This window comes from Paroedura picta, chromosome 17, assembly GCF_049243985.1.
Source record: "Paroedura picta isolate Pp20150507F chromosome 17, Ppicta_v3.0, whole genome shotgun sequence".
NCBI lineage: Eukaryota > Metazoa > Chordata > Lepidosauria > Squamata > Gekkonidae > Paroedura > Paroedura picta.
Genome location: NC_135385.1, coordinates 350,009 through 492,808, shown reverse-complemented (window position 1 = coordinate 492,808; position 142,800 = coordinate 350,009). Strand labels below are relative to the sequence as shown.

General features: G+C 48.5%; 2 protein-coding genes and 1 long non-coding RNA gene across 12 annotated transcripts; 2 read left to right on the top strand and 1 right to left on the bottom strand.

The window, feature by feature from the left end:
* Nucleotides 1-53,904: 53,904 nt before the first annotated feature.
* On the top strand, nt 53,905-62,930 carry LOC143827237 (uncharacterized). The gene is made up of 3 exons (XR_013227224.1): nt 53,905-54,023; nt 54,433-54,478; nt 61,117-62,930. It is a non-coding gene; the product is annotated as an uncharacterized LOC143827237 (long non-coding RNA).
* Nucleotides 62,931-84,022: 21,092 nt separating this feature from the next.
* Nucleotides 84,023-109,327, bottom strand: LOC143827085 (protein disulfide-isomerase-like protein of the testis). Its single transcript, XM_077316312.1, has 11 exons — nt 109,030-109,327; nt 100,945-101,151; nt 99,834-99,967; nt 98,480-98,617; nt 97,541-97,651; nt 95,244-95,369; nt 93,649-93,846; nt 92,888-93,008; nt 90,437-90,618; nt 84,890-84,967; nt 84,023-84,155 (listed from the first exon to the last, which is right to left on the bottom strand). Exons 1-11 carry the CDS (start codon nt 109,226-109,228, stop codon nt 84,084-84,086), a joined length of 1,566 nt encoding a protein of 521 aa, XP_077172427.1. The 5' UTR covers nt 109,229-109,327; the 3' UTR covers nt 84,023-84,083.
* Nucleotides 106,063-141,963, top strand: LOC143827083 (acyl-coenzyme A synthetase ACSM5, mitochondrial-like). 10 transcript variants are annotated; one of them, XM_077316303.1, is made up of 19 exons: nt 106,063-106,229; nt 109,687-109,777; nt 112,511-112,677; nt 112,784-112,842; nt 115,290-115,479; nt 115,819-115,953; nt 116,976-117,214; nt 118,847-119,057; nt 120,765-120,972; nt 122,516-122,659; nt 123,580-123,736; nt 128,606-128,685; nt 129,751-129,874; nt 130,639-130,719; nt 133,650-133,751; nt 135,510-135,637; nt 137,006-137,105; nt 138,254-138,373; nt 140,013-141,963. In XM_077316303.1, the coding sequence occupies exons 7-19, from the start codon at nt 117,017-117,019 to the stop codon at nt 140,097-140,099; spliced, it is 1,740 nt and encodes a 579-aa protein (XP_077172418.1). In that variant the 5' UTR covers nt 106,063-106,229; nt 109,687-109,777; nt 112,511-112,677; nt 112,784-112,842; nt 115,290-115,479; nt 115,819-115,953; nt 116,976-117,016; the 3' UTR covers nt 140,100-141,963. The 10 variants fall into 10 exon arrangements, with proteins under 10 accessions (XP_077172418.1, XP_077172417.1, XP_077172419.1 ...); XM_077316302.1 differs by lacking the exon at nt 109,687-109,777 and adding an exon at nt 106,730-106,873; XM_077316304.1 differs by lacking the exon at nt 109,687-109,777.
* Nucleotides 141,964-142,800: the final 837 nt, after the last annotated feature.

The window sequence follows — 142,800 nt, the reverse complement described above, 5'->3', positions numbered from 1 at the left end:
TGATATGGATGCTTAACTAGGATGCTGGACTAGGGTTGCCAACTCCAAGGTGGGAAATCCCTGTGGATTTGAACCTGGGAAAGGCAGAGGAACCGAGGGACCTTGGCCTCTAATCCACCCTGCAAAGCAGTTTTGTTTTTCTCTCTCCAGAGGAACTGATCAGAAGCAATTCCAGAAGATCTTCAGGCAGCCTTATGCAGCTAGGCTGATGTTAAACTACCTGTACTTGCTCAATATAATTATTCTCTGAGAATGTCTTGAATCCCACATGTGAACTGTGAATCCAGGGCAGAGTCTGCACTTACTTGCTTTATTCCGTTGTCAATCCTGTTGAATTCAGATCGATTTGAACTCGGGTCTTCCTCTCCCCCCCCCTCCCCATTGAAACAGGAAAGTCTTCTGCACGTGGTTAGGGAGGCTCAGAAGGTGTGTGTGTGTGGGGGGGGAGCCAAGCCTCTTTCTTTCTTTTCTTGGAGGGGGGGGGAAGAGGATCGAAAAAGGCAGAGGAGTGAGGAAAAATCCAGGACCGACAGAAGTTGAGAGAAATTAGGGGCTTCTCCTTTAAGGCAAGCGTGTCACATGACCAGGTGTAGCCTATCAGAGGTTCTCTACCACGGAGCTTTCCTTCCCAAGCTGGATAAAGGTAAAAGGTAAAGGTATCCCCTGTGCAAGCACCGAGTCATGTCTGACCCTTGGGGTGACGCCCTCCAGCGTTTTCATGGCAGACTCAATACGGGGTGGTTTGCCAGTGCCTTCCCCAGTCATGACCGTTTACCCCCCAGCAGCAAGCTGGGGACTCATTTGACCGACCTCGGAAGGATGGAAGGCTGAGTCAACCTTGAGCCGGCTGCTGGGATCGAACTCCCAACCTCATGAGCAAAGCTTTCAGGCGGCTGCCTTACCACTCTGCGCCACAAGAGGCTCTTCCCAAGCTGGATATTCGGGATTAAAAGCAGTCTGAGATATCGCACAATAAAGGTAGGGTCACTCCGGATCAATCCTTCTTGCCGCAGAAGGAAAATTAAAATCGCCCCAAATCCAAACGGAAATCGCATTCTGTGTAGAGGGCAGGGACTGAATCGATCTGGGGTTGGAATAAAAGCTCCGTGCCGTTTACACCCAGGTGTACCTGGTCAAGAGCTTTTGAGCAGGGGGTTGGACTAGATGGCCTGTATGGCCCCTTCCAACTCTATGATTCTATGATTCTATGAAGACGCTGTCTGGCAGGTATGCCTTTTGAATACCCTTCCAGAAAGCCAAATTGGGAGATGCAGCAGAAGGAACCAATGAGGAGGGCTCTTTCTCCCTCATTTAGTCCCTGAGAAAAAGGAAGAGGAGACACAGGGATGATAGATCAGAAAGGGCACCACACGGATGACTCACTGCTCTAATAAAAATCGGCTTTATCAGCAAAAGAAATGCAGCAAGAGGAAGGGGGGACAGTGCATTAATTTTCCATGGCTTGTTGGCAGGCTGCAGCCGCAAGATCTGAACCGAACTGCACAATGTGAGGATGGTTTAAGAGGCCTGCCTGTGCAGACATATCAGTAGCTGATCTCTTAGACAGCAAGTACATATTGCACATTGGGGGGGGGGCATGAAACCAAATGTTTAGATAATGCTGCCCTCTCTGCTCGGGCCGCTCTTTTGAGAGTCTAACTGTGCAGTCCTAGACAGAATCCCAAACCTTCTAAGCCTTCAGGGTGTCTCTTTGCTCAGGATTATCATCTGCCTGAATGCTTCTGAGAGGCAAATGTCATTTACTTCCTCAGAACTGAACACAGAGAATCCTAGAGTTGGAAGGGGCCAGACAGGCCCCCTTTTTCCACCCCCTGCTCAATGCAGGATCAGCCTAAAGCAGGGGTGGTCAAACTACGGCCCTCCAGATGTCCATGGACTACAATTCCCATGAGCCCCTGCCAGCGTTCGCTGGCAGGGGCTCATGGGAATTGTAGTCCATGGACATCTGGAGGGCCGCAGTTTGACTACCCCTGGCCTAAAGCATCCAGGATAAGGATCTGTCCAGCCGCTGCTTCAAGACCACCAGTGGAGGGGAGCTCCCCACTTCCTCAGACAGTCGATTACTCCGCTGAACTACTCTGACTGTGAACATTTTTTTCCTGATAGCTATCCGATATCATTCTCCATGTAGTTTAAATCCATTACTGCAGCGTCTATCTTCTGCTGCTCTTCTCTACGTGACGGCCTTTCAGATGTTTAAAGAGGGCTATCATGTCCTCACTCAACCTCCTTTTCTCCAGGCTGAACATTCCCAAGTCCCTCAACCTATCTTCAACCTCCCTTGGCCCCAAATCATCTTCGTTGCTCTCCTCTGTACCCTTTCAATTTTATCCACGTCCTTCTTGAAGTGAGGCCTCCAGGACTGCCCACAGGACTCCAGGTGTGGTCTGACCAATGTGGTATACAGTGCAACGATGACATCCAATCACGGGATTGAAATGTATCAGTTTCGGGGTATAATTTATAGCAGAGGAACGGCCAAAATAAGAAAGGGAGAGGAGTGACATTGTATGCCAGGGATGTCTATCCTTGGGAAGAAGTCCAGGATTTTGATTATAGGCCGTGACGTCTTCGGGTGATCTTGGAAATCAGGTTGAAAACACGTGGTTGAAAATTAAAGGTGGAGAAAGTAATAGAGATGTCTTGGTAGGAGTTTATTATAGACCAGGGGTAGTCAACCTGTGGGCCTCCAGATTTCCATGGACTACAATTCCCATGACCCCCTGCCAGCGTTTGCTGGCAGCGGCTCATGGGAATTGTAGTCCATGAACATCTGGAGGACCACGGGTTGAATACCCCTGTTACAGACCATCACGTCAATCTGATGATTTGGCTATTGGAAATTTTGCACATACTATGTTTCTGTTTTGTACAGATTAAGTTTCTGATTTGTAAGAAAAAGAGTTGGTTCTTATATGCTGCTTTTCTCTACCCGAAGGAGTCTCAAAGCAGCTTACATTTGCCTTCCCTTTTCACTCTGCACAATAGACCCCCCCCCCCTGTGAGGGAAGTGAGGCTGAGAGAGCCCTGATATCACTGCTCGGTCAGAACAGCTTTATCAGAGCTGTGACTAGCCCAAGGTCACCCAGCTGGTTGCATGTGGGGGAGCGGGGAATCAAACCCGGATCGCCAGATTAGAAGTCCTAACTGCTACACCAAGCTGGCTCTCTAAGGCAATAAAATTGATTAGTTGATGGATCTGGATGATGTTTTTTCTGCTACGAATTATTAAACCTTCAAGGAGTAGAGATCTAGCGGTTATGGGTTTTTTAAAAAAAATTATCCTGATATTTGCTGGAAGTTGAACTCTGCAAAGAGTCAAAGGTCAAATAAATTCGTAACTTCCCTTGCAGACAATTTCATTGTTCAAAAGGTAGAAGATGCTACTAGGGGTTAGGCTATATTAGATCTAACTAACGAATGAAGCAGATTTGGTTTATGTGGTGAAGTCGGTGGGTTATCTGGTCAGCGTAACCATGTTCTCTTGGAGTTTGAGATTCTGAGGAAAGAAATTTAGTCAGACAGGTATTTTAGATTTTAAGAGAGATTATTTTAATATATTAAGGCCGGTACTGGGGGCAATTCCATGGTTAGATATACTAAAAAGAGAGCGAATGATGGATGGGATTTTCTTTAAAATGAGATACTGAAGATCCAATATTAAACAAGTCCAATTACGCGGAGGAATAGGAGATGTCAAAAGAAGCCAAGTTGGGTGGCTAAATAACTCCTATATGAGTTAACATTTAAAAAGAGCATGTACATGAAATTGAAAAAGGACGAAATCATCAAGAAGCAATTTTTTAAAAATAGCCAAGAAATATAAGGAGAAGGTTTTTAAAAACTTAAGGCTCAGAATGAGCTCATGCTTGCCAGGGGAGTAAAAAATAACAAGAGCTATGTCTATAGCAAAAGGGGAAAGAAGAGTTGGTTCTTATATGCCGCTTTTCTCTACCCAAAGGAGGCTCAAAGCGGCTTCCAGTCGCCTTCCCTTTCCTCTCCCCACAACAGACACCCTGTGAGGTGGGTGAGGCTGAGAGAGCCCTGATATCACTGCCCGGTCAGAACAGCTTTATCAGTGCTGTGACTAGCCCAAAGTCACCCAGCTGGTTGCATGTGGGGGAGTGCAGATTCGAACCTGGCATGCCAGATTAGAAGTCCGCACTCCTAACCACTACACCAAACTGGCTCTTGAAAAAGTGGTTATGCAGAAATATTTGGCTACATTAAATTTCCAAGGCCTGAAGAACTGCATCCAAGAATGTTGAAAGAACTGGCAGAGGAAATGTTAGAACCTTTAGTAATTATCTAGCTCTGGAGAACAAAGAAAGTGCCAGTGGAGGGCAAATGTGGTCCCCATCTGTAACCGCTCCTGCGGAGCACTAATAATAAAGCCCTAAGGGCTAAGTGGGAGGAGAAAGGGGCGGGGCCTGGACTGGCGCAGCGGCCCTGCTCCTTTCCAGGTGGCGAACCAGGGACCTTGCCTGGGGAGGGGGATGCGTCTTTGACATGGCGGCCCTGCTCCTTTCTGCCCGCCGAGACAGGAGCCTCGCCAGGGTGGGGGGGCTTCCCGAGCCTCCCCACCAGCCTTCCCCCCAGGCCATCTGCCATCACCGCACTCCTGGAGGTGTCAGGCCGCCTCCCCACCAGCTTTCCCCCCAGGCCGTGATTGCGGCCCTGGCTGCTGCTGCCGCGGTCAGCCGCCCGCCATTGCCGGTGTCCTGGAGGCGCGAGGCCGTGGCGCCGCCGCCTGGGGAGGGACACCTTGCACCCCTGCCGCGCCACCACACCCACACCCACACACCCACCCTCCCTGCTTTTCAGCCCCCCAACTCACACCCCCGAAGCACTGCCGCCCCGCCCCGGTTTCCCTCCTCCCAACAACCCGCCCCCTCACCCCCAGAAGTCGCCGCCCTGCTCTCCCACCCCGCCACCAACTCACCCGTCGCCGTCTTCCCCCCCCACACCGCTCAAAACTCGCCGACCCCGGGCTGTTTGCAGATGGAATATGCTGACATGGAGGGTGGTGGGGTCTCCTTCATTCGAAGCTGTTCGGATGAGATGGGATGAGCACCTGTCAGGAGTGGGTGTTTTTTTTAAGTCCCCGAGAAACTGGGAGGCTGGACTGGATGGCCCTGGGTGTCCTTTACCAAATCTGTGTGGTTTTGACGCGCAGGTGTAGGCACCTGTGTTGCCTTCAGGGTCAAGGGAGGCTTGTGTCCTGCAGGGTCTCCTTGTGGGGGCCTCGATAGTCTTCAGACTGGGGAGTTCACAGCACCTGAACTCTTCCTCCTCTCTTCTCCCTGTAGCTGGACAGCTGGCAGGAGGGATAGTATGCCTTCCCAGGCCAGAACTACTAGCCCAGCGGCCCCCAAAGTGGGTGTCCGGGTGCCAGGACTGCTCAGCGCCTGTTGGTCGCTGGAGATCTTCTGTTCTAGCTGATCTCCAGGTGACAAATCAGTTCACCTGGAGAAAATGGCTGTTTAGAATCATAGAATCATAGAGTTGGAAGGGGCCACACAGGCCATCTAGTCCAACCCCCTGCTCAACGCAGGATCAGCCCTAAGCATCCTAAAGCATCCAAGAAAAGTGTGTCTCCAACCTTTGCTTGAAGACTGCCAGTGAGGGGGAGCTCACCACCTCCTTAGGCAGCCTATTCCACTGCTGAACTACTCTGACTGTGAACTTTTCCTGATATCTAGCCTCTATCGTTGTACTTGAAGTTTAAACCCATTACTGCGTGTCCTCTCCTCTGCAGCCAGCAGAAACAGCCTCCTGCCCTCCTCCAAGTGACAACCTTCCAAATACTTAAAGAGGGCTATCATGTCCCCTCTCAACCTCCTTTTCTCCAGGCTGAACATTCCCAAGTCCCTCAACCGATCTTCATAGGGCTTGGTCCCTTGGCCCCAGATCATCTTCGTCGCTCTCCTCTGTACCCTTTCAATTTTATCGACGTCCTTCTTGAAGTGAGGCCTCCAGAATTGCACACAGAACTCCAGGGGTGGTCTGACCAGTGCCGTATACAATGGGACTATGACCTCTTGTGATTTGTACACTTTTGGGCTTTGGGATGCACACAGCCCACTGTCTCCTTGAAACATCCCCCAATAAACTGCAATCCATGCCATACCTTTTATCGGCAACCGTGACAATGTCCAAAAGTGTGTGGACGTTTTTGAGCTTGCAGTATTTTTCCTCGGGCTCAAGGCCACTAAATTTAAAAATCAAATATTACAAGGCGCTGCAGAGAACAAGGTATTCCAGGCCATGCAGTCTAAAAGGGCTTCTATCACACTGTTTGTATTGAATGCTGGGGCTACCAGACATATAGAGGTGCCTCTGATCTACTTCGCAGTACAGTGCTTTTGGGCAAGACGGAGAGGGAAAAGCAGGTTAGAGTCCGCCTTCTGAGATATTTAAACCTTTTTTTATAAGTATTGTCAAAGTAATTCTCTGATCACTCAAAATCCAATGTGCTAGTGTTCCCTAGGAGCGGGAAACCGAAGAAATGATTCATGGGAGGTAAAGAAATTATTCAAGGTAGAAACTTTAAATATTTTGGTATTACTTATCACTGTAATCTTAACTGTTCAACTCATTACATTTGAGCAATAAATTGGGCCAAATATTCCGCAAATTAAACAATTTTATTTCCTTAAAGGCAATCAGTTTGTATCTTCTGCAGTAAAAAAAAAATTATGCTAAAATCTCATAAAAACACTCAACAATAATGTTGAAAAAGTCTAGGCAAACTTCTTTCGACAGCTCTTGGGTGCCCCAAAATGTGTGCCTTATTCTGCTATTTGCACCAAACTGGGCTAGCATCTCTTGGAAACTAAGTTCATAAAAGTTCGTAGCTTTTAAATATTGGCTTAAAATACATTTTCGAACTGGGTCAAGGTGTTTAATTTCTCATTTAAAAAACGACTCCTTCCACGCCAAATGGTTTCCCATTATTGAATCCGAAATTGCCGAAATTGGGTTTTCAGTAGATTTTTTTCTATCTCAAATGAATCAGCCGTACTTTGTGCTTTAAAACGAAGAGTGTTAGATCTTGAATATTCAAATTTTCCCCCTGAACTTCATATATGTCCTCCTACCAAATTTGGTTTACAAATCCCATCATGGAAAGATGGCTCACTATTTCCCTAACCTTGATGACCCTTACCAGCATAGAGCTTTCATGATGGCTTGGATGAATGCGGTTCTCTCTAAGGCAGGGGTAGTCAAACTGCGGCCCTCCAGATGTCCATGGACTACAATTCCCAGGAGCCCCTGCCAGCATTCGCTGGCAGGGGCTCCTGGGAATTGTAGTCCATGGACATCTGGAGGGCCGCAGTTTGACTACCCCTGCTCTAAAGCACTAGCTGGGTGATATTTGAAGATTCTACTTCAGGAGAGGTTATGTCTCTGTTCTGCCAATTCACCAGATTCAATATAACATCATTCCTAATTGCCAGCTTCATGAGCTTCCTCATGCAGAATTTAATATCCCTCTCCTGCATTCCAAAGGAAAAGGGAAAAGTGAATTTCACCTGAAATCTATGGCTGCAAAATGTTTGGTGTCAGCTTTAAAAGTTAGATCTAAGCTTTTTTTTAGCGTATCCTATTGCAATTTAGAACCATATAGTCATGGAATTTGAAGGGATCTCCAGGGTCATCTAGTCCAACCCCCTGCATGAAGCAGGAACTCTCAACTGAGTTCCCACCCACTCACAACCTGCCAAAGGTCATAACACCAGTATTTCCGTCAGATTCCTATCTAGCCTTTGCTTAAAAGCTTCCAAGGAGAATTTGTTTTGTCGTTGCTGTTTATACATATTCCCAGCTGCTTGATCCTTCTCTTTTATATGCTGTAATGCTATGGAATGCCAATAAAGGTAATTAATGAATGAAATGAAGAGTATCACGTGGAACCTTTCAGCCTTATTGAAATCAAAGTGAACTAGGTCCCCTGATCTACTCTGTCAGAGACATCCAGCCGCAGCTTCCAGACACTGGGTCAATTGAACCGGGCCGGATTCTGCTTTGCTGTCGTCAGAATACTGGCGACAGCCCAGCCCAAAACTCTGGACCAGCTGTGTGAGGAGGCCCATAAAGATGCTAAACAACATGGGGGAGCAAACAGAGCCCAGTGGGACACCACAAATCGGTGTGTGTTATGATGGTGTCTCCTCCCCCAGCACCAGTCTCTGTGCCCACTTGCCGAGAAATGAGGTCACCACGACAAAAAAAAAGGACGGTTCAAAATTATTCTAACAGAAAACAGAACCTATCCTGGGCTGTACTGAACAATTTCACAATAAATAGAAATAAACGTTTCTTATCTCTTCTTTTATATATATATATATATATATATATGTATATTAGAACAACCAGAACGGCCTCTAGATTGAACCGTTTTCAAGTGGGTTTTCCTCAGTGGTTGTTTTTCTAAAATATAAAAGCATACCAATTAATGCAGGCGTATCAAGCATTTTTACAAAACAGAAGAGAACATATTTATCTGAACAGAGTCGTTATCCCAGTCTGCAATAGTGCACACCTCCTATATTTTTTTGAACTTGGGAGCCAAAGGCCACATATATAGGATTTAAATTCTGAGAGGAAAACTTGGTAAGAGCTTATTACTAAGGATTCATATTTTCAAACAATATTTTTTCAAATGATAACAGGTTTATAAATCAATAATTTTAAAACAGTGTTATTTTATTTGAGATCCTTTTGAAGGGCTTCATTAACAATACAGTCCGTTGGTAAGACTTGGGACTTTAGTGTAATTTTTACAATAATAGCCAAAGAATGAGGTCAAGGAAGATCAGGCTATTCCAAGAATCATATGCTGAAATCAAACCAGGTCAGAGCTCACACTGGCTGCAAAGGCTCAAAACTGGCTCCCAGAGGGAAAAAGGTGATCAAATTTAGGCTGCCGTTAACATGACTGAAGGGGCAAGAAAACAGGGTAAGCTCTGCTTTGTTACTGAAGACGCTTAGCTGAAAAGCAAGCTCTAACCGACGGCTTTTTCAATCGTAATTATTTACAACTTTAATTGCTGGATCGTTTAGAAGAAGAAGAAGAAGGAGAAGGAGAAGGAGAAGGAGAAGGAGAAGAAGAAGAAGAAGAAAAAGAAGAAGAAGGAGGAGGAGGAGGAGGAGGAGGAGGAGGAGGAGGAGGAGGAGGAGGAGGAGAAGAAGAAGAAGAAGAAGAAGAAGAAGAAGAAGAAGAAGAAGAAGAAGAAGAAGAAGAAGAAGAAGAAGAAGAAGAGTTGGTTCTTATATGCCGCTTTTCCCTACCCGAAGGAGGCTCAAAGCGGCTTCCAGTCGCCTTCCCATTCCTGCTTACTATTCTGAAACTATTTGATAACAATGCTGCTTGGGAAAAGTTTTATCTTCGTGTTATCATACTGTAGTAATTTGGCCGTACACAATTCCTGCTGGGCTGTTTGATTCTACATACGCTACTTACTGGCAGTATCTGCTAGATATAAAGGGGGGAAAAATCACTGTCGGAGAACCTCAGCAGTGAAATGGACTGCTTATGGAGGCGGTGCGCTCCCCCTCACTGGTGGTCTTCAAGCAGAGGCTGGACAACTACTTATCCTGAATTCTTTGGGCTGAGTCTTCATTAGGGGGATGGACTAGATGGCTGTCAGGGATAATTCCAACTCCAGGAGTCTAGATCCCAGTCTAACACTTTTTCCCCAATTACAGAGCCTCTTGTGGCGCAGGGTGGTAAGGCAGCAGACATGCAGTCTGAAAGCTCTGCCCATGAGGCTGGGAGTTCAGTCCCAGCAGCCGGCTCAAGGTTGACTCAGACTTCCATCCTCCCGAGGTCGGTAAAATGAGTACCCAGCTTGCTGGGGGGTAAACGGTAATGACTGGGGAAGGCCCTGGCAAACCACCCCGTATTGAGTCGGCCATGAAAACGCTGGAGGGCGTCACCCCAAGGGTCAGACATGACCCGGTGCTTGCACAGGGGATACCTTGACCCTTACCTTACAGTTTTTGAATAGATTTCGTGTTTCCCTTGAATACTTGCATTTTTGGTTTCCAAAGTCATTGGTGGCCTGCCTTTCCTGCTCCTGTGTGATTTCCATTTTCTCCAAATTGCCCCCCCCCCTAGATTGCTGCTACCCTCCTTGTGTTAAAGTGATTTGGGGGACAACACCTACTCCAGCAGGATGTATGGAGGGGCAGAAAGATGCTGATTTATGTAAGGGTAAGAGTAAGCAAAACCTTCTGACCTGAAGAATCCCTGTTTCCAATGCATACATTTTCATGGGCTAACAATCCATAATATGGAGACACAGAGAAATCGTTGTGCTGAGGCTAGGGGGATTTCTGCTAGCGATCAGGGACATCTGGTTTCCTTGAAGGTCCTCTGGACATGGGGCAGGCTTGGCTGGGTAGCAAGCCAGGTGCTAGGTCTGGATACCACGATGCCAACGAAGAAGAAGACTTGGTTTTTATACCCCGCTTTTCACTGCCCGAAGGAGTCTCAGAGCCGCTTACAATCGCCTTCCTTTCCTCTCCCCACAGCAGACACCTTAAGGACGAGAGAGCTCTGATATTCCTGCTTGGTTAGAACAGCTTTATCAGTGCTGTGGTGAGCCCACGGTCACCCAGCTGGCTCCATGTGAGGGAATCAAACCTGACTCACCAGATTGGAGGCCGTCACTCTTAACCACGAGATCTTTTTCCCGGTGAGGGACCTACTCCAGTGGAGAATCTTGACTCAATCTTCCGTTGAGGGAGAAATATCGCAGAACAAGGGAACCCCTGTGCTTGCTGGGCAAGAAAGCCGTGCTCTTCAGATGTGGACAGGCATGGAGCTTCATTGTGCTGAGTCAGGGTTGGTGCTGATTGCAGACTGGGCGCTGGGTTAGCCAGGTCCAGGTTGGCAGAGTCCTGGAAGTAGGAGAGATGAGCCCAGGGAGGGCAGGGACCTCCAGAGCCACCTCCATGTTCTCCAGGGGGAGATGAGCTGTCCAGGGGATCCCCAGGTCTCATCTGGGGGCTGGCATCCCTGCTGGCTGCAGTTCCCCAGGGTTTCACTTACAGGCGTTTTACATCCCCTCCTGAGAGGGCAGGATTGAATGTGGGGACTTCTGCTTACCAAGCAGATGCTCTGCCTCTGAGCCTGGTTGTAGGTGAGGGAGAACATGGCTGCCCCTAGACCAGAGAGCATTTCTGCATTCGGCTCCCTTCCCTCGGAATACCCAGTCTTTTTTTTATTGCTTTAGCAGGCTCTTTCACAATTTCGAGGCACGATGTGCGTAGATGATTTATCCCTGTCATATAAAGACAAGAAATATGCATGGCCGGGTCTGTAAATCTTGAGAGGCAAATAAGAAACAAATTTTGTTTACTCTCCTGCCATTGAAATATTTTAATTGCCAGGATGCGTCAGTGTGCTCACGCATCAAGACACTGAACTGGGCAGCAGATTTAGGCAGACCTCAAATCAGAGACAGAGAGACTGTGCTGTAGGATTGCCAGCCTCCAGGTGACGCCAGGAGATCTCCCCAAAGTAAACTGATCTCCAGACGAGTTCTCCTGGAGGGGGGAACTCTGCGGCATTATGCCCTGCCCCTCCCCTCCCCAAACTTCCCCTTCCCCAGACCTCCAGGACTTTCCCTGGCTGGAGTTGGCAACCCTGATACAAGGAGGCCCAGTGTCAAATTCCCCTCTGCACAATGTTTCAAATGTCCAAAGCCTTCAGTGTGTCTCCCTGACATGTTATATACTTCAAACAAATGAACATGAAAAATTGCTTCTAATTTGGGACTGACCCCCCGTTTTGTGTTTAAATCGGAGAAGCTGACCCTCAGACCCTCCCTAGAGCCAATCCCACATAGGTATCCAAAGTCTGCAATCACAGTGATTCTAGGTGTCTCCTACTGAGGCATGACAGATTTATTTCCATTGTTTTCTCAAAATGCGTCTTCCCTATTTGACATTGTCAAAGGCTGTGTGGGCCCCTCTTCGCTCACGCTAAGGAGACATCTGGGAGTTTGCCACGCCAGCCGTGGGATGCCTCCTGCAGCTTGTGCCAGATGTTCCTCACAGCCCAGATGTTGAGGGGCTATCTCCCAGCCACATGCCCTTGAACGTCGCTGAGTGACAGGCCTTTGAGCCAGCAGCAAGATGCCGAGTTTCGGTTCTCTCCCATCTGCAGCTTTCTTGCCAAATGGCCCAGGAGGGATTGAATGTTGTTTCGTGCAAACCTGCACCTGTTCTTCTGAGTCCATAAATTAGCTGTTTCAAAGTCACAGAAGGTAGAGCTGGGAACGACCTCGGAGGACATCAGGGATAACCACCTGATCCAATCAGGAGTACTCCAAGATACCATCCCAAAGGACAAAAATCTAGAATATCCTTCCGGCAAAAGTACCTCTGGGATCTGTCCTGGGCCCTGTATTGTTAACATAGAATCATAGAATCACAGAATCATAGAGTTGGAAGGGGCCACAGAGGCCATCTAGTCCAACCCCCTGCTCAACGCAGGATTAGCCCTAAGCATCCTAAAGCATCCAAGAAAAGTGTGTATCCAACCTTTGCTTGAAGACTCCCAGTGAGGGGGAGCTCACCACCTCCTTAGGCAGCCTATTCCACTGCTGAACTACTCTGACTGTGAAAAATATTTTCCTGATATCTAGCCTATATCGTTGTACTTGAAGTTTAAACCCATTACTGCATGTCCTCTCCTCTGCAGCCAACAGAAACAGCCTCCTGCCCTCCTCCAAGCGACAACCTTTCAAATACTTAAAGAGGTCTATCATGTCCCCTCTCAACCTCCTTTTCTCCAGGCTGAACATTCCCAAGTCCCTCAACCTATCTTCATAGGGCTTGGTCCCTTGGCCCCAGATCATCCTCGTCGCTCTCCTCTTTACCCTTTCAATTTTATCTGCGTCCTTAGAATCATAGAATCATAGAGTTGGAAGGGGCCATACAGGCCATCTAGTCCAACCCCCTGCTCAACGCAGGATCAGCCCTAAGCATCCTAAAGCATCCAAGAAAAGTGTGTATCCAACCTTTGCTTGAAGACTTCCAGTGAGGGGGAGCTCACCACCTCCCTAGGCAGCCTATTCCACTGCTGAACTACTCTGACTGTGAAAAACTTTTTCCTGATATCTAGCCTATATCGTTGTACTTGAAGTTTAAACCCATTACTGCGTGTCCTCTCCTCTGCAGCCAGCAGGAACAGCGTCCTGCCCTCCTCCAAGTGACAACCTTTCAAATACTTAAAGAGGGCTATCATGTCCCCTCTCAACCTCCTTTTCTCCAGGCTGAACATTCCCAAGTCCCTCAACCTATCTTCATAGGGCTTGGTCCCTTGGCCCCAGATCATCTTCGTCGCTCTCCTCTGTACCCTTTCAATTTTATCTACATCCTTCTTGAAGTGAGGCCTCCAGAACTGCACACAGTACTCCAGGTGTGGTCTGACCAGTGCCGTATACAATGGGACTATGACATCTTGTGATTTTCATGTGATGCCCCTGTTGATGCAGCCCAAAATGGTATTTGCCTTTTTTACCGCTGCATCACACTGCCTGCTCATGTTTAGTTTACAGTCCACAAGTACCCCAAGGTCTTGTTCACACACAGTGTTACCTAGAAGCGTATTCCCCATCCAGTAGGCATGCTTTTCATTTTTCTGACCCAGATGCAGAACTTTACATTTATCTTTATTAAATTGCATCTTGTTCTCATTTGCCCATTTTTCCATTGTGTTCAGATCTCGTTGAACTCTGTCTCTATCTTCCGGAGTATTTGCTAGTCCTCCCAATTTGGTGTCATCTGCAAACTTGATGAGTAGTCCCTCCACCCCCTCATCTAGATCATTAATAAATATGTTAAAAAGTACCGGGCCGAGCACCGAGCCCTGAGGTACCCCGCTACTCACCTCTCTCCAGTCTGATGAAACACTATTGACAACAACTCTTTGAGTGCGGTTCTCTAACCAATTCCCTATCCACTTAACTATCTGAAAATCCAGATTGCAGTCCTTCAACTTATCCATCAGAACATCATGGGGAACCTTGTCAAAAGCTTTACTAAAATCCAAGTAAACGACATCAACCGAATTTCCATGATCCAGCAAACCTGTCACTTGGTCAAAAAAGGAAACCAGGTTGGTCTGGCAGGACCTGTTGGAGACAAATCCATGCTGACTTCCTTGGATCACCAAATTGTCCTCCAGATGTTTGCAGATCGCTCCCTTTAATATCTGCTCCATTATCTTCCCCACAACAGAGGTCTGTAGTTTCCCGGGTCATCCTTCCTCCCTTTTTTGAAGATCCGAATAACGTTTGCTCTCTTCCAGTCCTCCGGGACATCTCCGGTCCTTAAAGAGGTCCTGAAGATGATGGACAAGGGCTGTGCAAGTTCTCTGGAAAGTTCTTTGAGTACTCTCGGGTGCACTTCATCCGGACCAGGGGATTTGAACTCATCCAGTGCAGCTAAATGTCTCTCGACAACCTCTCCGTCCATGTCAACCTGCCACCCAGACGCTATCCCTTGGCTACGGCCATCTCTAGATGTGCCTAAACCCTTTGATCTGTGTTTTTCTGCTTTCTCTGCATCTTCCCTTAGAGTTTGTCCATCTGCACCCAACAGTGGGCCTATTGCTTCCTTTACGTTTGCTCCTCACATAACTGAAAAATCTTTTCTTGTTACAATGGGCTTCCCTGGCCAATCTTAGCTCACTCTCAGCTTTGGCCTTTCTGATGATTGATCTACAGTGCCTAGTAACCTGTAGGTACTCTTCTTTAGAGCTCTGTCCTTCCCTCCATTTCCTGAATATTTCCCTTTTCTTTCTTAGTTCCTCTTGAAGTTCTCTGTTCATCCAAATAGGCTTCTTAGAGCTCCTGCAGTGTTTTGGCCATGGATTGAGCTCTTTTTTGAGTAGCGCCCACCCTTTACATGCTCCCTTTCCAAACAACAGAGATCAATATAATGGTATTATACCCTGATGAGGCCCCTCCCCAATGAACCATACCCGAGGGACTGCCTCTCTACCTCTGCTCTCCGAAGAATGCTTTGCTCAGTGAATTCTAACTAGTTGGTGGTCCCTGGCCCCAAAGCCTTACACCTGGCCTCGAGCAGGGTCAGGATGTCTTCAGTCCTGGCCCCTACTTGGTGGAATGACCTCCACCAAGTAGACCTGGCATCCAAACCAGCCGGTCCAGGCCAACGCAGCCAGTGCCACCGATTTGGACACCGCCACACACAACCCTAATAGCGGCCCATTCCTGAGTTGAATGACAATAAATTGAAGCTGCTACTGGATGTACAGTGGTAAGGCAGCCGTCTGAAAAGCTCTGCCCATGAGGCTGGGAGTTCGATCCCAGCAGCCGGCTCAAGGTTGACTCAGCCTTCCATCCTTCCGAGGTCAGTAAAATGAGCACACAGCTTGCTGGGGGGTAAACGGTAATGACTGGGGAAGGCACTGGCAAACCACCCCGTATTGAGTCTGCCATGAAAACACTGGAGGGCGTCACCCCAAGGCTCAGACATGACTCAGTGCTTGCACAGGGGATACCTTTACCTTTATTGGGTGTAGATGCTACAAATATTTCTGCTTCTGCTGCTTCTCCTCCTCCTCCTGCTCCTCTTCTTCCCTACAACAGTAGAGCCCTAACCCTTGTCAGGCACAAAAAAAAACCAGCAGTGTTTTTGGAAAGGCGTGTTCTTTGCCTCTCTGTTTTTGAAAGTCCTGGGGATTGTCTGATTTGCACTTCTACAATCTTGTTCTGGCCTGGTTTTACCGCTACAATCTCAAATTCCCAGAATTCAGTTGAGCTGCTGTGATTATTCAGCAGTTAAAGACCCTACAGACTTGCCATGTATGCTTCTTCTAGAGTGATTCCCACCCCTCCAGTCCCCAACACAAATGAGGTTGCACCTTCCAAGGCAAAGAAGGGGGAAAGAGAGTGGTACAGGGGCACCTTGGTGGATATTTTCCTTTAAAGTCAGGTTGTTCTTCTCATTCTGTATCGTGGACTTCTTGAGAGGGACACTGAATGACACATAAAAATAAAATATTATATAGTTTGCACATATAAAATTAAAACCAGAAGGGATCTAAATATCAGGCTGTACAATTTACAAGCATTCCTGGTGGATGAAGATGTCCCGTGAATCACATAAAACCAGGTACGTTTCAGCTTTTGCAGTCATCCTCAGTGGCTACAAATACATTAAATATACATAGCAAACGTTGGGAGACTATGAAATATTTTTCACAAGCTTCCTATGCTTAGGCAAAGAATTTCTTATCTAGAAGGCCCTGAGCTCTTCCCCATGATACCTGTCCTCACACAACTGGTAGGTAGAGTTGATGCTACGTATATCCAGAGTACAGATGGGCTCAGATAAGCTGAAATGTACCCAAATAAATGCTGTTCAGCAGTGGAATAGGCTGCCTAAGGAGGTGGTGAGCTCCCCCTCACTGGCAGTCTTCAAGCAAAGGTTGGATGCACACTTTTCTTGGATGCTTTAGGATGCTTTGGGCTGATCCTGCGTTGAGCAGGGGGTTGGACTAGATGGCCTCTATGGCCTCTTCCAACTCTATGATTCTATGATTCTATGATTCTATGATCCTTTGGCTATGGCCATCTCTAGATGTGCCTAAACCCTTTGACCTGTGGGAAAAAAACAGATGTAAAATAGGTGCTAAGCCTTTCTGCTTTCTCTGCATCTTGACCTATCCAAGCTCAACAAACTACCCCAGCATTTAAACCGTCCAAATTAGAGGTGGCCAAATCGCAATCCAGTGATTCAACGACAATTTGGCCATTCAAATGGACCTCCTTTTTCAGGCAGTGCCTGAGAAGATGGGGGGTAGACGAACAACTGATAAGGACAGGTGTGCTGCCCGCTTCCTTTAAATCCCTCCCTGAACTTTAAATGCTCCCCCATACCTTTGCAGGCAGCTTTGCCTGAGAAGGTGGGGGGATTTAAAGGGAGCAGAAGGTCGCCTATTATTATTATTATTATTATTATTATTATTATCATCATCATCATCATCATCATCATCATCATCATCATCATCATTATCATTATCATTATCATTATTTAATTTTTAGATCGCCCTTCTCCAAATAGGTCTCAGGGTGGTTTACACCATAAACAGTTAAAACACAATAAAATTCCCATAAAAAACCCAATTTACATCAACAACATGTCACGTATAACATATAAGCAGTGATGGTCGCAATTCTGATCATATTTACCCAACTTCCCCCCAAGTTCAGCCTGGTGGGGAGAATAATATTCAGAAGAGGGTGGCGCCAATGAAATAGATCTAACAATGATCTCGATGTTGGAGATCTCAATATTGGAGGGGATCCTCTGATGGATTTGTGGGAGAGCTGCCCTGGCCTCAACCATATGCCTGGCGGAAGAGCTCCGTCTTACAGGCTCTGCGGAAAGCTGGTAGATCCTGCAGGGCCCTTAGCTCTTCCGGGAGCTCGTTCCACCAGGTTGGGGCCAGGACTGAAAAGGCCCTGGCCCGGGTCGAGGCCAGGCGAACAGCCCGTGGGCCCGGGACAACCAGCAAATTCATAACCAGAGAGCGGAGTGCCCTGCGGGGGGCATAACCAACCAAGCGGTCCCGCAGGTAGACGGGACCCAGGCCGCGTATAGCCTTAAAGGTCAATCCCAATACCTTGAATCTGATTCGGAAACAGACTGGTAACCAGTGGATAATGGCAGGTGAGCTGCCTGCTCCCTTTAAATCCCTTCACAAACTGGCGTTGCCTGAGAAGATGTGGAGGGAGAGGAAGAGCTGTTTAGCGGGCCATTTAAATGCCTCTCCCCACAGCTCTCTCTGGCAGCACAAGCGATTCTCCACTGCTGGAGAAAGCTGGGGAGGGGGAGACGCATTTAAAGGGCCGGCCAAGCAGCTGATGCCATCAGATCAGCGGTGGGGTAGGCCACTGTATCTCTCCCGTCTGTATCTCTCCCCGGCACCGTCTGAATGGGGGAGGTGTTCAAGGAACCCTCAAGCAGTGTCCACAGCTAAGAGGGCTTTGAGGTTTGGGGGGTTGGGGTGCAGAGTGTGGAAACTAACACTGAAATAAAAATTCTGGCGGAGCGGCTGGATTCGAAATTTGGCAGTGCAAGTGAACTGATGCGCACTGTTGGTTTGATGCCCAGTTTGCCCTCGAGCCCAGGATTTGCTACTGTCTGTGCAGCTAGCATCACTAGCTTCAGCTATGGAAATTTCTGGAGATTCAATGTCACTCTTAGATAGAATCATAGAATCATAGAATCACAGAATCACAGAATCATAGAGTTCGAAGGGGCCATAGAGGCCATCTAGTCCAACCCTCTGCTCAACGCAGGATCAGCCCTAAGCATCCTGAAGCATCCAAGAAAAGTGTGTCTCCAACCTTTGCTTGAAGACTGCCAGTGAGGGGGAGCTCACCACCTCCTTAGGCAGCCTATTCTACTGCTGAACGACTCTGACTGTGAACATTTGTTTCCTGATATCTAGCCTATATCGTTGTACTTGAAGTTTAAACCCATTACTGCATGTCCTCTCCTCTGCAGCCAATGGGAACAGCATCCTGCCCTCCTCCAAGTGACAACCTTTCAAATACTTAAAGAGGGCTATCATGTCCCCTCTCAACCTCCTTTTCTCCAGGCTGAAAATTCCCAATTCCCTCAACCTATCTTCATAGGGCTTGGTCCCTTGGCCCCAGATCATCCTTGTCATTCTCCTCTGTACCCTTTCAATTTTATCTATGTCCTTATTGAAGTGAGGCCTCCAGAACTGCACACAGTACTCCAGGTGTGGTCTGACCAGTGCTGTACACAATGGGACTATGACATCTTGTGATTTTGATGTGATGCCCCTGTTGATACAGCCCAAAATGGCATTCGCCTTTTTTACCGCTGCATCACACTGCCTGCTCAATGCCAGAGTCCACTTTCCAAAGTGGCCGTTCCCTCCAAGGGAACTGAAGCCTGGAGTCCAGAGATCAGTTGTTATTCGGAGAGAACTCCAGGCCCTACCTTGAAGGGGGTAACTCTGTGCTCTCTACATCAACATGTCCCCACACCAAATCAAGTACCTCTGTGAGCAATCAATGCTGGTGCCATCTCAGGTGAAAGTTGGCCCCCCTCCCAATCAGAGAGTCCTTCAAAGAAAAACAGATCTATATGTGTGTAATGTATAATATATCAAGGACTACTCCACCTAAGTGCTGAGGCAGGTGGGGGTGATGGAGTGGAGCAAGTGAGGGGGTTCGTTTTGCTTTGATTTTTTTTTAAGTCCAGCAATCTACGCATGTCGTCTCAGGATCAAGGGACGTGTGTCTTTGGAAATCAACAAAGGTGATCTCAGGACACAGCAGGAGAAAGACCGTGAAAGGGAAGGAAAGGAGAAAGGAGAAAAGAGACCTGGCTTTTCAGAGGCAAAGATCCCTATCCCCTCATTCTTAGAAGTAAATTTCCTGGAGAAAACAAAGTGACCTTTCTTCCATAAAACACTGTAAACCAAACAGTGTTTTGGCCTTGAAAACAGAACATCTAGAGCTCCCTGCTTGGCTCAGGAAACCCATTCAAGGTGTTTAGCTGAAGTTCAGCTAAAGAGTTGGTGGATGAGGTGAAGGAGGTGGGGACCCTAGGGGGAAGTGACCATGTCCTCATAGAATTCCTTTTGAGATGGGGAGCCAAGGAAGCTTGTAGCCAGACGCGGATGTTGGATTTTCGTAGGGCAAACTTTAATAAACTCAGAGACATGATGAGTGTCATACCATGGACGAGAATGCTGGAAGGGAAGGGAGCATGTGAAGGGTGGGCGCTACCCAAACAAAAGCTATTGCATGCTCAATTAATGACTATCCCAGAAAGACGAAAACACTGCAGGAGCTCCAAGAAGCCTATTTGGATGAACAGAGAACTTCAAGAGGAACCACGAAAGAAAAGGAAAATGTTCAGGAAATGGAGGGAAGGACAGAGCTCTAAAGAAGAGTACCTACAGGTTACTAGGCACTGTAGATCAATCATCAGAAAGGCCAAAGCTGAGAGTGAGCTAAGATTGGCCAGGGAAGCCCATTGTAACAAGAAAAGTTACGTGAGGAGCAAACGTAAAGTAAAGGAGGCAATAGGCCCTCTGTTGGGTGCAGATGGACAAACTCTAACGGAAGATGCAGAGAAAGCAAAAAGGCTTAGCACCTATTTTACATCTGTTTTTTTCCCACAGGTCAAAGGGTTTAGGCACATCTAGAGATGGCAGTAGCCAAAGGATCATAGAATCATAGAATCATAGAGTTGGAAGGGGCTATACAGGCCATCTACAGGCCAACCCCCTGCTCAACACAGGATCAGCCCTAAGCATCCTAAAGCATCCAAGAAAAGTGTGTCTCCAACCTTTGCTTGAAGACTGCCAGTGAGGGGGAGCACACCACCTCCTTAGGCAGCCTATTCCACTGCTGAACTACTCTGACTGTGAAAATTTTTTTCCTGATATATAGCCTATATCGTTGGACTTGAAGTTTAAACCCATTACTGCGTGTCCTCTCCTCGGCAGCCAACGGAAACAGCATCCTGCCCTCCTCCAAGTGACAACCCTTCAAATACTGAAAGAGGGCTATCATGTCCCCTCAGGATAGTGTCTGGATGGCAGGTTGACATGGATAGAGAGGTTGTCGAGAGGCATTTAGCTGCACTGGATGAGTTCAAATCCCCTGGTCCGGATGAAATGCACCCTAGAGTGCTCAAAGAACTTTCCAGAGAACTTGCACAGCCCTTGTCCATCATCTTCGGGACCTCTTTAAGGACTGGAGATGTCCCGGAGGACTGGAAGAGAGCAAACGTTATTCCGATCTTCAAAAAAGGGAGGAAGGATGACCCGGGAAACTACAGACCAGTGAGTCTGACCTCTGTTGTGGGGAAGATAATGGAGCAGATATTAAAGGGAGCGATCTGCAAACATCTGGAGGACAATTTGGTGATCCAAGGAAGTCAGCATGGAAGTCAGTGCCTTCCCCAGCCATTACCATTTACCCCCCAGCAAGCTGGGTACTCATTTTACCGACCTCGGAAGGAGGGAAGGTTGAGTCAACCTTGAGCCAGGTGCTGGGATCGAACTCCCAGCCTCATGGGCAGACAGCTTCAAACAGCATTTCTGCTGCCTTACCACCCTGCGCCACAAGAGGCTCTTAAGGGCAGCATATAAATTGGAAAATAAATAAAATAAATAAATAGTTATGACCTCTTCGATCCACCAGTTTGAAGTGCCTTTGTAGGTTTCTCCACACTTGTAATAAGACTGCCATCAGCCTTTCCCACCATCATCCATTCATCCATTTATAATTAAATTTCTATTTAAGAATATTTGATGGTAACTTTGCCAAAAAAATTGGGGTTGGGCTTGCGGGTGGGGTGGCGGCGGCAGGGGGTTGCACAAACTGCTAAAACAATGTCCATTATTGCCAAAGAAAACACATGCTACAAAAATAGAATTCCTGACCCTGCGTGAAAAATAAAACCAATGGAAAAAGTGACATATTTGTATATGCTTATGTGATGATTTAAATGAGTCCAACCTGGTATCTGTAGTATTCTGCATCTCTCATGTACACTGATATCTGCCTAACTGGATGCAACTTGTATATGTATTCCTCATATATTTGGATGACCTACTTAGGTGTTCTGTAAGGTCCAGCATGCCCCACCCCCAGTTTGATAAACATGGATATCATTTTAAAGAGATCATCTCTTAACTTCTTTTTAATTAGCCGCGACAGATGTTCGACTGGAGGAACATCTTTGGAATCATTATCCTAATAATGTCCTGTTGGCTTTTAAATGTGCTTCTTCATGTGAGCTGGTAATTAAAACATCCAATCAGAGCTGTTATGGCTACAGGAGAGACCAGACGAGGGGCTCAAGGTAATGGCCAGGGTGGAGCGAGTTCTCCAAGCAATTAAATGCAGCCCCAAAATCGTTTCCAGCTTTTAATGACGACTAAAAAAATCCCCATTAAAACTGTGAGCTTTCTTAAGGGTGAATTTATTATTTACAGTATTTGCTGGCTCCTTTCCCCCCCTGAAAAACATGCCTCCAAGTGGGGGGGTCGTCCTATACGCCGGGTGGTCTTCAGTTGGGATAGACATAGCTGCCCATAGTGGCCCATAGTACTGTAATGTAATGTAACAAACTCTATATTTTGAGTGGAAATGTTGGGGGGTCGTCTTATATGCCCAGTCGTCTTATACGCCAGCAAATACGGTAAGATATTTTTATTCTACCCCTTTTGGCCAATTGGACTCACAAAGAAGCCTACCAACAGCACTATTAAAGTACAATCATACCACAGCTGACCCCAAGCAAATGAGAAAAATGGAAGAACCTGGAACAATATGGAATACGAATAGAATCTCTGCTGAATCAAGAAAGTCAGCTGGAACACAGGCTGCTGTCTGGGCTATTTCCTGGGAATAAGCTAAATTGAATGGAGCTTCATTGAATGGATCCTGCACTGAGCAGGGGCTTGTACTAGATGACCTTTATGGCCCCTCCCAACTCTAGGATTCTATGAAAAGAAATTGGGCTTAGTTCTGTGGATCTGCTTAGGAGTGTTCCCCAAATCATTTGCCACAAATTCTCTCTGAAAACGGGCTTTTTGAGTCTCTAAAGAATTTTTTGAGTGGTGAGGAATCGTTTTCCTCTTTCGCTGGGGTTCTTCAGTCTTCTGCCAGATCATAACCCAGAAGGTGCTCTTTAAGAAATGTGCCCATTGCCTGGTGAAGATGTCACACACTGATTAACATGACTTACGTCTGTTCTGTTTGGGTGAAGGGCATAATGTCCCCATTAGGGATGTGCAGTTTCAGCTCGGAAACACCTGAGGCCTGTCTTGGGTCGACATTCCACCACTCCGACCTCTGGCCAGAGTGGTGCAATAAAGAGCGTCCGAAAGGGTCTCTTTATTGAGGCGGCTGCCAGGGTGCCCCCTTCTAAGGGGTGTCATTGCTGGCACTTCTGCGGGGCCTGCTGATCAGGCAGCCCCTCGTGTCGCTCCCTTTGCTAGTGAGGCTTGGGGGCGTCAGGAGGAGTTGCCTGATCTCTCCCTCGGGGTGGGCCTTGGGGACATCAGTGGCTTGTCCTTCATGTCCCCAGGCATCACCTCGGGGGTGCAGAGAGCCTTGCAGGAGATAGGTGAGGGACTGGCCCGCCAGTCTACTCCCCTTTCTCCTCCAGGATCCAGCAGGCTTGAGTTGAGGGGGGAACAGGAGCAGATGGAAGAGGGAGGTGATGCAAGAGGGAGAGATGGAGGTGGCACCCCCTGCCCCGCCATCTCGACCCCTTCCCCCTCCCTCACCTTCGGTCCCTCAGGACACGGTGTGTCCGGCCCAAGCTCCTCACAGGAGGCAGCTCAGGGGACTTCCAAGGCTGCAAGCCAGTCTGCGGTGTCCAGAGGCTCCAAAGTCTGGAATTACTTCCAGATAGTGGAGGGAACCCACCTAGCAGAGTGCCAGCTCTGCAGGCAGAGGGTTAGTTGTGGAAGACAGGAGCCGTCCTGCTTCAGGGGGAGAGACAGGCTGGCAGTGGGGTGCCTGCGCAGGCACAACCTACCAGCATGAGGCTGGAGAGTCTCCCTGGGACCTCCACCTCCAGAGCTCTCCCTAAGAGTTTTGCTGGGGGGGCGGGTGGAGTTAGAGGGAGGCAAGCGACCATGGTGGAGATGCTTGCCCAGGCTGGCACCGGCATGCCAAAATGGGGTGTTGAGGCAGGGTGTAGGGGCGCAAGCCATGACCTAGCTGCGCTCATGGCCATGGGTGGGTACCCCTTTCGTCTGGCCGACGACTTGTACTTCCGCCGACTATGTTGTCGCATATCCACCTGGTACACGCCTCCTGGTCTTATCACGATTAGCAGGACAGTGTGGCCCTCTCTTTATAGGGCAACCAGGTGCCGTGTGGAGGTAGAGATGGTCCCGAGCTTCAGGGACCGTTCACGTCGGACATATGGACGTCAAGTTTCTTGCAAGTTTCAGGAAGATTACACTAGGGGCTCTCATCCTAGTGGCTCCCAAAGACCATTCCCCATAGAGGTCTATGAAGACCAGTGCTCGGTCTGGTACTTTTTAAGGGGTTTTTAGAATCACAGGATCCTAGAGTTGGAAGGGCCATAGAGGCCATCTAGTCCAACCCCCTGCTCAATGCAGGATCAGCCCTAAGCATCCTAAAGCATCCAAGAAAAGTGTGTATCCAACCTTTGCTTGAAGACTGCCAGTGAGGGGGAGCCCACCACCTCCTTAGGCAGCCCATTCCACTGCTGAACTACTCTGACTGTGAAAAACTTTTCCTGATATCTAGCCTATATCGTTGTACTTGAAGTTTAAACCCATTACTGCGTGTCCTCTCCTCTGCAGCCAACAGAAACAAAGGGCTTTTGCCCAGTAGGGCTTTGAATTGGCCACCGGAGGTCTGATTGGCAGTGGAGATTTTTTTAAAACATTATTTCAGCAGCTGCTACCACTGCTCAAGGATTTGAAAGCAGAGCATATGCAAGGAAACATTTTTTTAAAAATTGATTTTACTTATTCAGAAAAGAAGGCATTCCAAGAAAGGAATAACCAGCTACCTATTTCATTTACAGAACTATAAATATGAACATTAAACTGTTGTATCACCATATACCTCTTATGCATTTTTCAAAAATACTAATTTTTCCTCACAAGTTTCTATTTCCATCGTTTAGAAATATATATATTCTATAAATCAATTAATTCTTTCCAACCCAATTCATCAATCAATATATTCTAATATTGGACTCAGTTTTCTATTAAAATCTGATATTGATCTGTTTTGCCTCCGTTATGTAAGCTTTGCCATTGACAAATTTTCCATCATTATGTGTCGATTCTGGGAGAGAAAATATTTTTTCAAAGGACGTGTGCATCTTTAAAAGAATCATGATAAACAGAGATTCTGCCTGAAATGTCGAAGAGGTCCCAAGAGCTATGGGTCAACTCACTCCCTGAACATTTTGGGGTTGTTCTCGCCTCCTGCAGCAGCCATTTTACTGTGTCCGAAGGTTAAAGATTCCCACAGGCTCAAAAAATCCAGCTGACAAGGGTTCGCACCCCTTAAGTTGAACATCCACATGAGGGGCGAGAATCCTTGCTCCCTGCCCCCCCTCCTCCCCATGCTAGCATGTCAAGCGGTGCTGGCCCCTGGGGGCAGGACTATAGACCTCATGTCCGAAGACTTCCGTTTGACAGGGCGCGCCAGTAGATGTTCCACATCAAAAGGGCTGGCGGGTCCTGACCTACACAAACCAAACAATTTCAGAAATTTAGATCCAAGTCCCCCTCAGCATGCCAGACTGCAGCAGCAGATCTGGCCTCAAAACTTTTTAAAGAAGAAGAAGAGTTGGTTTTTATACGCCGCTTTTCACTATCCTACAGAGCAGGGGTAGTCAAACTGCGGCCCTCCAGATGTCCATGGACTACAATTCCCAGGAGCCCCCTGCCAGCGAATGCTGGCAGGGGGCTCCTGGGAATTGTAGTCCATGGACATCTGGAGGGCCACAGTTTGACTACCCCTGCTACAGAGTATCCAACTTATAATCATCTTCCCATCCTCTCCCCGCGACCAACACCCTGTGAGGTAAGTGAGGCTGAAAGAGCTCTGAGAGAACTGTGATTAGCTCAGTTGCCCAGCCAGTTGCCCAGCCATGTGGGGAATTAGAGGCCACAATTCTTAACCACTACAAAGGTGGCCGGACTGCGGCTCTCCAGATGTCCATGGACTACAATTCCCATTAGACCGTGTCAGCTGGACATCTGGAGTGCTACAGTTTGGCCACCCCTGCACTCCACCAAGCTGGTCTCAAGATTTGCCACTTTTCTGGCCCATCTTAATCAGGTTATTCCCTTTGTGGGCCTCCAAGGATTCTGCACAGAATCAGTTTCCTGCAGAAGAGCATCTACATTTTTTTTTTGGGGGGGGGGGGACAGGGTTGTCTACTCTGGAGATTTGGGGACAAAGTGGTCAGGTTTCTGCAGATTGCTCCCACACATGAATCCTTGACTTGGTGCAAATATCGATTTATTGAAAGCAGGCAAGTGAACCCAAACAGTACTTTGTCAGAATTGAGGCACAGTAATACAGCCGTCTGAAAGCTTTGCCCATAAGGCTGGGAGTTCAATCCCAGCAGCCGGCTCAAGGTTGACTCAGCCTTCCATCCTTCCGAGGTCGGTAAAATGAGTCCCCAACTTGCTGGGGGGTAAACGGTCATGACTGGGGAAGGCCCTGGCAAACCACCCCGTGTTGAGTCTGCCATGAAAACGCTAGAGGGCGTCACCCCAAGGGTCAGACGTGACCCGGTGCTTGCACAGGGGATACCTTTACCTTTTAAGGATTCTGCATAGAATCAGTTCCTGCAGAAGAGCATCTACATTTTGGGGGGGGGGGGGGGGGAACAGGGTTGTCTACTCTGGAGATTTGGGGACAAAGTGGTCAGGTTTCTGCAGATTGCTCCCCCACATGAATCCTTGACTTGGTGCAAATATCGATTTATTGAAAGCAGGCAAGTTAACCCAAACAGTACTTTGTCAGAATTGAGGCACAGTAATACAGGCAAAGCATATAACCCCATGATCAACTTCCCCTCCCGTAGGAACCCGTGAAACATGGAAAATCTTCAGGATGCCACAACAGCCCCAATAGCCAGGCACCCAAGGTCAAGGCGTCCAGAGGCAAAGGGAGACGGATGGAGGAAAGTGCGAAAACCACAGAATAAAGGCAATAAACATGAGCAGAGACTCCTACATCTATACTTCTAACAAGTGCTAAAATGAATGGCAGAACCAGGGCACTTCTGACAGCAGCATATAATGCAAGAGAGTCCAGGCAGGCGTTTTCTCCATGGGAACTGAGCTCTGATGTCTGGAGCTCAGTTCTTATTCCAAGAGAACTCCAGGCCCCACCTAAAGGTTGCCAGCCATTCTGATCCCCATGTCAAGCGTTGCAAGAACTCACAACAAGCTTCTTTAACAAAGAAAGCGTTTATTGAGAAGTTACTTCATACACCTAAGCTAAAGAAGTCAAATCTGTCTGAGGACAGATTTGCCTCCCCTTATCAATACAGTTCTCCCACCTAAAACTTGAAAGTTCCCAGGGGAAGGGGAGAGGAGGCACCAGGTGCCATAAACCATAGTGGTAATTCTCGCACGTCCTTGGTCGTCTCCGGACAAGATAAGATGTTATGGTTACAAAAGGCAGACCCAGCCGGGAGGTTCAAAAGACAAATAATTCACAGCTCCCTGTGATCACAGGATGCAACAACATAGCTTCAGTTTCAGGCATGCAAGCATAATATATGGGCCTCGGGTTACATGGGGCCCCGAGAGCAAAGCAGAGAAAAGACAAGGCAAACAAAGATGGAGAAACTCATGCTAACTCATGGCAGGGTTCAGCAGCAATCCTGACACCCCACTGAGCTTTCCAGTCTCTCCTCCTTCATTTTATGCCACTGCACCATCCACTCCCTCTGCACCTGCAACGCAAAGGAAGAAAGCCAGCTTCGAGTAAAATTGCTCACCGACAAACCCAGGAAGAGCTGTGAATCTATGGATTCACAGCTCTTCCTGGGTTTGCCGGTGAGCAGTTTTACTTGATGCACAGCATATCCCCAGCGCTCAATGCTGGCCTAATTGTCTGCATTAAATCTTTCAATGCAATTCCCAGAGTTAATGTTGATGGAGACCGATTAGTGAAAAAAAAGGACAACCCTTTCAAGGGTTCCCATCATGGGCGTTTGAGTGGCATGCCTCTTCCGCAGTGCCAGGAACCCTGGAAACCGAAAGGCAAAATCCTGCGTGGGAAAGACTTTGGACATTTCCGCACCCGTTAAATGTAGCCAAATGCTTACCTTAAGTAAGCGTTATATTCCAGCCGCTCCATATGACATTGCCAACATCCAGCATCTGGGCAGGAACCTGCTGGCTAAAAAGGTAAATGTATCCCCTGTGCAAGCACCGGATCATGTCTGACCCTTGGGGTGATGCCCTCCAGCGTTTTCATGGCAGACTCAATACCATTCCCTTCCCCAGTCATGACCGTTTACCCCCCCAGCAAGCTGGGTCCTCATTTTACCGACCTTGGAAGGAGGGAAGGCTGAGTCAACCTTGAGCCGGCTGCTGGGATTGAACTCCCAGCCTCATGGGCAGAGCTTTCAGACTGCATGTCTGCTGCCTTACCACTCTGCGCCACAAGAGGCTCATACAACCTGCTGGCTACATCCTCCATTTTAAAGCACTAGTTGGGGAATCGCAGAAAGTGGATTCCCCAACCTTTTTAGCATGAGCTGCAGGAGAGCAACCAGCAAAGGGAAGGTCCGGAGACTCAAACGTGCTAAAGCCTTGTCCTGCTCTCGAACCCGCCTCCCTCTCCCTTGTTCCTGGGGACGGAAATGTCTTTTTTTTTTAAGTCTAACTTCCTGGAGCAATGAACAGACGGACAAGTGTGCAAGCGATGCCAGAAATAATTTTTTCACCCAAAGTTGCTACACAAAGCATGCCTCTCTAGAGTCCCCTCCCCCAAAAATCAGGAATGAGATTCATTTTTAAAAGATTCTAGACACGTGATTCCATAAGGGGTGGTGTTCAGAAAGCACTGTGCATCTATGATTAGATTAGAAGCACGCCCCCCCCCAGCATTCCTCCCCCTCCCTAGCTCAGAGCTCAACAGACAGCTGACCCTCAGCCATTTGGAAATAGCGGAAGAGAGCAACACAAGACTCTTCCACCTGTCAATCAAGCCAGGCAGCCAATCCCCTTTCGCCTTGTCTTAAAAGTCCTGCGATGCCCGCTAATTTTTTTTTTTAATTCATAATTCTCCGTTTAAACGCCTATGCCTCTATGATTCTAGGCCTTTCAACGGAGAACTATGATTTGATGCATAGGCATTTAAAGTGTGTTGCTCTCTTCCACTGTTTGTTGAGCTCTGTGCTGGGGAGGGGGAGCTGTGCTTCTCAGGATCAGCGGTTTGGTGGGGTCTTTCCCCTAGTTTCCCCTGAGCCTTCGGGGAGGGCGGTATATAAATCTAAATAAATAAATAAATAAATAAATAGTTCAGTGGTCCTCAACCTTTTTATCACCAGGGACCACTCAACGCCGGGGACCACTCACCGGGGACCACTCACCGCCTTTTACTGAGGCCCGGTGGGGGGGGTAGTTTACTCCTCTACTCTCAACCACTGCCCTAACGCTCTCTGATCGCTATGGTAATGTTTAAACACCCCTTCAAAATAAGATACAGACACGCCACAACAATGAACATCAGGAACATTTTATTTTCATGGAAACTTTAACTCATGACAATGACAAATCAATGGGAACCCTGAGCTTGTTTCTCTGCAACGAGACAGTCCCATCTGGGAGGGATGGGAGACAAGGACACCCGAAGTGTGTTGTAAAGGGCCGGGGGGATGAAGTAAAGGGCCGGGGGGGGGGAGAAGGCGTCCTTCGGGGCCCACCTCCAATTAGTCCAAGGACCACATGTGGTCCGCGGCCCACAGGTTGGGGATCGCTTCCCTAGTTGACCCTGTCTGAGGCTCTGCAGAACCTGCTCCTCACATCTTCAGAGGGTTTGTTGGACAGATGTTGTGAACCTTTTAAATGAAAGGAGGGATTGTCTGGGGAGAGACACGGTTCCCTCCCCCCCCCCCCGGGAAAGTCAGCCATTCCAGTTTGGTGGGAGCAACCTTTTCTGTCCTCGTACATTTTCATCTTGCTCTCCCTGCGGGAAACTCCAGTGAGTGGTGCTTGCACTTTTCCACCTCCCTGTTTTTATCCTCACAACGATCCTGCGAGGTTAACGAGGCCAAGCGAGTGGGGTCAGTCAGTAAATTTAACAGCCAAAAATTGAAATGAGAACCCAGAACTCCCAGACCCGAATCTGACACTCTGAATCACTGGGCCACCCTCACTCCAGAACAAATCCACTCTGAAGTTGGCTGGCAGGCTGGAATGGCTTCAGGAGGCCTGCTCTCCATCCTCACCGTTCTTCACGGCAGTCGTCGAGCGATGACTCACCAGCTTAGTCACAACGGAGGGGAGCTGCTTTCATCCAGTGTGGAAATGCTGGGAAACGGAGAACAATCCTGGGCAAACATGCCCTGTGGGCATGCTCGGCTGCCCTTTTCCTGATCTCGTATGCCAGTGGTCCCCAACCCGCGGGCCGCGGCCTGGTGCCGGGCCGCGAAGGCCTTGGCGCCGGGATGCGGCTCCTTCTTCCCTCCCCCCCTGAAGCGAGAAGCTCGCCAGGCCGTGAGCAAAGCGGCCGATTAGCTCACGGCCCGGCAAGCTTCTTGTTTTATCACTTTAGAGGCTGATTTGCTGGCGGCCCGGAAGGGCCGGGAGGGGGAGCTGCAGCCGCCGGCATGGTGGCGGTGCAAACGCGCATGCGCGGACTGCCGCGCACACGCGTTTGCGCCCCTGCCGGGCGCAAACGTGCGTGCACGGCAGTCCGCGCATGCGCGTTTGCGCTGGGGCTGCCGCGCGTGCGCGGGCCTCCAGGCCGCCCTCTCCCCCCACTCCGGAGCAGCAGTCCGCAGCGGCCGAAAGCTTGCGGACCTCGGTCGTATACCATCTCCTGCCTTTCGGAAGTATTATCCCGGCAGCAGCCAATAAACATATTTTAAAACAGTAACTTTCTGAACAAAACTGAGCCACACAGAAAGGAAGAAGCCACACGTTCAAACTGTGCAATCCAAGAGTTATACTGACTGCCGTGAGTGGAGGCAGGCATATAGCAAGGCCAGATAGGAGACCACCAAGGAAGCCCAGGGTTGCTATGCAGAGGGGTAGCCGTGTCAACTGCAACTTGACTGCAACCCCCTTCCCCCAGTTTAAAAAGGTCAAGGGCTCCCCTGTGCAAGCACCGGGTCATGTCTGACCCCTGGGGAGACACCCTCCGGCGTTTTCACGGCAGACTCAATACGGGGTGCTTTGCAATTCCCTGGATTACACTATTAGGATAATCTAATCCAGGCTTTCTCAACCAGGGTTTCATGAAACTCTGGGGTTTCTTAGCAGCCTTGGAAGGGTTTCCCAAATTGGTGGGAGTTTGTTAATTTTGTATATTTTTCAAAACACGGTTATATACCCAGGTATGAGTATCCGTCTTACCTCCTTTCCCGCTCTCTAATAGCAGGGGGTGCAGAGGGGTCTTCCGCCATGTTGGGGATTATGTTTTTAACGGGAGGTTTTAGTGGAGGTTTTATGATATGTAACCTGCCACAAGCCAATTCGGGAGTGGCGGGAAATAATAATCTTTAACCGCTCCTGTGGAGCGGAAAAAATAAAGGATTAAGGGCTAAAGGGGAGGAGATAAAAACTGTCCGGGATAAAAACTCAGACGGCCCAATCAGGAGCCGTGAAGCTCCCCATTGGCTGGTTGGCCCGGCCTCGCCTGGCCCGGCCGGGGAGTCACCGCTCAGAGGAAGAAGCCTTCCCCAGCGGTGAATCCTCCAGCCGGCTTCCCCTCGCCCAGGGAGCCTTCTGCCGGGCCCTGGGGCAGCCTCGACTGCCCCTGGGCCCGGCAGTAGGCCGCAAAGCCCCCTTTCAGGCCGCCTACCTGACTCCGTTCCTGCCTTCCTCCCGGCATTCCCTTTGTCCTTCCCTTCCTTCCTCCCTCCCTCCCTCTCTCCTATCTGCCTCTTTCTGGCTACCTGTTTCTCTCCCTCTTTTTCTGTATCTTCCTCCCTGTCTTTCTGTCTTTCTCTCTGTCTCTCTTTCTCCCTTTCCTCCTCCCTTCACCCCAGCCCACTACCCACCCACCATGCTAGAGCCCGCTGTATTTTGGCCACAGCGGGCTTAATAACTAGTAATAATAATGTTTTAATGGGAATTTTAATGGGGTTAGTTGTTGTGACCCACCTCGAGCCTGTTGGGAGAGGCGGGAAATAAATCTAATAATAATAATAATAATAATAATAATAATAATAATAATAATAATAATAATAATAATAATAATAATAATAATTTGTCTACTGCTGGAATATGATGAATGAGGGCAAGTTTGCACTGATTTCTTCCAATAGAAATATTTGCTTCCCCTTCTGCACTCAGTGCTTGGAACTAAAAAGCAAAGCTGGGAAAAGCTGTGGAAGAGAAAGGGAAGTGAATGTTGGGCTTCCCTACCCAGGATGTCAGCGAAATCAGGGACATTTCTCATCACCCATTTCTTTCTTTCCCAAAGTGAAGAGCCCGTTTGTACATTTCTCTACTTCCCTGGAGCAGAAGGTCTTTCAGAAGAGTCCAGGAGAACTTAGAACCTGCAAGATAAGAGTTGTTGTCAATGGTGTTTCATCAGACTGGAGAGAGGTGAGTAGCGGGGTACCTCAGGGCTCGGTGCTCGGCCCGGTACTTTTTAACATATTTATTAATGATCTAGATGAGGGGGTGGAGGGACTACTCATCAAGTTTGCAGATGACACCAAATTGGGAGGACTGGCAAATACTCCGGAAGATAGAGACAGAGTTCAACGAGATCCGGACACAATGGGAAAATGGGCCAATGAGAACAAGATGCAGTTTAATAAAGATAAGTGTAAAGTTCTGCATCTGGGTCAGAAAAATGAAAAGCATGCCTACTGGATGGGGGATACGCTTCTAGGTAACACTGTGTGTGAACGAGACCTTGGGGTACTTGTGGATTGTAAACTAAACATGAGCAGGCAGTGTGATGCAGCGGTAAAAAAGGCAAATGCCATTTCGGGCTGTATCAACAGGGGCATCACATCAAAATCACAAGATGTCATAGTCCCATTGTATACGGCACTGGTCAGACCACACCTGGAGTACTGTGTGCAGTTCTGGAGGCCTCTTTAAGTATTTGAAAGGTTGTCACTTGGAGGAGGGCAGGAGGCTGTTTCTGTTGGCTGCAGAGGAGAGGACACGCAGTAATGGGTTTAAACTTCAAGTACAACGATATAGGCTAGAGATCAGGGAAAAAATTTTCACAGTCATAGTAGTTCAGCAGTGGAATAGGCTGCCTAAGGAGGTGGTGAGCTCCCCCTCACTGGCAGTCTTCAAGCAAAGGTTGGATGCACACTTTTCTTGGATGCTTCAGGATGCTTTGGGCTGATCCTGCGTTGAGCAGGGGGTTGGACTAGATGGCCTCTATGGACCCCTCCCACTCTGTGATTCTGTGATTCTATGCTAATGTACAGCATGCTTCTCTTCACAGAAGCCTGAGGGTATCCTACCAGAATGTTAATTGGCTAAAGGAAAGAGTACAGCCAGTCATAGTTTGATTACACATGAAAACTGATCCCAACAGACACAGATTTCAGGATAGGGCCAACAGATCTGTCAAAAATCTACCTGACAAAGGGCTGCTCTCCTCCAAGGCGTCTTATTGAAGCTCCTACTGGCATCTGGAGGGCAAATTCTCCCCCTTCTTCTCCTCCTTTCCTTGTGGCCTGTAACTTTGTGTCTCTGTCTTCTGCCTGTTCCATTGGAAGGACGCCGGGCAGGCCAAGCACGTGCCCTCCATGCAGCATCCCTACCCCAATGCGCTGAGAGGTAGCATGACTGGGAGGCCGCACCCCCAGTAGGCGGCTTTTAAAGCAGGCTTCTGCAAGGTTTTGTGTCCCCCAAACTGGGCTGGAAAAGCTTCTGACCGGTTTTCAGTGGGGAAGGACCCCCTCCCAGTGAGGGCCAGTCAGAGGTCACGGGGTGGTGCCTGATGGCCCATCAGCTTCTTTGAGTGGCCCTTGGGGGAGGGCCTTCCCCACTGAGGGCCAATCAGAGAACTGGCACATCATGAGAAGTACCCTGGACATACTATAGAGCAGTGGTCCCCAACCTTTTTATCACCGGGGACCACTCAACGCGTTTTCATGAGGCCCGGTGGAGGGGGGGGTAGTTTACTCCTCTACTCTCAACCACTGCCCTAACGCTCTCTGATCGCGATGGTAATGTTTAAATATCCCTCCAAAATAAGATACAGACACGCCACCACAAGGAAGTGTGATGTAAAGGGCCGGGGGGGATGAAGTAAAGGGCTGGGGGGGGGGGAGAAGGCGTCCTTCGGGGCCCACCTCCCATTAGTCGAAGGACCACATGTGGTCCGCAGCCCACAGGTTGGGGATTGCTACTATAGAGCAGGGGTCATCAACCCTTGGTCCTAGGCCCGGTGGCGGGCCGCAAAGGCCACGGTACCGGGCCGCCGGCAGCCACGCCTGCCTCCCCCCACCGGCAGCAAGAAGGAAGGGAAGAGGCAGGCACAGCCGCCGGCATGGCAGTGACGCAAACGCGCATGCATATTGTTGCCGCGCATGTGCGTTAGCGCCCCCTAGTGGCGAAAACGCGCATGCGCAGTTGCCGCACATGCACGTTAGCGCCACCTGGTGTCGAAAACATGCATGTGCGGCAACTGTGCATGCGCGTTTTCGTAGCACCCGGGCCGTCGGCTTTTCCCTCACTCCGGAGGCGGCCCCTGACCTGAGAAAGGTTGGGGACCGCTACTATAGAGCATTTATTATACAACACGTATACAATGATCCCATAGAATACCTGGAAAATGGCTAAGGGCACTATGGACTGCCTGCAATTCTAACAAATTAATTTGCAGTTCCCTCTCTCCTGCCCACCTATGCTGTGCTGACAAACCCTTCACAGTCCCCCCCTCCCCCCCAGGACAGAAGATATCCAGCCAGGACAACCTAATGCTCCAGAATTCCAAAGGGTTATAAATTTTCTTGAGAGAGCCACAATGACAATTGTTCATGTCACTGGCAGTCTTCAAGCAAAGGTTGGATGCACACTTTTCTTGGATGCTTTAGGATGCTTAGGGCTGATCCTGCATTGAGCAGGGGGTTGGACTAGATGGCCTCTATGGCCCCTTCCAACGCTATGATTCTATGATTCTATGATTCTATACACACTTTTCTTGGATGCTTTAGGTTGCTTTGGGCTAATCCTGCGTTGAGCAGGGGGTTGGACTAGATGGCCTGTGTGGCCCCTTCCAACTCTATGATTCTATGATTCTATGTATGTATTTATTTATTTATTTGGATTTTTTATACCGCCCGTTCTTTACGGCTCTGGGCGGTTCACATGGAACGTTGCATAAATGTACATGGAAATTATCGGATGAGGCTGCAATCCAGTGCACACTAAGCAGGACGTCCCAAGTAAACCAAAATATATGCCTGTCTTCTTCTCCCGGCAGATCGGAGTCCTCCTGCAAACAGGGCACGGGGAGGGGCGCCTTTGGAGAGAAGCCCTTGGCGCTTGCCCAGACACTGGCAAAGAATATGAAGAGAGCCAAGAAAATGAAATGGGCAGATTAGCAAACAGACCGAGGAAAACCACAAGAGCTGCTTTGATTCGGCACAAGGACACCTGGCTCATCTTAACGGGAAAGCGGAAATCGGGACTGGAACCTTAAGTTGGGGTAGAAGCGGAGCCACTTTCAGGAAGTAAGACAGGCTTGCCAAGGGACCGAGCCCTATGAAGACAGGTTGAGGGACTTGGGAATGTCCAGCCTGGAGAAAAGGAGGTTGAGAGGGGACATGATAGCCCTCTTTAAGTATTTGAAAGGTTGTCACTTGGAGGAGGGCAGGATGCTGTTCCCGTTGGCTGCAGAGGAAAGGACACGCAGTAATGGGTTTAAACTTCAAGTACAACGATAGAGGCTAGAGATCAGGAAAAAAGTTGTCACAGAGTAGTTCAGCAGTGGAATAGGCTGCCTAAGGAGATGGTGAGCTCCCCCTCCCTGGCAGTCTTCAAGCAAACGTTGGATGCACACTTTTCTTGGATGCTTTAGGATGCTTAGGGCTGATCCTGCGTTGAGCAGGGGGTTGGACCAGATGGCCTCCATGGCCCCTTCCAACTCTATGATTCTATGATTCTATGACATGTAGCTTCATATGGGTGGGTTACTGGTTTTCAGGGCGTAGTCACATGTAAGCAGGGTGAACAGTATTACTTTAATGCACTCTTTCTCAAAAAGGGTTTTGTGAAATGTCCTCGTGGGATGTCTACGTGGCCTTGATAGAGTTTCCTGAATGGGTGGGAGATAATTAATTTCTTAAAAACGTGTTAAGCATTTATTGAATCATCGGATCATATATAGTCATGGCCACCTACCCCAGTCTCCCATAATCGTGCCCCAAGCTAGGAATTTGGGTGTGACCATTGATGCCTCCCTGACTACAGAGGCTCAGGTCAAGAGAGTAGCAGGCCAGGCATTTTTCTGTCTTCGCCAGGCCCGGCTACTAGCGCCCTACCTGTCCCCTGACCACTTGGCCACAGTGATCCATGCGACAGTCACCTCCAGAATAGATTTCTGTAACTCGCTCTACGCAGGCCTACCCTTGTCCCTGACCCGGAAACTACAGCTGGTACAAAATGCAGCTGCCAGGGTCCTCACTGGAACATCTTGGAGGGCCCACATCCAGCCGGAGCTGAGGCAGCTGCATTGGCTGCCAATTGCTGCCCGGATCCGGTTCAAGGTTTTGGTTCTAACCTTCAAGGCCATACGCGGGTTGGGACCTACATACCTGAGGGACCGCCTACCGCTCTATGTCCCCCGCAGGGCCTTACGCTGTGCGGGTGAGAACCTGTTGGTCGTCCCCGGCCCGAAGGAAGCGCGCCTAGCCACAACCAGGGCCAGGGCCTTTTTGGTCCTGGCCCCTACCTGGTGGAAGGAGCTCCCGGGTGATCTGCGGGCCCTGCGGGATTTGTCAGCTTTCCGCAGGGCCTGTAAAACGGAGCTCTTCCACCAGGTCTAGGGTTGAGGCCGGGGTCAGCGAATCAGGGACATCGCTCCCCCCCTAGGAGTTGGAGTGTACGCTACTCCCCTATCCTTTCCTCTTCACCTCTTTGATAATTGGGGGAGGGATGGGATTTTTAGCCGTCATGTTCGTAGATTGATGTTTTAATGGGAATTTTAATGGGGTTAGTTGTTGTGACCCGCCTCGAGCCTGTTGGGAGAGGCGGGAAATAAATCTAATAATAATAATAATAATAATAATAATAATAATAATAATAATAATAATAATAATAATGGCCAGTGATGGGCCTGGAGGGGGTTAGAAGAAGGGGGACCCTGGGTGGGCGTGTCCACAGCTCTGCTTCCCAACCCTATTCTTCAATGTGTGTGTCTGAAGCAAGCTTTCTCAACCATGGTAGCCCTCTTTAAGTATTTGAAAGGTTGTCACTTGGAGGAGGGCAGGATGCTGTTCCCGTTGGCTGCAGAGGAGAGGACACGCAGTGATGGGTTTAAACTTCAAGTACTTCAACTTCAAGTACTTCAACTTCAATATAGGCTAGATATCGGAGAAAAGATATGGTGCTCCATTATCTGGCCATAAAACAGCTGTAAGGCAGAGGGCTGCTGTGGACATGGACAAAAAGGAGAAGGTGCAGAGGAGAGTGATGAGGATGATGTGGGGCCTGGGGACCAAGCCCTGGGAGGAAAGGCTGACGGACCTGGGAATGTTCAGCCTACAGAAGGACGTTGAAGGGGGACAGGATGGCTCTCCTGAAGGACCTGAAAGGCATGACATTGTATCTGAATAAATGCCCCTGCACATGAAAGCTCATACCTTGAATAAATCATTGTTGGTCTCCAAGGTGCTACTGGACTTAAACATTTTGTTTTATTTGAAAGGTTGTCGCTTGGATGAGGGCAAGGAGCAGTTCCTGTTCACATTAGAGGACTGGACCCCCCAGTAACAGGTCTGCGTAGAAAGGCACTGGCTAGAGATCCGGGAAAATGTTTTCACTCTCAGGATATAGTAGTGGAACTGCTGCCTAAGGAGGCGGGGAGCTCCCCCTCACTGGCAGTCTTTTCACGGCGGCAGGACAGAGACTTATCCTGTGTCCTTCAGGCTGGTCTTGCATTGAGCCCCTCTGAACTCTGTGAGTCTGCTCTAAGGTCTCCTGTTCTGCTCTTGGGAGCTGAGCCAGGCACAGAGAAGGATGGAGCTCAGCCCCTCCCGAGCTCAGCTTCAGCAAGTGCCACAAGGCGGGACGGGGGGAGATCCCCCTCTGACCTGAATGTTCAGAAGCCTCGCTTTTCAAGGCACCGTCGACAGAAAGCGGGAGCCGTCTCCTGCAGCCGTGCCACTGCTTAGCAACCATTCATCAACCCCCCTGGAAAACACAAAGAGAAGCACCCACTGGAGAGGCTGGAAGATAATGCAGGTAACAGTGCTCCACCCAGAGAAGGCGCAAAAAGGACCGAATGCCCGGTTTTCCCTCTGGAGCCCTGGGGCCTTCTCGCAGTTTCTGTTTTCGTTTGGAGGGGGGAGAGGGAACGCCGTGTCCTCATTTTGCTTCATTTTGTACTCCAAGGCCAAACTTGCCTGTGATCCCGGTTATCTTTTGGCTTCCCACTTTAGCATTCCAATCCCCCATCGTTTTTGGCGTTGCTTCTAGAAGGTGTTGTAGGGCTTCATAGAACTGATCAACTTCATCCTCTTCAGCAGCAGTGGTTGGGGCATAGACCTGGATCACTGTGATGTTGAATGGTTTGCCTTGGATTCGAACTGAGATCATTCTGTCATTTTGGGGATTGTATCCCAAGACTGCTTTTCCTATTCTTTTATTCACAACTAGCTTCAAAGCCCGTTCCTAAGAACGGGCCTTGAAAGAGCCCGTACCAGCCTCTTCCCTGCACAGGAATAAATTGGCAACATTTCCATGTAAAGAAGCATCTGGTTAAGTCACTCAAGAAATGTACTGAGTTGATAAACCTGTTTGTCTATACCAGTCTCTGCTTTCTAATCCTCAACAAACACTTTTAGAGGGCAATCCTCATTCTGCCACTTGAGCTGGTACGGCCGCCCTGGTTTTCTCCCCACTGGAGATGCAAAGAACTGTAAAAAAGAATGCAAATTAATAGAGTAGCCAAATGAAATTATATAATCGACTCCAACGCATGGGATGGTTCTCAAGGCACTGGCTGGCTCATTCAGATTCACAACCTGTGTTGTTGTTGTTGTTGTTAGGTGTTGAGATGAGAGAGATTCAGACACACACGCAGCTATCTGAGTGTAAGGGGAGTCTGCCGATTTTCAGCCAAGCTCCCCCCGAAGAACAGCATCTTTTGTTAACGTCACTTGCACACAACATGTATCCATGTATCTCTTTTGGCCTTCAGGCCGGTACTCAAACCCAGAAGCTTCTGGCATGTAAGCGTCCAAGCAGCTATTGTTCTTCGTGCTTTCTACTTGCATTGCGATAACAGCGTGTTCAGCAGTTCACTTTAGCAATACACACACACACACTAGGCCTGCACCACAGCTAGGTGCGAAGTCGTGTCCGACCCATCGCGACCCCATGGACAATGATCCTCCAGGCCTTAACAGTCTGTGAGCGCAAGGTGAATGTGGATCATCAGTGTTTCAAATAGATTAGAAGGATCAGAGATAGCAGTGCTGTGCCCCAAAGTTCCCTGGAAGCTTCTGTACATTAGCGATCCCCAACCTGTGGGCCGCGGACCACATGAGGTCCTTTGACTAATTGGAGGTGGGCCCCGAAGGATGCCTTCTCCCCCCCCCAGCCCTTTATTTCATCCCCCCCCCAGCCCTTTACAACACACTTCATTGTTGTGGCGTGTCTGTATCTTATTTTGAAGGGATGTTTAAACATTACCATAGTGATCAGAGAGTGCTAGGGCAGTGGTTGAGAGTAGAGGAGTAAACTACCCCCCCCCCCCACCAGGCCTCAGTAAAAGGCGTTGAGTGGTCCCCGGTGATAAAAAGGTTGGGGACCACTGCTGTACATGAGTGACCATTCATCAATGTGGGACGGCCGGCTCAGCAGTAACATGGAATGGTGTAGGGTCATGTGCAGTGTTAAGTTTGCAGCAGTTATATTCTGCTAAGGATGTGCAAACTGTTCCTCTCCGTAGGGGAAAGATTAGAAGGGGACATTGCTGTATTTCCAAGCTTGGGAACTGGACATCCCCTAAGTCTAGCCTGCACCGTCATGGGCAGTAGCTGCGGTTGCAAGCTTCTGCCAATGCGAGGAGGCTGGGTGTTTGTTTTTATTTGGCATACCCTCGATCTCCGCCTCCTAACCAGTATATTGTATGTTGGTGGCTTGTATGTTTTGGGATGTATTCTAACCCTGACTTCAATTGTTTCAGTGATGTGCTGGGTAACTGCAGTGGATTTAAAACGGTATTTTATCATGCACTGTTTAAACCAGGGGTAGTCAAACTGCGGCCCTCCAGATGTCCATGGACTACAATTCCCAGGAGCCCCTGCCAGCTGGTAGGCAGGCTGTCCGGTGCGCTCGTCCTCCTCCTCCTCCTGCAGCCGCCGGCATTCGGGGGAAGTCGGCAGCTGCAGCTCGTGTCTCATACTGAGCATGCTCAAGAGAACTGAGCATGCTCAGCAGCTGCCCCTGAAGGGTCTGCCCTGAGTTCACAGCAGCAACTGCAGCGCGGCGAATGCTGAGCCGTCTCAAGGGAAGTAAAGATGTCCCGTGGCAGAGTCAAGCTTGCCTCGCCTCTTAGTCCCGTCCCAGTCATGGGCCGACCCCCCAATTCCCAGCTTCAGTAGGGGCCTCGGAACCCCCCCCCCCGCTGAGTCTGGGATGGGCCAAGGCGGCTCCCAGTTGGTCTTTTGGCCCCGGATTGACACTCTGAGGGGCCAATCAGGAGGCTACGGCTCCCGATTGGCCCCTTCGAGTTTTTATCCCGGACTCTCCCCGCCTCTTTCTCCACCCACTTACCTCTTACTCCTTTATCCGTACCACTCCCGCGGGAGCAGTTTAGAGATGAAGGCTACTCCATTTCTTCTGCGAGATTCTTGCCCACAGTAGTATACCTGATGGTCATCTGAATTAAATTCACCCATTCCTGTCCATTTTAGTTCTCTGATTCCTAAAATGTCGATGTTCAGTCTTGTCGTCTCTTGTTTGACCACGTCCAGCTTGCCTTGATTCATGGATCTGACGTTCCAGGTTCCTATGGAATAAAAATCTTTACAGCATCGGACTGTCTTTTCGCCACCAGTTACTTCCACAACTGAGCGTCCTTTCGGCTTTGGCCCAGTCGCTTCATTCATTCTGGCGCTACTCGTACTAGCCGTCTGCTCATCCCCAGTAGCATATTGGACACCTTCCGACCTGAGGGGCTCATCTTCCGGCGTCATATCATTTTGCCTTTTGAACCTGTCCATTGGGTTTTCATGGCAAAGATACTGGAGTGGTTTGCCATTTCCTTCTCCAGTGGATCACCTTTTGTCAGAGCTCTCTGCTATGACCTGTCCGTCTTGGGTGGCCCTGCACGGCATAGCTCATAGCTTCACTGAGCTACGCAAGCCCCCTTGCCACAACAAGGCAGCGATCCTTGAAGGGGGTGGTTAGGAGTACGGACTTTTAATCTGGCGAACCGGTTTGATTCCCCACTCCCTCGCATGCAACCAGCTAGGTGACCTAGGGCTCGCCACAGTACTGATAAAGCTCTTCTGACTAATGTCAGGGCTCTCTCAGCCTCACCCACCCCACAAGGTGTCTGTTGTGGGGAGAGGAAAGGGAAGGCGACTGGTAGAAAAAAGCGGCATGTAAGAACCAACTCTTCTTCTTCTTCTTCTAAAGGCCCAGTAGAGAGGCTGTATCTCCTCTTTCATTCATGTGCATGCACTCCAATGAACATTTCATACCGTGCAGCTGCCACGGTATCTTTGAATTGTTGAGAACATATTGCAAGACTATTTCTGGGCATCTTTTTCCTGATATAACTTTAAGCAAGAACACACTTTGTTGTCATTTAGATCTGTGAAGAGCAGTTGGTTGTGATGCATGGTAATTCTAGGGCACCTGTCCCCAACTCCCGGGCCGGGAACCGGTACCGGTCCAAGGATCAGTCAGTACCGGGCCGCAGCTCCTCCTCGTCCTCCTCCCCGGCTGCTGCCTCGGGGGCTGCCCTGCCACTCTGCCACCGGCTCATCTTTGGTGCTCTCCAGCGGCCACCATGGCTGGGGCTCCCTCTCGGCGTGGCATTGCTCAGCTGCTGCTGGCAGCCCCCCCAGTGGCCGGCGGAAAGTCAGGGGCGCCGGCAGGAAAGCAAGCAGAGCAGGGGCTCAGGCAGCAGCGACGTCCCTCGGCAAAAAACTATCCCCCCCCCTCAGTAAAATTGTCAAGCGGTGACCGGTCCCCGGTGATAAAAAGGTTGGGGACCACTGGTTTAGGAAATTGGTGGAAAAGATGAATAAAATGCACCTTAGAAGAGAATTATGCCTGAGAGGCTGCTGGTTCATCGACTACAGGAAAAAGAAACAGGAGTCTTGTGGTGCCTTGATAGCCAGCCTGGCGCAGTGGTGAAGAGCAGTGATCTCTGATCTGGAGAGCTGGGTTTGACCCGTTACTCGACATCCACAGCTGGGTAACCTTGGGCCAGTCCCAGTTCTATCAGAGCTCTCTCAGCCTCACCTGCCTCACATTATTTCTGTTGTGGGGAGAGGAAAGCCTGCGATTGCTTCTTAAAGTAGGCTCTCTCATCCAGGATTTCATGAAATCGCCTTGGAATGGTTTCCTGAATGGGCGGCCCCACAATGGACAATGAGTGGGGGGGGAGGGGAGAGGCCCCGGTTGGCGTGTCCACAGCTATGCTTCCGCATGATCATGCCGCTTCTTGGGTTTCTTGAAGCCTGAAGAATGTTCCAGGGGTTTTTCAAGGGTAAAAATGTTGACGCATGCGTGGCTTACCATGGCTATAGATTCCCAGCATTAAGAATAGTAAGAAATGTATTACGGACCAAACATTCACACACCCTATGAGGTGGGTGGGGCTGAGAAAGCTCTAGGAGAACTGCTCTGCAAGAACAGACTAGCCTAAGATCACCCAGCTGGATGCACGTGGAGGAGCAGGGGATCAAACCTGGTTCTCCAGATCAGAGGGTACCACTCTTAACCACAACACCCTTGGTTAGTTCCAAGTGATGATGGCTGCCATCAATATGTAATCATCCCTCGCTGTCAGAAAGTGCTTCCTAATATTTAAATGGCCCAGGGAAATGACCCAAGAGGAGGGGGCTCAAATCACCTGTCCTCCACCTGTCCCTGGTGCAAATGGTCCTTCTGGCTGCTTTTAAGAAAAAGAGAGAAACCCCTTCTTGAATCTTGGTGATTCCTTTGGCTCTGCAGAGGTCAGTTTGAGTAGCGATCCCCAACCTGTGGGCCGCGGACCACACGTGGTCCTTGGACTAATTGGAGGTGGGCCGCGAAGGACACCTTCTCCCCCCCCCAACCCTTTACTTCATCCCCCCCGGCCCTTTACAACACACTTTGGGTGTCCTTGTCTCCCATCCCTCCCAGATGGGACTATCTCGTTGCAGAGAAACAAGCTCAGGTTTCCCATTGATTTGTCATTGTCATGAGTTAAAATTTCCATGAAAATAACATGTTCCTTATGTTCATTGTTGTGGCGTGTCTGTATCTTATTTTGAAGGGATGTTTAAACATGACCATAGCGATCAGAGAGCGTTAGGGCAGGGGTTGAGAGTAGAGGAGTAAACTACCCCCCCACCGGGCCTCAGTAAAAGGCGTTGAGTGGTCCCCGGTGATAAAAAGGTTGGGGACCACTGAGTTTGAGCATCCTTGCTGAACTTGTTTGAGTTCTGCATTGTATCACAGTCCCAGCCAACTAACTCAGTGCTCACTCTTTTGACTGGAGGAGGGGGTGAGGGTGGTGGGAAATTGCTTTCCCTTTGATAAAGTGCACCCTTGAGCATTGTATTCAAATGGTCCCCCCTCTAATCTGGCCCAGCAGGCTTGCTAAGAATGTATTTTCACATTCTTCATCCTCCGACCCCGTTTCGGGCTTATTCTGCCTGACAGGCCATTTTATCATTATTCTTAAAAGCAGAGACCTGCCACCAATAATTTATGTCGTGTCAACCCATAGATAACTAATGACTTGCTGGTGGTGGCTGGTATTTCCCTGCTTGACAGTACTTTGTACTTGGGTTTTTTTAGTGGGCTGAGAGACACGGGATTTGTAATTATGGGGTTCTTGAGGTGGGCACTTGGTGCTTCCCAGTCAAGGGCTTCCTTCAGAACTTAAGTATTTCCTCTAGGGATGGCCAAATGATGGCTCTCCAGATGTCCTGGCAGGGGCTTATGGGAATTGTAATCCATCTGGAAAGCTACCAGAAATGTACAGTGTGTGGATATCTGTAACACTGACAACCTGACACTTGGGATTTAGGGGAACCAGGCCCTCACCTGCCTATACAGTCACCTGTTAGAAGAAAGGTGGGGGCCATTCTGCACCAGGATCTATGTAGCAAATTGGTTGCGGAACGAAAAAACGCCATTTTAAATAGTGGAATTCGTCGTTATGCATATCTGCCTTTGTAGTGGAATTCAGTTGCATTTCTATCGTTTCCCACAGGTTTCCAGTCTTGGCAAAAATCGCTAGCCGGGAAGTGATATTGCCAAGCTTTGTCCCGCCCCTGGCCATCAAGCAGCCAATGGGCAGCCATTATCATGCTCCTGAAAAGCCCCTTTCCCTTTAAGGAAGGTTTTAAAAAAAACACGTTGCAACGAATCTGCGTTGATTCGTTGCAACGGAGAGACCCATCCAGCTAGCAGGTGGTGTTTGAGCTGCCATTTCATCGTTGCCATGCTCCCCCCGAGTGAAAAAAAAATCCCCCCCCCTCACGGGCTGAAAATAGAGGGGGAAATAGAGGGAAAATAAACCAGCAAACGGGGCTGTGTGATGCTTGGTGTTTGGTGACTTAAAACAGCTCTGGGGAGGGACTGCAGCCAGGGAAGCCTCGCTGGGTAAACAAAGGCTCACTGGTGTGTTGATCTCTGCTCGCTCCGAGAAAAAGAAATGGCGATCGCTTCGCCTGAAGATCAGAGGAGAGAGCCAGGGGGAGGGACTTTGCAGAAACCGCAACAATGGTAACGCACAGAACTTTCCCACTAATGTTGCAGATTGGTTGCAAGAGTGTAGCGCTTTCTGGAGGGTGAATCCACTTTTGGGGATTTCCCTGAAAGTGCTACAACGAAGCTGCAGATTGTGTTGCAGATTGTCAACGACGTTGCGCATAACAGCAAATCAGTAGCGATTTCAATTTCCAACCATTGTGCAATTTGAACGTGTGCGGAATGGCCCTGGTTCTTATATACTGCTTTTCTTTACAAGAAGGAGTCTTAAAGCAGCTTACAATCACCTTCCCTTTCCTCTAGCCACAACGCTATGAGGTAGATGAGGCTGAGAGAGCCCTGACATTACTCCTCTGTGAGAACAGCACTATCAGAACTGTGACGAGTGGGGAATCAAACCTGGCTCACCAGATTAGAAGTTGTCGTTCCTGACTACTACACCAAGCTGGCTCCTAACCACTACACCAAGACATTAATGCAAGGGTGGCCAATTAAATTGTTTTGTGCCAAACCCCCCCCCCCGGATGTTGTTAATGGGTACTTTCAAACTCACCATCCCACGAGGAAGGCCTCCTTCCAGTATCTTCAGGTCAGGTGCTCCTGCACAAATGAAAAAACACACAGTCCAAACCTTCTCTCTCCCGTGAATAGCAGAGAAATAGTCTTTGTTGAGGCACCGGAGTCACTGTCCCTGTCTTCACCAAGAACAGTGGATTCCATGGGGGAGACTCAGAATCTGGGAGCTGTGTTTCTGCAGGAAGAGAAAATAAGATCACTAAGGCACCCCCACCCCCTTCATCCCTGCAGATGGCCTTGACCGGATATCACATGGTGCAGTGTATACATGGAAAAACATGATCAAGATCTCAAGCAAGTCCAAAAGTTCAGTCATAGTAAATACTCACAAAAGTGCAAGTTGCCAAGGATGGCAAGGACCGTGGTAGCAACGAATAAACATTTAAACAAATATTATCTGTCAATGCATAAAGGCAAACCCAACCAGCAAGGAACCCTGAGAAGCAAGCTTACCCAAAGTGAGGGGCATCTGGTGGAAAATGCTCTCCTCCAGTCTCTCCTTTGGGTATGATGGCTGGAAGTTTGAGCCTCACCATCTCCAATCCCATTGCTGGCACTGAAAAGGCGGCTGGATCCTTCCAGTACAGGGTCCATCCTCTCCGGATTAGGCATGTGCAGATTCGGCTCGGAAACGCCTGAATCGGCCGAATTGGAGCCGATTCGGACGTTTCCAAGCCTAAAACGGTCCGAAAGGGACCGTCCACCATCTTTAAAAGGCCGAATCCATGAGATTCGGACAAATCGATTCCGACTCAATTTGCGGCGATTAGCCAGCTGTTTGCAGCCTCGTGGCTGCTGTAGTGTCCTGGCTGCTTTTTTTTTCCCCTTCTTTTTTTTTGGCGCCTAAAATGGCTCCCAGGGGGAGGGGGGAGTGAGTGGCCAATCAGCATGCCTGTAGATTTTCAGCTACAGACATTTGGCCTTTTTTATTTTTAAATCCCTGGCTTTGTGTAGCCTCTGCCCATGAGATAGAAAATAGATAGTTTCTTTCCTAAGTAGCCAGGACTGCATTTCCTAAGTATCCAGGGTCTCTGGCTGCTGGAGCTCACTCTGCTGCTGAGCTCTGGCTGGGTGCTCAGGTGGTAGAGAGCTGCAGTGACCCATAGGCCTGCTGCCTGCCTCCCACCCTTGCTGCCTGCCTGCTGCCCTGCTGCACTTCTGCCTGAGGATCATCGCTGGAAAAGACATCATGGGTTTGATTTAGGGTTTTTTCCCTGTCCTCTTTTCTGTTTTTCTATTTTTGCCCCCCCCCCACTTCTCCCTCTTCTAACTGTGTCCTTCCTCTTTTAAAAACACTTGGGGTTTCTGTGGGTGGGGTGCCTTTGGGGGGGGGGGTTGGGGAAATATTTTGTTGCACTTGTTCTGTTTTGTTGTAGTTGTTTTAAAGTTATTGTTTAAAAGTTACTGTTTTTAAAATTTACTGTTCTGTTGTTCTGTTTTGGGGTGTTTGCTGCTGTTCTTTTTGTGTGTGTGGGGGGGTTATTTTCTTTTGGCCTGTTTTGGCCAGGTGCCACCTTTGGGGTAGTGCCCTGGGTGATGGTTCTTTGTTTCCTGTTGCTAGTGTGTGTTTTGTTTTTTTTTTGGGGGGGGGAGTTGATTTTTGGTACTGGTTAGTCGTTTGCATTTGCTGGTAAGGCCTTGCAGGGCTAGTTTTGGCCAGGTGCCACCTTTGGGGTACTGCCCTGGGTAGCTGGCAGCTGGTTGGTTTTCTAAAGATTGTTTCCTGGGATGATTTCTGGGTTCTTCTTGGGGTGCCCGATTAGGACTGACCTTTTAAATAGGCAGTAAGATACATAGTTTTAGGAAACATTACTAATAATTTTTTAAAATAGTTTCTTTCCTAAGTAGCCAGGACTGCATTTATAAGATATTAGGGAAGTGGTTAGTTTTAAACTTGAAAACAACAGGGGCTGTGGCTTCTGTCCATTGAAGGGCAGCTTTCCTGGTAGAGACAGGACTTGATTTAGAGGCCAACAGGTTTAGGGGTTCTTCTTAGCAGATCAGGTGGGGGCTTGGTGCACAAATCTACTCCAGCCTCCCTCCTAGCTAGTAACACTCAGGTAGCTTAAAACACTTGTAAAAAGGTTCTTTTTTTCCTAATTTTCCCCCGCTGTAGGGACATTTAAAATTAGCTTGGCTTAGCACAGACAAGTTCCTTAAGTTTTAAAAAAAAAGAGAGAGAGAGAGAGAACAGGAAAACTCCATAGAAGTCAGGTCAGCTTAGGGTTTATCTAAGAAAACAAAACAGGTAGCTGGTAGGAAGGTTTTATAGGTTTCCAGCAAGGTTTCCTTAGAAACAGGTGTCAGAGCAGTTAGTGGCAGGGCCTCAAATTTCCCTGTCTCTTAGATTAGACACAGTTTGTCTAAGGCAGGGGTAGTCAAACTGCGGCCCTCCAGATGTCCATGGACTACAATTCCTAGGAGCCCCTGCCAGCGAATGCTGGCAGGGGCTTCTGGGAATTGTAGTCCATGGACATCTGGAGGGCCGCAGTTTGACTACCCCTGGTCTAAGGCAAAAGACATGAATGGCAAGAAAGAAGGTCAGGCTAGGGTCCCTGGGGGAAAGGCCCTACGGAAAACTAGAGGGGTGGGGGGGAGTGAGAGGGGGAAGGAATCATCCTTCCCCCCAACTGTCTTGGGGGGTGCAATACCTCTGGCCAGAGTAGTGCAATTAAGAGCATCCGAAAGGGTCTCTTTATTGAGGCGGCTGCCAGGGTGCCCCCTTCTAATGTGTGTCAGGGAGGGGTCTTTGCTGGCACTTCTGCGGGGCCTGCTGATCAGGCAGCCCCTCGTGTCGCTCCCTTTGCTAGTGAGACATGGAGGCGTCAGGAGGAGTTGCCTGATCTCTCCCTCGGGGTGGGCCTTGGGGACATCAGTGGCATCAGTGGCATGATCCTAGGCATCACCTCGGGGGTGCAGAGAATCATAGAATCCTAGAGTTCGAAGGGGCCATAGAGGAAATCTAGTCCAACCCCCTGCAGGATCAGCCCAAAGCATCCTAAAACATCCAAGAAAAGTTTGCATCCAACCTTTGCTTGAAGACTGCCAGTGAGGGGGAGCTCAACACCTCCTTAGGCAGCCTATTCCACTGCTGAACTACTCTGACTGTGAAAAGCTTTTTCCTGACATCTAGCCTATATCGTTGTACTTGAAGTTTAAACCCATTACTGCGTGTCCTCTCCTCTGCAGCCAGCAGAAACAGCATCCTGCCCTCCTCCAAGTGACAACCTTTCAAATACTTAAAGAGGGCTCTCATGTCCCCTCTCAACTTCCTTTTCTCCAGGCTGAACATTCCCAAGTCCCTCAACCTATCTTCATAGGGCTTGGTCCCTTGGCCCCAGATCATCTTCGTCGCTCTCCTCTGTACCCTTTCAATTTTATCCACGTCCTTCTTGAAGTGAGGCCTCCAGAACTGCACACAGTACTCCAAGTGTGGTCTGACCAGTGCCGTATACAATGGGACTATGACTTCTTGTGCCTTGGAGGAGCCTTGGAGCCTTGGAGGAGATAGATGAGGGACTGGCCCGCCAGTCTACTCCCCTTTCTCCTCCAGGATCCAGCAGGCTTGAGTTGAGGGGGGAACAGGAGCAGATGGAAGAGGTGATGCAAGAGGGAGAGATGGAGGTGGCACACCCTGCCCCGCCATCTCGACCCCTTCCCCCTCCCTCACCTTCGGTCCCTCAGGACATGTTGTGTCCGGCCCAAGCTCCTCACAGGAGGCAGCTCAGGGGACTTCCAAGGCTGCAAGCCAGTCTGCGGTGTCCAGAGGCTCCAAAGTCTGGAATTACTTCCAGATAGTGGAGGGAACCCACCTAGCAGAGTGCCAGCTCTGCAGGCAGAGGGTTAGTTGTGGAAGGCAGGAGCGTCACTACACAACTAGCGGCCTCATGAACCACCTGAAGAGGCACCACCAGGCTGTCCTGTTTCAGGGGGAGAGACAGGCTGGCAGCGGCATGCCAAAAGGGGGATTTGAGGCAGGGTGTAGGGCCGCGAACCATGACCTAGCTGTGCTCATGACCGTGGGAGGGTACCCGTTTCGTCTGGCCGACGACTTGTACTTCCACCAACTATGTCGTCGCATATCCATCTAGTACACGCCTCCTAGTCGTACCACGATTAGCAGGACAGTGTGGCCCTCTCTTTATAGTAAGGTGACCAGATGACCCGAAAATGGCGGGACAGTCCCGCCTTGGGTGCAAAAGTCCCCCGTCCCGCCCAAGTTTCCCTCTGCCCCGCGTTGAAGTCGCTCCGGCGATGGGTGGAGGGGTTTCCCTTCCCCTCGGCCGAGTCAGCGCACCTGCTGTGTCTGAGACGTCAAGGTTAACTGTCTCGGGACCGGGCGTTTGATTTGCTTCTGGGTCGTTTCCTTTCTAAGCTGGTGATTTCTTCCTTTCCGCCCCCCCCCCATCCCACTTAGACCTTCACTCAAGTCGGGGGGGGGGGTTGTGAAGGGGGTGGTCTGGTGCACCTGTTGGAAATTGTGTTGCTGGCAGGTGAGTGTCGTGGCTTAGCTTTTTGCAAAGCGACCGAAACAGGGGCTTGCGCGCTTAGGGGTCGAAGTCTGCATTCTGCAGCAGGGCTCGGCAGGAAAAGAGCCATGCAAGTTTGTCCTCTATCTCCGCCCCCTGCGGTTGCTACTTCTGCTGTCGGGACTGCAAGCGTTCTTCGATGCTTCCCTCCAAAAGGGCTCTGCGGTTTATTTTTGTCCTGGATCGAGCGCTTGGGTGCGTAAAACAGGGGCATTGCCTCCTCCCCGACCCCTGGTAACATCTGAGGCTGATGTTGCATTTGTTTGTGTGTATGGGTGGGGTGGGTGGGTGGGGAGGCAACGTGGCTCTTCTAAATTTGTTGCGAGCTCATCGAAAGGGAACCAAAGGGGTCATCTGCCCTGGGGGGAAGTTTAAGAGAAAAGCTTGTTTACGGCTTCTGACAGATGCTCCATGCTTGATCTGACCAGAATCCCATCTTTGGCAAGCCAGACAGCAAGGATTCACGGCCCCAATTCCTTGCGTTTTAAGAAAATGCAGAAGAGCAGACCCGAGTGCAGCTTGGGGCTGGCGTCCTGCAGCGGGAGGGAAGTGATTTACCGGGAGGAGACGGGGAGAAAAACCAGATGAGCTGAACGTCATCAAGGGAGGGGGCGTGGAGAGAGGCGTCCTGACACCTTCATTGACTCCCCTGGCTACTGAATCTCTGAAGAGCTTCAGATCTGCAGCGCAAGGTTCTTTTGAAGATTTTATTGTTGATGTAGCAAAACAGCAGGAGGCTCTTACAGACTTGGATTTCCATTCAAGTGGCAAGGTCACTAGGAAGGCCCGACACTTGATCATAAGTGTTTTCTTCCCAAACAAATTTGTTCTCAAGATATAAGGTTTTCAGAGTCAAAGCACCTTTCTTTAGAAGAAAGAGGGTGGAAAGCTGGAACGCCCACAATCCAAAACACAATTAATATGCTGCTTCGTTTTAATGGCTTCATCTTATTTTAATGATTTTATCTGAACTTTTGTGCAACCCTTTTGAATGCCAGCTTGGTATAGAGCAGGGGTAGTCAAACTGCGGCCCTCCAGATGTCCATGGACTACAATTCCCAGGAGCCCCTGCCAGCAAATGCTGGCAGGGGCTCCTGGGAATTGTAGTCCATGGACATCTGGAGGGCCGCAGTTTGACTACCCCTGGTATAGAGGGTAAAAGCTGTGGACTCCAATCTGAAGAACAGGGTTTGATTTCCCCCAGCTCCTCCACATGCAGCCTGCTGGGTGACCTTGGGCCAGTTACTGGTCTTTCAAGGCTCTCTCAGCCTCACCTATCTCACAGGGTGCCTGTCATTGGGAGAGGAAGGAAAAGGTCTTTGCAAGCTGCTTGGAGACTCCTTTGGGTAGTGAAAAGTGGGGCATTAAAAAAACTGCTCTTCTTCTTTTACAATTTTATTTTTTTTCATGTTTACTTTGTGAGCCACCACAGGCATGTATCCTGAGAGGCGGTGAAGATGGTTTCTAAGTAGAAAAAGATTCGTTGTTCTGGACTCGTTGTGCCAGACTAGGAGTCCTCAGTCCTTGATGAGCCAAAGGCAGAAGTTTGTTTTAAGGTTAATTCCTGACGTGCCCAAAAGGTCCGAGGAGGAATTGATGTTTTAATTCTCCAACACTGATCCATAAATTTCCAGCAGGCTAGCTCTTTATGTCCTTGCAACCAGGAAAATAAGAGCCATAATGCGCAAGGAAAATGGTATTTTGAGACTTTTAAGCTATATATGCTGTACTTAAATTGTGAAAGGGGCTATGGATGTAATGAAGAGCTGTCAGCACACTGCAACAAGAAGGCTTTGGTGCAAACAGTTGACTTCCTCCAAAAGCATGATACCGGAAATGAAAAAAGGAAGATATTACTCACATGCACACACACATTCTCACACACACACACACGAATTAATGGCTAAGATTCCAGAACTCCAGGCTGTACCTGGAGGTTGGCAACTGGGGGGTGTCAATGGTGTCCCTCTATACCAGGGGTAGTCAAACTGCAGCCCTCCAGATGTCCATGGACTACAATTCCCAGAAGCCCCTGCCAGCAAATGCCCCTGCCAGCAAGCTGGGTGCTCATTTGACCGACCTCGGAAGGAGGGAAGGCTGAGTCCACCTTGAGCCGGCTGCTAGGATTGAACTCCCAGCCTCATGGGCAGAGCTTCAGACAGCATGTCTGCTGCCTTACCACTCTGCGCCACAAGAGGCTTCTTCCAGTGTTCATTAAATGGACTGAATTAAAACAAGAATGGAATTATGAGAAATGGAATTAGTTTAGGATTAGAAGAGTTTTTTTGCTGTAGTGATAACAAATATGGTAATCCTATATTTATTAGAGCCTCTTGTGGCGCAGAGTGGTAAGGCAGCCGACATGCAGTCTGAAAGCTCTGCCCATGAGGCTGGGAGTTCGAACCCAGCAGCCGGCTCAAGGTCGACTCAGCCTTCCCTCCTTCCGAGGTGGGTAAAATGAGGACCCAGCTTGCTGGGGGGTAGAACGGTCATGACTGGGGAAGGCACTGGCAAACCACCCCGTATTGATTCATGTGTGTAGCCATGTTGGTCTGAAGTCGCAGAACAACATTTGAGTCCAATGGCACCTTGAAGACCAACCAAGTTTTATTCTAGGCTTTCATGAGCACGCAGGCTTCCTCAGACAATGGAATAGGAATCATCAAAGTGCAGATATAATTTACTCTGCCATTCTATCTGCACTCTGATTATTCATATTTCATTGTCTGGGAAAGTCTGCCTGGACCAAGAGAGGAAGTGTGCTTGTCCAGTCGGGACGTATGACTAGCAGTAGCCCGCTCCACCAGAAACCTGGGTGTGATCCTTGACGCCTCCCTCTCCATGGAGGTGCAGGTCAGAAGCCAGCTTGGTTTACTGGTTAGGAGTCTGGACTTCTAATCTGGCAAGCTGGGTTCGATTCTGCACTCCCCCAAATGCAGCCGGCTGGGTGACCTTGGGCTCGCCACGGCACTGATAAAACTGTTCTGACCGAGCAGGAATCTCAGGGCTCTCTCAGCCTCACCCACCTCACAGGGTGTCTGTTGTGGGGAGAGGAATGGGAAGGCGACTGGAAGCCGCTTTGAGCCTCCTTCGGGTAGAGAAAAGTGGCATATAAGAACCAACTCTTCTTCTCCTTCAGTAATCTCAGGGCTCTCTCAGCCTCCCCTCCCTTACAGGGTGTCTGTTGTGGGGAGAGGAATGGGAAGGCGATTGGAAGCTGCTTTGAGACTCCTTCGGGTAGAGAAAAGCGCCACATAAGAACCAACTCGTCTTCTTCTTCAATAATCTCAGGGCTCTCTCAGCCTCCCCTCCCTCACAGGGTGTCTGTTGTGGGGAGAGGAAGGGAAGGCGATTGGAAGCTGCTTTGAGACTCCTTCGGGTAGAGAAAAGCGGCATATAAGAACCAACTCTTCTTCTCCTTCAGTAATCTCAGGGCTCTCTCAGCCTCCCCTCCCTTACAGGGTGTCTGTTGTGGGGAGAGGAAGGGAAGGCGATTGGAAGCTGCTTTGAGACTCCTTCGGGTAGAGAAAAGCGGCATATAAGAACCAACTCTTCTTCTCCTTCAGTAATCTCAGGGCTCTCTCAGCCTCCCCTCCCTTACAGGGTGTCTGTTGTGGGGAGAGGAAAGGGAAGGCGATTGGAAGCTGCTTTGAGACTCCTTCGGGTAGAGAAAAGCGGCATATAAGAGCCAACTCTTCTTCTCCTTCAGTAATCTCAGGGCTCTCTCAGCCTCCCCTCCCTTACAGGGTGTCTGTTGTGGGGAGAGGAAAGGGAAGGCGATTGGAAGCTGCTTTGAGACTCCTTCGGGTAGAGAAAAGCGGCATATAAGAACCAACTCTTCTTCTCCTTCAGTAATCTCAGGGCTCTCTCAGCCTCCCCTCCCTTACAGGGTGTCTGTTGTGGGGAGAGGAAAGGGAAGGCGATTGGAAGCTGCTTTGAGACTCCTTCGGGTAGAGAAAAGCGGCATAGAAGAACCAATCCTGCTGCTGTTGCTACTTCTTTTTAAGGTACAGCCTGTCTCCTACGCACTCCAGAATCTTGCCCGCATCCTCCACCACTGTCCTGCCCCGGGCGCCCCCCCCCTCACGCCCCCTTCTCAGCCATCTCTCCGCTCCAGCCCACTGGGTCGCCGGACAAACGACACGACGTCCACTGATGGTCTGCAGACCGTTTCCTTTAACTCCTCCACCCTACAGGCACCCGGCGTTCCGCTTTCCTCCGTGCGCTCCCGACCTCCGTTTTGCCTCCGTTTTTCACCCCTCTGTGCTCTCCCTCATCTTCCTCATATCCCGTGCCTTTTCCCCACCCCTTTCTTTAAAGCTTCGCTCCCCTACTTCCCCTACGGCCCCGCCTGTCTTCGGCGTCTGCGAGTAGCTCTGCTCTGGCGGATAAGGCTGCTTTCTTCTCTCCTTGCAGGTTCCGCGGCTCCTGAGTCACACATCGTGGATTGGACGACTGGCAGGTGAGCACTCCCCTTGCGGGTTCCCCCCTTTGCCCTGTCTCCCGCCTCGCCCCTCGCCGTCCTTCCCGCCTCCCCGCTTTCTGCGCCCCCAAGGCCCGGGGAGGCAAGTAGCAGGCTTTCCCGGGCCACGGAACGGGGTTGGGCGCCCAACAGCAGGCTCGGTTGGGAGGCCGGGCCTGGATCGGGCGACGGTCTCCAACGGGCCTTCGTCTCGCTCTGTCGACGCCTGTAGTCCGACCGACCCCCTGGGGTTCCCGCCTCTGGGCGGGTACAGGTCTTTCGGGTCTCGGGGCCCCACTGCAGCTTTGGGGTTGTTTGCACCGTTCCCCCTTCGCCCCCCTCACCCGGACAATGAGTTACGTCCTGTCACTGATATCCATTTTGTTAACTTCCTGTTGTCAGGAGTCGATCTACCTGGCTTCCATCCACAAATAATAGGCAGCTTCACCTCTGCTAATCTTAAAAATGCCACGAAGCTGCCAAAGTCGACGTCATTCAGTCTACTTAAGAATTAGGCATTAAGAAACCCTTTTTACTGGAAAGGCAGGGAAATAATGAAGGAAGTCCTTGGGTGACCCTTGTCAGGCAGACTGGAAGGAGAGGTATGTAAGAGAGAGGAGTTATACCTGTGTGAAACCTGTGTCCTTCTCTGATCTGGAATCATCTGTCACCTTGAGTCTCAATAAAGGAGTAAGGGGTCCTGGGAGGAGTCGGTGTTAAGGGCTATGGGCCAATGAGGGCCATTCTTGGCGGCTGGACACCTCTGATTGGCCGTCCACCCACTGGCTGGCCAATCAGATTAGAACTCCCTCCCCTAACCCTCTTCCCCCAATGTTGGCGTTTCTCCGCAGTCTCAGACCCCCTCAGACACCTCTCCTCAGGTGAGTAGGGGATGCCTGGGGGCTCTTTGGCTTCACCCTCCGGAGGCAAAGGTGCCTACAGAGCTTAGGGAAGCCAGCCTGTGTCTTCTCTGAGGGGGGCGCCCACCCCACCACCACCCCAATTTCCCCCTCTTACGGACGCTGGGCACACTGGCCCCTAGGCTGTCCCTCCTACTCACCTGACACGGAGGTACCTGGGGATGCCAGTCTCCAGGTGGGACCTGGGGACCCCCAAGAACAGGGGTAGTCAAACTGCGGCCCTCCAGATGTCCATGGACTACAATTCCCAGGAGCCCCCTGCCAGCGAATTGTAGTCCATGGACATCTGGAGGGCCGCAGTTTGACTACCCCTGCCCTAGAATTACAGCTCCAGACTAAAGAGATTCGTTCCCCGAGAGAAAATGGGTGCTTTGAAGGGTGCATTCTCTGGCACTGTAATTGGGGGTGCCAGCCTGCTGCTGACCTAGCACTCCTCAGCATAGTCCTGGGTGAGTAACAGGCAGCTTGCAAGCGTTTTTCACCTGCGGGCTGGGCTGTCCTTGCTGTTTGTTCCTCGCTCCTGACTGATGGGGAAGGCAAGGATTTCTGTTCCATGCTGCCCAGACCACTCCCAGCCATTTTTTTGCAGGCCTTTCTGCCCGGTTTCTTGTATTACAGAGGAAAGAGAAGAGCCTGGGGAACTTGTGGTCATTGGTTTAAGGGTAAATGTGGTTTAGTGGTAAATGAGGTTGAAGTCTTTCCAAAGATTATTTTGGGGTGCATCCTTGCCCTAGTGTCCTCCTGGTTGTTGTAGGGGAGAGGTGGCCAAAGTGTGACTCTTCAGATGTCCATGTATTACAATTCCCATGAGCCCCTGCCAGTCCCTTCCAGCAGTTGGCATCTAAACTGGAGAGCTCTTTCAGCCCCACCTCCCTCACAGGGTGCCTCTTATGGCAAAAGGAAGGCCTTCCCCCACCTCTCCATCCACCAACCACGAAAACCAACCCGCTTCCCACTTGCACCCCCCTTCAAACCTTCTCCAACCAAGCTCCCCTGCAGGGCAGCTAAAGCAGCCAGGCCCCGGATCCCTTTCTCCAACAAAATACTGCCATGGCCTCGAAGAAAAGCACCTTGACAACTGCACATTGCCCTGTCCTGCCGTCCCCCGGTCTGCAAAAGCCCTCCCCACCACCCTCTGCCCCCCAGGCCCCTCCAAGCCAGAAACCTCAAAGCCAGAAGAGGGTTGGAAGAGGTAAGGAGGAAAAAAGGAGGGGTGAGGAGAGGCTCAGAAAGAAATTAGGTTTTAAAAAATAGCAAGGAATTAGCAGAGAAATACTAGCCATGCAGGGGCAGGGGAAAGACTGGGGATGAGGCACACGCATGAGGACAGGAAGGAGAGGACACGCAGTAATGGGTTTAAACTTCAAGTACAACGATAGAGGCTAGATATCAGGAAAAGATTTTTCACAGTCAGAGTAGTTCAGCAGTGGCATAGGCTGCCTAAGGAGGTGGTGAGCTCCCCCTCACTGGCAGTCTTCAAGCAGAGGTTGGAGACACACTTTTCTTGGATGCTTTAGGATGCTTAGGGCTGATCCTGCGTTGAGCAGGGGGTTGGACTAGATGGCCTGAATGGCCCCTTCCAACTCTATGATTCTACGAAGCAAAAGGACGGTATTTTAACCAGACCCTGCCTCCCTGAGCTGCTGAAGGGAAAGCCCATCCTTGAAGATGTCTTCCGATCCAGGGAGAGAAAGGTTGCCCTAAAGCAGGGGTAGTCAAGCTGCGGCCCTCCAGATGTCCACGGACTACAATTCCCAGAAGCCCCTGCCAGCATTCGCTGGCAGGGGCTTCTGGGAATTGCAGTCCATGGACATCTGGAGGGCCGCAGCTTGACTACCCCTGCCCTAAAGCATCCTCGACAGGTATCTGTCCAGCTCCTGCCTAAAGACACCCAATGAGGGGAACATTTGCTGGGGAGACACCACCACCTGGTGAGAACGCACAGGTGTCATCGGGGGGCTTCCAGAGCACCCATCACTCCGTCAGTCTGCCGACCGGATCTCATTCCAAGCACTGCCTGAGCAGTTAGTTGGTGACTCAGCTTCTTGGCCCTCTCGCTGTCTGCTCGGGACACGCTCCGGCGGTTGCCCCTGGGAGGACACAGCATATTATGGCCTCTTCGTTTCTGGTGAATCAAAGATGTGGGAAGGCATTGAGGGTGGGGGGGCATTAATTGGGAACCTGATGGCTTGGCTCAGAATGAAAAAGAAAAAGCCAAGAGTCACTAGCTCTCAATGGAAGCATTAGAATGACTTGGCTTTTTTTTTTGCAAATAAAGAGGGGAATAGTTGTTTTTGGCAAGCTTTGGCTGCATTGGAGGTGGAGGAGGAGGAGGAAGGAGGAGGAGGAGGAGGAGTTGGTTCTTATATGCCGCTTTTCTCTACTCCGAGTCCCAAAGCGGCTTACAATTGCCTTCCCTTTCCTCTCCCCACAACAGACACCCTGTGAGGTGGGTGAGGCTGAGAGAGCCCTGAGATTACTGAAGAAGAAGAGTTGGTTCTTATATGCCGCCTTTCTCTACCCGAAGGAGGCTCAAAGCGGCTTACAGTCGCCTTCCCTTTCTTCTCCCCACAACAGACACCCTGTGAGGGAGAGAGGCTGAGAGAGCCCTGAGATTACTGAAGAAGAAGAAGAGCTGGTTCTTATATGCCGCTTTTCCCTACCCGAAGGAGTCTCAAAGCGGCTTCCAGTCGCCTTCCCTTTCCTCTCCCCACAACAGACACCCTGTGAGGGAGGGAGGCTGAGAGAGCCCTGAGATTACTGAAGAAGAAGAAGAAGAGTTGGTTCTTACATGCCACTTTTCTCTGCCCGAAGGAGTCTCAAAGCGGCTTCCAGTCGCCTTCCCTTTCCTCTCCCCACAACAGACACCCTGTGAGGGAGGGGAGGCTGAGAGAGCCCTGAGATTACTGAAGAAGAAGAAGAAGAGTTGGTTCTTACATGCCACTTTTCTCTGCCCGAAGGAGTCTCAAAGCGGCTTCCAGTCGCCTTCCCTTTCCTCTCCCCACAACAGACACCCTGTGAGGGAGGGAGGCTGAGAGAGCCCTGAGATTACTGAAGAAGAAGAAGAAGAGTTGGTTCTTACATGCCACTTTTCTCTGCCCGAAGGAGGTTCAAAGGGGCTTCCAGTCGCCTTCCCTTTCCTCTCCCCACAACAGACACCCTGTGAGGGAGCGGAGGCTGAGAGAGCCCTGAGATTACTGAAGAAGAAGAAGAAGAAGAGTTGGTTCTTATATGCCGCTTTTCCCTACCCGAAGGAGTCTCAAAGCGGCTTCCAGTCGCCTTCCCTTTCCTCTCCCCACAACAGACACCCTGTGAGGTGGGTGAGGCTGAGAGAGCCCTGATATCATTGCCCGGTCAGAATAGTTTTATCAGTGCTGTCATGAGCTCAAGGTCACCCAGCTGGCTGCATGTGGAGGAGGAGCGGGGAATCAAACCCGACTCGCCAGATTAGACATCCGCACTCCTAACCACTACACCAAACTGGCTTGGTTCAGGCATAGCAGGAATACCTGGTTCATGGTTGGTTTAAAGAACCATTCAGCTTGAAGATGATGTCTCAAACCCCAGTCAGCTTGGAGCACCGTGCTGGGGGAAGAAGCCAGGATGAGGCCAGGATATCTGCCTTCACACATCATTCTAGGGGTGGCCAAACTGTGGCTTTGCAGATGTCCATGGACTACAATTACCATGAGCCCCTGCCAGTAGCAGTAGTTCATGGACCACAGTTTAGCTATCCCTGCGCTATACAAAATTGCATTTCTAACTAGCCAAAGTTAAGAAATTAATTCCAAGATGTGGATTCACATTCTGGTTCAAGGGGCCCTAACTAGCCATAGTGACAATCACTCTAACTACAATCAATGTAGTTATGTTCAAAGTGCTCCTTTGATGCTGGAGGGAGAAGGGTTTTAAGCTCATGTTGCTGAACAGCATACAGCTGCTATAGATCAGTGGTCCCCAACCTTTTTGAGGCTGGGGACCGGCAGGGCAACTTCCCGCCCGCACATGCTGCGCATGCGCGGCTGCGCATTGCGCATGCGCGGCCGGGCTGCGCATGCATACATGCGCCATGCGCAGCCGAAAGCGCACATGCTCAGCACTTTCGTGCATGCGCGAAAGTGCCATGCATGTGCGATTTCGGCCGCGCATGCGCAATGCGTGGGCGTGGCCCTGATTCCCTCTCCCCCCCCTCCCACAGTAAGAAGCTTCCCGGGCCGCAAGCTTGCGGCCTGGGAAGTTTTTTACTGCGGGGGAGGGGCGGGGAGAGGGAGCCGCAGCCCTGCGCCATGGCCTTCGTGGACCGGCACCAGGCCACGGCCCGCGGGTTGGGGACCACTGCTACAGATCATGTTGCTTTCCCTCCTACAAGGAGAAGCCAAGTGCCTGGAACTGTTCTCTCCTCATGCTAGGCGAGGAAGTCTACCATCTCTATTCTTATCCTCCCCTTTCTCCACAGTGTGCCCATGGGTTCCCTTGTAGCCTCACAACCCCCCTGCAAGGTAGATAAGATTTCAAGAGAAGAATTAGCTCAAGGTCATCCGATAAGATTGGACCTGAGTTTCCCCGGTCTTCCGTTCACGGAAACCCAGGCTCAAAGAAGAAGCAGCCATCCCGGTAGTGGCCACAGACTCTTGGCCACAGACTCCTAGGCCACAGACTCTTGGCCACAGACTCCTAGGCAGCCCCAGGGCAACTTCTTTTGCTCACCTGACAAATGGAGCAAGGTGGCTGGGTGCTGAGGTGGTGGGATGGAATGTTTCAGTCTACAGCTGAACAATTTATTCATGTCACCTACATTAATAAGACCCTGAAAATGGAAAACTAGAACAGCAGGTAGTCAAAGCTAGGACTTTTCAGAATCCTAGGCAGTCTGCACTTACTTTCTTTATTCCATTGTCAATCCTGTTGAATTCAGATTGCTTTGAACTCGGGTCTTTCTCTTCCCCCCCCCCATCCCCATTGAAACAGGAAAGTGTTCTGCATGTGGTTAGGGAGGCTCAGAAGGGGGGGGGGAGCCAAGCCTCTTTCTTTCTTTTCTTGGAGGGGGGGGGAGAGGAGCCAGGCAGGGAGCCTCTTTCTTTTCTTGGAGGGCTGGGGGAGAGGATCGAAAAAGGCAGAGGAGGGAGGAAAAATCCAGGACCGACAGAAGTTGAGAGAAGTTAGGGGCTTCTCCTTTAAGGCAAGCTTGTCACATGACCAGGTGTGGCCTATCAGAGGTTCTCTACCACGGAGCTTTCTTTATTCAGGATTAACAGCAGTCTCAGATATGGCACCATAAAGGTATGGTCACTCCGGATCAATCCTTCTTGCTGCAGAAGGAAAATTAAAATCGCCCCAAATCCAAACGGAAATCGAATTCTGTGTAGACGGCAGGGACTGAATCGACCTGGGATGGGAATAAAAGCTCCGTGCAGCTTACACCCCAGACTCCTAGAGTTGGAAGGGGCTATGCAGGCCATCTAGACCCACCCCCTGCTCAACGCAGGATCAGCCCAAAGCATCCAGGAGAAGGATCTGTCCAGCTGCTCCTTAATGACCGCCAGTGAGGGAGAGCTCCCCACCCCCCTTAGGCAGCCCACTCCTCTGCTGGACTAATCTGACTGTGAATTCCCTCCCCCCCCCGATATCTAGCTGGTGCTGTTCTAGACATAGTTTAAAGCCATTACTGCGGGTCCCATCCTCTTCTGCCAACATGCTTTTATCTTTTATATCTTGCAGGGAATTTGTACAAGGGGAAACACTGAAGATTTGATCTGCCCACTATCAGCCTGAAAAGTTACAGGCTGTACTACCACCTCAGAATTTTACCCCCCCAATTCTGCCACACAGGTAGATCTTGCCTCTCTCCCCCATTGGCAGTAGGGAGATGGAAACATGGATGCATGAAGGTGCTTTATAGCAAGTCAGACCACTGGCCCACCAAAGGAAGGATTGTCTACTCAGATGGGCAGCTGCTCTCCAGGATCTTTCGCTGCACTTGCTGCTACAACCACTGAATGCCAAATAGATGCATCATGCCCATGCCCCCAGATAATAATATTAGGTAAAGGTCAAGGTATCCCCTGTGCAAGCACCGAGTCATGTCTGACCCTTGGGGTGACGCCCTCCAGCGTTTTCATGGCAGACTCAATACGGGGTGGTTTGCCAGTGCCTTCCCCAGTCATGACCATTTACCCCCCAGCAAGCAAGCTGGGGACTCATTTTACCCACCTCGGAAGGATGGAAGGCTGAGTCAACCTTGAGCTGGCTGCTGGGATCGAACTCCCAGCCTCATGGGCAGAGCTTCAGACTGTATGTCTGCTGCCTTACCACCCTGCGCCACAAGAGGCTCCTCTTACAATGTTACAATGCTATAATAATACTTGGGTAGATCTTGAGATAACAAACAGGATGTTCTTTGAATCCTGACCATGTTCTAAGCGCAAAGTATTATTGTTAGGGAACAAGCTTCAAGTTCCTTTTCTGCTTCGGGAGTCCCTAAGTAAGTCATCACATTGGTCAGAAGTAGCAGAACAAAGTCCAATGGAGCGTATAAGACCAACAAAGTCTTCTTATTCAAGGTCATCAGTCTCTGCTCCGTTCTACAACTGCGAATGCAACTTCCGTGAATCACTAATCTTGGCCATCCCCCCCCCCACACACACACACACTGTTTTTTAAACTGGAGTTGAACTCAAAGAACTGATCACCTAATAAACTTGGGGGCTTTTCGCACGCCTTCAAAATCGCACAATGGTTGCCAATTGAAAACGCTACTGATTTGCCGTTATGCACAACGTCGTTGACAATCTGCCACACACCTGAAACCGATCCGCAAAAAGCGCTTCCTTGTAGCGCTTTCAGGGAAATCCCCAAAAGTGGATTCACCTTCCGGAAAGTGCTACACTCCTGCAACCAATCTGCAACACTAGCGGGAAAGTTCTGTGCGTTACCATTGTTGTGGTTTCTACAAAGTCCCTCCCCCTGGCTCTCTCCTCTGATCTTCCGGCGAAGTGATCGCCATTTTTTTTTCTCCAAACGAGCCTCTGTTTAGAGCCTTCCCCGGCTTCAGTCCCTCCCCAGAGCTGTTTAGTCACTAAAGCACAAACAACAGAGAAGCCCGTTTGCTGATGTATTTTCCCTTTAATTTTTACACTGTTTTCGGCTGAAAATCGGGCCCGTGAGGGGGGGGGGATTTTTTTTTTCACTCGGGGGAGCGTGGCAACGATGAAACAACAGCTCAAACACACCTGCCAGCTGGATGGGTCTCTCCGTTGCAACGAATCAACACATATTTGTTGCAATGGGTGTGTTTTAAAAAAAAACCTTTCTTAAAGGGAAAGGGGCTGTTTGGGAGCATGCTAACAGCTGCCCATTGGCTGCTTGACAGCCAGGGGCGGGACGAGCTCGGCAATAGCACTTCCTTTCTAGCGATTTTTGCTGAGACCAGAAGCCTGTGGGAAACGATGGAAACGCAACTGGATTCCACTACAAAGTCAGGTATGCATAATGACGAATTCCACTATTTTAAATGGCGATTTTTCGTTCAGCAACCAATTTGCTACAAGGATCCCGGTGCGGAAAGCCCCTTGTTATTCTAGCCAGGCTCTTGCATTGGCTAAACATTATCCTTCACATTTGTTGGATATCTTCATGGAGCGGTTTATGAATCCACTGCTGATCTACTCTCTCCTTATCTCTGTAGCCTGGTGATGGTCCATTTCATTGTCTGAAGAACTGTGCCCACGCATGAAAACTCACACTTGGAATAAAACTTTGAGGAGTCTTAAATGTGCCTCTGGACTCAAGCTTTGTTCTTTTATGCCAAAGAGATCCCTTTTGCTCCCACTCCGTGCAAAACAAAGTGTGTGTCCGTAGACCTTTCCTCCCCAAAGGAATAATTCGTTTCAGAATCAGCCGAAGAACACATTCTCCCACTCCTAATCAGAGATGTCAGTCTACCGGGTTTAATTGGTCGGTGTATATTTTTTTTCTGTAGGCTTTTAAAGCTGGGCTGTTAAAGAGAGTACTGAATGAGAATTTCTGCAGCCTCCAACACTTTGCAGAGGGTAAGTTGCTACGTTTCCAGACGAAACTGTCAACTATGTGTGTGGAGGGTGTGTAAGAGAGAGAGAGAGAGAGCGAAGCATCCATTTGCCACCCGCTAGAGGTGAAGCTGGAACAAGAGCAACGCAGGGGAGCCTGAGGGCCTTCCTTTTGAGGGGGGGGGGGACTTTCCCCTTCTGCCAAACAGTTGCCTGACAGGGAGGCCACAGAAAAGCCCCTTCTCGCTTAAAATACTGCTCTGGCCGGGGGTGAGACACAGCCAAGCCATGTGTCTTTCTTCTTTGCAACTCTCTACAGATTTGAGGCCACTGCACAGCGTTATTCTGCAGATGAAACTGTGTTTTTTTTGTCTCCTGTTTCATTTGCACAACAACCCTGTGCAGTAGGCCTCAAGTCTTTCAATTCAACAACAACCTGTGTGGGAGGCCTTAAATGTTTCTTCTCTACCACAACCCTGTCCAAAGTAGCCCTTTCTGCCTGGGTAGCTGATCTTTATACTCTGCAGGTGAGCTGTAATTCCAGGAGCTCTCCAGGCCCCACCTGGAGGTTGGCTACCCCTGGGTTGGAAATATTCCTGGAGGTTTGGAGGTGGGACTTCAAAATCGTACAATGCCTGAGAGTCCAGCCTTCAAAGGAGCCATTTTTGCCTGGAGTTGGGAGGGAGTGGTACAGGTGTGTCCCTCCTGGCCTATGGGCTATGGCCAGCCCTTACCAGCAACTGTTTGTATTTTGGGACGCAGACAGGCAGACCAGCATCAGTCCTGTGAGTCTGGAAAGTGCAGGAAGATCTAAATAAATATTTACAGCCTGAAACTGTAAATAGTGAACAAGTAAATGGCTGGAGACACATGGGAACTGAATTGACTTTTTCCAACCTAGGCCTTTCAAAAAAAAAACAGTATAAAAAACCTTACTAAGGTCAAGACTGCTGTGCACAGAGAGTCTTCCTCTTTGGGTTGCCAGCTTCCCTGTGAGGCTCGCTACCCCACCTCCCTTATGGGGAGTCTGCTATGGGGAGAGGAAGGGAACAGGATTGGAAAATGCTTTGAGACACCTGAGACCTGCTGGGTCACTGTGGCCCATTCCCAGTTCTCTCAGACCTCTCACAGCCCCACATCCCTCACAGGTTGACTATTGTGGGGAGACAAATGGAAAAGGTATTTGTAAACTGCTTTGAGACTCCTTTGGGTAGTAAGCACCAGGATACAAAAATCTGTTCTTCTTTTAAGGAGCAACCAGGAAAGAAGCATGTGGGCACAACATTTTATCAACAGTGAAAAAATGGAAAAGAAGGAACAGGGTGGACATGTGACTACCCCATGTGTATTAGGGCAGAGGGGCATTTCGGTGTCTGTGACCTAATTCCCACAAGAAGGGAGATGACACAGAACTGGGAGGAATTGGTTACCTTGTAATCTCCCCCTAAGAAGAGTCTCCAGTCTGATTTTCCCTTCACATATCTGAAGACATGGCTCTGGAAAGCTCATCTGTAAACACTATGCCAAGATTCCCACACTGAACGAACCACAGGTTCTTGACACCCATATCTCCACACCCACGCCTTCATTTGTCACCACGCCACTAAAACCTCCCACACAACACACACGCACACATTCAACCCCATGCCCTTACGGACTGGACAGCTCCTCCCCTTCCTCTTCCCACTGCCAAGCTCTAGTGCCTGTTGTATTCTTGGAGACAACGGGCTTTGCCCCTAGTAATATATATATTGGGGGGGAATGGACAGAACGATTCTTCTTTGGAGACTTAACCACCTTTCCCCTTTTAAAGAAACTCGAAGCAATGTGTGTCTGTGCTCCCCAGCGCTGTATGCTTCCCTGCCTTCTGGCTCCTAGCTTTATACTCCGATAAAATCTCAACTGCATCAAATATATCTGTGATTCATATAATCTGCATCGTAAAGGCTTCAGGATGCTTAAGTAGATTGAATGGAATTGTGCGAAGCTTTGGCACACTGGAGCGGCTTGACAGGAATGGAGTTGGAAAAAGCAGAGGTGGGTCTCTCTCTTTTCTGGCTCTTCTGACAAAGGACGACTGGAGCAAGTCTGTTGCACTGTTGCCGCAGGGAGTGATGCTCTCTCCAATTCTATTCAATATCTTAATGCACCCTCTCATCCAGCCGGTACAGAGGTCCGGGCTTGAGGTCATCAATACAAAAGTTGACCTGGTTGAGGTCATCAATCAAGCTTAGGGCTAATCCTGCGTTGAGCAGGGGGGGTTGGACTAGATGGCCTGTATGGCCATGTATGGCCATGTATGGCCCCTTCCAACTCTATGATTCTAGGATTCTATGATTCTAGGATTCTAATACGCAGATGACGCCCAGCTCTTCCTCCTGATTGATGGCTGCCCAAATTCACCCCCAGGGTCCTTAGCCAGATGCCGCCTCGCCGGGTTGGGATAAGGGGTACAGCATTACGCTGGTCATTCCCGGCACCCAGGAGGTGCACCTGGCCTCGAACAGGGCCAGGGCCTTCTCGGTCCTGGCCCCTACCTGGTGGAATGAGCTCCCGGGAGAACTGCGGGCCCTGTGGGGGATTTACCAGCTTTCCGCAGGGCCTGCAAAACGGAGCTCTTCCGCCAGGCCTATGGCTGAGGCCGGCACCTCCCTGCAAGATCGGGCTCCCCTCCCCCCCTTCCCCTCTCAGGGCTATATATGCATTGCTCCCTGGTCCCCTCCCTGGGAATGCTGCCGCTGTCAGGTAGGTTGGGTTGGACGGTGTACTTGTTTTTGTAGGATGTTTTCATGTATTAGCGGTTTTATGGGTTTTTATATGTTGTTACCCGCCACGAGCCTTAGGGGAGTGGCGGGCTATAAATCGAAGCAATAAATAAATAAATAAACTTGACTTCTGTAACTCACTCTATACAGACCTACCGTGTGCTGGAAACTTCAGCTGAGACTGAATGCAGCCGCCGGGGTCTTCACAGGAGGGCCGATATTGGTTCCAGGCTCCAACAGCTGCATTGGTCACCAGTTGAATCCTGGATCAGGTTTAACATCTTGGGAATGAACTTGATGACCATATTGAGCGGTCTGGGCTCAGCATACCGGAGGGACTACTTATCTGCCTCAGCCAGTTCCAACTGCCTCACAATGTATATTTGAGGTTCCAACTGGCTGGTGATCCCTGGTCCCAAGGCCCTTAACCAGGGCCAGGACATTCTCTGTCCTGGCTTCCACTTGGTGGAATAAACTCCAAGAAGAGATCCAGGCCCTGCTGGACCTAGCACAGTCCCACGGGACCTGTGAAACTGAGCTCTTCCATCAAGATTTGGATTGAGGCCAGCGAACATCTACTGGGGCACCCAGAACCACCCCCACCCCCTATCAGTTATGGTTATAGAATCACAGAATCATAGAGTTGGAAGGGGCCACACAGGCCATCTAGTCCAACCCCCTGCTCTACGCAGGATCATAGAATCACAGAATCATAGAGTTGGAAGGGGCCACACAGGCCATCTAGTCCAACCCCCTGCTCAACGCAGGATCATAGAATCATAGAACCATAGAGTTGGTAGGGGCCACACAGGCCATCTAGTCCAACCCCCTGCTCAACGCAGGATCATAGAATCATAGAACCATAGAGTTGGAAGGGGCCACACAGGCCATCTAGTCCAACCCCCTGCTCAACACAGGATCATAGAATCATAGAGTTGGAAGGGGCCATACAGGCCATCTAGTCCAACCCCCTGCTCAACGCAGGATCATAGAATCATAGAATCATAGAATCATAGAGTTGGTAGGGGCCACACAGGCCATCTAGTCCAACCCCCTGCTCAACGCAGGATCATAGAATCATAGAACCATAGAGTTGGAAGGGGCCACACAGGCCATCTAGTCCAACCCCCTGCTCAACGCAGGATCATAGAATCATAGAATCATAGAGTTGGTAGGGGCCACACAGGCCATCTAGTCCAACCCCCTGCTCAATGCAGGATCATAGAATCATAGAACCATAGAGTTGGAAGGGGCCACACAGGCCATCTAGTCCAACCCCCTGCTCAACACAGGATCATAGAATCATAGAGTTGGAAGGGGCCACACAGGCCATCTAGTCCAACCCCCTGCTCAACGCAGGATCATAGAATTATAGAGTTGGTAGGGGCCACACAGGCCATCTAGTCCAACCCCCTGCTCAACGCAGGATCATAGAATCATAGAGTTGGAAGGGGCCACACAGGCCATCTAGTCCAACCCCCTGCTCAACGCAGGATCATAGAATCATAGAGTTGGAAGGGGCCACACAGGCCATCTAGTCCAACCCCCTGCTCAACGCAGGATCATAGAATCATAGAATCATAGAGTTGGTAGGGGCCACACAGGCCATCTAGTCCAACCCCCTGCTCAACGCAGGATCATAGAATCATAGAGTTGGAAGGGGCCACACAGGCCATCTAGTCCAACCCCCTGCTCAACGCAGGATCATAGAATCATAGAGTTGGAAGGGGCCACACAGGCCATCTAGTCCAACCCCCTGCTCAACGCAGGATCATAGAATCATAGAGTAGGTAGGGGCCACACAGGCCATCTAGTCCAACCCCCTGCTCAACGCAGGATCATAGAATCATAGAATCATAGAGTTGGTAGGGGCCACACAGGCTATCTAGTCCAACCCCCTGCTCAACGCAGGATCATAGAATCATAGAGTTGGAAGGGGCCACACAGGCCATCTAGTCCAACCCCCTGCTCAACGCAGGACCATAGAATCATAGAGTTGGAAGGGGCCACACAGGCCATCTAGTCCAACCCCCTGTTCAACGCAGGATCATAGAATCATAGAGTTGGAAGGGGCCACACAGGCCATCTAGTCCAACCCCCTGCTCAACGCAGGATCATAGAATCATAGAGTTGGAAGGGGCCACACAGGCCATCTAGTCCAACCCCCTGCTCAACGCAGGATCATAGAATCATAGAGTTGGTAGGGGCCACACAGGCCATCTAGTCCAACCCCCTGCTCAACGCAGGATCATAGAATCATAGAGTTGGTAGGGGCCACACAGGCCATCTAGTCCAACCCCCTGCTCAACGCAGGACCATAGAATCATAGAGTTGGAAGGGGCCACACAGGCCATCTAGTCCAACCCCCTGCTCAATGCAGGATCAGCCCTAAGCATCCTAAAGCATCCTAAACCATTTATACATTAAATGGTTAAAGGCTAAATGGTTCAATGTTCAATAATGTTGGTGCAATTTACTGAATTTAATTTTTGGAATGTATCATGTCTCATATTATACTGGAATACGTACATTGATCTATGCCATGAACTGCCATGAACTGCAATAAATAAACTATTACCTGTGGGAGGGTATCTTCATCAGAGCAGCTCAGTGCTTCTTGCAAGGGGCCTTCCCAAGGGGAATGCGTGTATCACGGCAAAGGCTGCAGGTCTGACCATTTGAAAAACTGCCACGATCTGTGACGATCTTGCGATTTTTATGTCCACTTTTTGTAAATGGCTTATTGTTCCTTGCCAGGAATATTGCAAATGTTACCAGTTAATGATGCGGTGCCAGGGAAAGACAGAACAGGAGACAGAGCATGATGGAGACCCAGCAACACAAATGATCTGAGATGTTTCCTTTGCTTTCTGGTGAGATTCGGTATATTAGCAACATTGGCTGGTGGGAGGGAAGAGAGGGACTTGGGAGCGGAATATGGCTCAGAGGTGCACAGCATCTCTGTTTGCTCCCTTCGTGGAGCCCTGCTGCCCTGGGTTTTCTAGATCCTGACAAGTGGGGTTGCCAGCTGGACCTGGAGATTTCCAGGAATCACAAACAATCTCCAGGCAATGGAGATCAGTTCCCCAGGAAAACATGGCTGCCATGGGGGATGGATTCTAGGACATCCTCACTCACTCAAGTCCCTCCCCAAGACCTCCCCATCCCCCCCAAATCTGAAGGACTTTCCCAACCTGGAGTTGACAACCCTAGAGAGGGACCACGTTGGAAGAGAGGAAGAGCTTTTTTTGCAGCAGTTTCTAAATTTTGCAGCAGTTTCCAAAGGTTCACCTTGCAATTTTATTCCCCCCTGAGTGCTTGTTCCGCACATGCACACGCACACCATCTTCCGTTTTTTCCCCCCTGAGAAATAGCAAATGTGTTTATTTTCTTATGACGTTTGGCCTTTCAAAAATAAACAGATATTATGGCTGAGAGATTTAAAAATCTATTGTTTATTTGTTTGTTTGTTTATTACATTTCTATATCACTCTCCCAGTGGGCTGGTTCAGGGAAATGTACAATATTATAAAAAGGTAAAGGTATCCCCTGTGCAAGCACCGGGTCATGTCTGACCCTTGGGGTGACGCCCTCCAGCGTTTTCACGGCAGACTCAATACGGGGTGGTTTGCCAGTGCCTTCCCCAGTCGTTACCGTTTACCCCCCAGCAAGCTGGGTACTCATTTTGCCGACCTCGGAAGGAGGGAAGGCTGAGTCAACCTTGAGCCGGCTGCTGGGATTGAACTCCCAGCCTCATGGGCAGAACTTTCAGACTGCATGTCTGCTGCCTTACCACTCTGCGCCACAAGAGGCTCATATTATACATACATACAACAGTATACATGCATACAATTGCTTTAGGATGCTTTGGGCTGATCCTGCGTTGAGCAGGGGGTTGGACTAGAAGGCCTGTATGGCCCCTTCCAACTCTATGATTTGGTGATTCAATAGGTAGGAGAAAGGACGGTATAGGAGAAAGGACAGAAACTAGGGAAAGGCCCTACTTGAGGGTAGACATTCCTCTTTGGGGCTACAGGCCACCAACTGATTGGGATTCAAAGAATGGAGCATTCTTGGGGGGGGGGCATAGATAGAGAGTTAGACTCTCAATGAGAGAATGAAAACTCCAGGTGGCAACTGTTTCATAATGAAATAGAAGAATTGGTGCCGCTTTTCCCTACCCAAAGGAGGCTCAAAGCGGCTTACAATCGCCTTCCCATTCCTCTCCCCACAACAGACACCCTGTGGGGTGGGTGAGGCTGAGAGAGCCCTGATGCTTGGTCAGAACAGCTTTATCAGTGCTGTGATGACACAGATGACCAGTCTGGGTGACACCCAAGGTCACCCAGCTGGCTGTATGTGGGGGAGGAGCAGGGAATCAAACCCAGCCCTCATTAGAAGTCGGGGCTCCTACCCACTATACCACTACACCAAGCAGGAGAATGCTTAGATCCAGTACCATGGAGAGATAGCCGTAGTCAGCAACAATTCCAGGAGTGGAGAAGTCAAGTGGGGGCTGGTCTGAAACTAATACATATGTGGGTCAGGACAGGGTTCACTGCTGTCCCACACCGCTCTCATGCAACCAGATGAAGTTGTTTTTATACCCCACTTTTTACTGCCCAAAGGAGTCTCAAAGCGGCTTACCATCACCTTCCCTTCCTCTCCCTACAACAGACACCCTAGGAGGTAGGTGAGGCTGAGAGAGTTCTGTCAGAACTGCTCTAGGAGAACAATTCTAACAAGACTTTGACTCTCCCAAGGTCACCTGCATGTGGAGGAGTGGGGAATCAAACCCTGCTCACCAGATTAGAGGCCACTGCTCTTAACCACTATGCCACACTGCCTGCTGATTGGTGTCTGTTTTTACCCTTGAAACATGGAAACCAGATGTTCATCTTTAACCGCTCCTGTGGAGCGGATAAAATAAAACAGTAAGGGCTGTGTGGGCGGAGAAAAGGCGGGGCCTGTCCGTGATAAAAACGGGGCCTGTCCTGATTGGCCCCTCTGAGTGCCACTTGGGGGCCAAGTGGCCAATGGGGAGGCGTGCACAGCAAGCCTCCCCATTGGCCGCTTGGCCCTCCCTGGACTGGCCATGTGGATGGTTCGCCACAGGGAAAGGAGAAGGGACTTTTATGCGGTGGTCATGCTCATTTCCCGCCGGCGAACCATGGACCTTGGGTGGGGATGCCGCTCGCCACATGTTTCCCCACTTGCCATCTCCCCCCACCCACCAAACAACCCGCCCGTCGCCGGCTCCCCCCACCCACCAAATGCTTTACCCCCCGGATCCCCCCCGGCCACCCACCCACCCGTCGCCATCTCCCCCCCCCACGCCGCCTTCACACTGCCCCTACTTACCCTTCCCTGCGTCGACCCCTTTGCCGCCCCTGCAATCTGCTCCCGAGCACTGCCGCCCACAAGCCACACAGCCTGCGCGGCCGGCGGGACAAATGAACCACGCATGAGCAGAGTTCCGCGCATGCCTGGTTGAGATCTCCCACGGCCGCCCCCCCCCCCCAGCCTTATCCGACATGAGACACCACGCATGCTTCGCCCACCCCTCCCTATGAGTGGGGAGCGGCCTCTGCCAGCCGCCCCTGCTCTGCCCATTTTTATAAATGGGCCTTAATTCTAGTAGTATCATAGAGTTGGAAGGTACCCCCAGGATCAGCAAGTCCAACCCCCTGCACAAGGCAGGAACTCACAAAAGGCATAGATAATTGGGAACAGTGTGAGGTTATCAAATATATACACTAAAATCAGAGAGGGTCAGAGAGGACGGGACTTAATTTTTTACAAGAAAGGTGTCATTGCTAATATTTCCAGTCTGACCTGGACTTCAGACTCTTGTTTCGGGATGTCGTCATCCGGTGAGCCTGATTATCTGTATAATAACTATTTGAAATTATGGGACCTTTTAAATGAAAACCTACCAAACTGATCTAGTTTGGCGTACGTTGTAAACTGTTTTAATTGTTCTATGGGGATTTTAAATTGTATGGATGGTTTCTATTATGGGAGTGGCAGTATAAAAATCAAATTAACAATGACAACAACAACAGCAGGAGCCCACCCACTCACAATCTGCCTAAGTTGATAAAAACAGCAGGTTGGGATCACTGTCACTCTATTAGGTAGTTGGGGGTACAAACAAAGAGGGGAGAACTGGGAGGGGTTGTCTGAGACAAAAAAATGAAAATGAAAAGCATGCCTACTGGATGGGGGATACGCTTCTAGGTAACACTGTGTGTGAACGAGACCTTGGAGTACTTGTGGACTGTAAACTAAACATGAGCAGGCAGTGTGATGCAGCGGTAAAAAAGGCAAATGCCATTTCGGGCTGTATCAACAGAGGCATCACATCAAAATCACAAGATGTCACAGTCCCCTTGCATACGGCACTGTTCAGACCACCCCTGGAGTACTGTGTGCAGTTCTGGAGGCCTCACTTCAAGAAGGACGTGGATAAAATTGAAAGGGTACAGAGGAGAGCGACGAGGATGATCTGGGGCCAAGGGACCAAGCCCTATGAAGATAGGTTGAGGGACTTGGGAATGTTCAGCCTGGAGAAAAGGAGGTTGAGAGGGGACATGATAGCCCTCTTTAAGTATTTGAAAGGTTGTCACTTGTAGGAGGGCAGGATCCTGTTCCCATTGGCTGCAGAGGAGAGGACACGCAGTAATGGGTTTAAACTTCAAGTACAACGATATAGGCTAGATATCAGGAAAAAAAATTTCACAGTCCGAGTAGTTCAGCAGTGGAATAGGCTGCCTGAGGAGGTGGTGAGCTCCCCCTCACTGGCAGTCTTCAAGCAAAGGTTGGAGACACACTTTTCTCGGATGCTTTAGGATGCTCTGGGCTGATCCTGCGTTGAGCAGGGGGTTGGACTAGATGGCCTGTGTGGCCCCTTCCAACTCTGTGCTTCTATGAGACCAGCTGTCATTGTCTTGGAAAGTCTTGTTTCCAGGTAATGCCTCCCCTGCCTTTCAAACTTCTAGAACAATGCATAATTGATACCTTGACCCCGCGGTTTAAAATTATCATAAAAGCAAATTCAAACTATTTTTGTCATTTGCTGGGTTGGATTTTTATGTCCCTCTAAAAGCTCTTAATGCACGTCATCCCTCCATAGAGCAGAGATGGAATTCTAATTTATACATATTGATTTCTAAATTTTGCCTCAATTTCTTTTACCTTATGCTAAAGTACTTTCAAAGATCAATATTTTTTACATTTTGTGAGGCTGCCACAAGAGAAATGGCTTTTGTTTATCAACATAGACCATTTGAGTCACGCTGGATGGTGGAACAGTCAACAAACACTTCCTGAGGTCTTCCGCTTGCCACCCCTGGTGAGCATCGCCGGATGGAGGTGCCCTTAAATAGCATGTGATTCAAGAGACAATTTATAATCTGGCAAGCCGGATTTGACTCCCCACTCCTCCTCCACATGCCTCCACCTTGGGCTCATCACAGTCCTGTTCTCACACAGCAGTCCTCTCTCAGGCCTATAATGCACGTCTGCCGTAACGGCGTTTGGTGGTCGCATGGAAAACGTGGAGGAGGAGGAAGAAGCAAGGCAAAAGCACAGGACGGGACGCAAGATCCTGTGCCCCCCCCCCCTGGTGCTGGCTGCTTCGGCGGCTGAATCGCACAACCCTAGACTTGGCTCAGGTGTGCCAGTCTGGGGGGGAGAGGTGACTGCCCACATTACAAAAAAAAAGAACAAAGAAAAGGGGAAAGCTGGTTGGTGGCTGGTTCTGCAAACCCCCATGGCCAGGTGTAGGCAGGCCTATGTCCCATCAGCAAATCTGTCCCCTAACCAAGGTTTTGGCCACTTAGAAGAAGAAGAAGAAGAAGAAGAAGAAGAAGAAGAAGAAGAAGAAGAAGAAGAAGAAGAAGAAGAAGAAGAAGAAGAGTTGGTTCTTATATGCCGCTTTTCCCTACCCGAAGGAGGCTCAAAGCGGCTTACAGTTGCCTTCCCTTTCCTCTCCCCACAATAGACACTCTGTGAGGAGGGTGAGGCTGAGAGAGCCCTGAGATTACTGAAGAAGAAGAAGAAGAAGAAGAAGAAGAAGAAGAAGAAGAAGAAGAAGAAGAAGAAGAAGAAGAAGAAGAAGAAGAAGAAGAATTGGTACTTATATGCCGCTTTTCTCTACCCGAAGGAGGCTCAAAGCGGCTTACAGTCGCCTTCCCTTCCTCTCCCCACAACAGACACCCTGTGGGGTGGGTGAGGCTGAGAGAGCCCTGATATCACTGCCCGGTCAGAACAGTTTTATCAGTGCCGTGGCGAGCCCAAGGTCACCCAGCTGGCTGCATGTGGAGGAGCTCAGAATCGAACCCAGCATGCCAGATTAGAAGTCCGCACTCCTAACCACTACAACAAACTGGCTCTCTTAGGGGCATAGCCTGGAGCGAGTGACCACCCTCTCTCCAAAGCAAGGCTCCTGACACAGCGGCCAAGGCTAATGCAGCCAGGAGCAGGCAGGGCACACCTGAGCAGGAGGGGGGTCCTTCATAATACTCCCTCACCCACAAAGCTAAGAGTTTTTGTTAATACTCCACTTTTCACTGAAGTCTCAAAGCAGCTTACAATTGCCTTCCCTTCCTCTCCCCACAACAGACACCCTGTGAGGTGGGGCTGAGAGAACTCTGAGAGAACTGCTCTTCAAGATCAACTCTGAGAGAACTGTGACTAGCCCAAGGTCACTCAGCTGGCTGCACGTGGAGGAGCAGGGAATCAAACCCGGCTTGCCAGATTAGAAGTCACACTGGCAGGACCTTTTCTTTCTCTAAGGCAGGGTTACCAGCCCAGGACAAGGTGAAAATACCAATATTAGGATCCCATCAGTGAAAACAACCCATAATTCTCTTGGTCCATTACATCAGAGGGTTTCAGAGGGCAGTCCTACCGGCCTGCAGGAAAAAAGCTGGATGCATGTCCTGGAGAACCTCCAAGAGTGTCCGATGGGTGTCCGATTTTGGCAGGTATCCAATTTTGAGAGTCAGATACCAATTAATAGGGCTATAACTCCCGAAGCCTTATCCCCAAGAATCATGTTTGTCCCTAAGATAGATTTGAATCTAGCTGTGCATGCTTCAAAGTTTGTGCTGCAAGCCTCAGGACATGTACTCTCCAGTCTCACCACTGAGGCCTTCTGACTGCTAACTGGGTTGAGCTTTCCCTTCTCTCTCCCCTGCTCTCTGTGTTGTCTCCTCACAGATGGTAGTCTCCACGGAAGATCTCCTCTGCCTCTCATCTTGACTCCAAACCAACAAACACCAGCCCAGCTCCTCTTAGGAACGTGTGAAATGGCTACAAAGACAAACCACAGTTGTGAATCTGACAGCCTGAGCAGTTCCCAGATTCTCCTGCACAGCCCAAGGAGGAGCACTCCCCCCCCGAGGCATACCAGGAGGGAGGGAAATGGGGCTGAGCCCTGCTGCCCCCATATCCTACAGCCAGTCTTATTCAGGCAACCTGGGTAACAATTATGTCCATAAGAACAACATTCAAGTCCAGCAGCACCTTACAGAGCCACCCATAAGCTTTCATGTTCAAAGCCACAGCACCCAAATGTTGTGCAGCTGCTACAGAATAATAGCGACTCCCCTGAAATGCTTTGGCCAGTAGTGCCACCTAAAGGCATAGGGGGAAACTGAGAAGATCCTAACGCCAGCGTATTAAATAGACTAACTAGGACATTTCCACACCCATTGAATGTTTGCAAACAGAAGCTGCGATATTCCGGCCCCTCCATGTGACGTCACCCACACCCAGCATCTGGGCAGAGACCGGCTCACTCCAGCCTCTGTTTTAAAGGGCGAGTTTGGGAATCACAAAAAATGATGGACAGCCAAAGTTACCAACAAGATAGTTTCATCAGTGTTTAATTGAGAAGAAAAAAACCTCTTACTGGCTTTTGAGGTGATTGTTAAACAGTCAAAAATTCATAAAAGGGCCAGAGACACGGGATACCTACTGACATGACATCACAAAGAGCTCACCTGTGTATAATTGAGAAGAGAAAAACCTCTTATTGGCTTTTGGGGGGATCTTTAAACACACTAAAAGTCAGAAAAGGGCCAGAGACACTGGATGCCTACTGACATGACATCACAGAGACCTCACCTTTGTTTAATTGAGAAGAGAAAAACCTCTTACTGGCTTTTGGGGCAATCTTTAACAGACTAAAAGTCAGTCAAGGGGCCAAACTCCAGAGAGACACTGGAGACCTAGTGAGATGACATCACACCTGTATATAGTTGAGAAGAAAAAAACCTCTTACTGGCTTTGGGGCGATATTTAACCATATGAGATGACATCACAAAGAGTTCACCTGTGTTGCCTTGACAGGAAAAAAAACTATTACTGGCTTTTGGGGCAATCCTTGACCAGTGTAGGAGTCAGAAAGGGAGCCTAACTACAGAGAGACATGACATCACAAAGAGCTCACCTGTGTATAATTGAGAAGTAAAAAACCTATTACTGGCTTTTGGGGGATCTTTAAAGAGATTAAAAGTCAGAAAAGGGCCAGAGACACTGGATACCTACTGATATGACATCACAAAGAGCTCACCTGTGTCTAATTGAGGAGAAAAAAAACCTCTTACTGGCTTTTGGGCAGATCTTTGGACAGTCTACTAGTCAGAATAGGGGCCAAACTACAGAGAGACACTGGAGATCTCCTGACATGACATCACAAAGAGATCACCTGTGTTTAATTGAGAAGAAAAAAACCTCTTATTGGCTTTTGCGGGGATCTTTAAACAGACTAAAAGTGAGAAAAGGACCAGAGACACTGGATACCTACTGATATGACATCACAAAGAGCTCACCTGTGTCTAATTCAGAAGAAAAAAAACCTTTTACTGGCTTTTGCGGCGATCCGTGAACAGTCTAGTCAGAATAGTGGCCAAACTACAGAGAGACACTGGAGATCTCCTGACATGATATCACAAAGACCTCACCTGTGTTGCCTTGACAGAAGAAAAAAAACCTCTTACTGGCTTTTGAGGCGAACCTTAAACAGTCTAGGAGTCAGAAACGGGACCAAACTCCAGAGAGACACTAGAGACCTCCTGACATGACATCACGAAGAGCTCACCTGTTTATAATTGAGAAGAAAAAAACCTCTTACTGGCTTTTGGGGCATCTTTAAACAGACTTGTAGTGAAATAGTAGCTTGAAGTCTTGTTCTTGAAACTTTGGTTCAGGCTTCGGCCCTGCAAAATCTTTAGTGGGCCTCCTGAGAAAGTCTTTGCTTTCATAGTGCAGGAATGTAGTGTCAATTAGTCGCACCTGTGTCCTGGAGAAGCGTCACTCTATTCGCACTTACTGATAAGACAATTGGCTCCAGTTGTCTCCAATTAACTTGTTATGAGAGATGGGCCTTGGGTGAGATGGGTCGGCATTACATCATTTTGATTTAGGATTGGCTTATCTAACTTGACATTAGTAACCCCATTGGTCAAGTAGTAAATTATTAACTTGGATATGATTGGTTTTTGTGCCAAGACCCCCACGTGGGCATCAACCATAAAGGTTTTGTAACATCCTAGTAAGCATAGCAGAGCAGTGCGGGGCAGTTCTGATTTGGAAAAAACCTTGTCTGTGCCTTTGTGAACCTGCAACTTTGAAATTCTGTCTTGTCATCCTGCCATTCTTGTGAGTTTCATGTGTTAGCTAGATATACTTTATAACGTTTTTGTTTTCTCACTGCCCGTGTATAATTATATGTGTGCACCTTAATAAATATCAACATATTTTTTAGAACTGTGTCATTTGATTCTGAGGCAAGCTAAGACGGAGCCTAGCCTGCCTAATTTGTGCCATACTACCAACTAAGCCTTTTGATTGTGGGACTGGTCCCTGGACAGGGTCAGTCTCCCAGGTAATTCCCTGACAGGCTTCCAGACTGCCTCTGGGTCTTGGGTGCCTAGGGACCCATTCAGAGGTGGTGGCAGACTACCAGCCAAGGAGGTTGGGCTATCTGCCTTCTTGGGTTTGGAACTGTTTTGTCTTCTTGTGTGCCACCCTGTTCTCTACAGTCTGTGGACTTGGCTTTGGGGAACTGGGGTGTGACCACAAGACTGAAAGTCAGAAAAGGGCCAGAGACACTGGATACCTAATGATATGACATCACAAAGAGCTCACCTGTGTTGCCTTGTCAGGAAAAAAAACCTCTTACTGGCTTTCAGGGTGATCTTTAAACATTCCAGGAGTCAGAAAGGGGGCAAAACTCCAGAGAGACACTAGTGACCTCCTGACATGACATCACAAAGAGCTCACCTGTGTATAATTGAGAAGAAAAAAAGCTCTTACTGGCTTTTAGGGGATCTTTAAGCAGACCAAAAGTCAGAAAAGGGCCAGAGACACTGGATACCTACTGATATGACATCACAAAGAGCTCACCTGTGTTGCCTTGAAACACTGGAGACCTACTGAGATGACATCACAAAGAGGTCACCTGTGTCTAATTGAGAATTAAAAAAACACTTACTGGCTTTTGAGGTGATCCTTAAACAGTCTAGGGGGCAGAAAGGGGGCAAAACTCCAGAGAGACACTGGATGCCTACTGGCATGACATCACAAAGACCTCACCTGTGTTTAATTGAGAAGAAAAAAAATGATACTGGCTTTTGAGGTGATCTTTAAACAGACTAAAAGTCAGAAAACGGCCAGAGACACCGGATACCTACTGACATGACATCATAAAGAGCTCACCTGTGTCTAATTGAGAAGAAAAAAAGACTCTTACTGGCTTTTCAGGCGATCCTTAAACAGTCTAGGAGTCATAAAGGGGGCAAAACTCCAGAGAGACACTAGAGACCTCCTGACATGACATCAGAAATAGCTCACCTGTGTTGCCTTGACAGGAAAAAAAACCTCTTACTGGCTTTTGGGGCGATCTTTAACAGACTAAAATTAAGAAAAGGGGCCAAATTCCAGAGAGACACTGGAGACCTAATGAGATGACATCACAAAGAGTTCACCTGTGTTGCTTTGACAGGAAAAAAACGTCTTACTGGCTTTTGGGGCGAACTTTAAACAGTCAAAAATTCATAAAAGGGCCACAGACACTGGATGCCTACTGACATGACATCACAAAGAGCTCACCTTTGTTTAATTGAGAAGAGAAAAACCTCTTACTGGCTTTTGGGGCAATCTTTAACAGACTAAAAGTAAGTCAAGGGGCAAAACTCCAGAGACACACTGGAGACCTTATGAGATGACATCACAAAGAGTTCACCTGTGTTGCCTTGACAGGAAAAAAAACTCTTTCTGGCTTTTGGGGCAATCCTTGAACAGTGTAGGAGTAAGAAAGGGGGCCAAACTCTAGAGAGACACTAGAGACCTCCTGACATGACATCACAAAGAACTGACCTGTGTTTAATTGAGAAGATAAAAACCTCTTATTGGCTTTTGCGGGGATCTTTAAACAGACTAAAAGTGAGAAAAGGACCAGAGACACTGGATACCTACTGACATGACATCACAAAGAGCTCACCTGTGTCTAATTCAGAAGAAAAAAAGACTCTTACTGGCTTTTCAGGCGATCCTTAAACAGTCTAGGAGTCATAAAGGGGGCAAAACTCCAGAGAGACACTAGAGACCTCCTGACATGACATCAGAAATAGCTCACCTGTGTTGCCTTGACAGGAAAAAAAACCTCTTACTGGCTTTTGGGGCGATCTTTAACAGACTAAAATTAAGAAAAGGGGCCAAATTCCAGAGAGACACTGGAGACCTAATGAGATGACATCACAAAGAGTTCACCTGTGTTGCTTTGACAGGAAAAAAACGTCTTACTGGCTTTTGGGGCGAACTTTAAACAGTCAAAAATTCATAAAAGGGCCACAGACACTGGATGCCTACTGACATGACATCACAAAGAGCTCACCTTTGTTTAATTGAGAAGAGAAAAACCTCTTACTGGCTTTTGGGGCAATCTTTAACAGACTAAAAGTAAGTCAAGGGGCCAAACTCCAGAGACACACTGGAGACCTTATGAGATGACATCACAAAGAGTTCACCTGTGTTGCCTTGACAGGAAAAAAAACTCTTTCTGGCTTTTGGGGCAATCCTTGAACAGTGTAGGAGTAAGAAAGGGGGCCAAACTCTAGAGAGACACTAGAGACCTCCTGACATGACATCACAAAGAACTGACCTGTGTTTAATTGAGAAGATAAAAACCTCTTATTGGCTTTTGCGGGGATCTTTAAACAGACTAAAAGTGAGAAAAGGACCAGAGACACTGGATACCTACTGATATGACATCACAAAGAGCTCACCTGTGTCTAATTCAGAAGAAAAAAAACCTTTTACTGGCTTTTGCGGCGATCCTTGAACAGTCTAGTCAGAATAGGGGCCAACCTACAGAGAGACAATGGAGATCTCCTGACATGACATCACAAAGAGCTCACCTGTGTATAATTGAGAAACAAAACCTCTTACTGGCTTTTGCGGCGATCTTTAAACAGTCTAGAAGTCAGAAGGGGGGCCAAACTCTAAAGAGACATTAGAGACCTCATGACATGACATCACAAAGAGCTTACCTGTTTTGCCTTGACAGGAAAAAAACCTCTTACTGGCTTTTGTGGCAATCTTTAAACAGTATAAGATTCATAAAAGGGCCAGGTACTGATATGACATCACAAAGAGCTCACCTGTGTTGCCTTGACAGGAAAAAACCTCTTACTGGCTTTTGGGGCAATCCTTGAACAGTCTAGGAGTCAGAAAGGTGGCCAAACTCCAGAGAGACACTGGATAGCTACTGACATGACATCACAAAGAGCTTACCTGTGTCTAATTGAGCAGAGAAAAAACACTTACTGGCTTTTGACGCGATCCTTAAACAGTCTAGGGGGCAGAAAGGGGGCCAAACTCTAGAGAGACACTGGAGACATACTGAGATGACATCACAAAGAGCTTACCTGTTTTGCCTTGACAGGAAAAAAACCTCTTACTGGCTTTTGTGGCAATCTTTAAACAGTATAAGATTCATAAAAGGGCCAGGTACTGGGGTTCTGACATGACATCACAAAGAGCTCACCTGTGTTGCCTTGACAGGAAAAAAACGTCTTATAGGCTTTTGGGGCAATCTTTAAACAGTATAAAATTCAATAAAGGGCCAGAGGCACTGGATACCTACGACATGACATCACTCAATCTTCATTGAGAAGAAAAAAACCTCTTACTGGCTTTTGGGGGGATTTTTAAACACACTAAAAGTCAGAAAAAGTCAGAGACGCTGGATACCTACTGACATGACATCACAAGGACCTCACCTTTGTTGTCTGGGATCGCCTTCTGCACAGTCAGACCAGTTCCTGCCATTGGTTCTCCTGGGTCACGGAAAGAGAAACGTTTCTCCCAAGAACAGAGATCCTTGAAAGCAGAGAGGCCAGGGACGGAATCGGGGACCTTCTGCATAGCCTCCTGGTGCTGAACCCAGCCCAGCCCTCAGACACCCCTCCTGTCAGTGGCCGCAAGGAGGCCGAGAGGGTCAGGAATCCACCCCCCAGCTTCTTTTCCTCCCAGGCCACGTGATGGCCAAGAGTGGCGGACCCACCTCCCCCAGTCCCAGAAGGGCGGCCCGTTTGGCCTCCAGCCTAAATCTGGGCTTTGAGATACTGTCCCGGAGAGTGCTGGTCCTGCGTGGGATGGACAAAATCTTCCGGTCTTCGGCTTTCCTGCCGGAGAGTTCCTCGTCCTCAGGTCCGGAGTCACCTTGGAGCGCTTGCCTGACCTCGCCTGGACCGTCCGTCCATCCGTCCGCAAACAGCGGGGCCCGTTCCTTTGGCCCTGGCTGGATGGATCGTGTCCACCTGGGAGGGGATTGGCCTGGAGATGGGCAGAGCTGCTGTGTTCCCTTCGGGGCCCTGCCTATAACTCCGGGGTCCCCACTGCCCAAAGGAGCCCGCAGAGCAGGGGAACGATCAGGAAGGACCAGCCCAAAATGGCAGATGCTGGACTCCTCCGGAGTTTGGGGCTCTTTGTGGAGAGAAAAGAGGCCTTCAGAATTGGCCTGCTGAGCCGCTGGTTGGGTGGGCAGTCTCCCAGGAATCCCCCTGCTCTGGAAAGAGACACAAGATCCAAAGGGATCCGAAACCCGCAGCAACCACTTCCCCTCGCTCCCCGAAGATCCTGCTGCTCCAAGGAGCGTGTTCATTGGCCCTCGAGGGAATCCCGCCCTTTTCCCAGCTGGCTGTGCAAATGCTGATTGGCTGGCCTGAGGAAACCTCAGTTCTCCAGAGCGTTGATTGGCTGGCCTGGACAGGGACCTCCTGGCCCCCTCCCACCTTCGGAGAGGCCTGGCTGGAGCCCACAAGATGCCCCCTTTCCTGCAGAGAAGTCCCCGTCCCAGAATGCCTTGCTCCGGAACCACAGGCTGATTTGGGGGGCGCAGGTGCAGCCCCCCCGCCCCCCTCGTGACCCAGGAGAACCTGAGCAGCGCCCAGGAGCCCCCCGTAGCCATCCCTCCCCAGCCCCACCCCGGGTGGCCTGAGCCCCACCACCAGCAGCCCAGGGGTGCAGGGGGGGGGACCGAGGGTACGGCTGCAGCGGGGCCTCCAACGCCTACGGGCCATCTTTGTAAATAGGTGTAAATAAGGTAAAGGTATCCCTAGAGGGCAGAGGGCAGTTCCCCTGGGGAAAACAGCTGTAGACTCAGGGGGAGACACACTTTTCTTGGATGCTTTAGGATGCTTAGGGCTGATCCTGCGTTGAGAGAAAGGGAAGGCTGCTTTGGGACTCCTTTTGGGATGTTGTTGAAGGGAAAGATTTCCTCCTGGAGTACCCAGGAAGGTTTTTTCTCCGTACCCTTTTAATGCATTCTGAACTCGGTTAGGCACAATCCTAAGGAGCAAGTGAGCTCCTCGGGAACTGCCCACTTGTCATTCTCTGCAGCACTGAGCATCAATGTAGGGGCCAACCACCACCACCACCACCGCTGTGTTTTCACATGGATTCTCGGGTCTTCCTCAACTTTTCTATCTGCAGGTTTTATCTCCACCCCCACCAGCCAAACGGCGTTAAACCAAGAGGCATGCTAGGGGAAGCTCCAGGCTCAGATTTATTCCTGTTGCGCTGGGCCTGTCTCGCCTCCCAGAGGCTTCAGGCGGCCCCTGGGACAGCCTTGGCCACGTCATCGACGTGGTGGGCCGGAGCGCCTGGCCGGAGGCTTTGCACCTGCCCAGGCACAGCCCCGCCACGTCGACGATGCCCCGGGCCAGTCCCTGCACCCGCCCGAAGCATGGAGGAGCCTGCAGGACCAGCCTTCTGCCCGGCCGAGGAACCTCTGGAGCCACTCAGACCTCTTCGCCCTCTGCGGACCATCAGTTAAGCTGGCAGGGTGGGGGCGGTCTTCCTCCGTCCCTTCCCCTTGCCCCTTCTCCCCTAGTTTCAAAGCTAGTTCAATATAAACTAGAAGATTACTGAGAAACAAATCCCCATTGTTCATATGGAAGTCATTCTGTGATAGGTTTAAAACATATTTAGCAGGGGAAACCCTACATTGGGTGAAAACAGTTCCTGGGGTGGGGGGACGACTGGTACACTCACTGATGCCACTCCCGTTGTTAAAATGACAGCCCCCCCCCCTCCCCGTCCAGTTGGAAGACATTTGTCATTTGCCCACAGGGCCCGTTGATCAAGTCAAATGAACCGCTGGGTGACCTCATATTATCTCAGCTAACATACCTCACAGGGTTGTTGTGAGTATCTGATTCTATAAAACGGAGGACAGGTGAGCGGTGTAAACTGCTTTGGGTCTCCACTGGGGGGCATAATCCCCCCCCCCAAAAAAATCCAAATCAGGCACAGCTGAGCTACTGTGACACTGGTTCTTTTATTTCCCGGGGGCTGTGGTGGCAGGCCGGGTGACGACCCACTAAAGTTCTTCCTTTGTTGTGTTTTTCCCCTCTTTCTTCGCGACGTCTTTTTTCTTGGTTTTCGAGGATGCCTTTGAAAAGAAAAAAGACAGACAATAAAAAACAAGAGTTGTGTGCAAAGGCATGCTCACTTCCCTGCCACGAACTTCCTTGCAAGTTAAACAGCTGCATGGATTCAAGCACTTTTTTGAGAGGTCCGCTTTCAGACTGCTTTGAAAAGAGCTGATCGGCATTTTTGGCAGGAGCCCGCTGTGGGCAGCTCCTCCCTCGTACAGCTGTACGTTAACGCGGGATTTTGATTTTGACATTTCCAGACAAAAAAGCAAATTGTTTGGAAGGTGCCTGGATCTGACTGGGGGGGATTAACAATAATGGCCTACCTCGCAATGCCGTTGTGAAGATTAACGAGATTTGCAAGTGTGACTCCTGAAAATGTACTAAGGATTAAGCTAAGGGGACTAAGGGCTGTGGCTGCTTCTTTCCCGTTTTGATTTCGAGGCTATCCCTGGAGGGTTTTATGTCGTTCCTGCTTCGACAGGCCACCTGCACACCATTGTTATGCTGTTTCATGCCCTGTGCACATCACAGGTGTGAAGGAAAAGATGGCTTACAAGGGAGAAACAGAACCGAAATGGGACCATTCTCTTGGAACCGGCCCGGTTTAGAAATGTGGTGCCATCAGCCAGGCTGGTCTCCAAAAGTATAGACTCTGTCACCCAAACTGCCCGTCGAAGGGTATTTATTGATTCAAAGAAATGTACACGCTTTACACAGATCTCCTTCTGACGTGCCTCCCTTCCCTTACCTTTTTTCCTGCCTTAATTTTTTCTTCTAAGAATGCAACGAAAGCGTCAAGAGTGTGTTCTCCTTTGTATGGGTCAACCTGGTTAAAAAAAAAGAGTACAGGGAGGTAAAAAGAGCCTCAAAATGCTGTGATCCAATCACACTGGTGGGACCTTCTCCACATCCATCCATTCTGTGTTTATGAAGGATCTCTTCCACTGATCCCAGCAGTGTTGCAGAGATGACTCAGCGAATAATTTCAGCTTAGACTCCAAGTGATGTTGCAGGTTTTTCATATCTGGTTTGGTCATGGGTGAAGGAAAGTACTCGTCCCTCTCCTTCTCTGTCCACCCCCCACAGTCTGAAATGATCTGTCTCTCTCCCCCACTGATCTAAGGCAGGGAGAAATACGTCGCCGTTAGCGCTGTCCTTCTCCTGCCCCTCTCACAGTGCCAGCATGCGGAGAAATGTCTGAAATAAGCACTTGACCCCTGACCAAGAAGGCAAGGTCAACATTAGAGCAGGAAAAGGAATAGCAAGTAATCAGGGTCCACACGTGCTGACATAGATTCAAGAAAAACCCGCCTAGGCCAGAAAATGATCAGGAGGCTCATGTTCAGTGGGAACATCGGCTAGCTGTCCCGGTTGGAAGACGTTTTTGTCAGATTATCTGCTGAGTCACATTGGCTAAGCAACAGATAATGGAATACTGGTCGGTAATTTGGGGGTATTACTTCAACTAGATTTTTTTTTTGTTTTTGCTATTTTTCAGCCACCTGAAATAACCAAACCTGAAAAATCTCAAAAATATTTGGGATTTTCAGGACAGCTGAATAGCTACAGTTGAAGTGCGTTTAAAGGGCCCTTGAGTCCCTTTAATTGCTGTCGGAGTGAACTCTCAGCTTGGAGAAGGCGTTTACTTTAGCTTTTGAAATCTTTATTTCTGTATCCTGACTTCATTACCTGAAAATTTCAGCATTCACACAGATAAAAATGTTTAAGATATTAAATAAAATGTAAAATATCGTAATATGCACCCTGTGGATGGCAGGTTGCACATTTACTGAATAAATATCTCTGTCCTCTTATGTTGTTTCTGTGGTTTCTAGTCCTGCAGTTCTTCAGTAGGGGGGTCAGATGCCAAGAAGAATAGGGCATTACTAGTTTGCTTTATTACGATCCAAGATCAGCATGCAGGCATATGCAAAATGACACACCTGTCATTCGTACAACAAATGGTAAAACTTTTGATGCCTTGATTTGTGGAAAGCTGTGGGAGGGAGGGAGGGCAGACGTGGACTGGGGGGGCAAGCCAGCCCCAAAAGGCCCCTCCCTCAAGACCTTTCATCCCCCAACAAAGCAGGACCCTGCAACGAAAGGCCCAGGAGCAACTTCTGGAGACCCACGACCAAGACAATACAGCATGACTTGGAAGGCTCAAGAAAGACAAACAAGTCAGATTGGGCAGGCTGGGAGCGGGAAGAAGGAGAAAAAGGACGGGGTGAAGGCGTAGGGGTCTCTGCCTTTCAACCTGGAACCTTTATGGGCTTTATGACGTTGCTAATGTTCTCTTTTGATAATGTTCTGCTTACGCTGGAAGCTGCCTTGAGTTCCCTGAGATCGCAAATGTTTTAAATCAAATATTTGTTTGTTTGTTTATTATATTTATATGCCGCCCTCCCCGAGGGCTCAGGGCGGTTTACAGAAAACAGGAAAAGATACAATTCACATATGGTAACAGGAAACAGTAACAGTAGTAACATTATCTGTAAACCGTTCCCGGAGCGGTAGAAATAAAGCAGTAAGGGGGGGTTCAGGTGGGCTCAGTCCGGGATGAGGAAAGGAGCCCGTTGGCTCCTTGCCCCTGGACTGACAGCAGATTTGGGCCGCAGTTGGCAACCAATGCAGCTGTCTCAGCACAGGCTGGATATGGCAGCCGCATTCTGCGCCAGCAGCAAATTCTGCGTCGGGGACAAGGTCAGGCCCATGTAGAGTGAGTTACAGAAACCAATTCTAGAGGGGACCATCGCATGGAGCACCATGGCTAGGTGCTCAGAAGACAGATAGTAGCCTTCAGGAAGCCAACATTGGTCAGTTCTGGAATAAGAATTATGTCTGTTTGAATAAAAGGTGTATTGACATTGGCTAGGGTTCATCTTTCTTCAGATATCTACCAACTTTAATTGCTGTGAGAAGGCGTTTAAAGGGACTGCGAGCCCTTTAAATGCCTTTGGAATCTATTTGGGCCATGGTGGCTTGCAAAAGGCATTTAAATTTTAAAGGGACCACATTCTTTCAAATGTTTAATGTCTTTTAATTGTCAAGATCCTGTTAAACATGTCCTCGCTGTGATGTTTCCATAATCAGTGTTGTTCCACTGTCTTTGTGGTGCATTTATCCCATGCATTTTGTGTCATTTATTTGCTTTCATTATTTAGCTGTGCTTGACCAAAGAACAGAGGCAGCTGGGAAATGTCTTAGGAACCTTAGTATTCTAACTTTTCAAACCTGGAGAGGCTCACAATAAATTTCTTCCTTGGTGTCATTTTATTGTCTCCTGACCTTCGATGGCAGGGACTGCGGTCCTGGTATGCCTTGGGCTTTATCACTTTGCTTGGGCAGGATTGTGGCGTGAATTATAGCACCTGGGGGTTTGGCACCGAAGGGTGCTCTGGAGTTGGTGGGTTCTGGGGCAGTACCATACCTTCAGTTTCAGCATGTTCCTGGTTTTTTTTAACCCTCCAATAAAGAGATTTCTTCAACCAAAAGTCTGCTTATTGGGGAAAATTGACTGGACCCAGAAAATTATAGCCTATGGGGATGATAAGAGTATAATGGTCCCCATAGGCTATAGTAGAGCCCAAAAAGTCAGGATTCCTGAATATTTACCAAATCTGACTATCATACTGGTATTGGAATTCAGGAATATTGAGAAATAATAGGTTCAATATATCCCAAACCTTAAAACTACCATTTGAGGTTTTGTTTTGCTTTACGCACACCCGTAGTGTACCAGGTGTCCTTATTTGAATGGTTGGATTTGGTACATATTAAAGAAAAGAGGGATTAGTTAATTTCCATAGGCACCTGCCTATCTCTGTGAATTCTGCCATAGATTACAGCTGCCAGTCTTCTACACGAGACTGTCTAGAAATTTTTTTGGAGGGGGGCATCAAACAAAATTGCAAAAGACATTTCTTCCCCAAAGAATAAAAATTGAACAGAATTAGGCTAAGTGGCACATTTCATGCCATCTAAATGCACAGGGGCTATTGTTTGGTTCATTACGACCTGGGCTTGCAAACTTAGTGCCCTCCTTATAAGATTAAATGGGGACAAACGTCACTGGATATAATTTATGTGCAGGGAAATAAAGGCAAAAAAAACCTGAGTAATGTCTTAATTATCAGAAAGTACCATCGAATCAAATTACTTGGCTCCAGAGGTGGTGTTCTCCCTTCAATTAGATTACCCATCCGGATGGTGGAGCACAACCATTTGTTTAATGTATTTTTTTTATTGGTGATCTCCTTTGTTCTGGGAGTGTCCCTGTCTTTTTTGTAAAGCAGAACAGTTGGTGGCCACAGAGCACACCCAAAAGGTAATCAAGTCAAGCACCAAACCTTTGCCAGGCATCTGGAAGCGTCATAGGTAGGAACAAGCAGGAGTGGCTTCAGATTTTCATGCCCCCCATCGGGCCATTGGTAGAAAATGGAAGTTGTGTTTTGTTCTTGTTTTGAGTTTTCAGCTGCTTCAGGGGAAACTTCTAAGGGAAGCCCTCTGCTGTGTAACGAAACAGCATGGGAAGCAGCTCCATCTCTTTACCCACCCACCCTTCTGAATAAAAGTGAAGGAGAGGGAAAATGAGCCACCAACATTAGGGTGGCTTCCAATAAAAGGATAGGCCCCTACGTTCTCAGTCTCCCTAGCCAAGATCAGAAAAAGAAGTGAATTTGAACGTAGCAGAGATTGAGAAAACATTTCTATGGTCTGTCATTGGCCTATTATGTACGGCCGCCGAAACGGCGATTTCGGGTCACATGGAAAACGCGGAGGGGGAAGACGCGAAGCAAACCGCTTATGCACAGGACGGGACGCAACGGCGGCAAAACCCAGAGTAACCGATTATGCACACGCCAACCCCTAAGCTGCTTCTGGTTGCGCCCGGGTCGCCCGGAAGCTGCGCTTTCTTCCGTGTTTCGCTAACACGGCTTTTTCGGCGGCATGCACCGAATCTGCGGCTGGATGCAGCCGGTGCTGTGCGTTATCGGTGATTTTAGGTGATGCTATTCCACCCCGAATGCGGACCTTCCCCTCCGTGCATAATGGGCCATTGTGACGCCAGATGAAGTTCTGAATGCCATGCCCCAACTGGCAGGAGCATCAAGGCACACTGCTGGCAAATGTGGCAGTGGAATCAAGAGTGTACAGCTGAACACGGAAGCATGCTCACCCCCTAATGCCTGGTGGCATTGTTCTTAGGCCATGACATCGATACTGCCATGGCAAGTGTTAGAGTGCTGCATCTAACAGCAGGTATCCTGGGCTGATTTTGCACTTATTTTGTTTATTCCGTTGTGGATCCTGTTGGATAAAGATCAGTTTGAACTAGGGTCTTCCTCTTCCCTCCCCCCCATTGAAACAGATAAGTCTTCTGCACATGGTTAGGGGAGTTCAGAAGGGGAGGGGGAGCCAAGCACAGCAGGAGCCTCTTTCTTTCTTTTCTTGAAGGGGCGGGGAGAGAGGATTGGAAGACAGCAGAGAAAAAAAACCACGAGGCAAATCTCTACCCACAGAAGTTAGAGCTTCTGGAGCTTCTGCTGAGAGAAAATGAGGGCTTCCTCTTTAAGAAAAGCTTACAGCCTTGGCCAATCAGGGCTTCTCTACCACGGAGCTTCGGCAACAAATGCAAAGCAGCCGGAGATCCACATGGTTTCTCATGCTTTCTCAATCCAATTCTGAAAATATTGAGGGTTATTTCCACTCCTAAATATTGCAGAGTAAAGGTAGGGTCACTCTGGATCAATCATGCTTGTTGCAGAGGGAAAATTTAAATCAGACAAAATCAAAATGGAAATCGCATTCAGTGGAGATGGCAGGGACTGAATTGACCTGGGATTGGAATAAAAGTTCCGTGCAGACTTCACCCTGGACTCTGCATGTCTTTGGGATGATACCAGTGCTGGCTTGAAAAGGAAGCAAGATGGCACAGAAGCCAGCAAAAAATAAAAGCCCCAGTCACCACACAGAGTCAGGAGGGGAAGGTAAGCACAAGCAATTCTGACCACTCACCTGGAGAAGCTTAAGCCAGAACTAAGAAGCCTGGATTTAGGCTGCCGCTTCCATGTGCATTTATCCGGATTTCAAAGAATGAACCTGCCTGTGAATTCAGCCCCCTTAACCAACACGCCTCCGTTCTTATGGGTTCTTATCACCCCAGTGGGTGATAAGGGGAACAGAATTCAACACAGCCTTAGCAAAGATGCCCCGAGATGCTCAATATCCCACGTGCCGCGCCGTGAAGAAACCAGGAGATGGCAGCAGTGCCCACTGATAGAAAATGTCTCACCCGGGTTGTAGATCCAACAGGGAAGTATCTGAAGAAGGGGAAACGTTCCACGTTGAGTAACTGGACGTTGTTTGCCGTGTAGTCTATCTTGGCGATGACGACGTTCTTCCGGTTTTCGTACGTTTTGCCCAGCTCGTCCCAAATTGGAAGCACTTTCTGGCAGGCCTCAGACCAAGGTGCATCTGGGATTGAAAACCAGAGAGAGGTTTCTGAGCAGGCACAAGAGCAGGGGCACCAGGATGTGGGGCGAGCCTCTCCCCACGGGTCTCCTTAACTGGGGAGAATTAAAATACATGTTCCCTCCGTGTTTTCTTGTGTGCGCCGTGCAGGGTAAGAAGTGCTGCCCAGCCAGAGGGTCTCTGTAATATCCGTGGGTCCAGAAGAACACGGATGCTAGAAGTTATTTAAGCTCTTTATTAGGACAACAAGAGAGCAAAACTGAACCAAAAAATCCCCACTGAAACCCCAGCTATATACAAGCGGAAATAGAGGGATCTTCCCGCCAATGCATGTCAGTTGGGATCTAGGTGGAATCATAGAATCATAGAATCAAAGAGTTGGAAGGGGCCATACAGGCCATCTAGTCCAACCCCCTGCTCAACGCAGGATCAGCCCTAAGCATCCTAAAGCATCCAAGAAAAGTGTGCATCCAGCCTTTGCTTGAAGACTGCCAGTGAGGGGGAGCTCACCACCTCCTTAGGCAGCCCATTCCACTGCTGAACTACTCTGACTGTGAAAAGCTTTTTCCTGATATCTAGCCTATATTGTTATACTTGTAGTTTAAACCCATTACTGCGTATCCTCTCCTCTGCAGCCAGCAGAAACAGCATCCTGCCCTCCTCCAAGTGACAACCTTTCAAATACTTAAAGAGGGCTATCATGTCCCCTCTCAACCTCCTTTTCTCCAGGCTGAACATTCCCAAGTCCCTCAACCTATCTTCATAGGGCTCGGTCCCTTGGCCCCAGATCATCTTCGTCGCTCTCCTCTGTACCATTTCAATTTTATCGATGTCCTTCTTGAAGTAAGGCCTCCAGAACTGCACACAGTACTCCAGGTGTGGTCTGACCAGTGCCGTATACGAGGGGACTATGACATCTTGTGATTTTGATGTGATGCCCCTGTTGAGGCAGCCCAAAATGGCATTTGCCTTTTTTACCGCTGCATCACACTGCCTGCTCATGTTTAGTTTACAATCCACAAGTACCCCAAGGTCTCGTTCACACACAGTGTTACCTAGAAGCGTATCCCCCATCCAGTAGGCATGTTTTTCATTTTTCTGACCCTGATGCAGAACTTTACACTGCATCTAGGTCAGTTGGGATCCAGTTGTACATCGGCTGATGTAATTGCTGAGGTCTAGATCCTGCCTTGGACCTCAAGTTAAGTCCTTGGCAGGTCTACAGTCATAGCTGTCTCTCAGTTTTAGTTTCTGCGTTTGTTTATTTATGACTTTAATTTATCTCCGGGCTTAAGGTGGATTTCAGCCAATCCGGAAGCGGATTACAAGGCGTGATAACGCTTGACTCAGAACAGATAAACGTTTGAAGCTGACAGATCCGCTTCCGAGGAAAACAAAATAATGCAGTTGGTCTGGGAGTGTAAAACAGGGAAAAAGAAGAAGGAAGGAAGGAAGAAAACCTATTCAAAGACAACTCAACAATCAGGGTAGGGAAGAATTTATCCCTAATGAGATATCGATCAAGATGGGGAGCTGCGTTTGTCTGTAGCAGTAGAAAAGAGAAAGAATTCTGGAGTACCTTAAGACTAACAAAATTTGTGGCAGGGGAAAACCTTACTGGACACTTGTTCTTTTCTTTTATATATACCTAATAAAGCCATTATGCAGCCATGTCCCTCCTTCTACAAGCATGCTCTCCTGAACAATTCAGTTGTGCAAATTGTATAAAACCCCAGAAAGGGGGAGGGGGGTCTTCATTGGCTCTGGTACACTCTTCCACCATGTAAGAGGACGTGTACGAACAGCACATTGCTGAGTTCACAGTTGTGTTTGTGTGCTGACATTATGTGAACCCTGATCGATTCAGTGGGGCTGCACATGTTTCGGATTGCACAGTAAGGAACCCAAGGGACATATGGGATGCCAGTTTGGTGAGCCAGTTTGGTGTAGTGGTTGGGAGTGCGGACTTGTAATCTGGCATGCCGGGTTCGATTCTGCGCTCCCCCCACATGCAGCCAGCTGGGTGACCTTGGGCTCGCCACAGCACTGATAAAACTGTTCTGACTGGGCAGTGATATTAGTGCTCTCTCAGCCTCACCCCACAAGGTGTCTCTTGTGGGGAGAGGAAAGGGAAGGCGACTGGAAGCTGCTTTGAGCCTCCTTTGGGTAGGGAAAAGCGGCATATAAGAACCAACTTTGCTTCTTCTTCTGCTACTTCCAACTTAAGGTGATCTTGGGCCACAAATTGTGTCGAGGGGCACAGGCTACTCACAGAACATGACAAAAACGTGGTTCTTCTCGTTAAAGACGACCCGGTCGAAGTTCTTCCCGACAAGGACTTTAACTGGCTTCTGGTCCCAGCCTTCCTGGATCTCCTCGCTGGATAGATGTCTCTAAGGAGAGGGAGGCAGAGGAGAAAATCAAGAGCTTCCTGCCGCATGCTGCATTTGAGGAGCACCCTTAGCAAAGAAATATTCGGTGTGGTTTGCTTGACCATAAGCTTCACACCTTTCCCCATCTGTTTCCCTGGAGTGTTCTGCCTCCTGGCTTCCAGCTGCTCAACGTCACTGGGGAAGGCATTCACCCACACCCCTCCAAGTCCACCTACCTCCCTGGCTGCCTTCCTTCCTTCTCCCTTGATCCCTCTATTTCTCAATTTCTTCCCCCCAACTCCCCCTCCCAGTTCACCCCCCTCACCACTCCCCCCCCTTCACACACACCCCTGTCCCCTTCTGGGAGGTGCACTGGCAGCTCTTCGGTTGCCATGGCAGCAGCACTCTCAGCTGCAAGCTCTGGCCACCGCTGTCAGGGAAATGCTGTTCAGGTGGCATGGGCGATTGGGCAAGGAAGGTGGGAGGGCCTGTGAGTGGGAGAAGAATGCACAGGTGGGAGGCAGAAAGGGAGGCATGAGGAGGAGACTCAAGACAGGGGCCCTTGGGTACTGTCAATTCAGGAACCTACCCTGGGTACATTAGCCACAGATCTAAGCTGACGTAGAGCGAGTGCAATTCATGTCCTGTCTGAGGAGCCTACCTTAGCTGTCCCTTCCAGGTAGCTCTGGCAGAAGCTCCTTAGATGCTTGACAGTCACCGTCTCAGAGGGCATCTTGTATCTGGCATCACTGGTCAGGTTCAAGATTTGGACAGCAGGGACCTCGATCTCAATGACCTGGAAGTATTCGATCACACGGCCATTCCTGCTCTCATCGGTGTCCACCAAGATGAACATGATCTGGAGAATGTGAAACACAAGAGAGGCTCGATATAATATTCCTGCATCACAGAAACACCTGAGCAAACTCAGCTCTGCTACATTTTGGACGGGGGGGGAGAGGGGAATGGAGTACAAAAATGAACAACAGTGAATGACAGCACAACGGTTCAATGACAGGGGACGCTTTGCCCTTTGTGCAGGTGTTCCAGGGGCATCTGACAAGGCACTGTGTGAAACAGGCCATAGGACTCAATGGACCACTGGACGAGTCCAGCCTGGATGCGCTTAACCTTTTTTTTGCAGAGTTTGACTTGTGTGTACGGGAACACTGGCCACAAAAGAAGAGGGGCAAATCTGGAATCAGATTTTTAAATTCTCCTGGCAGGATCAGAATTAAGGTGGAGGAGAACACAGTGCAGAATACATCTAGAAAGATCCAGCAAGGGGGGGGGGGGACACGCCTCCTTCCCCATCTGCATCTGGATATTTGTACCCCACCACATCAGCTGTAGTATTCCTAGAGCAATCTACAAAAAAGAATGTCTAAAAATTCCTTTTATAAAGCCTGAAAAAATATTGTAAAGTAATTCTGAAAAATGAAATCAGCAGGTCCAGATTTCCTTAGGGAAAAATTGTTCAGAAAGCAAATATACAGACCGTAATAAAGAATACTACTACTACAGAACCGGAGAGAATTATCTATCTATCTATCTATCTATCTATCTATCTATCTATCTATCTATCTATCTATCTATCTATCTGTCTGTCTGTCTGTCTGTCTGTCTGTCTGTCTGTCTGTCTGTCTGTCTGTCTGTCTGTCTGTCTGTCTGTCTGTCATGTTTATATCCGGCCCTCCCTGGAGGCTCAGGGCAGTTTACATAAAAACGTATAAACAGTAGAAGAAACAATCCATGACATATAAATAACCATAACATTAATACTATTAATTGATATTTGTAACAGTGCAAACAGGTCCAGCGCACTGCAGATGTTGCTGGTCACCTGGTCTCAACCAAATGCCTGGCGGAAGAGCTCCCTTTTGCAGCCCCTGCGGAACTGTTTAAGCTCCGTCAGGGCCCTGATCTCCTCCGGGAGCTCGTTCCACCAGGTGGAGGCCAGGACAGAGAAGGCTCTGGCCCTGGTCGAGACCAGACGGGCTTCTTTAGGGCCAGGGACCATTCGCCGGTTGTTGGTGGTGGTGGAGCATAGAGCTCTTTGAGGGGCATAGGCAGGGAGGCAGAAAACAGAAAAACAGCCCAGCTTTTGAGACAACCTGGACTTATAATTGACTCGGAGTCAAGCTCATGAATTCTGTTTCAGTAAGCGATCATGTTCGCTGCCAATAACAGCCAAATTCCCCCACTGTCCATGCTACAGAGCAGGCAATCCAAATTCACTGTGAACACCATACCAACCTTCCCTCGGAATTCCTGGGCAACAGACTTGAACTCTTCATAAGACTTGCGGAATACACTTGAACTCTTGGGGATGAATAGGAGGATGTGGTTTTCCACAGGAACATCAAAAATCTTCACAGATGTCTGGGGGAGGGAAAGTCAAAAGAGCGTCCGTGGATGGTTGGGAAAAGGAATGAGGCTCAGTTTTCCTTGACAGGGCAGTAGATCCCTTGCAGGGTTTTCCTAGCAAGTTTAAAAGACCCTCCCTCTTTTCCTCTGGATAAAACACTCTCCCTCCCTCCAGTCTAAAGAACATCCATGATCTTGACAGGGCCATCCTAATCAGAAAGGCACTCTCCAAAGTCCATTGGAGACAGTGGCCTGCAGAGGGTGCAACTCTGTTTCAGATGGCACCAGGAGTCACGTGGACAAGGGATCGTGACCCTTTCTCAGACTGAGGAAGACCCGGAAGGGTCAAAACGCATTTGGTCCTTGGTTCTATGGGCTGTTAGTTCGGTATTGTTTTTAAGAAGTTTTTATTCTGTTTTTAATTGTGCACCATAATAAATATTTAACAAGTTTTACATTATTTTTATTGTTCAGCTCAACTTGTGAGTTCCTACCTTTCTCAGACTTCCAAAAGTGCCTGCAGGTCCTACAAGGCAGGGATTCCCTTATTTATTTAAGCACTATGTTTTGGCTTGTCCCCTGTACTCCAAACCAGGGGCAAATTCCTTGCCAAGTGATTACCAAACTCATACCCCATTTCTGATTTTGACAAAGTCCCCTGTTATCAGATGTTGACCCCTATATTTCAGAAAGCAAATATACAGAACTAGAGATAATTATCTATCTATCTATCTATCTATCTATCTATCTATCTATCTATCTATCTATCTATCTATCTCAAAATACAGATCTATCCATCCATCCATCCATCCATCCATCCATCCATCCATCCATCCATCCATCCATCCATCCATCCATCCATCCATCCATCCATCCATCCATCTATCTATCTATCTATCTATCTATCTATCTATCTATCTATCTATCTATCTCAAAATACAGATCTATCTAATCTATCTATCTATCTCAAAATACAGATCTATCTATCTATCTATCTATCTATCTATCTATCTATCTATCTATCTATCTATCTATCTATCTATCTATCTATCTATCTATCTATCTATCTATCATCTATCTATCTCAAAATACAGATCTATCTATCTCAAAATACAGATCCATCCATCCATCCATCCATCCATCCATCCATCCATCCATCCATCCATCCATCCATCCATCCATCCATCCATCCATCCATCCATCCATCCATCCATCCATCCATCCATCCATCCATCCATCCATCTATCTATCTATCTATCTATCTATCTATCTATCTATCTATCTATCTATCTATCTATCTATCTATTATATTCTATTATATGTATATTTCACTTTTTTTACAGAAGTCTCCACCTTGATAAACCCTTTTTTATTCTTATTGTAACTCAGTAGCCCATGCGTGCAATTTTATGGACGCAATATTGAAGAAATACTGTTTTACTCGTATTTGTACCATATTGTTTTAATTGTGCTTTGTGATGGCCTTTGGCGATATACCAATAAATGTTATCTCATCGTATTGTGCCATATTTATTTATGATTAAATTTATAGACGGCCAGTCCCAGCCCAGCTGGCTCGTGGCGGTTCGCATTAGAATAACAACCACATTAATACCCCGATGCAATCTACAGTACAATTCCCAATGTTGTTGTTGTTGTTATTATAATAGAGGCCCCAACTCTGCCGCTCACGGTCCTTGTGGCACCGGCTGACCCCAGGCGATGTTAGCCTCCTCTGATGGGCTTGCAAGAAGGGTTTGGAACAAAAGCAACAACTGGAAAGTTTTGCATGCTCCTCCCTCGCCCCTGAGGAAACAGAGGGATATCTGGGATTTGGTTCACCCAGGTGTTCAGTTCAAACTTTATTAGAGTCGTTCAGACCAAGTTGTATGAAGTTAATGCATCAAAGACCAAAAGAATATGGTCGCTTGACACAATGCACTCTAAAACAGATCATAAAATAGAACTTAAAATTATGCTACTTTAGAGCAGGGGTAGTCAAGGTGTGGTCCTCCAGATGTTCATGGACTACACTTCCCATGAGCCCTTGCCAGCAAATGCTGGCAGGGGCTCGTGGGAATTGTAGTCCATGAACATCTGGAGGACCACAGCTTGACTACCCCTGATTTAGAGCACCCAGGTGAGTTCCCAGAAGGTTGGAGTTCTTGCCCCTTGATGACACGTACCTCTAGATTATATTCTGTGACTAAATCCATGGTGAATGTTTTAATCAGCCGTGTCAACTCCACACCCTTCAGCTTGCCTTCTTCGGCCGCCTCGTTATAAACAGGCTTTCCCTGCAGCACAAGAGACGTGAGACATGAACAAAATTGGGGGGGGGGGAAGATCCATTGGCTGTAATGGCTCTTTTGAGAAAGTAACATGCAAAGCCAGGTCACTGGTCCAGCCCACCCACCCTACCGTCCAAGCCTCCGTCCACAAAATCCAGGCTGGCTGAACTTCCCAGGGATTCAACTCTGAGGCCAGCTTTGTCCACAAAAAGAGCCTAGAATATTTCCGTGGCTCAGACCATGCTGGTGGCCTTCTAGAATCATAGAATCATAGAGTTGGAAGGGACCTCTTGGGTCATCTAGTCCAGGGGTAGTCAACCTGTGGTCCTCCAGATGTTCATGGACTACAATTCCCATGAGCCCCTGCCAGCAAACGCTGGCAGGGGCTCCTGGGAATTGCAGTCCATGAACATCCGGAGGACCACAGGTTGACTACCCTAATCTAACCCCCTGCACTATGCAGGACACTCACATCCCAATTCTAATCACACAATGCCAACGTGGGCAGTGCGGTATTATGTGAACAGCCATGCACTGGGGAGGGGGGCTACATTTCCTCTTCTCCCCAACATGCAACATGGTTAGGAGGTTTGATAGGAGAGACCCAGGTCCCATCCCCACTTGGCCATGAAGGCCCACTGGGGTGGTCAACAATGCTTAGCCTATGGCAGGAGTGGCCAAACCGGAACTCTCCAGATGTCCATGGCAGAGGCTCATGATAATTGCAGTCCATGGACATCTGGAGAGCCACATTTTGGTCACGGAAAGGAGAGAACCACACAGAGAAGAGCTGTGAGCTCTCTGGAAAGCTCCGGCTGCCGATGCGGTCAGTACCTTTTGGAAGATCACAATCATGTCCTCCCTGATGCCAAAGTGGGCAAAGACTTCGTCACTGGTTGTCATCCCGAAAGGGAGTTCTGGGGTGCTCCTGGCAGAATTGCACAAGGCCGCTTCCAGGCCTCCTTGAGGGTGCTGATGAGAAAAGAGGGGTGGTAAGTCAGCCCCACACAAGGCCAGGGCAGGAAATGGCAACTCTAGAGGTGGGAGGGAAAGGGAGAACCATGGGAGAGCCTGTTGGGTGCAGGGTAGTGTTTTCCAGCCCCAGGTAACCCCAGAGCTTCCCAACATGTAATCCCAGAGGGATTCTGAAGCCTTGGAGCAGTTGGAAGGAATCTAGAAGAAGAAGAAGAAGAAGAAGAAGAAGAAGAAGAAGAAGAAGAAGAAGAAGAAGAAGAAGAAGAAGAAGAAGAAGAAGAAGAAGAAGAAGGGTTGGTTCTTCTATGCTGCTTTTCTCTACCCGAAGGAGGCTCAAAGCGGCTTACAGTCTCCTTCCCTTTCCTCTCCCCACCACAGACACCCTGTGGGGTGGGTGAGGCTGAGAGAGCCCTGATATCATTGCCCGGTCAGAACAGTTTTCTCAGTGCCGTGGCGAGCCCAAGGTCACCCAGCTGGTTGCATGTGGGGGAGTGCAGAATCGAACCCGGCATGCCAGATTAGAAGTCCACACTCCTAACCACTACATCAAGCTGACTCGCTGGAACTTTGGGCTTGATTCCCCATTCCTCCACATGTAGTCAGATGGGTGGCCCTGATTTGGTCTCTTAGAGCTGTTATGTCAGGGCTCTCTCAGGCTCCCCCCCCCTCACAGGGTGTCTGTTGTGGGGAGAGAAAGGGAAGGTGACTGTAAGCCCCTTTGAGATTCCTTCAGGTAGAGATAAGCAAGGTATATAAACCAATTCTTTTTCTTTTTTTGGAATATAGCTTAATAACAAACTCTGTAATGTAAAACCAGTAAGAACTCCAAGCTGTGTATCTCAGCAACTGGCTTTAATTACAAAATGGAGTGGATTTTAATTGGGAGCTGCATCTGCCTGAAAAGCAGAATCTGTACGGCTGTATAAATAAAAACAGCCAGACAAGAACACACGGAAATTCACAGCTAAGCATGTCTAGGTCAATAAAGGCTGAAAATGAACGGTGATATCTATAACCTCAGCAAAAGGCCTGGGTAATTTGGAACGCCCAAATTCCAAGGATAAACATGGATGAGGAGAATTTTAGAAGAGTCTTGAACACCATACTGTGAGGTTCATGACTCCCCCACTCCATCCACCCCGTCCCGTTTTGATGCAGCAACGAATCCCTTTAATTCCACTTCATCCAAGGCTTCGTCCCATGGAAGGTTTACCTTCAAAAAACCAATCACAGTTAATCCTTCAGGGTCGATGAAGGCTTTTGCCTGGTCCGTGCTGTTGAGATGCATGACGCAAGATCCAATTTGTCTTCGTACCCATGTGACGAAGGCAGAGGCCTCCCTGACTCCTGCAAAGAGGGAAGAATCGATTGGTTTCTGTGGGCATGGAAATATATAGACGATATACCACATTTTAAAACCTTTGGATCACGAATAGGACAGCCGCCGTCCATCTGCCAAAGAACTAGGGGTGAAACTAGCCAGATGTGCATGTTTTCGGGGGCTGTGCATGGCTGAATTATTCAGATGCCGGGTCGTTCTGAACCAGTCTGCCTTGAGATTTTGGAGCAGAAAGGGTGTCTGGTGGTGCACAAAGTAAAAGAAACCGTGCTTGGTTGTCTGATAATGGATTTAAACCACATTGGAATAGTATGTAATGCAGGAGAGACGGTTTACATGGATGTCATGTCCCTGACACGTTGTACCACCTACTTCTGCTGTGTCCTAAGTTTGAAGTATTTCGCCGCCCGTTAGCTAATTATCTGAAGAAATTGAAATCCAGCTGTGTTAATGAGAAACACTGGATTAAAATGATACTAAACGGGAGGGACTCAGCAACTGTTATAAAAGGGGTAGCCAGCAAACGCTGGCAGGGACTCATGGGAACTGTAGTCCATGAACATCTGGAGGACCACAGGTTGACTGCCCCTGGATTAGAGTACTCCATTTTTAACCACTTCAGCTTGCTGGCTCTTAAACCAGACAAAGAAGAGTCGGTTTTAATACCCTGATCTTCACTGCCAAAAAGATTCACAGAGCCCGTTTCCGCATTTGGAACTTTGCTGCCCTGGCTCCCGTGCAGGAGCACAAATCTGGGGTGGACGAGGTGCACCGGGCCAAACTCTCCCTCATCCGGGAGCAGGAAGAGGCGGGGCAACCTGCCCCAGCTCAAACTCCAGCCTGCAGCCTGGCGTGAAATGGTCAAAGCGGCTTCCAATGGCCTTCTCGTCCTCTCCCCACAACAGACACCCTGTGTGGTAGGCGGGGCTAAGGGAGCTCTGATGGGAAGCAGGACACCAGCAAGGTCACAAAACCGGCTGCTGACCTTTGCAGTCAATGGGATTGTTCCGATTGCCACCGACAAAGAATTTCAGAGTCGGAAAGTCCTGGATGTCGAATTCCTTCTGAAAAGCCTTCTGGTCTGTCACATCGACTTTGCCAAGCCGGACGTCCACAGCAGCCCTTCTGAGTTCTTCAGCAGCTTTGGCAAACTCAGCAGCCAAGGTCTGAGACGGCCCGGATAAAGCAACGTCTGCAAAGACGCAAGACAAAAAAACAGGGAGGTCAGTGGAGGTCCCTCCCACCACCCTACGGTGCTTGTTCCAGAGTTCTGCCCAGCTTTCTTCTTCATTCTGCTTTGAAATTCTGTCTCAACGGCTACGGAGAACATCTAAAAGTGGAAACTGGGAGCACACACACTTTACAGCAGCTCCCAACTTCATAATTTCACGAGAGCCCTTTATTCCGGGCTGTTTATGTGCACGGGTAAAATGTTGCCCTGAAAAATCAACAGTGCCCTGATGGTAAACCTATTCTCATATCACAAATGTTCTTTCCCAGTGTCTTCTCAAGGTGTGCATAGAAGAGAGGACGTTTATTTACTCTGGGTATCTCTAAACTGCCTTTCTGGTACCTGCGACATGTCAGGCAGCTTGCAAATATATATAACTAGTATCAAAGCCCGTTTTTAAAAGGGGCGGCAGCCAGGAGGGTGCGAGAGGGTGGCCACGGCTCCCTTTGCCCCGCAAAGTGGGCTAAAAGGAGTGGACCCCCTCCCCACCAGCAGTGCTGACACGGGAGCTCTGGTAAGTGTGCTTGCTGGGCTAAAGGGAGTAGAAAGCCCCCCCCTGCCAGCAGCAACTGGGCTTTGCGCCCACAGGGAGGCTGCAAACTCCTCCCACCACCCCCGGCTCCCTCCCAGCAGGAGCATATCTGCAGGCCTCCAAGCCCTGTTGCTGCCTCTCTCCTCATGGGCGACAATGGAGGCTGCATCCACAAGGTTTCTAGCAGGCAAGGAGGGAGGGCGGGAGCTGGAGGGGGAGGGCCAATCAGGGTGGACCTGGACGGACAGGGCCCCGGACAGTCTCCTCCCAGGAGGCTGTTTCCCAAATATATAAGGTAGCGAAATACTGTTAAAGATGTATATAAATGTATATAAAAATACTTTCTTTACAGTCATAGAACCATAGAATCGTAGAGTTCGAGGGGACTTCCAGGGTCATATGGTCCAAGCCCCTGCTCAGTGCAATCATTTAGACCAATGGTCCCCAACCCCTGGTCAGGGTACCGGTACCGGTCCATGGATCAGTCAGTACCGGTCCAGACTCCGACTCCTCCCCAGCTGCTGCCTCGGGGGCTGCCCTGCCACTCGGCTGCCGGCTCACCTTTGGTGCTCTCCAGCGGCCGCCATGGCTGGGGCTCCCCTCAGGGTGGCCCTGCACAGATGCTGCTGGCAGCCCCCCCAGTGGGCGGTGGGAAGTCAGGGGCGCCAGCAGGAAAGCAAGTGGAGCAGGGGCTCAGGCGGCGGCAACGTCTCTCGGCAAAAAACTACCCCCCCCCCCGGGCCTCAGTAAGATTGTCAAGCATTGACTGGTCCCTGGTGATAAAAAGGTTGGGGACCACTGATGTAGACCAGAACGATAAAGGCTAAGTAAAATGTTAAATGCTTTTAAAACTCAGAATCATAAAATCATAATTAAACGGTAATTCCTATAAAATCTTTAAACTTATGACAACTATAAAAAATTCACAAAACTATAACAAATTCACAAAAATTTAGTTCCCTGTGAAATTTTTGCGCAGTATTATATAACACACACACACACACAAAAGACTGCAATGACACAATTAAAAAACCCCACAAAATGGAACAGGAATTAGCAGCATGATTAGTTCAGCAGATGCCAGTAAGGGCTCCAAATAATAATAATTTTAAAAATCAGTGAAACCAGTGATGAAGTCTGTAAGGAAATCAACCGCATAAAAATAGATCAGCGCCATGTTTATCTATCACATTTCCCCACAGAAGAGCTTTTCTTTCCCAGTTTATCCTCACGACAACCCTCTGAGGTGGGCCCGGGATTATGGGCTGCATGACTGAACGGGGAAATTGGACTGCAGCCCTCTGCAGCCCCAGACCACACCTCCAGTAGGCCTAATGTGGGGGAGAGATTCCTAAATCTGAGGGCCCAGCTCCAAAGCCCGGCTTGGCACACCTTCCCATCCGTCAACAAACCTCTGTAGCTAATCTCAGACAACAGGCAGGTTCATGCAAGCAAGCAAGCAAGCAGTCCTCAGAGAGCTGCAAGCTCTGGGTTGCAAAATATTTTGAGATTTTGGGGGTAGAGCTGGGAGTTGGCAGGATTTGGAACAGGGAGGGGCCTCAGTGGAGTTTAATGCAATGGAGACCAGGCTTCAGAGCAGGGGTAGTCAAACTGCGGCCCTCCAGATGTCCATGGACTACAATTCCCAGGAGCCCCTGCCAGCGGATGCTGGCAGGGGCTCCTGGGAATTGTAGTCCATGGACATCTGGAGGGCCGCAGTTTGACTACCCCTGCTTCAGAGCAACCATGTTCTCCGGGGGAACTAATCTCTGTCACCTGGAATTGAGCTGGAATGCCAAGGGAGCTTCAAGTCCCACCTGGAGGGTTGGCGTCCCGGTCTTGTTCTTAAAGTAGTGCATGGCTCTCAAAGTCCAGAACTTGAAACTGGGCCCGATTGTGAACTAGTGGGGCATGTTTTGGATTCTTGTGGCCGTTCAGAAGACCATCTCTTTGAATAAGGTTCTTCCATCTTGCGGTGAGGGAGAGATGAACGAGGAGCCTGAACTGACAGCCATAAGAAAACAGTTGGCATCCCTGGTATATGGAAGGTTTCTTGTGATTGTGCCCTAAATCAAGGGCCATTCCGCACGACTTCAATGTTGCAAAAGGCTTCCAAATTGTGAACGCTACTAATTTGCAGTTATGCACAACGTCGCACACAATCTGCCACACTCCTGAAACCGATCCGCAAAAAGCGATTCGTTGTAGCGCTTAAAGGGGAATCCAGAAAAGTGGATTCACCCTCTCTACGTTAGGAGGAATCAAGGAATCAAGGCATATTCATTGCAACATGTGTTTTTCTTTTCTTAAAAAAACCTGTGCCTAAAGGGAAAGGGGCTTTTCGGGAGCATGATAACGGCCGCCCATTAGCTGTTCGTTTGATTGACGGCCAGGGGCGGGACAAAGCACAGAAAAAATCACTTCCTTTCTAGCGATTTTTGGCAAGACCGGAAACCTGTGGGAAACTGCAGGGGTAGTCAAACTGCGGCCCTCCAGATGTCCATGGACTACCATTCCCAGGAGCCCCTGCCAGCAAATACTGGCAGGGGCTCCTGGGAATTGTAGTCCATGGACATCTGGAGGGCCCCAGTTTGACTACCCCTGCGCTACTGGATTCCACTACAAAGGCAGGTATGCATAACGCAGAATTGCACTTTTAAAAATAGCGTTGCCGCTTTCAGGAACCAATTGGCAACATTGGTCCTTGTGCGGAATGGGCCCAAGAATTTTATTACATCAAGGCCATTTAATGTTGCGGTATTCGGAGGAAAAAACCTCTTGCCAGGGTCATGCCTGCTTGGCTTTGCTCAGTGCTATCACTGGAAAGTTCTCCAATTGATTAGCTTTCGTTACTGTTTAATCTACAGATAAGAATAAGAGAAAATGGGATTGACTACTCTCCCTTGTTCAAAAGAGATCGGCTTTAACAATATGTTCTCCTTGAAAAAGAAGAAGAAAAAATCCAAGATTCCTTACTGTGCTGTGGACCAAAGACCAAACCTTTCTTTGAACCGGCTCAGGTTTTTGATGGGGTTTTGTTACTGAAACGAACCAGATCTTGGCCTGGTTTTATAAGGTTCTGTCAGTTGCCCTCAATACCCAGACATCATTGAAGGGATAGTGAGGGAGGGGCAAGTTGCATGGGGGGGGGGGCTGCGGGGAAATAGGTAGGGGTAGAGATGGGTGGCTAGGTGGGTGTTTGGGGGGGAGCGGCGGTGAAGGGCGTGCACGGGGTTCGTGGGGGAGGCGGACAGGTGCGGGAGGCCCGGGAAGCACAGCCGCTGCGTCAGCAACGCGAGCAGCATGCTCCCCGGGTCCACAGGAGGGTGGGGGTGGGGGTGAGATGGGGGAGGGGGAAGGGGAGGGGGAGGGAGAGGGGCATGGAAAGGTTGGCGATGCATCAGTGAGTCTGCGGGCAAGGCGCCTGGCGATTGGCCCCTGCACTTGTCAGTCCGTAGGCAAAGGGGCCAATGTGCCCCCTTGCCCATCGCGGACAGGGCCCACCCCTACCCCCCTTAGCCTTTTATTTATACCGCTTCTGCAGAGCGGTTGCAGATAAAACAAAACCAAAAGCCATTTAAGCCTGCATTGAACTAGATGTTTTTAAACAGGCTTAATATACGAAACCCATAGATGTTCAAATTCCTAATATAGAAAAAAACAAATCAAATTTCAGCCCTGAAAGAGCAAGAGCAACTGCGTGGAACAGGACACTGGCCTAGATGGACTTCCATCCAGACTGATCCAGCAGGGCTCTCCTGACTTTCTAAGGAGGCTGTTTTGTTTGTATTGTGAACCATGAAGAAGAAGAAGAAGAAGAAGAAGAAGAAGAAGAAGAAGAAGAAGAAGAAGAAGAGTTGGTTCTTATAGGCCGCTTTTCCCTAACCGAAGGAGTCTCAAAGCGGCTTACAGTCGCCTTCCCTTTCCTCTCCCCACAACAGACACCCTGTGGGGTGGGTGAGGCTGAGAGAGCCCTGATATCACTGCTCGGTCAGAACAGCTTTATCAGTGCCGTGGCGAGCCCAAGGCCACCCAGCTGGCTGCATGTGGGGGAGGGCAGAATCGAACCTGGTGTGCCAGATTAGAAGTCCGCACTCCTAACCACTACACCAAACTGGCTCTCAGTTTGGGAACACTGTTTAAAAACCTGCTGCTGAAGCTAAAATGTTGGGATGCCAAGCGAGGAGAGCACAAGGTTCAGAGTCCGTGGCCACCCTGGTGCCCCATTTCCCCCCTTTTCCAGCAGGTGACTCCTGGCAAAGGAGGCCAGATGGGAAGGGCAAAAAGGTGTCTGGTTCCAGGTTATTCCTCCATGTCCTAAGAGACTTTGCCCTGGGTTTCACACAGCTGCCCTGCCCCTTTCCAGAAATGCCAGGGAACAGGCTTTGTGTGATAAAGCAGGTGCTGAAAGGGCCTGCGGAACACAACCAAGATTCTTTGGGAAGCTACGGGAAGAAAAAGAGTCAACCACGCCTTTCTCCACTTCCCCCGAAGACCCAGAAGACAGGTAAGTACGATTCAACGAGGTGGTGAAATCTTTGTGTTTGGAGCTTTTGAAGTATCCATTGGATTCCTACTGGCCAGGGATATTCAAGCTGTAGTTCACCTGTTAGATGACCCTGGAGGTCTCTTCCAACTCTGAGAATTTACCGGTGGCCCAAAGGCGGGGCAGTCTTACACCTGGGATAAGCCCCTCCTCTACGTGGCAGGGTCAAGAGCTTTCTTGCAACCTTGTTGGGGAGGGGCTTCTCCCAGGATTCCTCAGTTTGTAGTAGAGCAGTCCGTCACAGGAAAGACACCAACCTCGCGTCAACCTGTGATCCTCCAGATGTCCATGGGCTACAATTCCCACGAGCCCCTGCCAGCGTTCGCTGGCAGGGGCTCATGGGAATTGTAGCCCATGGACATCTGGAGGACCACAGGTTGACTACCTCTATGTTAGGAGACTCAGCAAAAAACCCTTGCTCTCCATAGTAAGACCCAAAACTCATCTCACCCTCTCTCTAGCTGACCTCCTCATGCTCTGGATGTGACCCACATCCTCTGACTACGGTTGACCTGTGCAGAACTAGCTGGTATCCCTGAACCCCCAAGGTGGGGAAAATCAGACTGCGCCCTCTTCAAACCACCGAGAAGGAAGATTCACAGTAGGTGAGAGAAATCTTCAGTTCTCCAGTGGTCTTCCGGTGGGGCAGCCTGGGACACGCAAAAGCCGGGCGTCTGGGTAGGCTCAGGGTTCCGAATGCGAGATCTGGGCAGAAAACGCTTAACGTGCAGGTTCTGAGAAATAGCCCTCCTCCTGCAGCCTTGCAAGGTACTCATGTCCAGATTAGGGTTCCTTTGGAGAAAATCAATGTTTTGCAGGGTGGACTCTCTAGTATTGTCCCCTGCTGAGCTTCCTGTCCTCCTAAGGCTCAAATCTCCGGGAGTTTCTAAACCTGGCCCTTGCAACCCTACCCCCCTCCCACCACCACTGCTGATGGCCAGGGGGGGGACCTGTGCACCAGGTAGCAATGGAAAGAAGCAGGGTGCTGCCGCAGGCATTTCTGACATTTCTTGATTTTTATCCCCCTTCTTCTCTACTGGGTGCCTTGACTACCTTGGATCTTAGTCTCCCTGTACACACACAAACACACACACACTCTTGTGTTGCACCCACACACCCATCTTTCGGGCAGGGCACGAGGAACCCAGAGGTGCAGGAGGGAGCGTGGCGCTTGAATCACCATGCGAACCAAGGATGCTGTGTGAGATATTTCACATATATATCATATGCGAGAATCTGATTCTCACGCCGTTTGTTTGTTGTTGTTTTTTGCTGAATCCATCCAGGGATAATTTGCAGGAAAGAGCACTGGAGATAAAATATTAGGAAAGTCCCCTTTGAGAAACCGGCCCGCGGAGATGGTTAAGGGAGATTTCACCTGCGGAGGTGGCTTTTTTGCCCCAATTAATCTCAGCAGAACAGTCGTGATTAGTCACACCGGAGGAATCTGCTTCCAGGCACCCTTGAGTTGTGGCAAATGCTCTTTAGAAACCAAAACAGCCTCCCACAGCGAAGAAGACCTGCCCCCTTCTTTGTAGGAAACATTTATCATCACAACTGGTCATATGCAAGGTCAAACTAGTACCTCTTCATTCCTTGCCATCTACGTTTGCCCCTTACTGCAGGGGTAGTCAACCTATGGTCCTCCAGATGTCCATGGACTACAATCCCCATGAGCCCCTGCCAGCAAACGCTGGCAGGGGCTCATGGGAATTGTAGTCCATGGACATCTGGAGGATTGCAGGTTGACTACCCCTGCTAGCTAGAGTACATATTGTTATTCCCATAATGTTTTACAAGGCCACATGACTTGAGGGGGAAGAACACAGCACACAGCCAAAATACACCACTTTCAAAGAATTCAGGAGCTAGCACAGCCCACACACTTGCCCTCTTTTCACCTGCTGCCTCAAACACAAACATTACTGCATTTAGCTACCTTATCTTTGTTTGTTCAGTGAGTCACTTCTGACTAGCTCCCCGATACTTCCATGTTCAGAATTTCAAACAATATATGTCTGTGTGTAACACGGCTGTCAGATTCAGCGAAAAGCTTTGCTCAAGTTGAAAAGCATTTAAAACGATATTTAGTGTGTGTATGTGTGTATTTACTGCATTTCCCGTCTACCACGTGTTTCAGATCAATTATAAGGTGACCATCCTCACAACAGCCCTGTAAGGTAAGCTGGTATTATTCTCCCTGACTAGGGCCTGGGAGGCTGCAGGTTACTTTTCCAGCCTGACCTACCTCACAGGGCTGTTGTACAATGCCTCGAGACAGAATAGGACACCAATGTCCAGTCAGATGGCACATTCTGGATACGGAACCAACCAAATGGTTTTGCGTCTGAAACTGAGTAAGGGCCTTCAAAAAAAAATTAAGCAGTGAGCTCACTTTCTCTTTTGAGAAACTAGGCCTCCTCCTTAAAATACCCAAAACACTGTCAAGCATGATGCACGTCTTCTCACACTGATAATGCACACATCACAGCACTGCACGGATGTTGTTCTGGACGCAGATCCTACCGGTAACCCTCCCCTGCAGCAAAACCAACGCATGCTGACCGGCACATGGATTGCACATTGTCTCCAGCGCAGGGGCTCTGTCCACATAAGACACCTGAGATATCTGAAATGCCTTTCAAGAAAACAAAAGACACCTGTAGATTTTAGCAAGCCGCGAATGCGTTTAAGTTCCATTGATTCCAAGTCAAACGTCAAATCCACAAAGCCTCGACAGACGTAAATGATCAATACTTACAGAACTCCACCAGCAGGTACCGGTTTTCCGCCAGAGCCCTATCGAAATTGCTTTTCTTCAGGATGAAAACATTGTCCTCCTCTTCGATTTTGGGGAGAGCCGTTTCCTCAGGCTGCCCCCCCGTTGGCTCAACGCCATTGGCTGCTGCGTAGGCTCCGAAACTGAGGAGAACGGGGAGCCACGGTATCCTCATCCCCATCGTCCACTGCTTCGTAGGCACCCAGAGGGGACTAGAAAGGGTCCTGGGAATGCCTGGCCCTGGCTAATACGTCCCTGGGCTTATCATGGGGACACGTGGCAGCATTCCCACACCACAATAGCGAGAGCAGGGCTTGCTACAAACAAAGGTGACCTCCGGTCTCCTTGGAAAGCTGGCTGACTCTTTGGAAAGGAACCAAAAGGGAAAGCCGGCAGCCATGCGAGGCCCTAGCTTAGCTTGATAAACAGTGAGAACGGGCTTTTAAAAAAGTGGAAGAAATGTGAATGAAGCCACGGAGATGTTTGAGGATGAGGAGATCTCTCTCTCTCTTCCTTCTGGTCTTTTATTACTGGGGAAGTTTTCACGGCCTTTCTGCCTATTACTCTTTACACCAGGAGGAACTAGGGCAGAGTTTGCACTTACTTTGTTTATTCCATTGTCAATCCTGTTGAATTCAGATCGATTTGAACTCGGGTCTTCCTCTTCCGCCCCCTCCCCATTGAAACAGGAAAGTTTTCTGCACATGGTGAGGATACTTCAGAAGGTGGGGTGAGCCAAGCCTCTTCTTTCTTTTCTTGAACGGGGGGGGGGGGAGAAGTCAAGCAGGGAGTCTCTTTCTTTTCTTGGAGGGGGGGAGAGAGGATCGAAGAAGGCAGAGGAGGGAGAAAAAAATCCAAGACCGACAGGAGTTGAGAGAAATTAGGGGCTTCTCCTTTAAGGCAAGCTTGACACATGGCCACCTTTGGCCAATCAGGGTGTCTCTACCACGGAGGTTCAAAACAGCCTGCTTTCTCAATCCGAATCTTGAAATATTGAGGTTTAAAAGCACTCTGAGATACCGCACAATAAAGGTAGGGTCACTCCGGATCAATCCTTCTTGCTGCAGAAGGAAAATTTAAATCGCCCCAAATCAAAACGGAAATCGCATTCTGTGTAGACGGCAGGGACTGAATCGACCTGGGATTGGAATAAAAGCTACCTGCAGTTTACACCCAGGTTATGAGAACTATTAGGATTGTTGCCCATGAAGGATTAGGTCTTAATTATATTACAAAACGTGAGGCCCAATTTTTGGAGAATAAATTTCCCCAAATCCCAAAGTTCTGTGTTCTTCCAAAGATCCATAAGAGTCTTTCCCAGACTCATGCCACCAAAGGTTTTCTGAGTCACTCTAAGACCTATCATGGCCCAGCAGGGACGATTTTTTGAACTTTTATCAACATTTTTGAACTTTAATTTGCAGAGATACTCACCATACTCTGCTTCGGTATTAAGAGACACCATCCACTTTATTAATGTTGTTGAATCCTTAGTTCAGGGGTAGTCAAACGGCGGCCCTCCAGATGTCCATGGACTACAATTCCCAGGAGCCCCCTGCCAGCATTCGCTGGCAGGGGCTCGTGGGAATTGTAGTCCATGGACATCTGGAGGGCCGCCGTTTTACTCCCCCTGCCTTAGTGACTCCAGCACGTTCATTACATGGATGTGAATGCTTTGTATACCAATATATCACACAATGAAGCAAAGCCAATTTTCTTAAGGAATGCAGGGATTCTCACCTTCCCGCTCATATTCTGTTGAATTTATTAGACGTTGTGCTGGAAAACAGTTGCTTTGGATCTTTATTTTCACAAACTTGTGAACATTCGATGGGAAGCACCATGGTTGCTGTAGGGGCTAATCTATTTATGCTGTACATTGAGAGAGCATGGCTATGCAACCCTAATATTGATCTGTTTTTGAAGGTATTTTTTCTGTGTGTGTATTTTCTCAATGATATCTTTATTATTTGTACTCATTTGTACAATTTGTACTCATTTGTACAATGAGACGTTTCAGGACTTTATTGATTCGTCGAATTACCAGCATAGCACAATTACATTTGTAGCACAGAAGGATTTTAAACAAAGCGCTTTTTGGGACACTTTAATTATTTGGACACTTGAATGCTCATGGCAAATTGGTGGTCTCTTCATACTAGAAACCCACAGACCGCAATACCTTATTGCATTAAAATTTGTTTCATCCCATGCTTCATCAAGAAGGACGTAGATAAAATTGAAAGGGTACAGAGGAGAGCGACGAAGATCATCTGGGGCCAAGGGACCAAGCCCTATGAAGATAGGTTGAGGGACTTGGGAATGTTCAGCCTGGAGAAAAGGAGGTTGAGAGGGGACATGATAGCCCTCTTTAAGTATTTGAAAGGTTGTCATTTGGAGGAGGGCAGGATGCTGTTTCCATTGGCTGCAGAGGAGAGGACACGCAGTAATGGGTTTAAACTTCAAGTACAACGATATAGGCTAGATATCAGGAAAAAACTTTCACAGTCAGAGTAGTTCAGCAGTGGAATAGGCTGCCTAAGGAGGTGGTGAGCTCCCCCTCACTGGCAGTCTTCAAGCAACGGTTGGATACACACTTTTCTTGGATGCTTTAGGATGCTTTGGGCTGATCCTGCGTTGTGCAGGGGGTTGGACTAGATGGCCTGTATGGCCCCTTCCAACTCTATGATTCTATGATTCTATGCACCTAAGCAGTGGGACACAAGCGTAGCAATGCTAGAATTATGGGATTTAAGCAGGTTAGTGATCACTCACTATTTCTCTAATAGAAAGGGGTTACAGACAGTCACAACAGTGCAAGAGAGAGAGTCGGTGACTCAGTGCAAAAGTCTTTTAAAATACAAGAAAAAGCAGCCGCTGAACAGAATTGCTCGTTCTTTCACATTTTTGGCTTATGCCTATCAACAGAAGAATATTATTAATAGCCATTGGCATTTGATGGCTGATATACAGAGGTGTCAATATAAACCTCTTTTTCCATCCCCATAATATTAGAGAACTAATCAGGGATAGAGGAGAGGTTTATATTTAAGGAAGCTTCCAAAAGAAAAATTTTGTTGTGGTGCTTGTTCTATCTGCAAATTAATGTTAGAGGTTGATTAATTTCTTAATCCCTATAATGATGTTAAGATTTTGGTTAATCCTTTCATTAATTGTTTAACCAAAAATGTGGCTTATCGTATATAGGTGTTTCTACGAGACCCTTGAAAGGAAGAATAATGGAACATATCTCGTGTATCAAACTTCACATTAAAGATGTACCTTTAACAGAGCACATTGACTTATTGAAGCATAGCTTTGAAGATTTGAGATTTTTTGACATTGCCACATCAGAGAATCAATATTTCCTGTAGATTGTTACTGAGGGAAAGTTATTTGTGCATTGGATCTATTAATGCCTCTTGGATTGAACACAATGTGTGGCCTGCCTTGTTTTTTGTAGGGTTGTCCCTTTAAGTGACACTGGAACATGCATTTGCCATTTCGGGCAAGTTATTTTAAAACTATGACACAGTGAAGTCATTTTGAGGTCCTTGCACAGACAGCGTTCGGAACATATAGCATTCTCCACTTTGAAAATTGAACGTACAGTCTATGGGATAGTCTAAGGTATATAATTTTTGACATTATGGATATATTAATACATTATGTATATACAAAGTTGGTATTTCTAATCCCTAACTGTATGTAGCATTGATTTTTCTTTGAATTACAGGATGAAGGTCTGATTGTCAGACTAAGGAACTACATTGAAATATTATAATTGTATGCAAGGTACAATGAAGGTGGGAGTTGGATGTATTTTAAGTTATGTGGAATTAATCACTTGTATTTGTACTACGGATGAAAGTGGCACACATTGAAATCAAGAGTAAATTAAGACCTCATTTTAGCTAGACCAGTTCTTCTTCTTCTTGTGCAGCTGCTGGTTAAAGAATGCCAGTGATGGGAAGCTCACCACCTCCTTAGGAAGCCACTTTTACTGTAAAAAGAATTCCTAATATCCAGCCAGTCCCTTTCTACCTGTAATTTAAACCCATGTTGAGGAAGGACTTGGCAGTTTGACTGAGGCCTAAAATCCTCCCCGTTAATCCCTTAAATTCTGTCCGCCTCCCAGCCATGGCAGCGGTGGCAGAAAGGTGTCTCGGGGAATCTCTGTACAACTGAGGCGTTCCTGGAGCACAGAGGTGCAACCCCTGCACCCTTCCCCAAGGGACAACCTGGGGGAGCTGAACTGGGACTCTAATGGAGGCGCTGGGAAGAGACCCAGTGCTGGCATCCCTCCAGGAGACCCTGGTGGACTTTAGTGGCTTGTATTGCAAGGGGGGAGGGTGTATATACCGGAACCCCTCCGGGGCTCAGTACTGGCCAAGGCCACAACAGTATGATTGCAGGTCGTTTTGGCTTCATGAAGACCTACACCCTGGTTCGCAGGCAGTTTTGGTGGCCGCGTGTCCATGGAGATGGGGAGGCACGTGTAAGGGCTGCTCTGTTTGCCTTGCTATCAAACGGGGATGGGTCTCTTGCAACCCTTTGGTTCGCTGAGTCTCCTGAGGGAGGTCATCTCCATGGACTTCCCCCAAGCCATGGTAAGATAGTAATCTGGGGGTGGGGGTGGATCTCTTCTCCAAACGGGCACACTCCGTGCCATGTGCCTCCTTACCCACAGCCCTCGGCCTGGCCGAGCTGTTTGTCCAGCCCATCCTTAGATTCCACGCTTTTCCGAGTAAGGTTTTGCCAGACGGAGGTTTTCAGTTCACTGTCTGTGATGGCCAAACTGTGGCTCTCCAGATGTCCTTGGACTACAATTCCCAGCAGGGGTTTGTGGGAATTGTAGTCCATGGACATCTGGAAGGCCACAGCTTGGCCATGCCTGCCTTGGTGGATAAGGTACAGGGCCATTGCGCACCAGGATCTATGTGGCAAATTGGTTGCGGGACGAAAAAACACCATTTAAAATTGTGGAATTCGTCGTTATGGTTTATGCCTGGCTTTGTAGTGGAATCCAGTTGCATTTCTATCATTTCCCACAGGTTTCCGGTCTCGGCAAAAATCGCTAGCCAGGAAGCGATATTGCCGAGCTCGTCCCACCCCTGGCCGTCAAGCAGCCAATGGGCAGCCGTTATCATGCTCCCAAACAGCCCCTTTCCCTTTAAGGAAGTTTAAAAATAAACAAACAAACACACGTTGCAACGAATCTGCGTTGATTCGTTGCAACGGAGAGACCCATCTAGGTAGCAGGTGGTGTTTGAGCTGCCGTTTCATCGTTGCCACGCTCCCCCCGAGTGGGAAAAAAAATTACCCCCCCCCCCGGCACGGGCGCGATTTTTGGCCGAAAATACAGTGAAAAATAAAGGGAAAATAAACCAGCAAACGGGGCTGTGTGTTGTTTCGTGCTTGGTGACTTAAAACTGCTCTGCAGCCAGGGAAGCCTCGCTGGGTAAACGAAGGCTCGCCGATGCGTTGATCTCCGCTCGCTCGGAGAAAAAAAAATGGCGATCGCTTTGCCCGAAGATCAGAGGAGAGAGCCAGGGGGAGGGACTTTGCAGAAACCACAACAATGGTAACGCACAGAACTTTCCCACAAGTGTTGCACATTGGTTGCAAGAGTGTAGCGCTTTCCAGAGGGTGAATCCACTTTTTGGGATTTCCCTGAAAGCGCTACAACGAAGCGCTTTTTGCGGATCGGTTTCAGGAGTGTGGCAGATTGTCAATGACATTGTGCATAACAGCAAAACAGTAGCAATTTCAATTTGTAACCATTGTGCTATTTTGGACGAGTGCGGAATGGCCCACAGAATGTCACACGGCATTGGTTGTTCACAGCAAGGGGCAGTTACAATTAAAAACAGTTAAAACAGTTACAATTTAAAACAGTTACAATTCCACACACAGAGAAAGAAAAGGTTTTCTTTCGGGACGTCTCAAACCAAGGAACATCAGGGTTTTGAAGCAGGGTTAGCTACTGTGGCTACCATTTCCATCAGGTAACACAGAACATCTACTCCAGGGGTGGCCAAATTGTGCCTCTCCAGATGCCCCCTGGCCGGGGCTCATGGGAACTGTAGTTGTTATTCTCCTTGCAATTCATCCCCGTTTCTCTGCCACGTCTCCACGCCCTATCAGAGGCCTGGGAAGATTCTCCCTGGCCCCACCCCCAGGTTCCCCAGCCTCTCAGTGGCTGGTGTGGCTTCATTTCAGCCTACTCCTCCTTTTGGCAGGGATTTCCTGGGAAGCCTGCAGGGTGGGAGAGAGACGCCAAACAACTGTGATCTTGCTGTCATTCCTGTAGCGCCAGGCCGGCCCTTTTGAGCAAAGCACCGGCCAAAACTCCGTGGAAGAACCATCTCCACTAAAGAGGACTCCCCTCTCCAGCTTGACCCTGGCCAACTCTTCAACCAGTCGAATGAGGTAATTTGTTTCGAGTTCAATGTTTTCCCTTCCCCTTGAAGTCGCAGTCAAGGCAAATCCCTTGCGGAGAACCCCTTCTCAGTGAATACACCGAAATGCTGCTTGTTCAATGCCAGGCCTTAAAGAAAAACAACCCAGGGGGAAGGGAGAATATGCAATGCTGTCGGTGCCAAAACTTTGCTTGCCTGCCCTCCGCTGACCTCAAACGCCCTCCGAAAAGCTGGAATTTACAGCTTCCCGAGTCCTGGGAGGGCTGATCCGTGTAAAATTATATGCACATGTATATTAAAAGCATGCAAAAACACTCATGCTAGATCCCTGCTTCCTTCTATGTTCCAGTATTGCATGGTGGATCTCAGAGGCACAAGAGAGCCCCTGTACGCCCCCTCTTCCCTTGCTCTCTCAGCCTTTCTAGGGGAAAGCCTAGAAAACTGACTCCAGGGACAAGCACAGGGAAAACAAGCGAAAACAAACGTGAGTTTGCGTTCCTTGAAGTTCTGTGTGATGGCTTGCCCTCTAGCGTGCTGTTGCGGAACAGCCCAGGCGTGAGTGGGACGTTCCTCATTTTGTTTTTACTTATTATTATTCGCTTACTTTGAAATCCTATGTGTTGCCCGTCTAAAGACCTGCTTGAAGGGGCTCACAAAGTAAGAACAACACGAAAACTGCCAGGTACGAATGACAGATATAAAAACGAGCGATGAAAACTAGCCAAGAGCCCACCAGGGGCATGAAAACAGCCTGGCAATAAACATGAAGATCTGGTTTGGTGTAACGGTTAGATGGTTGGTCTAGGACAGGGGTGGCCTACCTGGAGCTCTCCGGATGTCCGTGGACTACAGTTGCCATGAGCCCCTGCCAGGCTGGCATTTTAACCACCTCTCCTAAGCTAAGCCACTAATGTCCACCTGGCTACAGAGATTCATACAAAGGTCACCTCCAGGTTAGATTGAGAGCTTCTTTGTGGCGCAGGGTGGTAAGGCAGCAGACATGCAGTCTGAAAGCTCTGCCCATGAGGCTGGGAGTTTGATCCCAGCAGCCGGCTCAAGGTTGACTCAGCCTTCCCTCCTTCCGAGGTCGGTAAAATGAGTCCCCAGCTTGCTTGCTGGGGGGTAAACGGGAATGACTGGGGAAGGCACTGGCAAACCACCCCATATTGAGTCTGCCGTGAAAACGCTGGAGGGCGTCACCCCAAGGGTCAGACATGACTCGGTGCTTGCACAGGGGATACCTTTACCTTTTAGGTTAGATTACTGTGTGCAGGCCTGCCCTTGTCTCCGATGCCGAAATTGCAACTAGTCCAGCATGCAAATAGTCCTCACTAGAACAATTTGGAAGGCCAGGCCCAGGCAGCTGCACTAGCTTCTGGTTGAATTCCAGATCAGGTTCCATGTATTGGTATGAACAAACAAGAGTTCTAAATTGATCCTTAGAGGCTTTAGGTGCAAGAGAATGATGCAATCCAGGTGATCACTGGTTTTTAAAATGTGTTACAGAGGAGCGAAGCCAATCAACGTTGTGTCGCTCTGCCTTATGAATGAGCACTATGAAGACTCTCTTAAGATTCTGCCGGAAACTGCCCTCCCCTTGCTTGCTCCTCCCCCACCGAGCCCAGAGATCTGCCCCCTCTCCAATTATATCATACTATGAAGCTGTGAACCGGGGTGAGCAGGCAGTGCCCGAATATTTCAATTTTGCAAGCGATGTTCTGGACCAGTGGGCTCAAATGGAAAAGGTACGTGCTTCTTTTGCTTTTGGGGGGAGCTGGCCCTTTGCTGTTAGGAGACGAGATTTTGTAGAGTTGCCAGTCCTGTAGCACAGGGGTAGTCAACCTGTGGTCCTCCAGATGTCCATGGACTACAATTCCCATGATCCCCTGCCAGCATTTGCTGGCAGGGGCTCATGGGAATTGTAGTCCATGGGCATCTGGAGGACCACAGGTTGACTACCCCTGCTTTAGGCTGATCCTGCATTGAGCAAGGGGTTGGGACTAGATGGCCTGTCTGGCCTTTTCCAGCTCTATGGTTCTGTGGTTTCCCAGGGCCTCAGGCAGAGCTAGCTGCTCCCCAGCATGACCCTAAGCCCAGGTTTTCTCAACTTTTTTCCCATCGAGAAGCCCCTGAGACATTCTTCAGGCTTTGTGAAATCCCAGAAGTGAGGTAATAGTGCAGTCACGATTTGAGAAATCCTGCCCTGGACCCTTTAAGTGGGGATGCCAAGGACTGAACCTGGGACTTTCTTGACCAACTATAGAATCATAGACTAATAGAGTTGGAAGGGACCTCATGGGTCATCTAGTCCAACCCCCTGCACTATGCAGGATACTCGCATCCCAATCGCTCATCCACTGTCACCTGCCACCCTCTTGAACCTTCACAGAATCAGCCTCTCCATCAGATGGCTCTCCAGCCTCTGTTTAAAAATTTCCAAAGATGGAGAACCCACCACCTCCTCAGGAAGCCTGTTCCAACTGAGAAACCACTCTGACTGTCAAGAATGTCTTCCGGGTGGTTAGATGGAATTTCTTTTGAATTAATTTGATCCTATTCGTTCTGGTCTGTCCCTCTGGGATACCATGTATATCAAACATGTCTCCTACCCACAGTATAGCACACCATGTGCTTAACTGCATTCAAATCTGAGCTGGACCTCAACACACTGCTTGGCTAGTCCCATCCCAAAATGGCAAGATTTTCAGCCCAGGGTGTAAACTGCACGGAGCTTTTATTCCAATCCCAGGTCGATTCAGTCCCTGCCCTCTACACAGAATGCGATTTCCGTTTTGATTTGGGGCAATTTAAATTTTCCTTCTGCAGCAAGAAGGATTGATCCTGAGTGACCCTACCTTTATTGTGTGATATCTTAGAGTGCTTTTAAACCTCAACATTTCAAGATTCGGATTGAAAAAGCAGGCTGTTTTGAACCTCCGCGGTGGAGACACCCTGATTGGCCAAAGGTGGCCATGTGTCAAGCTTGCCTTAAAGGAGAAGCCCCTAATTTCTCTCAACTCCTGTCAGTCTTGGATTTTTTCTCCCTCCTCTGCCTTCTTCGATCTTCTCCCCCCCCTCCAAAAAAAGAAAGAGGCTCCCTGCTGGGCTCCTCCCCACCCCCTTCAAGAAAAGAAAGTGGCTTGGCTCCCCCCCCCCTCTTCTGAGCCTCCCTAACCACGTGCAGAACACTTTCCTTTTTCAATGGGGGGGGGGGAGAGGAAGACCCGAGTTCAAATCGATCTGAATTCAACAGGATTGACAATGGAATAAACAAAGTAAGTGCAGACTCTGCCCAGGAGAGTAGAAGCCTTTTGAACAGGAAGAGACCAAATCCGCTGTGAATGGCTTCGCCAGCTTGTCTTGACTTCTTCCACCAGGATGGCGCAAAGCCCCAGAGCACGGCCTTTTGGTGGGTCAGCGATCAGAAAGAAGAGGTGAAGTGGAGCTTTGAGGAGCTGGGAGTCTTATCCAGGAAAGCGGCCAACCTCCTGAGAGGCCCGTGTGGCCTGCAGAGAGGAGACAGAATCATCACGGCTTTACCTCGGATTCCGGAGTGGTGGTTGCTGAATGTGGCCTGCATGCGCACAGGTTAGTCAGAAGGGCTGGCAATGTTTTCCTCAGAGCCATTTACTTCAACCGTCTTTAAAGTAAAAGACATTTAAAGTAAATGTAGGCTAGATATCAGGAAAAAGTTCTTCACAGTCAGAGTAGTTCAGCAGTGGAATAGGCTGCCTAAGGAGGTGGTGAGCTCCCCCTCACTGGCAGTCTTCAAGCAAAGGTTGGAGACACACTTTTCTTGGATGCTTTAGGATGCTTAGGGCGGATCCTGCGTTGAGCAGGGGGTTGGACTGGATGGCCTCTATGGCCCCTTCCAACTCTAGGATTCTGGGATTCTAGGATTCTTTATGTGCTTTAAATGTCTTTATGTGCCCTTGAAAGGCCAAAGGATAATGGAAGTGTACTATGATGTTTTACAAATGAAAAGCAGCTCTGAGAAAGCTGTGCTTTTGAGCGGAGGAAGGGTTGCTGGACTAATCGCTTTTCCATCCCATACCACCCGTCTCACCCGCTGCTGCCCCTTCTCCCAAGTCTCTTTGCGAGAGAATTTGCTTGGCCTTCAAAGGGGATTTTGAGCAGGGTAATATGTATTGCAAAAGAGCTTCTTGTGGCGCAGAGTGGTAAGGCAGCAGACATGCAGTCTGAAAGCTCTGCCCATGAGGCTGGGAGTTCGATCCCAGCAGCCGGCTCAAGGTTGACTCAGCCTTCCGAGGTCGGTAAAATGAGTCCCCAGCTTGCTTGCTGGGGGGTAAACAGTCATGACTGGGGAAGGCACTGGCAAACCACCCCGTATTGAGTCTGCCATGAAAACGCTGGAGGGCGTCACCCCAAGGGTCAGACATGACTCGGTGCTGGCACAGGGGATCCCTTTACCTTTATCTTAATATGTATTGCAACTGAACACAGTTCAGTCAAGGGCGTCACACCGAAACAGAATTGCTCTGGCTTAAATCAGGAACACAGCATGATAAGCCCACCATTTAACTAGTTACTGGCAACAGACTTTAGATGCCCACAGAAAACAAGACCCCCCCCCCCCCAACATACACTCAGCTTACTGTCTCCTCCATCAAAGGTAGCTGCAAACAACTCCCCCCCCCCCCCAGCAGCAGAGTGAAGGAATTAGGAGTATACATTTGGCTAATCCAAGACAAAAAGAATCAGACTCCAGTAGCACCTTTAAGACCAACAAATATTCAGGATGTGAGCTTTCGAGTGAATAAGTCTCTGTTGGTCTTAAAGTTGCCACTGGAGTCTGATTTTATTGTGCTACTTCAGACCAACACGGCTGCTCATTTGAATTGTTCTAATTCTCTATGTAATTATGACGCTCCATGTAAACCGCCCAGGCCTGTCTGGAAGGGTGGTATAAAAATCTAAACAAAATTAACAAATAAATCTAGGGTTTATTGGTCCTCCCAAATTTCAGGGTTTCTGAACAATCTCAGATCTGAATAACATGCCAGGACTGGGATCCAGGATTTTGGGGACATCCCGAAATCCAATAGACCTGAGAAGAAAAATGCTGATTTGGGGGGGGGGGAGGTAAATTCCTGCAAGAGATGGCATCATGTTCTCCACTGACTAAGATGCTGTGTCAAGACCTCCCCATCGTCCAGCCTCAACCATCACCACAGTTGAAAAGCAGCCGTGCAAACAAGTATGAGCACTTACTGAACTGATTTAAAATAAAATTTCCTGCCTCTCTGCTCACCTTATTCCATACCTCTCTCCTAGGCATTGTTCTCATTCCAGGGACATCCCAACTGACCGCTAAAGACCTTTCCTACAGGCTCCAAGCGTCTAAGGCCAAATGCATCGTGGTCACTGACTCCCTGGCTCCCGCAGTGGACTCTGTTGGGTCCGAATGCCACTCTCTGAAAACCAAACTTCTTGTGTCCGAAGGCAGCAGAGAGGGATGGCTGAACTTCAAGGACCTGTTCCAGTAGGTATTGCTTCAGCAAGAGGTTAAGGCAGGCTTTCTTACTTTTGTTGCCGTTAGAGCGGTTTCTCAGTGGAACAGGCTTCCTCGGGAGGTGGTGGGTTCTCCATATTTGGAGATTTTTAAGCAGAGGCTGGAGAGCCTTCTGACGGAGAGGCTGATTCTGTGAAGGCTCAAGGGGGTGGCAGGTGACAGTGGATGAGCGATTGGGATGTGAGCGTCCTGCATAGTGCAGGGGGTTGGACTAGATGACCCAGGAGGTCCCTTCCAGCTCTATGATTCTGTGATTCTCTGAGAAACTCCCAAAGCATTCTTTGAGATACCCCAGAAGTGAGATGATCATGCAGAATATGGTTGGAAGGTCAGTATGGCCCCTCCCCTTCCTGCCCCCTCCAGGCCCATCAACGCAGTCAACATGATCATATATGGTTATAAGGTAAAGGTAAAGGTATCCCCTGTGCAAGCACCGGACTGTGGGAGTTCAGGCAGGGCCCCGGTCTCTCCAGGGAGCTCTTTCCACCAGGTGGGGGCCAGGATGGAACAAGCTCTGGCCCTCGTTGAGGACTGACGTGCTTGTTTGGGGCCAGGGATCACCAGCCAGTTGGCAGTGGGGGAGCGTAATGCTCTTTTGGGGGGTGTAGGCGGAGAGACGGTCTCTCAGGTACACTGGGCCCAGACTGCATATAGCCTTGAAGGTAAGAACCAAAACCTTAAGCCTGATCCGGAATTCAATTGGGAGCCAGCGGAGTTGTTGAAGTACAGGCCGGATGTGAGATCTCCACGGTGTGTTGGTGAGAATCCTGGCCGCTGCGTTCTGCACCAATTGCAGTTTCCGGGTCAGGGCTAAGGGCAGGCCTGCGTAGAGCGAGTTACAAAAGTCCAGTCTAGAGGTGACCGTCGCGTGGATCACTGTGGCTACGTGTTCCGGGGCCAGGTAGGGCGCTAGTAGCTTGGCTTGGCGGAGATGGTAGAAGGCCAGCCGCTGTACTCTGGTGACCTGCCCCTCCATGGAGAGGGAGGCATCAAGGATCACCCCCAGGTTTCTGGCAGAGTGGGATGTTGTTAGATGCACTCCGTCCAGGTTGGGTAGGCGCACTTCCTCCCTTGGTCCCTTCCTCCCCAGCCACAGGACCCCCGTCTTTGTAGGGTTGAGCTTCAGATGACTCTGCTTGAGCCATTTTGTCACTTCTTCCAGGCATCTGGCTCAGATTTCTGGGGGAGAATCGGAGCCATTCTCCATCAGGAGGAAGAGCTGGGTGTCATCTGTGTATTGGTGGCCACCCAGCCCAGACCTCCATACCAGCTGAGCAAGAGGGCGCATGGAGAAGTTAAATGAAATAAGTTGGGGCCAGTCTTAAAATGTCTGAGATTCCAAGCCCAGGTGCACCATATTTCTCCTCCACAGTCTCAAAACAAATACAAGGCAGTTTACAAAACAGAGGAGAACACAGAGAGAGAGAGAGAGAGAGAGAGAGACCCGTTATAATCTCACCAAGGTAACCGATGAGAAATACCTGGCAATTCATACATGTGCTTGTTTTTTAAGATCGGCACCTGCCGAGCACGACTGCGTCAAAACGAAGAGCGGGGAACCCATGCTCATCTACTTCACGAGTGGAAGCACAGGGGCACCCAAAATGGTCGAGCATTCGCACAGCAGTTACGGCATCGGGTTTGCAGCCAGTGGCAGGTAAACACCACTCGCCCCCACAGCAGCGCATGAGATGGGCATGCACAATGGCTTCTGGATTGATTTATTGCTTTAGGATGCTTAGGGCTGATCCTGCGTTGAGCAGGGGGTTGGACTAGATGGCCTGTGTGGCCCCTTCCAGCTCTATGATTCTGTGATTCTATGATTCTATAGAACAAGGTTTACTTATCGGCAGTTCAGTGACTTGACGCTCAATGAATACATCTGTCTACATAGTGTATGACAACATGTCATAGTCCCATTGTATGCGGCACTGGTCAGACCACACCTGGAGTACTGTGTGCAGTTCTGGAGGCCTCACTTCAAGGAGAATGTAGATAAAATTGAAAGGGTACAGAGGAGAGCGACGGAGATGATCTGGGGCCAAGGGACCAAGCCCTATGAAGATAGGTTGAGGGACTTGGGAATGTTCAGCCTGGAGAAAAGGAGGTTGAGAGGGGACATGATAGCCCTCTTTAAGTATTTGAAAGGTTGTCACTTGGAGGAGGGCAGGATGCTGTTCCCATTGGTTGCAGAGGAGAGGACACGCAGTAATGGGTTTAAACTACAATGATATAGGCTAGGTATCAGGAAAACAATGATACAGGCTAGATATCAGGAAAATGTTCACAGTCAGAGTAGTTCAGCAGTGGAATCAGCTGCCTAAGGAGGTGGTGAGCTCCCCCTCACTGGAAGTCTTCAAGCAAAGGTTGGATACACATTTTTTTTGGATGCTTTAGGATGCTTCGGGCTGATCCTGCGTTGAGCAGGGGGTTGGACTAGATGACCCGCAAGGTCCCTTCCAACTCCATGATTCTATGATTCTATTCCTATCCAGCCTGTTTTCTCAGAGGCCCATTCCAGAGTCTTTGGCTTCCCTGCCTCAGCGATTGACTCCCGATATCTTTTTCTTGCCACAGACACTGGATTAATCTGACCCCTTCGTCCATCTTCTGGAACACATCTGATACAGGGTGGGTCAAGTCGGCCTGGAGCAGTGTCTTTGCACCCTGGATAAATGGAGCGTGTGTCTTTGTGCATCACTTGCCACAATTTGAACCCAGTGTCATACTGAATGTAAGAATAAACAAAGGGTGTGGAAGTGCAGAGACAGAGCAGATGGAGACACAAGATGTCATAGTCCCATTGTATATGGCACTGGTCAGGCCACCCCTGGAGTACTGTGTGCAGTTCTGGAGGCCTCACTTCAAGAAGGACGTGGATAAAATTGAAAGGGTACAGAGGAGAGCGACGAAGATGATCTGGGGCCAAGGGACCAAGCCCTGTGAAGATAGGTTGAGGGACTTGGGAATGTTCAGCCTGGAGAAAAGGAGGGTGAGAGGGGACATGATAGCCCTCTTTAAGTATTTGAAAGGTTGTCACTTGGAGGAGGGCAGGAGGCTGTTTCTGCTGGCTGCAGAGGAGAGGACACGCAGTAATGGGTTTAAACTTCAAGTACAACGATATAGGCTAGATAGCAGAAAAAAAATTTTCACAGTCAGAGTAGTTCAGCAGTGGAATAGGCTGCCTAAGGAGGTGGTGAGCTCCCCCTCACTGGCAGTCTTCAAGCAAAGGTTGGAGACACACTTTTCTTGGATGCTTTAGGATGCTTAGGGCTGATCCTGCGTTGAGCAGGGGGTTGGACTAGATGGCCTGAATGGCCCCTTCCAACTCTATGATTCTATGAGACGAGGAATTATCATGTTTGAGGCCTAATTCCTGTTTGGCTTACATAGAAAAATCTACAAACACGGCAGTGAATCCAAACATTTTGTACAGCAGATATCTGGACGCATATTACAAGTGTGATCAAAGCAGGAGTAGGACTGTACCTATTTGTCCACATGAGCCACTTCCCCTGAGTGCATGTAGCACAAAAGCTGCAAAATACATACAAGTAGTCCCTGTTCACAGCGCAGGAGACCCAGGGAAGGCAAGTTTCAACAGCACAGACATTTGCTTCCAAAAACGGAAGTCTTCTGAAGTCACAGGTGTGCATGAGAGACCATAAAATCTGAGTCCAGTGGCACCTTTAAGACCAGCAAAGATTTATTCAAGGCGTGAGCTTTCGAGGGCAAGCACTCTTCCTCAGACCCAGCAGCCATGCTGCAAATTTAGTGCCTCTACCTCAAACTCCTGCCTCCCCCCCAATACCATCAAATAGATGGAAACAGAGATTTGTCCATTGATGCTCACGCCTTGAATAAATCTTTGTTGGTCTTAAAGGTCGATTCAAACTGGACTCTGGTTTTATTGTGCTACTTCAGACCAACACGGCGACCCATTTGAATCTATCCATGAGAGACCACGACAGCCTTACAATTTGGGCTGTTCTGTCAGTGTTCAAAACGCTTCACATGTGCTCTAAACCCACAACCCCTGTAAGATAGGACATTATCACAATCCCACTCACACTGCAGCCAAGAACCTGATACAGAATGACTGCGCTGGGGGCAACTAGTAACCTTAAGGGAGACACAGGATTTGGGCCATGCACTAGACGTGTGCAAAAGGGAAGAATCGGACCATTCTGGATTGGGCCTGAATAAATTCAGATTGAATCCGAAGCACTCTTTCCTGGCTCAGATTCAACTGATTCAATTTGGGCAAATGCTAAATGATTTAGCACCATTAAACAAAATGGCACCATCAGCATCAATGGAAAAATTTCTATTTGATGGGGGGGGGGCAGGAGTTTGAGGCAGAGGCACTAAATTTGCAGCATGGCTACAGGAGCCTCTGCTCAAAAGAGCCCCCAAGTTTTGAAAAGATTGGACCATGGGGTCCAATTCTACAGGCCCCCATCTGGCCTCCGTTGTTTCCAATGACCCCCTCAAAAAAAAAGATTCTCTGTTCTTTTGCAAACTTGGATAGAATAGAATAGAATAGAATAGAATAGAATAGAATAGAATAGAATAGAATAGAATAGAATAGAATAGGAATAGGAATAGGAATAGGAATAGGAATAGGAATAGAATAGAATAGAATAGAATAGAATAGAATAGGAATAGGAATAGGAATAGGAATAGGAATAGGAATAGAATAGAATAGAATAGAATAGAATAGAATAGAATAGAATAGAATAGAATAGAATAGAATAGAATAGAATAGGAATAGGAATAGAATAGAATAGAATAGAATAGAATAGAATAAGAATAGGAATAGGAATAGGAATAGGAATAGGAATAGGAATAGGAATAGGAATAGGAATAAAATAGAATAGGAATAGAATAGGAATAGAATAGGAATAGAATAGGAATAGGAATAGGAATAGGAATAGAATAGAATAGAATAGAATAGAATAGGAATAGGAATAGGAATAGGAATAGAATAGAATAGAATAGAATAGAATAGAATAGAATAGGAATAGGAATAGGAATAGGAATAGGAATAGAATAGAATAGAATAGAATAGAATAGAATAGAATAGAATAGAATAGGAATAAGAATAGGAATAGGAATAGGAATAGGAATAGGAATAGGAATAGGAATAGGAATAGGAATAAAATAGAATAGGAATAGAATAGGAATAGAATAGGAATAGAATAGGAATAGGAATAGGAATAGAATAGAATAGAATAGAATAGAATAGAATAGAATAGAATAGAATAGAATAGAATAGAATAGAATAGGAATAGGAATAGGAATAGGAATAGGAATAGAATAGAATAGAATAGAATAGAATAGAATAGAATAGAATAGAATAGAATAGGAATAAGAATAGGAATAGGAATAGGAATAGGAATAGGAATAGGAATAGGAATAAAATAGAATAGGAATAGAATAGGAATAGAATAGGAATAGAATAGGAATAGGAATAGAATAGAATAGAATAGAATAGAATAGAATAGAATAGAATAGAATAGAATAGAATAGAATAGAATAGGAATAGGAATAGGAATAGGAATAGGAATAGGAATAGAATAGAATAGAATAGAATAGAATAGGAATAGGAATAGGAATAGGAATAGGAATAGGAATAGAATAGAATAGAATAGGAATAGGAATAGAATAGAATAGGAATAGAATAGAATAGAATAGAATAGAATAGAATAGAATAGAATAGAATAGGAATAGAATAGGAATAGAATAGAATAGAATAGAATAGAATAGGAATAGGAATAGGAATAGGAATAGGAATAGGAATAGGAATAGAATAGAATAGAATAGAATAGAATAGAATAGAATAGAATAGAATAGAATAGGAATAAGAATAGGAATAGGAATAGGAATAGGAATAGGAATAGGAATAGGAATAGGAATAAAATAGAATAGGAATAGAATAGGAATAGAATAGGAATAGAATAGGAATAGGAATAGGAATAGAATAGAATAGAATAGAATAGAATAGAATAGAATAGAATAGAATAGAATAGAATAGAATAGAATAGGAATAGGAATAGGAATAGGAATAGGAATAGGAATAGAATAGAATAGGAATAGGAATAGGAATAGGAATAGGAATAGAATAGAATAGAATAGAATAGGAATAGGAATAGGAATAGAATAGAATAGAATAGGAATAGAATAGAATAGAATAGAATAGAATAGAATAGGAATAGAATAGGAATAGAATAGAATAGAATAGAATAGAATAGAATAGAATAGAATAGAATAGAATAGAATAGGAATAGGAATAGGAATAGGAATAGAATAGAATAGAATAGAATAGGAATAGGAATAGGAATAGGAATAGAATAGAATAGAATAGGAATAGAATAGGAATAGAATAGAATAGAATAGAATAGAATAGAATAGGAATAGAATAGAATAGAATAGAATAGAATAGAATAGAATAGAATAGGAATAGGAATAGGAATAGGAATAGGAATAGGAATAGGAATAGGAATAGGAATAGAATAGAATAGAATAGAATAGAATAGAATAGAATAGAATAGAATAGAATAGAATAGGAATAGGAATAGGAATAGGAATAGGAATAGGAATAGGAATAGAATAGAATAGAATAGAATAGAATAGAATAGGAATAGGAATAGGAATAGGAATAGGAATAGAATAGGAATAGAATAGAATAGAATAGAATAGGAATAGAATAGAATAGAATAGAATAGAATAGAATAGAATAGAATAGAATAGAATAGAATAGGAATAGGAATAGAATAGAATAGGAATAGGAATAGAATAGAATAGAATAGAATAGAATAGAATAGAATAGAATAGAATAGGAATAGGAATAGGAATAGAATAGAATAGAATAGAATAGGAATAGAATAGAATAGAATAGAATAGAATAGGAATAGAATAGAATAGAATAGAATAGAATAGGAATAGAATAGGAATAGGAATAGGAATAGAATAGAATAGAATAGAATAGAATAGAATAGAATAGAATAGAATAGGAATAGGAATAGGAATAGGAATAGGAATAGGAATAGAATAGAATAGAATAGAATAGAATAGAAAAAGTTTGGTCCCTTTAAACTGCCCGTACTCCACCCGGCCAAATCACACCCAAATTGTGGTTTGGCAATTCAGCCTAGGCTGACTTGGGCAGTTTACCTTCAGGGAAAGGTCGATTCAAACTGGGCTAGTCCAAAAAGTGTCCGAATCGACATTGATTCGGGTAATTTACAGACTACCCGAACCAAATCGCACATGCATGGACCATCCAGATTCCAATATATAAATATAAATCCCAATATCTAAAAATGAACTTCCACTCAATCGGGAAACCCTTCCAAGGTCGTCAAGGCTTTGCAAAATCCGGGTCTTGCTGAGCATCACTATTTGTTTAAAGCGTTGGCCATTCCCAATGCAACCATCTTTCCCATCGAACCTTCCCAGTAAACAGTCCCATAAAACCTTCTCCATGTGTTGCTCACTCGGTACATATCTATACATTTCAGACCCCAAAGCAGCTTGATGTGTTTGTGCGGACGGTCTCAGTTTCCATTCCCAGCATTATATTTTCCTTCCCCTCATGTAGACCCTGTCGAGGTACCCGATCACCACCTTCTGCACAGCTCCGACTGCATACTGCATGTTAGTGCAGCACGATATCGACAGGTACTGCCTTGCGTTTTTGTACAAGGTACCATAATGTCCAGTAGTTTTGTTTTGTTTTAATAACTTTGTAATAGAACATTTTTACGTGCAGGGCAATCAGTCAGGCTTACCTTCTTTTCCAGTCGATATACTATTTTGTTTTGGATAAATGAGGAGGGGGGGAAATGAAAGGGAGCCAAAACTCAGTATGGGAATGGAGATTTGGTAAATATGCCACCTGGAGCCAGGTGTTACAGCTCACTGGATTTTCCAGCAGCTTTACAGGGGTGTGGGGGTGCAGTAGGGGTAGTCAACCTGTGGTCCTCCAGATGTTCATGGACTACAATTCCCATGAGCCCCTGCCAGCGTTTGCTGGCAGGGGCTTATGGGAATTGTAGTCCACGAACATCTGGAGGACCACAGGTTGACTACCCCTCCAGTAGGGGACAGAATAGGCCTCCTGAAGCTCCTAAGAGCTTATATAGCAGCTCAGAAAAGGAGCTGGGAGCCTAGTGGGGTGTCTCAATTATGCATTTGTGAACTTAGGCAGATTGTGAGTGGTTCAGGCAGGGGGGGGGGGGGTTACATCTGCCTTATGGTGACCCCATAGGGTTTTCAAGGCAGGAAAGAGGCTAACAAAAGTGGTATCCGTCCGTCCGTCCGTCTGTCTGTCTATCTAATGCAAAATACAAATCTATCTGTCTATCTAATGCAAAATACAAATCTATCTATCTAATGCAAAATACAAATCTATCTATCTATCTATCTATCTATCTATCTATCTATCTATCTATCTATCTATCTATCTATCTATCTATCTATCATCGCCCTCCCCAAAGGCTCAAACAAGAAACGATACAGGTAACTCCATTTATAGCGATAACAACAATAACATTGACATAATAACAACGATACCATTAAAGGACAGTGGAAATTCAGGGGGTGGCCACACCGAAAACTTTCCAGTGTGGTTGATGACATTTAATAGGGTTGATCCAAGAGACCCCCCCCCCCGCGCGCCCATCCAACCTTCTGTTTGGTCCTGTGGTGATCTGGGGTTACTCATTGTCCCCTTTCCCTCTCCAGCTACAGGTTCAAGAGCCTGCAGCACTGCGTGACTGGAGGAGAACCTCTCAACCCTGAAGTGAGGAACCACTGGAAAGCCAAGACTGGGCTGGAGATCTATGAAGGCTACGGCCAAACAGAAATGGTATGCCTGCCCTTGCTCTCCCAGGACTGGGTTTTCGGATAGTCACTCTGTGGCCTCACGGGCTGGGGCAGGCTGCGCATCATTGAGTTGACATGTGACAAAGTCCTGGCATTTGTCAAACAGCAACCCACGGACCTTGGATCAGTCACGCACGGAGCGTGCTCTGCCTCCTATGATCACATGTGTCCTTTGCCCTCATCATGAGGGTGGCGCATGGGCAGAAGCAACTGCAGCCACCCCCCCCTGCATGTAAAGGAGGCACTCTGGGCTCTGTTTATGTGGGAAGTGGGCTGCCTGCCCCCATTCCAGCCTCCCCAAAGTGGTGGGAAATTGGTGAGGAAGAGGGAATGTGACCAGAATCTTCCTGCTCCACCTGTGCAGGTGAGCAGGGCTGTAGCAGACGCTTGCTCAGCTGGGGTTTTGTAGACAAGCCCTGGAAGGGTTTCCCCTGCGGGTGGGAGTGAATTTTGATATATTTTTGAACATTTTGAAAGGCCCTCCCCACCCCTCCAGGCCTATCAGTGGCCATTTGGGGAAGGGGGGAGCAGGCCAACATGACCATATATGTTTAAGAAATGTTTAAGAAATTTTAAAGAAATGTATAAATGTTTAAGAAATTTAAATTTTTGGCACGTCTTCCTGATGCACACGTGCATGTCTATACCCCGCATGAACTGATGTCATCGTGCTCCCTGCCCATGCAGCCATGACACAGAGACAAAATGAACCCCAGCCCAGTTTTGTTCTGTGGTTCTCTCTTACAGGTCGCAATATGCACCAACGTCAAGGGGGTGAAAATAAAATCGGGCTCAATGGGAAAGGCATCCCCGCCATATAACGTTCAGGTACAAGGAGGAATTTTCCAGATGGTTTTCAGTGAAGTCGAGCAGCAAGGGGTGTCTTTGCCCTGGGCCTTCCTTGTTTCCGGCCAAATTTCAACTCGTGTGATAAACGGGCTGTTACCGAAAATGGCCTGTCACAAATTGGGATGGCTGAATTAACCTTTAAAGTGACAGGACCAAAAGCCCGATAACAGGGAGATTCTACCACCTGTGTCTACCAGGAACTTGTGCAGATTAATTCTGACTACAAATAGATTTTTATTTAAAAGGGAATCCTAAACCGTTTAAACTAATTCCAAAATCAGTAGATTATGTCATGTTAGTAGATTGATGTTTGAATGGGAATTTTAATGGGGTTAGTTGTTGTGACCCGCCTCGAGCCTGCCGGGAGAGGCGGGAAATAAATCTAAAAATAATAATAATAATAATAATAATAATAATAATAATAATAATAAATAATAAATAATAAATAATAAATAATAAATAATAAATAAAATAACACAGTAGATTCAAATGGGTAGCCGTGTTGGGCTGAAGCAGCACAATAAAGCCACAGTCCAGTCGCACCTTTAAGACCAACAAAGATTTATTCAGGGTGTGAAATTTCGAGGAAGCTTTCTGAGGAAGAGTACCTGCACTCGAAAGCTCACATCCTGAATAAATCTTTGCTGGTCTCAAAGGTGCTACCGGACTCTGATTTTATTATACACACATAGTGTCATTCAGAGAGAAATAAGATGATAGCATCCAAGATAGAGGAATTAATTTGGGGGCAGGAAAAGCATACCACCTGTCCAGCAGAGAGAGAGAGAGAGAGAGAGAGAGAGAGAGAGAGAGATCAAGGGGCAGATGCTTGCTCCAGCTTAACATCTGGGTGGTCAATCTGGGCTCGAGACCAAAATGCACTTTTGGACTTTGTGCAGGTTGATATACTGTTTGAAATTCCCACGGCCAGCCCATGGACCAGCCTGTGGAGCAGTATTGTGTGATGCAGGTCTATGGTGACTGGCCAAGAGCCCTAGGTGTACCTGACAGGTGGATTGAACTGTGATGTAACTGAAATGGGCTGTCTGGAGTATACCTCACAGTCAGGTGAAGCGTGTCTCAAAAATGGACAATCCCTAGGCTGGTTGGAGGCTGAAGACACGAAGCACATCTAATCTGATGAATGTGTCAGTAGAATCTTCTTAATGGCCCTGTGCAAGGGCTCTGGGAAGCACAATGACTGATTATGCATGACGGCAGCCATGCTGGGATGCCGCTGATTTCAAGTGGCCGGGCAGGGCACCGCTTCCTTCGTACGCACAGGGGAGATAATCCCCCTGCGCACACGGTCCACCCTGAAATTTTACATGCGCACGCACAACTCTTGGGCAGGAAGGTGCCACCATCTCTCAGTGGTGGCAGCAGTGGGGGAGGGTGGGGGGATGCGGGGGTCCCACCCACAGGATGGTGGGATAGCGGCATGCTGCTAGCCCGCCATCATGGGGAGGGGCGTAAAAATGCCCCGTTCAGTCCTGCAGCACTGCAAAGCCAAACTGGATATTTTGTGCCCCTGCAGGACACTGGGGGTAAGAGTTGGGCCTTGGAGGCCTGGCCCATATGCCCGGGCCTGGCCTGGCTGGGCCTCTGATGGCAAGTAAAGGAACAAGGAAAAATCAGCGGTCCCTTGCCACGGGCCATCAGAGGCCCCAAATCGGGCCAGGGCTGGGAGGAGGCCAAGGTGGCACTGGTGTCATGCAGAAGCAGGGATTAGCCCCACTATCAAGCAGGTATCAGCCTGCCCTTCCCTGCGCATGGGGGCATGGGGTGTTGCTACTCAGCAGTTACACTGAACAGTTTGACGTGCGAAGACAGGACTTGGTAAACACAAAAGAGAGACGGTTAGTTCCTGAAGGGCTATTCCTTTCCTAGTGACCGTCTGACGGCTGTGGGTGGGAGGGGCAGTGGTCCTATTGTGCCCCCCCATAACTGCCCATTTAGGCTTAAGTCTTTTGGACTGGCCTAGAGGAAATGGAGGAGAAGGGAATTTTCCCGTCTTGTTCTAGCAACTCTAGACAAGGTGGAGATTCTAGCCCAGGGGTAGTCACACTATGGCCCTCCAGATGTCCATGGACTACAATTCCCATGAGCCCCTGCCAGCGAACGCTGGCAGGGGCTCATGGGAATTGTAGTCCATGGACATCTGGAGGGCCGCAATTTGACTACTCCTGTCCTAGTCCAAGAAGTGAATCCAGTGATTTTTCATACCAAGAAAATGTCAGTCCGATCTCTGTGTGCATCAGCCTGCACAGTGCAAGGGAGGTGCCTTCACGAAAATTGCCTTCTATTATGGGGGCTCTTGCCAGGCTAACAGGGTGCCCACAAAAGGCAGGGGTGTGGATTGAACCACACAAGGAAGTCTGCAGGGAGTGAACTTGTTTTCCCTGTTGACCAGTGTTTCTTTCCTGCATTCTAAAGGTAAAGGTAAAGCACCAGGTCATGTCTGACCCTTGGGGTGACGCCCTCCAGCGTTTTCATGGCAGACTCAATACGGGGTGGTTTGCCAGTGCCTTCCCCAGTCATGACCGTTTACCCCCCAGCAAGCAAGCTGGGGACTCATTTTACCGACCTCGGAAGGAGGGAAGGCTGAGTCCACCTTGAGCCGGCTGCTGGGATCGAACTCCCAGCCTCATGGTCAGAGCCTCAGACTGCATGTCTGCTGCCTTACCACTCTGCGCCACAAGAGGCTCTTCCCTGCATTCTGCAAAGGTTAAAAACAGCGAAAGTACCTCCAGGATCGAGTCCAGCCCCTTGCAGGATGCAGGAAATTCACAACTACCATTAAGAACTGCATCATCGTCCCTCTGTGTTCATTATTGATTTTGATTCTACAATGAATGTTAATTCCTCAACATGAGTCAGTGAAAAATAACATGCTTTAATTTCCCCAGGTTGTAGATGACCAGGGCAACATTCTGCCCCCAGGAGAAGAAGGGGACATCGCTGTCCAAATCCATCCCAAGAGGCCGTTTTGTTGCTTTTCACAGTATTTGGTAATTATTGGGTGATCATTCGAGCAGTTCAGTGCACAGTGCAATCTGATGAAGGTTTACACCATTCTTGTCTTGTCTTTAGTATTACGGCCCTAGACCAGTAGTCAAATTACACATAAAAACACCTGGCACTCACAAAGAACATAAAAGAATCATTGATAACTCAAATAGTATAAAATTTGAAAACATTCCAGCTATAAGAATCAACATTCTGATTTCAAAACTCACAAGCATTATCGATTTACGCCATTCTAAGAACATTGATTTCGACTCTAATCTTTCTGCATCTGTGCTTTCCTCCTCTTATTTCCCAGGCTGTAATTCATAACATGCTTTCTGCACCGAGTCTGACAAAGGCAGCTTCCCATCATGCTTTGCTCCCTTACCGTTTTCAAAAACGCCTTTGTTTTCGTTGTGCCCCTTAATCCTACCATTCACTTTCCTCCTTCCCTCCGAAATGTAGTTTTAAAACCCTGTTATAACTTTATAAGGTTATAACATTATGACGCTGCTGTGTAAGACTGCAAGCCTGCTTTTAAAAATAAAATTAGAAATCATATTGTAAAGCGGGGGGGGGGGGGAAACCCTTCTAAAACAGGCAGATTTTTCAGAACGGAGGGAGGGAGGGGGAGGGAGGACAGTGATGAGGAAAGGGGCATTCCCAAACGACTCAAAATGGTGGGCGCAGGGGAATACCCAATTGCCTGCACTTCCACAGAGGGCAGCCCCAAATCAGACCCAGTTAGACCCTGCTTGAAAAGATGATATCCAGTTTTCTGGAAATCCCTTTGCTGCAGGGCAAGTGAGGGGGCAATTTGGGACTGCACCTGAAGAAGCAAATTTTAGTGCAGAAAGCTGACCCTTTAAAAATGCAAATCCGAACAATATCGCTAGTGTGGAAATAGTCTAGCAGAGGTGGGCACTTTCTGCACTCACACTTTATTTCCGCTGTTGATCCTGCAGAAATCTAATCGACCTGAACAGATCTTGCAACAGATCTTTATCCTTCCCTTTTCCCCAACTCAAAACAGTTTTTACTACGACGGTTTCTTCTGCACTTCCAGGGGTGGGGGCAGCCACATGCCAGCCCCTGTAGGCACCTTTTAGCTAGAGTGCCGGGTGGGGGAGAGAAGCGAGAATTGTATGAAGCTCCAGGTGGCTGGAGAGGGCTTTATTTCCTGCCTTTTGTCCCCTGATTCTACAGCCAGAGCAAGTTGGGGGAAGGGAATCTCTGAAGGAGCACCAGGTAGCTTGTTGAGAGCAAGAGGGGGAGGCGTTAAGTGGAGGTGGAAGCCTCTAGGAAGAATGATGGTGCCTCCAGGCTGGGGGGGGGGGAGAAAATCCCAAATAACTGCATGGAGGAAGAATGGGCTTTTGGTGTGATTTTCTCCAGTTAACTGGATAATATCTGCTCTCAGATATCCCAGGAACATGGTGATGTCACTCTAGAGTGGAGCCTGGAAGTTGCAGAAGGAATAATTAACCCAGTTCATAGCAAAGTGGAAATTGGATCGTGTACAGTTTGCTCTTTATAATTGAGCTGATAGAGGATAAAAAGCCCAGTGCAGAACAGACCCAAGTCTCTTTGAATACCTGCTTTAACTGGAGACGCCAGGCATTGGATACGGTGACCACCTGCATGGGAGGCATGTGGTCTACCCCTAGGGTGTCTTTCTGTTCACTTTGAAGCACTGTTTACAAACTGGGTGAAGTCACCTTTGTATAATTCTGCACCATCGTGGTTCTTTTTCTTGCCAGGATAATCCTGAGAAAACAGCAGCCAGCGAGCGGGGAAGCTTTTACATCACTGGAGACAGAGGGATCATGGATGAAGAAGGTTACTTTTGGTTCCTCGGAAGGTCGGATGACATCATCAATTCTGCTGGGTAAGGTCCTCTTCTGGTGGACTTTTCTAGATTCAGTAGCAAGAGGCATTTGCCTTTTACGCAGCTTCAAGTTGGGAGCCCATGAGGAATCTTGGGGATTGCGATCATTGATTAAGAAACGTCCCTGTAGCACAATGCTGCAAACATTTTTGCACTTCTGGAGAATTGAACTTCCATGTTTACAAGTGGCCAATGGCTAGAAATCAACAGGCAGAGGCTTTAGCCCCTGTGCTTCTCTGCTGGCTGGCCATTGTGGGAGACAGGACAGTGGATTAGATGAACCTGCTGAATTCAGCAAGGTCTAAATCAGGACCAGTTTATCCATGTTGCCCGTGTAGGCCCCATGCTTCCAGGGACCGGCACAATGCCTCCCCCCTCTTGGATCATGGCCATAGACTCCCTCCTCCCCAAGTTTCCTTCTTTAACACCACGCAGAAAGACACCACTGTGGGGCCCCACTGTCTGTCTGGTCCCACTGCAATTATATTCTGCTATGGCCCTGTGAATCTTTAAACTGGCTCTGCTGCTGTGGTCCCTCCAAATCCTTAAACTACTACTGGTCTAAATGCTGCTGTTTTCTGCTCCCCTAAGACATATCCTCAGCAGTCTCCTTGCTCCAAGTCACAAGCATCCCAAAACTTCCCCGACTATTCCTCCCTGCAGCTTTAACGGATGCTCAACTATAAATTGTAGTGGGCACAAGCACACTTGGGCCGATTTTGCATCAGTGGAAATGGCCAAGGGGGAGGCCATACGGAAGAGGGGCTGATCCCCACTTCTACACGATGCAGCCGCTGGGCAGGCCCCTTCCCGGGCCTGCTGCGGGTTGGGACTAAGGGAGAATCCGAATTCCCATAGCCGCTGCAAGGGCCAGTGGGGCCTGTTGCAAAGCAGTGGAGCCCAAAGGGGGCAGAAAATGCCCTTTGCACTGTTAGGTGGACAGGGGCATTCTGTTTTATGTTCCTACAATGTTAAACTCCCACCACCCACCCCGTGCAGTGGAACCATTCTGCCACCGCTGTGTTTCCCAGGGGGACACATTTCAGTGGGACATCCTGTGTCTTGGCGCTGGAGCGATTCTGGCCCCCATGGGGACACAGAATGCTGTGGAGCACGCAGCTCTGCACCAATGCATTAGATGCAAGGCCCAGTGTGGCCACCACCATGCAGAATGGGCCTTGGTACCTACTGGGTGACTTTAAGGGCTCTTTTCATTTCAATTTGCCAACTAGGTTTTCGGCATTCTTGAGGAGTCCCCTAGCTCTGCAGCTATTGCTGTCATCTCAGCAGATATGGAATCACCAAACGGACTTGTTAGGAGGGCTGATTTGCACAACGCCTGTGCAGAATATACACCTTCCTTCTTAGGTATCGCATTGGCCCCTTCGAAGTGGAAAGTGCTTTGATAGAACACCCTGCCGTGGCTGAGTCAGCGGTTGTCAGCAGCCCAGATCCCATCCGAGGAGAGGTAACGGGACATGGGGATGGTTCTGCAATCTCAGAATACACCAAGTACCGGATTGGGAAAGAGCAACAAACCCTGGCCTATCACGGCAGCAAAAAGTGGTTCTGCGTTTTGGGTACTTTCCTGGCCAGGGAAATTATCACAGCTAGAAATGCCAGGCTGGAGGGTAAATTAGATAGATAGATAGATAGATAGATAGATAGATAGATAGATAGATAGATGGATGGATGGATGGATGGATGGATGGATGGATGGATGGATGGATGGATGGATGGATGGATGGATGGATGGATGGATGGATGGATGGATGGATGGATGGATGGATGGATGGATGGACGGGTGGGTGGGTGGGTGGGTGGGTGGGTGGATGGGTAGATAGATGGATGGGTGGGTGGGTGGGTGGATGGGTAGATAGATGGATGGATGGATGGATGGAAGGATGGATGGGAGGGTGGGTGGATGGATGGATGGAGGGAGGGAGGGAGGGACTGACGGATGGACGGAGGGAGGGAGGGAGATGGGTACACTCCCTGCATCACTGACCACCTCCAGCAAGCGTCCAGTTGTTTCCCACCAGGAGACCCCCTTCTGATCATGAAAAAGGCTATACAGGGGATTATAAGAAGTACATGAATAAATGCCAGATGAGACCGGGGTTGCAATGAGGAAAGGAACTGGGTAAGATTGAGCAGAATAGATAGTAGCATACAGCCCAGTGGTATCCGGCACAAAATTCAGCCCCTGAATTTCTCTCTTAAAAAAAAATTCTAGTCCTTATGGCTAGAGGAAACTTACATGCCACCCAGGCTGGCCAGTCCTTTTTTCTCAATGACCAGACTACAAGGAGGGAGAAGGTTTATTTCTTTAGAAAACCACAGGGGAGATTCCCGTCTGCATGTTGCGCCTTGTATCATCCCAAAGGGGCTAAGCCATTTGGCTTTTGCAGTGAAGACTGCAAAGAAGAGGCCACCTTTCTGGTTCAGGTTCTACTTCCTCTATGTCAGATCGCCATGGACTACAATTCCCAGGAGCCCCCTGCCAGCGATTGCTGGCAGGGGGCTCCTGGGAATTGTAGTCCATGGACCTCTGGAGGGCCGCAGTTTGACTACCCCTGCTCTACGTCATCAATGCCTCTTTTTCCCATCATGCAGGTGGTGAAAGCTTTTGTTGTTTTGTCTCATGCTTTTCTGTCCCATGATCCGGAGAAATTAACCCGGGAGCTTCAGGATCACGTGAAAAGAGTTACCGCTCCCTACAAATACCCCAGAAAGGCAAGTATCTTCCTGGCACGATTGTGGCACTACCTCACAGCAGCTAGCATCCAAATCATAGAATCATAGAGTTGGAAGGGACCTCGTGAGTCATCTAGTCCAACCCCCTGCACTACGCAGGACACTCACATCCCAATCGCTCATCCACTGTCACCTGCCAGCCCCTTGAGCCTTCACAGAATCAGCCTCTCCATCAGATGGCTCTACAGCTTCTGTTTAAAAACTTCCAAAGGTGGAGAACCCACCACCTCCCGAGGAAGCCTGTTCCACTGAGAAACCGCTCTGACTGTCAGGAACTTCTTCCGGATGTTTAGACGGAATTTAGAATCTTAGAATCCTAGAATTGGAAGGGACCTCCTGGGTCATCTAGTCCAACCCCCTGCACTGTGCAGGACACTCACAACCCTCTCGCTCATCCCCAGTAACCTGCCACCCCTTAAGCCTTCACAGGCTTAAGATATATACTCTTCTGTTTCTGAACACATATGGTCACTACAGCTAAGAGCCCCCAAAGGACCAGCCCTCCTTTATCTTGTCTGAGCCCCTTTTAAAGCCATCAAAAGCCTTTGCTGCAAAATAGCTTAATCAATGATTCTAAATATTGAATAGTAAAAGGTAAAGGTAACCCCTGTGCAAGCACCGAGTCATGTCTGACCCTTGGGGTGACGCCCTCCAGCGTTTTCATGGCAGACTCAATACGGGGTGGTTTGCCAGTGCCTTCCCCAGTCATGACCGTTTACCCCCCAGCAGCAAGCTGGGTACTCATTTTACCGACCTCGAAAGGATGGAAGGCTGAGTCAACCTTGAGCCGGCTGCTGGGATTGAACTCCCAACCTCGTAGGCAGAGCTTCAGACTGCATGTCTGCTGCCTTACCACTCTGCGCCACAGGAGGCTCACTGAATAGTATATGAACATAAACCGAAACAGTAAATACATTAGAAGAGATATTACAAATTCTTCCCTTCAGTTCTTCCTCTAATCTAGTACAATTTACTAGCCTACTTGTTAATGCAGTCCAAATAAAAATGCCACTGACTTTGAAATTCATCTGGAGGTCTCCTGTTTACTAGATTCATCTTAACATTTGGCATTTTGTAACTTTTAGATCCCCCCCCCCAAAGCTGTTCCCAAACATCAATTGAGATGTTGCGGTTTAGAATCTGCATCCCCTTCACCGTACAGTTTTTAATTTGCTCTATTTCAGTTTCACATCTTTAAAAAAACTTATGTTTGCCCTTGCATTTAGCTTGATAAAGAACAGATTAGAATGACAGAATCATAGAGTTGGAAGGGGCCATAGAGGCCATCTAGTCCAACCCCCTGCTCAATGCAGGATCAGCCCAAAGCTGATTCAAGCATCTTATGCATTTTTGACCCCTGTATACTGCTGGCAATATTTTATAAGGCAGATTCAAAGTAACTGAACAGAATATGTCCCCCAAAATAGGTTCAATTTGCACGAGGAAGGAATTGACACAAATGGGGGGAGGGACCCCAGGTTGAAACAAGTGAGACACGGTATCTGAAATCCTCCCTATCACTGATTAGAAACCATTTTTAAGGGGTCCTGCTAGAAGCAAAAGAAACTTTACATTGGTGTAAATAAAAAAGAGCTAAACTTTAACTTTACCAATGCAGGTGGAGTTTGTCAAAGAGCTGCCCAAAACAATTGCTGGGAAAATCCAAAGAAACATATTAAGGATCAAGGAATGGAGAAAAGTCTAGCTTCGGCTGGACATCAGCATACGAAGAACCTCCCACTCTCCTTAATCCCTCTGTGTCCTTGGTTGCGGTGGAGTTTTCCAGTTTCTGGTTCTGATATCCCAAAGATGTCCTGGGGAACCACGGGATGAGACCCCACCGTTTCTGCACAGGATCCTAAAATGATGCCAGCCTCCCCGACAGTGTAACGAATGTGCTTCAAGAAGAAGATGCCCTCGTAGGCGAACAAGAAACCAAAAAGGAAATTGCAAGCAGGGTTTGGAATACATCCCATCTTCGAAATACGGACACAGGATGGACACAGCTCCTGGTAGACTCTGTGACTCCAAGGCTATTGACTACTATTGACTCCAAGGCAAATGCTCATCATGTGCTGTAATCCGTCCCTAGGCAATTGCTTCCCACAGAAGAGCTCAGAAGCTGAGTGCCAAGATGCTTTTGAAAGCACAAGATGGGATTCGGTGATGGAGGAAGGGAATGAGTTCATGAACCGATCACTTCTTCACATGGACAAAGAGGGGGTCGGAGGACACTTGCACCGTTTCTGCACCAGGAGACTGACCTTGTTTGAGCCTCGGTTTGGATTTCCTTTGGATGCTGCGAGTCGACCGGCCTTTCCACATTTGGCCTTTCCTCCCCTTATTCTCAGGCTGAAATTCGTAACACGCTTCCTGCCCTGAGTCCGAAGGAGGCAACCTCCCATCATGCTTTTCTCCCTTCCCCTTTGCCAAACGGGGCCTGCTTGCATCTTTGTTTTCTTTGCGCCCCTTAATCCCAAAATCCTGCGCCCTTGATCACCTCCCCCCTTCCCCCCAAACTGTCCCAAATGTAATTCTTTAAAAAAAAATGCGTTATAACATTATAACATCATAACATTGCTGTGCAAGAGTGCTTTTTTGAAAAAAATTAGAAACAGAGTTGTAACACAATCACCCCCCCTTTTTTAAAAAAGGCAGATTTTTCGGAACGAAGGGAGGGAGACAAGGAAAGGGGCATTCCGAAATAATGCTGGATGGTGAGCGCGGGGACAAACCCGATTATTCGCATTTCCGCATTTGGCAGCCCTGAATTAGACCCTGTTAGTCCCTGCTTTAAGAAAACCAGCTTTCGGGTGATTCCTTTGCTGCAAGGCAAGTGACGGGGCAATTCAGGTCTGCACCCAAAGAGGCGAGAACGGACGAAAAACTCAACTCTTTAAAAATGCAAATCCAAATGATATGTCACCGAAATACTTTGCCATAGAGTCAGGGAGGACACTTAGAACAGGGTGGGGGTGCACTGTTTGAGGCTGCAGGATGAGGTTGTGGTGTGGAAATGCTTAAGGATGCTTTGGTCTGATCCTGCGTTGAGCAGGGGGTTGGACTAGATGGCCTTCATGGCCCCTTCCAACTCTATGGTTCTATGATTCTGTGATTCTATGGAAAGGACACATTTTTCCCTCTGGGCTGGGGAGAAAGGGAGGGGCCGCTTGGCTCGTACCCTTCCTCCCTTTTCAAATGTTAATTAGCCTGGCCAGTGAGCAGGTACCTGGAGGGGGGAGGGGCTTCCTGTGGGAGGGGACAGGAATGTTTATAGGATGCTGATCCCGGGAGGAAGAGAGTATTTTCGCCAGCTGACCATCAAGGGAAAAGCCTGCTCTTGGGAGAAGAGGTGAGCAGCCATCTTGGACTTCTGGCTGAGGGTGGGGTGTCAACTGAATGAAACTTTGGAAACCTCTTGAGCGAATGTACTTAACACCAGATAGGGTATGTTTTAGCAGAGGGACCGAAGGACTGCGTTTCATCCAATTTCTTTCTCCCCTTTTGCTTAACTCTGTGCTGTGCAAAAGATCTGGTTCAAATCTTGTTTTTTTTTTTTTAAATAAATCATTCCTAAACTGGAAGTGGTCACGGTTCTCTGCCCCACGTAGCGCTCCCCCATCTCGAAAACACTAGCCCAGTGCAATGGGAAGATACAGAGAGATGCACCCTTGCAGTAATTCATTCCCACAATGCTCACATCCTTGGGCTTCGTCCTGGAACAGGGACTGCTGGTGCTCCCATTCCTGGCGTCGAGGGGGTATATAGAGCAAAGATCCAGGAGGAGGGGGCTGGTGGCCTCACCCCCACCCAGGCAGGAGGACACCTGAAGCAGTTGGGAACCCAAGCAGGGAGACTGTGAGCAGGGCGTGGGCCATTCGGCTGCAGCACCCAGATAAGCGTGGGGGAGTCAGAGATGGGTGGTCAGAACAGTGAGGCTCCTTCAGCAGCCTAGGAAGGAGAATCAGGTAAATGGGGAGATGCCGAAGACACCGGCTGATACCTGCAGCCACCAGGAGTGTGGACAAGGTATAGGACCACAAGGCATGCCCAGGGGGGTACCCCCAAAGCAAACGAAACCAACAGGCAAAATGTTGTGCCTTCTTGAGATTTATTAAATGAAGTCCTAAATCATCTTGCAACCAGAACGGGGTCCCGGGTATTCAATCCCGCTTTCTATTGCTTCTTCAGTGGCTGCAATTATAGTCTTAATATAACATCACCTGGGTAATTACAGGGACAGGATATCACATAGGCAATAGCTCTTCGGTAAAGGGGTCACTGAAGAGCCTCTTGTGGCGCAGGGTGGTAAGGCAGCATACATGCAGTCTGAAGCTCTGCCCATGAGGCTGGGAGTTGGATCCCAGCAGCCGGCTCAAGGTTGACTCAGCCTTCCATCCTTCCGA

Bases quoted from the DNA above. Each gene is read 5' to 3' on its own strand.
- LOC143827083 (XM_077316310.1), top strand. From the start codon at position 117,017: ATGAGCACTATGAAGACTCTCTTAAGATTCTGCCGGAAACTGCCCTCC. The intron at 123,737-128,605 runs GTAAGAATAAAC...CCCCTCATGTAG, and splicing joins AACCCAGTGTCATACTGAAT to ACCCTGTCGAGGTACCCGAT. The intron at 137,106-138,253 runs GTAACGGGACAT...CCCATCATGCAG, and splicing joins CAGATCCCATCCGAGGAGAG to GTGGTGAAAGCTTTTGTTGT.
- LOC143827085 (XM_077316312.1), bottom strand. From the start codon at position 109,228: ATGGGGATGAGGATACCGTGGCTCCCCGTTCTCCTCAGTTTCGGAGCC. The intron at 93,009-93,648 runs GTAGGCTCCTCA...CCCTCTCCTTAG, and splicing joins ACCTGGAAGGGACAGCTAAG to AGACATCTATCCAGCGAGGA. The intron at 84,156-84,889 runs GTAAGGGAAGGG...TTCTTTTCAAAG, and splicing joins AAATTAAGGCAGGAAAAAAG to GCATCCTCGAAAACCAAGAA.